At 43.0% G+C, this 144,179-nt stretch overlaps 1 protein-coding gene, 1 long non-coding RNA gene and 14 other non-coding genes across 16 annotated transcripts; 7 read left to right on the top strand and 9 right to left on the bottom strand.

The window, feature by feature from the left end:
- The first annotated feature begins 10,471 nt into the window (after positions 1-10,471).
- trnaq-uug (transfer RNA glutamine (anticodon UUG)) lies at positions 10,472-10,543 on the top strand. The gene has a single exon. It is a non-coding gene; the product is annotated as a tRNA-Gln (tRNA).
- A 1,631-nt stretch (positions 10,544-12,174) lies between these two features.
- Positions 12,175-12,266, bottom strand: trnar-ucu (transfer RNA arginine (anticodon UCU)). Its single transcript is given in 2 exon segments — positions 12,175-12,210; positions 12,230-12,266. It is a non-coding gene; the product is annotated as a tRNA-Arg (tRNA).
- Positions 12,267-14,635: 2,369 nt separating this feature from the next.
- On the top strand, positions 14,636-14,707 carry trnap-ugg (transfer RNA proline (anticodon UGG)). Its single transcript has one exon. It is a non-coding gene; the product is annotated as a tRNA-Pro (tRNA).
- A 2,904-nt stretch (positions 14,708-17,611) lies between these two features.
- trnap-ugg (transfer RNA proline (anticodon UGG)) lies at positions 17,612-17,683 on the bottom strand. Its single transcript has one exon. It is a non-coding gene; the product is annotated as a tRNA-Pro (tRNA).
- Positions 17,684-48,406: 30,723 nt separating this feature from the next.
- Positions 48,407-48,478, top strand: trnap-cgg (transfer RNA proline (anticodon CGG)). The gene has a single exon. It is a non-coding gene; the product is annotated as a tRNA-Pro (tRNA).
- Positions 48,479-52,755: 4,277 nt separating this feature from the next.
- Positions 52,756-52,827, bottom strand: trnap-cgg (transfer RNA proline (anticodon CGG)). The gene has a single exon. It is a non-coding gene; the product is annotated as a tRNA-Pro (tRNA).
- A 1,531-nt stretch (positions 52,828-54,358) lies between these two features.
- Positions 54,359-54,440, top strand: trnas-gcu (transfer RNA serine (anticodon GCU)). Its single transcript has one exon. It is a non-coding gene; the product is annotated as a tRNA-Ser (tRNA).
- Positions 54,441-62,633: 8,193 nt separating this feature from the next.
- Positions 62,634-62,705, bottom strand: trnap-agg (transfer RNA proline (anticodon AGG)). The gene has a single exon. It is a non-coding gene; the product is annotated as a tRNA-Pro (tRNA).
- Positions 62,706-64,080: 1,375 nt separating this feature from the next.
- Positions 64,081-64,152, bottom strand: trnat-cgu (transfer RNA threonine (anticodon CGU)). The gene has a single exon. It is a non-coding gene; the product is annotated as a tRNA-Thr (tRNA).
- A 4,596-nt stretch (positions 64,153-68,748) lies between these two features.
- LOC114429881 (NACHT, LRR and PYD domains-containing protein 12-like) lies at positions 68,749-86,830 on the bottom strand (the record flags this gene model as incomplete). Its single annotated transcript, XM_028398492.1, has 9 exons — positions 68,749-68,769; positions 69,722-70,011; positions 70,072-70,180; positions 79,311-79,825; positions 83,154-83,200; positions 84,032-84,205; positions 84,318-84,491; positions 84,581-86,381; positions 86,602-86,830. Coding segments are annotated over 9 exons (3,360 nt in total), but the record flags the coding sequence as incomplete, so codon positions are not given.
- On the top strand, positions 73,981-74,052 carry trnap-agg (transfer RNA proline (anticodon AGG)). Its single transcript has one exon. It is a non-coding gene; the product is annotated as a tRNA-Pro (tRNA).
- trnas-gcu (transfer RNA serine (anticodon GCU)) lies at positions 76,124-76,205 on the bottom strand. The gene has a single exon. It is a non-coding gene; the product is annotated as a tRNA-Ser (tRNA).
- Positions 86,831-104,602: 17,772 nt separating the features above from the next.
- LOC114429816 (uncharacterized) lies at positions 104,603-105,353 on the bottom strand. Its single transcript, XR_003669935.1, has 3 exons — positions 105,323-105,353; positions 104,964-105,056; positions 104,603-104,701 (listed from the first exon to the last, which is right to left on the bottom strand). It is a non-coding gene; the product is annotated as an uncharacterized LOC114429816 (long non-coding RNA).
- Positions 105,354-110,485: 5,132 nt separating this feature from the next.
- Positions 110,486-110,558, top strand: trnar-ucg (transfer RNA arginine (anticodon UCG)). Its single transcript has one exon. It is a non-coding gene; the product is annotated as a tRNA-Arg (tRNA).
- Positions 110,559-117,354: 6,796 nt separating this feature from the next.
- Positions 117,355-117,446, top strand: trnar-ucu (transfer RNA arginine (anticodon UCU)). Its single transcript is given in 2 exon segments — positions 117,355-117,391; positions 117,411-117,446. It is a non-coding gene; the product is annotated as a tRNA-Arg (tRNA).
- A 1,685-nt stretch (positions 117,447-119,131) lies between these two features.
- trnaq-uug (transfer RNA glutamine (anticodon UUG)) lies at positions 119,132-119,203 on the bottom strand. Its single transcript has one exon. It is a non-coding gene; the product is annotated as a tRNA-Gln (tRNA).
- Between the last annotated feature and the right edge of the window lie 24,976 nt (positions 119,204-144,179).

Genomic DNA, 144,179 nt, shown 5'->3' with positions numbered 1-144,179 from the left:
AATATAAATTATACCTGTCCTCTGAAATGAAAGCGTGACAGATTTTCTCTGGTTCTACATTTACACCAGCAAAAATTGGCAAAATTTACTTCAATCTCTTTGTAGTGTATCATTGTTGTTGCTGAGTTACTGTATTCATGACAATATGTCAACACAATGATGATGTCACCATGACAACGTCACGTCTGGGATTCAGGATGCTGTCAAATTGTGATAATGTGTGTGTGTGTGTGTGCTGCCAGGAGGAAACTAAAAGTAAACTCAGCGGTCGTAGGGACTCTGCTGTGTCGAAGGGCACTGCGGACAGCGGGGTGGTGATGGAGAACACAGAGATCCCCAACTTACCCGACACAGTGCCCAGTAACCTTCCTCCTCTAACATCAGTGAGCGTCACAGAAAGTGAGGGAAACAAAGAAACACAGCACAGTGAGGATGTGCTCCACACAGGCTGGAGAGAGAAAACATGTGTCTTAAAATGTGTTTATGTTCTGTCTGCTGCTCCAGGTCAGCTGCTGCAAAATGGCACAGAACAGAACCGTCCAAAGGCCAGAGAGATCCTGGAGGAACTGATGCAGCAGGGAATCATCATAGAAGGGCAAAGAGAGGCCGGCAGTGGCGCAGGAGAGGCCTACAGCATCATGGTGGGCACCTGGTTAGCATGCTTCATTCACAATATCAATGCTATGATAAAATATGTAACATTGTGTGTGTGTGTGTCAGCTGGATGACAGTGAAGGGTTCCGGCGAAGGTACCCTGCCAGACTTAAGTCTCTGAGGGGCAAAAAAGCTCCCTGCACCAGAGAACAGATTGATGAGAAGATGAGGCTCGCTGATGAGAGACGCAAGGTAGTGTGTGTGTGTGTGTGTACTAACCACCTTCTTCTAATGTCTTCTCTCTCACATGCTTGATATTTCAGTCAAAGGAAGATACGCTCAAAACACGTTTAAGAGCCAAGTCTGCGCGTATTCGTGGCCCCGCTCCTGTCTGCACCACTGAGGGGGATGAAGATGCAACCATTACCCCTGTGGTGCCGCTGCAGTTACCTGTCAGTCCTGACAGACAGATTGGTCAAAAAGCTGGTGAGGAAAGAGGGTGGGTGAGAGACGCTGGAGGTGACGACAGGGAAAAAAGTGGCCCCGCTCCTGTCTGCACCACTGAGGAGGATGAAGATGCAACCATTACCCCTGTGGTGCCGCTGCAGTTACCTGTCAGTCCTGCCAGACAGATTGGTCAAAAAGCTGGTGAGGAAAGAGGGTGGGTGAGAGACGCTGGAGGTGACGACAGTGGCCTTCCTCCTGTCTGCATCACATAAACCCAATAGTGGATTGGGTTCATTCTCTGGAATGTTGAATTAAAATAAACGTTGTTCTCGGACCTGCAGGACTTTGTAGTCACTTCAGCTGGACACGCATCAGAAAGTCTCACCTACGCTTACTACGTGGCCGGTTGTGGTGAAACGGCCACTTCATAGGACGTGAGCCAAACTCAAACATTTTGCACTGTGAAGACTCCTCTTTAAGATATATATTGTTTGCAGGTAAATAGACAGGATGTCATTAAGCATCAGCACTTTAATGGAGGTAACATTATTATATATATTTGCATTTAGGAGGGATCAGTCTGGCACTGAAAGTACTCCTGCACCACGTGCTGCTGAGGAACAGGAGTACTTTCAGTAGCCAGACTGATCCCTCCTAAATGCACCACTGAGTGCCACTGGAGGTCATTCCTTTCTGTGGCCATCAAACTGTACAACTCCTCCCTCTGAGATCAGACAATCTAACGCGCTGTCTTGTAGTTATACCCATATTGGATTTATAGTAGACAAGATTTTACTGCACACAGTTTTAGTTGTATTATATATGACTATCAGTCTTCACTTGCCTGGATTTTACTTGAATGTTTATTAACGTTTAGAATTTCTAACCTGTTTTATTTTTATTTTACTATTTTACTACTTTATCTTACTACTCCTGTTGGACTTGAGATGGCGCTGTTTCATTTCCCTGATGAGCTACTAGGAAAAGTCTGAGTAACATGAGGAAGTGCCTTATGTGAAAAGACATTAAAAACTTATTTATGAATAAAGTTCCAGCTTTTCTTTAACTGTAAGTGTGTACAGTGGCAGTGTGTGAAGATATATGTGCTACAAAAGGATGCTGAATATGAATGAAATGTGATAAATTAAGAGGGAAAGATTACTATTTTAGGGGATATAACAACTCATATTACACACTGCTCAGACTGACCCACTAGTGTAACCTGATCTTTTAATATTTGTTTTAACTTACGCTTAAAAGTAACTTTAAAGTTATACAAATATTGGGTAGAGTAACAGTATTTCCCTCTGAAATGTACGTGAACATAACAGAAAAATGGAGAAGTTCCTCTCCCTATATTGAACACACAGTGCATATTTGACCATTTATCTATGTCATCTATGTCTTCAGGTTGGTTGTAGCCACACACACACAAGTGGAAGCTGTCAGGAAGCTGCACCTGTCTGTGGAGCATCTGTCCTCTGAGCTGCTGCCTGTCTGTTGGACAGGATGGATCTCAGTAACAGTTCAATCATGAGAGACTCAGCGAACTGAATGAGAAATATTTATTAAGTACAAAGTTTGAATGTGCATCGGCGTCCTAGACCCCGTCGTGAAGACCACATCCGAAAAGGGGGGAAAACGCAAGAAGAGAGGCCGCTGGATCAGAAGATGAAACGCACTTTTGACTACTTTTAATTTTTTCTTTATATTTCAGCTTAAAAATGGATCACCTTGCTTTGTTTAGTGTCATTCTTTTCAGTACAACCCCACAAGTGTGACTATGGTGTTATTTTTTCATTTTGACATACTGTGTTAACACACTGGACCTAAAATCACACAAAAAATATAAAATCCGAGTGGGAAAAAGTTAGATTTTTTACTGTGCAAACCACAAACATGTTTAACAAACCATTTTTATAACTTAGAATGCTTATGCAAATTGTAAATGTCAAAAAATATGTACAAATGTAGCAAAAAACAAAATTATTTACAACTATTTACCCTTGAATGCAGAAATGCCTTATGGCGTTTTTTGTACAGCTATTTACAAGTATTATATACAGTTCAGGTGGCACACACATTATTTGTGCCACTTGAAAAAGCAGTTCCTGTCCACCACAACACAGAGGGGCACATCACAGCCTGACACTTCCAGGGTGTGTCACTCCTCTCTTTGTCCACCCGGAGGCAAAGTCTGCATTTTAGCCTTCCTTTGGTGGCTTTTTGGCCAGAATCTGTATAAATATGCAAAAAAAACCTTTGATGTCAAGTGGGGGGCCACAAAATATCGGCTATTTGAGACCCCCCTCCGCAGCACAGCCGGCTCAAGGCACAGGGTCCTGTTCAGTTACCTGAAAAAGATGTAACGGGACCTTAACAGGACGATCCTGGGGCACCAGATTGCCGTAAAGGCTCGCAAGCAGCAGCAGCTGGTGAGCCGGGAGGCGCTCGGGACCTGCATCCGCCTGGCCAGAGACAGGATTCCCTCACTGCTGGGTAATGCTAGACTCCACACACACAATCCCAGCTTCACATACTACACATACTTCATCAGTCTAATCCTATGAACTGAAACCATACTGTTACCCTTCACTCACCTCCAGCTGTGCCAGCTTCTCCCGAAGAGCCCGTTTTTTGGCCACCAGCTCCCTGCAATTGGTGCAGGCCGTCCCCACTGGCACTGCACACAGCCGAGGGCTATATGGCCTGTGGCCAGACCATTGACCAGGGTGCACTCCTGTGTGTTCTGTATGTGGTGGGCCTTCATTAGGTGCCTGGAGACGTACCAGAAGGTCCCACCACATACAGGACATGTAAGCATCTGCTTAGGCTTTGTCATCTGAAAGAAAAAGGGGTTCAAGATTCATTCAGCATTAATATATCATATATCTCTGGTTCTACTTGATGCCTGTTGATGTCAAAGAAAAACTGGGAGAAAGGTTGCAATCTGAAATTAATGCAGCAATGCAGGTGGCCTAGATTGAATCCTTTGACTTTTTCTGCTACAGAAAAGTTTTTCAGCTGTAATTTTACAGCTACAGATCCTGCAGAATCAAATCACTGAAGCTGTATAAAAGTACATGCATCAACACTGGTAATATGAGCTGTTTTGACCTGCACAGGGATCTATGCTAAGCTATTAGCATGAAGAAGAAACTAGCTTAACTTACAGTTGCTGGAGCTCTCTCAGAGTGGTCTGCTCTCTCCCTCTGTCTGCAGCAGAATGAGCTGCTGCACTGTCTTTCCCTCCACCTGGCCCCTCCCTCTCCCCCGGCCAGATGTCCTGCCTGTCCCCTTTGAGAGGGGGGCCTGTCTGCACTGTGGGACTCTCTGTCCTCTGGGTCCTACAGAGACCCTGTAGGGATCCAAACATGATTTCCAGCACTAACTCAGCAATCATGTGACACACCTCAGGCCTCCTTCCAATGAAGAAACATTCTCTTCTTCTAGGAATGTCAGGCTGATATTTGACTAGGTTGTTCAACTCCCACCACTGAGTGACAAAATGTTTGTTCCAGCTCATTAGCCACTTGCTAAAGCTAAGTAGCTAACTGAGTGGCCTAGAGACATGAAACTTTGCAAACATGTCCAGGGCTCAGAACATTAAGTTCTGAGCCAATTTTGGAGGTTTGGCCATTCTGTGTCTGAATGGCACAGGCTTGAATGTGGAAAAGCCAAACCTGATTTACCGTATTTCCAGCAATTTCTCAGCAATACTTTGACACACAGGCACCAAATTCACAGGACTCAATCGCAGGAATATACATGTACATACAGTACAATATACATACAGCCTTATACATGTGTGCCAAGTTTGAAGGATTTTTTTAGGCCTGAATATCACCTACCTTGCTGCTGATGAGTCTGTGGTTGCCAGTGCCATTTTGTTTGCTGTTGTGTGCTGGGGCAGCAGACTGAAAGCAGTGGACACAAACAGACTCAATAAACTGATCAGAAGGACATGATGGTCTGCTGTGGGTCATGTCTTTGTTCTGCACATGTACAGCTAACATCTCCAGTGTTACACAAACACATCATGTGCTGCTTGACTTGTTCCATTCATGGTAGGAAAGCATGTGGAAGTCACACATGTCAAATCTGTGCTAGTCTCCCTTCATTCAGCCCATATGAAGACAAAGAGTCTGCAGGTCCAGGAAGTTATAATTAACTATCATTAAATAACAAGAACTTATGATGCAGCCAGCACATTTATACCATGAAGACCCCTTTAAAATAATAAACCTCAAAAACTGGTGTTTTCATCAAAAAGTGACTGTGGCCCCACAGTGAGTCCAGGGGCTTATTTCTGCCTCAAAAGGACTTGATTTCACTCTGGTCTGTGATATTTAACAGATTATTGTTGAATCCAGGAACACTTCAAACAGACTGGTGCTGTAGGTGGACTGACTTGCAGCCACCCTTTGAAATATCTTAGAAATAAAGGTGAGGTTGGAGATCACAGCAGTTCAGAAGCCTGTGGTACTTAATCTGTTGCCAGAGACAGGTTGATCTGGCCACACTTGTGTGAAATCAGCCTGTCTAGTGTAGGGTGAAAGAATTGATTCTGCAGTGTGTGTTCAGATATAGAGGAGTGTGCCCCTAACATGAAGTATTCATGTTTAAATGTGTTTATCACTTAATAATGTGATTTTCATAAGTGTTTATGTGTTAGGAAGTTTTATAGAAAATCAAAGTAATTCGAGGATACTGAATGTATTAAGAAGTAATTTCATAGTTTGTCATATAACTTTTTTCTGCAGTTCAGGCTGTGGCAGATGAGATCAGTTGTTTTTCTGCTCTCTGGAGCTCCGGTTGGTACGAGATGGTCATAAATTCAGACTAAGGACAGCAGCACCTCTGACCTGATAAAAGCCAGATTCTAAAGGAATGTGTTTTTCTCCTGAGTGCCCCATGTTATGGTCATCCCTAGATCGGACTCACAACCTATGAGATTTGATGAATTGGAGTTTTACCTTATTAGGGAATAAACACTAATAGTCTATTCGCTGTATGACCCAGGGTCTGCAGGGGGGATAGTAGATGCCCCTGTGGGCCGGCAGGCAGGAACGCCCATGTGGTATATCAATGTGTGAATTCCATGTCCAGTTGTTGTTGCGTTGTTCGTTGTTGCTGTGTGGTTGTTCGTTGTGTTGGTTGTCCTGTTCTTGTGTTGTTCTTCTTTGGTTCTTTGTGGTCAACAACCCAGAGCTCTGTGACTCAGAATCTGCCTCATTGTTCAATAAATTGTAATCTTGAGACCAGAATTTATCCGCTCCTTTCTCATAAACCAACTCGGGAGGGGATCAGAAGAAACAAGGGGAATTGACCGTTTTTGACCTCCCCATTTTTTCCAGAGTTTCTCACTAATATTGCTTTATTTTTTACAGACCAGACTGGAGCTCTGCCAAGCAATTACTGGGAGATTTCAATTTCCTTAGGCGTCTGACAGACTATGACAAGGATAATAGCAAACCTCAGATCCTGCTGAAGCTGCAAAAATACATCAACAACTCTGAGTTCCTACCTGAGAAGGTCTGTTTGAATTTCATGTCCAACATTCGGACATGATCTATCGGATCTATCAACAGAACTTCTCTTATCTTTTCTTTTACTTAAAGTAAAAAAAGATTAGAGTTCAGACACTTGGGCAGTTTTGTAGTAAATGTCATAATGTCAGTATTGGAATGGCAATGTAATTTATATCCTTTATCCACTGTACTGTAGGCTATGTAGATTTAATGATATATATTCTGAAAAAATAGATGGAATTTGACACAGTTTGTTTCAGTGTGCTGGGTGTAATACTTTATCATGTGCTGCTTTTAGGTGGAGAAGGTGTCCAAAGCTTGCGGGTCGTTGTGCATGTGGGTCATAGCTATGGATCTTTACTCCAAAGAAAGAGAAAACGTGGTTAAAGCACAGGTCAGTCATAAAGAGTGCAGTTTATTATTACTGATACACATGCACATTTGCAATATTTCTTCACAGTCTGCTGTCTGTTCCTTTGTCACTTTGGCTATTCATCTGCCATGCACCGCTCTGTGTGACTGGTCTGCATACTCTTCTCCCGCTACCCTTACCTACGCAGGCAGAGCTGGATACAACCAAGAAAACACTAAGGGAAAAGCAACAACAACTTAAGGAGGTGGAGGATCAGATGAAGGACCTACAAAATGGCTCTGACACAGGCTCGACAGGACAGAGCAGGGAAACTGACTTCTGCTCTGGGGGACAGCAGATACGCTGGGAAAAAAATTTTGCAAATCTTGAGCAGGACATCAACAGTGTTGTGGGAAATGTATGCATTGCAGCTGCCTGCATTGCCTACTATGGAGCCTTCACTTCCCACCATAGACAGCTGGTAGGTACAGTGTGATGGGATGGTTTAAAACCTTTAGGGCCTCTGTGATAAAGTGTGCAGCTGGCATGGCCAATGTGAGCCTGGTCTAGAGTTTTTTTTTTTTAGAAACATATTGTGAAAAAGCAGTAACAGCTAATACCATATACCCTGTTTACTCTTGTTCCCCAGTGGATTAAGCAGTGTCAGAAGCTAAACATACCCATCAGTTCCCCCTTCAGCCTGATCGACTTTCTGAGTGATCCATATGACATCTGTGGAAGTATATAAAGGTTACCTACGCGCTGACATGATACAGAGCACATATTTACTCGTATGTATGCTTTTACTCAGAGAAAAAGGGGGACTCTCTACACACACACACACACACATACACCCTTACAGAGAGTTAGGGAGGATGTTTATATTACTGGAGCCCTTTTTGTGGTGAAGGTGGACGTAAGATAAAGTATCCAACATAGGAGGGAAACAGAGTGTTTCACAGTCATAAATAACATTATTATAATAAGTAGGTGTGGATAACGGGGCAACATGTCCCAATATGGAAATACCTACGAGGGTCTTGAAGAACTGTTTATCTGTTATGCAAATGTACCTCAACTTTCAATAAAACATGCCTGTGTACAGGGAAGGGCAGAACACGTATGGACGGGAGTGAAGCAGACTGAAAGGCCTGTGTTCACGGTGTTCTCCCTTTTGCAAAAGGCGAAACTACAAAACCCAGGGTATTTTCTTTCACTCAATGTTCTGAATACAGGAGACGGAATCTGACAATCCGGGGTGACCAGGGAAGGTCACGACACATCCTCCAGTGGAACACTGAAGGGTTGCCCTGTGACACTGTATCTACAGAGAATGGAATCCTGGTAACCAAAGACCGTCGCTGGCCTCTTATGATCGACCCACAGGATCAGGTGGCGTAAATTAATTCAGAGGACATATGTATTCTATGAAAATAGAACCTCCTTTCAGACACAGTCAGAGACAAAGTCACAGACTGGACTCCGCCCCAGCATACCTAACGCAACAATACCAAGCTTCCCTTCATACAGTAGAAAGGACACCAACCAGCTCGTTCAGCATTGCAAATTTGCACTAAATTAAGATATTTTCACTGCTTCTTTATTGTGTTTCCATGTCTGATCATGTTTCCTTGAATGCTGTAGGTAATACACTTGGCATCAGCAAGTGTGCACCAGAGACAGTTAGGTCACTATGGAGTCTTGGAATTCACATTCAACAAACCTTTGCTCACAAAATCCCAAACGGCTATCAACTATAATAGGTATTTATGTGCTTTCCAAGAAGCACACGTTTGGAATAAAAACAGTATCGCACACAAGAACCTTTGTGAATCCTCCTGCCATTGAAGCTACATATTGGGCAGTATAATGAACGCCTGGCATCAAACCATGTTTCTGCAGACATTAAATCACCTGCCAGCTACACCTGTGTGCAATGCCCTTTTGTTCAACACCAGCCAGGAGAGCAGAAGGACCCTGTGAATGCAAGGGTTTACTCCAGTGTTTATTCAAACCAGGGGTTGCATGGTGACTGTAACGGCCGAATAAGTCTGAGGAGCGTTTTTGTTAGACAGAAAAAACAAAGGCTCTGATGATGCAGAGTGACATGACAGTTAAATCTTCATAAATTAATTAGTGTTTCATTAGAATTGTAGTGTGTGTGATCCTGGCTTCGATTGATGTAAAATGTGTCTTTTGGCATGTACATTTTTTTCTGTTTTCCAGAAATGTATTAAAGTTACAATCATCAATTTCACTGTGACTGAGTCTGGCCTGGAGGACCAACTGCTCAGGTAGACACAAGACAGATATTGAATTCTAACCAAACTTTAAGACTCACATTCACAACTTTACCCTTTTCCTTCTCTTTTCCCCCCTTTCTTCTCCTTTCTCTACCTCCAAAACCCTTGAAAATTACAATTACCCTGCAACTTGTTTCTCTCTTTAAAGTGATGTGGTGCGTCTTGAGAGTCCACATCTTGAGGAACAGAGCAATAAGCTGATTGTTCGCATCAACGCTGACCGCAATCAGCTGAAAGATATCGAGGACCGCATTGTTGAGCTTCTCTCTAACTCTAAGGGGAATATACTTGACAATGAGGAGCTCGTTCAGACTCTCCAGGAGTCAAAGGTGGGGATCTGGCAGAGATCATACGTGTCATCATTTTCAACTTTCTGATCGTTTTCCTAATTGTAATTGAAACTTTTTGTTGTTCTTGTTCTAGTTGTCGTGCTCCTCTTTCACTTCTTTTGTCTGTTTTTTCTCCACTATCTCCAGGTGACATCAGAGGCCATAAAGCATCACCTGAAGGAGGCAGAGGGGGACTCCTTCCTTGTGTATCTTGGGGAGTCCACACAGGCGTGGAGTGGCTTCCCCAGGATACAGTCGGAAGTAGAGCTTGCGGTTGATGATTTGGTCTCAGTTCTAGAATGATTGCTGCTGGGAGTTTGAGCAGACAGCTGTTTACAGGGTCTAAGTTGGAATAAAGATTAATCCTGTAAATGCAAACATCCAATCTACTGAAGTTCAAAGATGTGGGCTCGTCCGGGATTTGAACACAGGACCTGTGAGGAACTGGAACCACTTCTTCATCTGAACCATGGGGATGCCAATTTATAACACCTGAAACCACCTCCACTGTCTGCACACACAGGAAGTTCACCCTGAATCAATGCTCTCTGTTTCAGTTAACCTGTCTGCACAGAATTATTCTCTGTAACAACATGTAGAGCCCGGATAGCTCAGGCTAATTTTCATATCTGTCCAATGAGAGACAATTATCAGAGGAGAGGTTCTGCTTCTCAGGAGGGTCACACCCTAATACAAGACCACTTCCTGTTATGCAACAAATAAACTTTATGATTCAATGTTGGGCTAATGCCACAGCCACAAAAAGACATTTCTCCCAGCTGCTAGACAGCAAGCCTTATCTAGACATGGAGGACAGCCTCCTCATGGAGGACAGTGATATGCAAAGTGTTCAGTCTTTGTCAAACTGCTGACAGTCGGCCGGGTAGAGGAGGAGAAGAAGACCCATGAGAAGCAGGTTCCATGGTGTAATGGTTAGCACTCTGGACTTTGACTCCAGTGATCTGAGTTCAAATCTCAGTGGAACCTTTAGTTTAGTTTGGACAGTAATACTGGTGTCCTTTCTGCTTTCTCTAAAAATTCAGGGCTCATTTTGCAGATTTCCAGTCAGCATGTTGTAACTGAATAACTATCAGAGTGTATCAGAAGGAGAAGTTACATAAAGATAGAATTTAAATCTCTCTCCTAAATGACACCTTAATCTGGGATTAATAATGAGTATAAAAGTAGCTGAAGACATAATTTAGTATTATAACACATACCTCCTTTATAGGGCTGTCTTGATAACTGCCTCTCATTTCCACCTGTTGTCTGTTCCATTTGCACAACAGCAGCTGAAACTGATCCACAATCAGTGTTGATCCTAACTGGACAGGCTGGTTTCACACAAGTGTGACTGACTTTTTGGGGCAATATTATAACAAATACTTATGAGACATTATATAAAAAGAAAGGTCAGTGCATCATGACTTTAGCTCCATTCAAAGCTTTAGGAGGCTTCATGGCCTCCATCACTCCATAAGACTGTTCCATCTGTTCTGCATCTCTGATATGTGCTGGGACGTGGTGGCTTGGATGTTTCACTGCAGCTCATCTAGTAATAATGTGTAACACATATATGAACATCAAGCTAATCATGTCATGCTAAACCGAGTCCTTGGAAGAGCAGAAGCTGTGAACAGACCTCATGGAGCAATGGTAGCACGTCTGAGTCCAGATCAGAAGGTTGCATGTTCAAATCATGTCAGGGTCACTGGTTTTATGTAATTTAGTCCTCTTTCTGTTCACACCAGGTCCACTAGAGCTCTCAGACTCCTCCACTGCACTGAAGTCTGGGTAGTTTTCACTTGAAGCAGAATGTCGGCTTTCTCCTGTGTTTTCTGGTTAAATTACTGGACATTCAGGGAAAATAGAGTTAGAGTTAAACAGAGCAAAAAATCCTGAGTCATCGATCTGCATTCGTTTAGAGGGCCGAAAGGGAGCAAGTGTGAAAACACCCTAAATTTTAATCTTAAGTGGGACCAACACTCCCCCGAGTAGCTTCTTCAGTTCTGCAGTGACAATTCCTTCCTTCCTGATGTGATGTTGCTCCTTCTTCTTCCCCTCTGAGCTGGTCGGTACAGTTTGAGCTCTGTGCTGCAGCCATTGCGACAGCCATCGCACCTCAGAGTGATCCAGCAGTGCCTCATGTTCAGCAGCATACAGTGAGCAGCTTTAATCTCTGGATTGACAGACTTTATCTGCGCAGTAACTTGCAGAACAGAAAGTCTTCCAAAATATCTCCTTTCCAGGGATAGCACACCAAAACTATCAACTGAGCAGCACTGGAGATGCTCTGCTCTGTTGATTCATCCAACTGAAAGGAACATTTCTTACATGATCGCAGTCTATCCAGCAGCTGTGCCTGAATGTCAGCTGAGAGATCTTCTGTTCTCCTCCTCACCATGTCATTTGAAAAAGGTACAACTTTCAGTTTATTAGCTGCCTCTGTGCCAAGCAAAAGCTCACACCAGTCAGATCTCTGTCCACCTGTACGGTCACAAATCCGGGGGCAGAGACGCTGTTTTCCGGGATGTCTGGGTGCAGTCCTTTTTTTCTAGCTCTGGACAGGAGCTGTATCCACCCTGAAGGACGGCGCCACAGGAAGTTAAAAGGCACTTTGACTCTGGTGGGACTCGAACCCACAACCTTTGAATCACTTCTCCTGTGTTTATCTAGAAGTCCAATGCGCTATCCATTGTGCCACAGAGCCACAAAGCAGTTCATTTGTTTGTCCTAGAATGAAAGGCAGAAATCCGGAATAAGCAGCAGCATTCCAGAATAGTCAACAGAATTCCGGAATTATACGTAGAATTCAGGAGTAACAGTCAGTATTCTGGCAAGTCAGCAATCCAGAAGGGAAGGCAACATCAGCAGTGGCTCAGTGGTAGAGCAGGGTTGTGTGTCCTTGACCCACATTGCCTCCAGTGCTGGTCATTGTATGACACTGCGTGGCAGCAGCCTTAAGCAATTTCCCTTTTTTTACACTTACACAAGTTTTTAGTTACATGTTATATATGGAGTGAAGAGTAACGCAATTTCAATTCTCTGTATGTCCAGCACATATAGCAGATTTGACAATAAAGCTGACTTTGAATTAAAACAAGTGAGTTGTAAAAAAAAATTCACCCCCCATACAATTGACACTAGAAGAGAACCTATCATTTGAGACCAGAATGTTTTTTTGTACCAGGCTGTAAACATGTTCATTCCTGCTGTGAAGTTGGACATTTTAACATGGGAGTCTATGGGTAATAACACACGTGAATTACAATTTTTCACACATGTCGTAAACATTCCAGACTAGTGGTTAAGACCTTCAAAACTCAGTGTGTAACATTGTTGGTAAAAACTGTTTGCTTTGGCATGTTTGTAGAGAAGATTGAAGCAAGGCGTCTGGACTTGTAGAGTTTTCCTGAAGAGGTTTCGCTGCTCATCCAAGCAGCTTCATCAGTTGTTGATCTGTTGGTGGGGAAACATGGTTTATATGTGGTTGCAGACCTCAGTGGGTGGTCTGGATAAAACTCACAAACAATAGCACTAAATGTTTCCATAACTACCTGTGATGATCTGGCTGCCTGTGCCAGGTGTGTCTAATGACTGGCTAACGACTATGAGACTGCTGGTAGACAGCCCATTGTTCTTGCTGTTAGCATGTGACTTGGAGTGAAACTTCCTGGGAATGGATGAAATAACTGCTTTGTATGTGGTAGAAAGATGAGGCCACCACCTCGAGAAGGTTTTACCAGCTTAACATAGATGGCTTCCTTGACTTCCTCTCTGTCTAAAATGTGAACATTGTTGTCCTCAAAGGAGTGTCCTTTGTCTTTGAGGTGGAGGTGAACAGCTGAGTCTTGTCCTGAGGAGGTGGCTCTCCTGTGCTGAGCCATTCTTCTGTGGAGTGGTTGTTTAGTTTCTCCAATGTACAGATCAGAGCATTCCTCACTGCACTGGACTGCATATATGATATTGCTGTGTTTCTCCCTGGGAGTTTTATCCTTTGGGTGTACCAGTTTCTGTCTCAGGATTGTCCTGCAGTGGAGACTGCAACCTTAACACAGCGCCTTGGAAGAAAAGCAGACTTGCAGAATGAAAGGCAGCATTTCGGAATGAAAAGCATTCCAGAATGAAATTCAAATTTCCGGAATGAAAGGCAGTAATCCAGAATAAGTGGCAGCATTCCAGAATAGACATCAGTATTCTGGAATGATAGGCAGAATTCCCGAATAACACTGTATAGTGGAACAGAAGTCAGCAAGACATCATTCTGGAATGAAAAGCATCCCAGAATGGAAGAAAGCATTCCCAAATGAAAGGCAGAAATCTAGAATGAGAGCATCCTGGAATAGACATCCATCCACCCACTCCAGAATGATAGGCAGGATCCTGGAATGGTAGACAAAATTCTGGGATTAAACCCCTAACCCAACAGCGGCCTGTGATGTCATGGAAGCATGCGTTCCAAAATGGAAGGCAACATTCCAGGACAAAAGTCAGCTAACAGAATGAAAAGCAGATTTGCGGAATGAAAGACACCATTCCAGAATGAAAAGCAGTCCATAATGAAAGACAAAATTTTGGAATGAAATGCAGAAATCCAGAATAAACAGTAGCATTCCAGTATAGACATCAGTATTCCGGAATGATAGGCAGAATTCCCGAATAACATCATAACATCATTTAATCAATAGGGCTCGACCGATTAGCTCGATCCCCATATGGCCAATCTGTGTTTTCATTGTTGAAGCGTGGACATGCCTGTTTCACTTACTGTGTGCTGGTTGGTACATTGGACTCAAGGATTGGTTTTTGAAGACACTCCTCCAAGTGGTGTCTTCAGTTCTGCTACTATTCTGGTTGGGAATCTGAGTTTTATGTGTTCAGGATCTCTGTGGGTGGATCTTGCAGGAAATCAGACTTTTAATCTGAGGGCCCAGGGTTCAAGTCCCTCTTCAGGAGCAACACTATATATTCCTAACCAGAAATCTTTGTACATATCTTAACCAATGTCAAACTAAGAAAAACATGTGCTTTGTGTTGTTCTCCCACCAACTGAAACATGAAAAGCAAGAAGTCACATGTGGCTCGTTGGTCTAGGGGTATGATTCTCGCTTTGGGTGCGAGAGGTCCCGGGTTCAAATCCCGGACGAGCCCTTATCTTTGAAATTCAGTAGATTGGATGTCTGTCTCATGTTTACATTTACAGGAATAATCTTCAACCCAAATAGGTTCATATTCCAATTTAGACCCTGTAAACAGCAGTCTGCTCAAACTCCTAGAAGCAATCATTCTAGAACTGATATTGTTTCTTCAAGAGAAGAAGTCTTTGCACTGAGGACTAACGTCGGAAGTAAAGGCTCTGTGTTAGCCTAAGCAGCACTTGTATGCAGGGGTACAGCCAGTGTTTAAGTGTAGTTAATGTGAAACAATACAGTCGCGATTTATTGAAGTGAAGCAGTCGGCATATTTTCACGATATATTTTATTTTTTATATCGTTTTTGTCTGCTGGTGGGTGCCTGCTCCCCTGCGTGTGTGTCTGTGCTGCTGGGTGTGCATCGGGCTGGAACTGTGCCGTACGTGACAGACAGCAGGGGAGACCTGTAAACGTGCTGAAATGACTTTGTTTAGTAAAAGGAAAAGGTATAAACGTGTTCTATTGTAAGGGGACCACCTGCATGCAGATGTACTTTAATACGTGGATTAGGCTACTACTAAATCCATAGGCGTCGCTACCATTATATCAGAGGGGGACGTGTCCCCCCCACATTTTAAAACGGCCCGTTTGGACCCCCCCACATTTAGTGAGTAGGAAACTCCACCTAATGCTGTCTCGATTGCTCGTGAAAAACTCTGTTCCACTAAGTTCGTAAGAGAATAACCTCACCACTGAAATCCACTCCATGTTTTCCTGGTTACCACAGCGCTGCAATACCGTTACTATAGTAACGGACCTAACAAAGCCAGTGGCTTTCTTCGAGCGAGCGTAAAACACCGTAAAGAGAACCGTCAGTGCTGGTCGAAGCTGGAGGAGGTGACGTCAGTGTCATCCCACAAAGTCCAGCTCATGCTGAAGCCTGACTGTTTGTCACATGGCCCCAGGTGACATTAGGTTGATGTTAAAGAAACTTAGAAAAGTTGGGAGGAAGCTGCTGTTTACTTCCAGTTACAGTAGATGGTATTATTTGTCTGATGACATGTTGTTGCCTTTTCTGCTGCCTCCCCACACACAATGGACATGAGGAGATTCTAACAAAGACACGGAGAGTTAGAGTTGTTTTCAGCATTAACCCATGTTGTAATGAGGCCATGTTAGCTCCTGTTAGCCTGCTAGCTTCAGCCTCGCCGAGCCAGTGCACAGCCACCTGCTCATATTCTTATCAGCAAGAATAAAACACATGTGATGGACGTCAGGACACAGTGGAGCATTATATGAACAGGGAAACACTGATGCAGCAGATGAGGCAGGGCATCATTATAAACACATCCACAAGGTTTGTTGTGAATTCAGCAGTTTTATAAGCAAATAAAAATAAGGACATGCATCTTTTTGTAAGTTAGTATTTTTAGTGTTTCAGTATTATCTGCATTAAGCAGTTTGGTTCATTTTTCTATGGGATTTACCAGTTTTTTGTCTCTGTAAATGAGAGAAGGCCTCAGATATGGAGGCTGTTAGTGTAGCAGCACCAGTATGTTTGACAAAACTGTTGTTTCACTTGTAATTAGTTTGTCACCGAGTTTTTGTTGAATCTGTCTCTGAAATAGTCATTAAGTGTTTACTTCTGTAGGTAAAATAGTTTAACAACCTGTTAAAATCCACAGGAAATCTCAACTACTTCATATTATTACTATATATACTGATTAGGGTTGGGCGATATTGGCAAAAAAATGAATCACGATTAATTGTGGCATTTAGCCGATAACGATTAATTTGACGATTAATTGATGACAGTTGCACTTACATGTTTTTGACTCTAAATTGGCACAGTGTTCTAGCATGATACCGACAAATCATCAGTCAAGTTAACTACTTCATTCTAACAGGCTAAGCTGGTGATTAGGCACCAACCAGCCATGGAAATATGTATTGATAATATTGAGGCACAAACTGCTTCAAAATAATAATGAAGCAAACATTTAAAGTAACTTTGTCCTTCAAATGTTTTTATCTTAAGGTCACAAAGCATGTCAACATTAAAATTAAACAGACAAATAGACAAACAAAGTTCAGAAAAGTCACATCAGTGATTATTAAAGTTAAAACATGTGTCTGCGCAAATGAACCTGTGACTGGAATATGTCCCACACTAGTGCATGTTTTCACTCAGACTGTAGAACAGCAGCAGAAAAAACAAACAAATAAACAAACCGGACAATTTCACATTTAAATGTGTGTCTGTGCAAATCAACCTACGTTACGTTCTTCCAGCGCTTCGTTTGGTCGTAAGCAGCACAATGACTAAACGTACCGCGGATTCTCGGCTGAGTGGAATTCTTTCCAATATCTGCTGGAGGAGACTTCGCTGTTGTAATGTTTCCTATCTTGCTGTGGAGTCCGTAAATAAAGATCGGAGTTTATTCATTTGATACGAGCAAAAATTCAATTAATTATTAATTAATTGGTAATTAATTAATTAATGTAAAATGAAAACTCACATTTCTTTATAGCCATTCAATTCTGTGTGAGAGTAACTACAACTAACAATACTGTTTTGTGCTACTACTGTTTTCAAGGTGAATGATGACTTCTTGCAGATCACCACAAAGCCGCTGCATTGAACTTCATGGCCCAGCTGAGTTGACATTCCTTATTATTGCCGAGGGGATCACTGGCTTAAAATGTCTACGTGCAGCCTCTACTTTCACTCCTGCCTTACAGCCCCTGTACTTCTTCCTCAGCTCTCCCTGGACATTGGTCCTCAGTGCAGTGCAGTTCTAGAATGATTGCTTCTAAGAGTTTGAGCAGACAGCTGTTTACAGGGACTAAGTTGGAATATGAACTTATGTGCTGTAAATGTAAACATGAAGCAGCCATCCTATCTACTGAAGTTCAAAGATGAGGGCTCGTCCGGGATTTGAACCCGGGACCTCTCGCACCCAAAGCGAGAATCATACCCCTAGACCAACGAGCCATGTGTGACAGCTTTTTTTTCATGTTTCAGTCAGTGGAAGAACAACACAAAGCACATGTTCTTCTTAGTTTGACATTGGTAAAGATATGAACAAAGATTTCTGGTTAGGAATATAAAGCCGCTGCATTGAAGTTCATGGCCCAGCTGAACCACTTCTCAAAGAAGCTTCTGTAAGTTTCCCAGAACAAAGGAGGAACTTCAATATTAATGAAAGATTCACATGTTTATGTGATGCTCAGGATCAACATGAGTGTTGTGTGTTTGTGTTTTTTAACCCTATAGGAGGGCAGCTTACACGTTGTGAAGACAGGAGCCCAGCGATGTGGGGGTTTCATCCAACTTAATTTGGTATATTGAAATGCAAAGGTTTATGTCCTGGAGGAATGTTATGCACCTTACTGTTTCTATTTCTGCTGCATTTATTGGATGGAAAATTCAATTTAATTGAGTTCAGCTGATACATGACCTCATCAGGTGACTGCTGCTATGACCTAAGATAAGATAAGAGATAAGATAAGATAAAACTTTATTAATCCCGAAGGAAATTCTTGTGCCAGAGGTATCAAGTTACATTAAATGCAGTTAAGTACAGAGTATAAGTGTCACTATAATCCAAAATAAGAGTACAGTACGCAGTATGAGCACAATATATGATACATGGATACAAATATGGAGATGTAAGGTGCTAAGTAAACATAAATATAGACCAGTGGAGGGAATGACAGTGATGCCTGACATGATTATCTAGCGCTTCTCCCTACAGAAAGGGGAGGAGTTATACAGTCTGATGGCCACTGGCAGGAAGGACCTCCTGTGGCGTTCTGTGCTGCTCCTCGGTAGTCTCAGTCTACCGCTGAATGTGCTCCTGTAGGACAGCAGTGTGTCGTGCAGGGGGTGAGACGTGTTGTTACGAATACTGAGGAGCTTCCTCAGTATCCTCCTCTCCGTCACCTCCACCACAGACTCCAGCTCCACTCCCAGCACCGAGCCAGCCTTCCTAATGAGCTTGTTGAGTCTGTTGGTGTCGGCCGTCTTCATCCTGCTGCCCCAGCACACTACAGCGTAGAAGATGACGCTGGAGACCACCGAGTGGTAAAACATCTGCAGCATGGTCTGGCAGACGTTAAAGGACCTGAGTCTCCTCAGTAGATACAGGCGACTCTGTCCCTTCCTGTATATTGCCTCTGTGTTTGTGGACCAGTCCAGTTTGTGGTCAATGTGGACACCCAGGTATTTGTAGCTGTCCACAATGTCCACGTTGGTACCCTTGATGCTGACCGGGTTTGGGAGTGTCTGGTGCTTCCTGAAGTCCACCACCAGCTCTCTTGTCTTTGTGACATTCAGTTGCAGGTGGTTCTGTCTGCACCACTCCACGAAGCTGTCCACCACACTCATATACTCCGCCTCCCGACCTCTGCTGGTACAGCCCACAATGGCAGAGTCATCCGAGAACTTCTGCAGGTGGCAGGACTGTGAGCAGTGTCTGAAGTCCGATGTATAGAGTGTGAACAGGAATGGAGACAGTACCGTGCCCTGGGGTGCCCCCGTGCTGCTCACTATCGTGTCCGAGACGGTGTTCCTCAGCCTCACAAATTGTGGTCGACCTGTAAGATAGTTAGTGATCCAGGTGACCAGTGGGGTCTCTACCTGCATGTCCAGGAGCTTCATATTCAAAAGGGCAGGCTGCACGGTGTTAAACGCACTGGAAAAATCAAAGAACTGATTCTAACAGTGTTACCTGCCTCCTCCAAGTAGGTGTGTGCTCTGTGCAGCAGGTAGATGATGGCGTCCTCCACTCCAATACGGGGCTGGTAAGCAAACTGCAGGGGGTCCAGCGATGGTTCCACAACAGCACGCAGGTGTTTCAGGACCAGCCTCTCCAGAGACTTCATCACATGTGAAGTCAGAGCAACTGGTCTGTAGTCGCTGTGTGTGCTTGGATGTTTGGTCTTGGGCACAGGAACAAGGCATGTTGTCTTCCACAGGGCAGGGACAGTCATCAGGCCCAGACTCAGGGAGAAGATGTGCTGGAAGACCCCACACAGCTGTGTGGCACAGTCCCTGAGAACTCTGGGGCTGAGTCCATCCGGTCCTGCAGCTTTTCCCGGTCGTAGGCGACTGAACTCCCTCCTCACATCTTCTGTGGTGATGGTAACTGTGGACACAGAAGAGCAGAGAGAGAGATCTGATGGGGGAGGGTGGGGGGTTGTTAATGGAAGGTGGGGTAAGGGGGGTAGGGTGATGTTATTGATGGGAAGGTGAAACTGGTTAGTATGGTTAGGGGGAGGGGGAGGAGGAGGTACATTGTTGTTATAGACAAGTGTTAATGGTGCATCACAGGGAGGGGGAGGGTGGTCAGGGAGTGGACTATCAAACCTGTTGAAAAACAGGTTCAGCTGGTTGGCCTCCTGCAGATCTCCATCCATCAGCTGGTCAGAGATCCTATTGTGGCCGGTGATGGTTCGCATGCCACTCCATACCTCCCTCAAGTTGTTCCGGGCAAGTTGGCTCTCCAGCTTCCTCCTGTAGCTCTCCTTGCCCTCTCCAATCTTCTCCCTCACCTCTGCCTGGGCCCTCCTCATCTCCTCTCTGTCTCCACTCAAGAAGGCTGTCTTCTTTCTGTTGAGTGATGCCTTGATGTCCTTTGTTGGTTGTCAGCATTCCTTCCATTCCATTGCAGCAGCATGAAAACAAGGTCCTGAGCAGCATAACAATAGATAAAGTAGAAATAAAGACTATGTACAGAGCAACCATAAGATATGCAGATATACAGATGAGAAATGTACAGAGATGTATTATGTCCTGTTATGATATCATGAAAAACTCTGAGTATTACACTGTAGGTGAGGATGTTATTGTCAACTATGCCTGTTGACATGACAAAAACTGAAAGAAAACTAGAAAGTGAAGTGAAACCTTAACACAGCGCCTTGGACGAAAAGCACACATTCTGGAACAGAGGTCAGTATTCCGGAACAGAAGTCAGCAAGACAGCATTCTGGAATGAAAAGCATTCCGGAATTAAACCCCTAACCCGACAGCGGCCTGTGACGTCATGGAAGTCAGCATTCCGACATGGAAGGCAACATTCCGGGACAAAAGTCAGCAAGACAGCATTCTGGAATGAAAAGCATTCCAGGTTGAAAGAAAGCATTCCAGATTGAAAGGCAGAAATCTAGAACGAGCGGCAGCATACCAGAATAGACATCCATCCATGCCAGAATGGTAGACAGGATTCCAGAATGGTAGACAAAATTCCGGACTTAAATCCCTAACCTAACAGCACCCTGTGATGTCATCCAATCAGAGCCAGAGACTGAACCTCCTTAAGGGCAACAGTGGCAAGAAAAAACAGGAAGAACCCCTGTAGGTTTGGTGTAATGTCTCATCATATCAGATGAAATCATCCAATTGGCTTCTGTGGTCTGGGTTAGAATCTAAGTCAGTCAATGTCTTAAATGATTACTTATTTCCCCTCCAGAGGAAATAAACAGAACTGTCAGGAGTGGGATTTGAACCCACGCCTCCAGTGGAGACTGCGACCTGAACGCCAGCTGGCGAAGGATCGTCCGTACAATGTTGGAAAATGTTGGACACAAGAGCCAATCACAAGCCTTCAATTGCTGGAGGTGCGCCCAATCAGCTAGCGGATTTCTTCCCCACTGTCCAACATTTCCAATATTTGACCAATCACGGTGGACAAATGTTGGAGCAGAGAATCAGTATGGCGCATACCGGTCGTCATTCATTCTGCACTAGCTAGCGAGAAAAACAGTCGGTACGGTAATTAAACACTTGCTACAGTGCCGTGTGACACTATTTTACGTTTGTGTGTCATGTAAACTCTTGTACTGTGTTGACGTTTTTATAGATTGATAGATTTGTTGAGTTACGGTCGTTACACAAAGTGGATTTTGTTTTTGCCACTCGGTGCTTACTAATGTTATTTAAGGTGCAGTGTTTAAACACCAAACCTGAGAATCAAAGTATTTCCACCCACGTTGTAGCACTACCACAGCACCGTTTAAGCACTACCACAGCACTACCACATAAGTTATTTAGATTTTTATGGTGTATGGCCATATAGAAATGTCTTCCTGTAAATAAACATTGTCCCTTAATGCTGCTTAAAGCTACGGCATTCTTTGTAATATTTTATTTTATATTGTTGTGGTACATGGCGTGTCAGAGGACAGCGGGGGTTGGGTGATCTATTTTGCCAGCTGACATGCTGTGGGTGAAAGGAGAGAGACGTGAAGGACAGCGGTGGCAGACAGGAGAAGGAAAACGGGAAAACGGGGAGAGTAAGAGGGACCCGTGATTCGAAAAAAAAAATACGGACAATAACCATTTGTTTTTATGGACAAGGATCGCCCAGGGAGAGAGAGGATCCCGTGTGGGGTTCACCAGGAGGAGTTTTTTGTTTGTTCGTCTGTTTGCCCGTTACTTTTTGATCGGGACTGAAGGGACATTTATTTGTAAATATGGGTCGGATTACAGCGTTATTTGGGATGTAAGAAAATATGATTTTGAGTTAATAAACCCGAAACAGTCTCATTCAAGTGTCTGTGGTCTGTATTATGCAACAAAGGTAAATAGAGTACAACACAGGAGAGTCCCTGCTTAATAGCAACACTCCGTTTACTTTAGGCAGACTGTTAAAACGTTTATCCATATGTCCATTTGTAAAAATGATGCCAAAAATGTAGCAGATGCAGATCAACACTAGCATTCCTGTGGTCGCCGGTTCGAATCCAAGCTGTGGTCCAAAGGAAAATCCTAAAAGTGTCAATTTGAGTTTCTGCATCCTGAAATACGTACATAAATTAGATATGTTTCCACAACTTTCCTTTCTTTTTTCATTTTTCCCTTTTTCCCCTCTTTTTCCTCTTCCTTTCTTCTCCCCCCTTCTTCCCCATCTTAGACGGACGAATGTTCCCCAGCTTGAACGCAGCGCCTTGGACCACTCGGCCATCCTGACATGAAAAGTGTGCTGTCCACAGCAAATTTAGAACAGCTCCAGGATGAACACTTAATAAATAAATAAAATAAATCTTCACTGACACTGATGTGGACAGACTGAGAGTGTCTCTATGCTATTTCAACAAGTCTTGAGCCAGAGAGGGTCCAGGTTCAAGTCCCTGTTTGGCAGAACACTTTGTACGCCCTATTGCTTGTACTCCCACTCCACCACCTCCATGCCTCATCGACTGCCATCCAGCCAACAGTTCTGGATGGCAGGGGGCTCCAGTACCTCGTAGACTGGCAGGGATATGGCCCGGAGGAGAGATCCTGGATACCAACGTTACCCATCCTCAGGGATTTCCACCGCTGCAACCCAGACAAGCCAAGCACTTGTGGCTCCTCTCGTTTCAGGTGTCTTGTCTTCCTCCTTCCTTGTGTGCTCCCTCCTCCCGATGATCACCTGCCTCCTTGTGACAACCTTCACCCTTCTGAATGAGATAGGACTGTATTAATGACTGGAAGGAAATTACCGGTATATATGATGAACCAATCAATCATCACATTCTGATCACTGACAGGTGAGCTGAATAACACTGATGATCTGGTTACCATGGTAACTGGCTGGATATATGAGGCAGCAAGAGAACATTTGTGTGTCTAAGAACCAGCGTTAGTTTTGGGTTAGGCATTAAAAAACAGTGTTGTTGTTGTAGAGTCTGTCTGTGTGAATACATTAAATGATGTCAGCGATTCACTGAAAGGAAAGATCCTTCCTGCAGAGGATGGATCCTTTAAAGATGGAGGACGGGTTTGTGTGTGTTCTCCCACAGTGAGCATGTGAGTGTTGGACAGAACAAACAGCACACAGGTTAAACCTCAGCCGTGTAGCTGTGCCGCTTCCTCCGTGAGTCACAGCAGGAAATGATTTGTGAGTTTGTGTAAAGCTTCACGGTTGTGGAAGGATTACTGAAAGTCCCGCTTCCTCAGCAGCAGCTGGCGAAACAAACACAGATTCCACTGCTGAGATATTGTGCACGACACCAGGCAGCTACTTTATTTGTAACTGCTGGAAATGTGAGTCACATAACAAATAAAGGAATCAGCATGTTGCTGTAAACACTGCGTCACTCACCCACAAATAAAGCTTCACTTCATGACTGTTTCAGATAAAGCTCTGTAATCTCTGAGAGCAGAAACAAAGCGCTCATATTTCTAAATGTCTCCGCGCCTTAAATCCATGTTTCTTTTGTTTGATGGCAAATCTAAGTGAATGAAAGTGCAGAAAGACGGTTATTGATCTAATGATCCGGGCAGAGGGCGAGCTGTGTGGACTGTATGTGTGCAGGCCGGGGTCCGTCTTTGGAATACAAAGGCCGCTCTGCACTGGAGCACTCTCAGCAGCATGTCTGTGAATCACTGTGTGAGCTCAGGCAGAAAAACTCAGGTTAACATCCTGATTTCATCCTGAAGTGAGATCTGCAGTTCTTCCATGAAGAAACACAAAGTACGACAAACAAACACACCAACAGCCAATCAGAGCGAGCGAGCAGACCAGGAAGCACCACCGACCTGACAAACATGGCTCCAACCAAAACACACAACAACACGGCCCAGGAGAACATACACACCGGGGGGAATATGGCATCAACAACATGCGTGTCTTTACTATGTCTCATGGAGACACATCACAGCTGACGACATCTGTCGTCCTCCATGTTTGTTTTTCTTCTGAAGTCACGTTTGATCTCCACACACACACATAAACACAGACACACACACAGTGTAGAATGTGTGTGTTCAGTGGATAAACATGAAAACTCTAAAACAGCTTTTACATGACAGACACAAGCAGAAAACGCTGAAGCTTCACAGACACATCATACGAGCTCTCTGAACTTCCAGAGGTCTGATGATTCATGCAGTGATGGTAATGGTCCAATAACATTTTAGGAAGCCTCTGTTAATCAACACAAGTAAACATGTTCACATTCAGAAGTCACGTTTTAGCTGCTCAGACCTGCACTACACCAATAAATGAAACCTTTCAATGTAACGTCCTAACATCATCAACTCAGCTTCCTGTCCACATCTGTGTCCTCTGCTGTGCCATCATCAGCTCTGAGACAGAGACATGAATGTAATAAAACAGGACCTGAGACTGAACCCTGTGGAACACCGAACGTGACTTGAGATGTGATAAAAACCAACCGGGTTCAGTGTGTGATGAGCACACAGGTCTGAAGAATCAACTCGAAGCTAAGATAAAAAGAATTAAAGGCGAGCTCTGTGGTTACAGAAGGTCTGTGCTGAGACTGAATCAGGTGGATCATCCAGAACAATCTGTGCTTCCACTGTTCAGCTTAGAGTCCTCCTCCACTGACTGCACATGGTTAAAACATTAAGAGCTGAAAGATATTTTTCTCCGCTGTGAGTAAATCTATTGCTACATGCGTGATAACTGTCATCCTTCAGTGTGTGTAAACAGAATCATTAGCGGGCTGCTGCAGACCTCTGCCTTCTGTGCTGAAGGTGGCTGATTACTGGGTTTGGTGTTAACAAAGAAATCAGCCGGGGAAGAGTATTGGCATCAGCACCGGGTAGAAGCAGACTGCATCAATTCTGTTAATGAGTTCTCCACCTCTCTGTCCTCCTCTTCTTTCTTTATTCCCCTGTGCCGTCTGCTGAGCTGGTGCTTCTGCAGGAAAAGATGGCTGGAGGATGGAGAGCAGCCAAACTGGCTCATCCATGAACTTTCAAAGGTCACACGATATCCTGGCAAACAGCCACAGGACACGGAGTGCTACAGTAGCACGGTGCTGTTCAGTCAGTGGTGTCTTGTTGATCTGCTGGAGGATGAGAGCATTATAAGGCTGCAGGTCCTCGTCTGAAGCAGTGTTTGTCTTGAGTAATGCAGCCCCTCACGTTCATGATAGAAAATATGAGCCTTAAATTCCCTTTTTCCTATGAAAATATTATCAGAGGAGCATCATTCTTCATGCACTGACTGCTCATTTTCTTTGAGAAATGAAAACCTGTGGTCGGCCTCTCTCTCACACACTCAGTGTAATCACTGCACTGCATACCTCCACGCTGTCTGGACTTTGATAAAATCCCGGCTGCACTTTAACTACACAGTTTGACTCTGTTTTTTTCCATTAACTCCACTTTTTTTCTACCTGACTTGCCTTATCTTGCAGGTGTACATGACACAGGCGGCGTCCTCGCAGCGTGATGTGTGCGGCGCCGCCGGCTGCTGTAAGCAGATTCTGCTGGTGATACATGAACAGCCTGCCTGGAGCTTCTGTGCTGTTTGTCCACAGGGGGAAACTGATGAGGTTGACTCAGGGGTCATCAAATCCCCGCTGACAGAGCTCTGCTGCCGACCACTGCCACGGGTCAGCAAAGGTTAACTCGTTCCTTTAACTCCACACACCTCCCAGTGCAGCTCTGTAAATCATTTTAAGCTGCTTCAACCTAAAAACCTAACTTCATCTGCTGCCTGAGTTAACTGGTCAGACTGAAGGTTCACTGAGCACTGCGTCGGACTTAAACCACCTCATCCATAAACTGTAAATAAAGATGGACAAAGTGGCTCCGCCTCCACCCGTTGAAGGTAACTCCACCTTGGAGCCAGAGAGAACATCACTCTCCTAATGTTTTCAGCATTGAGCTCAACACAAACAGGATGCAGTTTACTTAATGTTTCCCAATAGCATCATGCTAAGTTACAGTTAGCTGCTGAATGCTAGCTGGCCGTTTGTAAGCTGCTTGAATGTGTAATTAAAGCTAATGATTGGTCTGCTAATCATGTAAGCCTGCTGGGTAGGGTTGTTCAAATTAATTAAAATTTAGCATCCAGGTCTGCCTCGAGCCCCTGGCTTGTGGTGCTCTGTTTTCAAGATTCAAGATTCAAAGGGCTTATTGTCATGTGCACAGTATAGAAACTGGTTTCCCTGTACAATGAAATTCTTACTTTGCTGCTCACACTGAATGCCATAAAGGTTTAAGAAGTCAAAATAGAATAATTTGCAAAAGAGCAATTTGAAGAGCAAAATTATTTGCAAAGATGCAAATAAGTACACAAAAATATAAACTATGGAAGTAAATGAAGCTACATACATATACATGTAAATGTGCATGTGTGCTACATCAGCTGTTGTGCAAATTGAGCAGAGAATGAATCATAGTGCAACTGTCAGGAGGTAAACAGCTGTACATGTGCAGTTATTGGATTGGATATTAAGGTGCATAAAGAAAGAAATAGATAAACAGTATTGCAGTTACTGTTACTGCATGCAAACATGTCAGCATGTAAACAGTCAGTGTGTATGTGCAGGGTACAGTCCATTTTTTACTGTTGTGTGTGTGTGTGTAAAATTAGAAGGCTAGCAATCTAAGCTAGCATAGCCAGCCAGAAGTAACTTAGCTAAACTGCATATCTGCTAGCATCCTAACTAAAAAATGTACACTTGAAAACTCCTGCTGATCAGAACCTGTCACAAACATAAACTTATTTATTTGTCTGAGTGTTTCGGTTTGGACACACCAAGCACTTGTTCAGAGGGTGCAACCCCCCATTAAAATACATGGGATCTGCCCTGAGAGGAGTAACAGGAGGCTGACACACCTCTCTCTCCAACATTACTTAAGCTTAATTAGGCAGGCAGAGCTGTTACCATGGTGACAGGCTGTCACACAAGAAGCATACAAAACAGCCATATTTGTAGTCTTTATCAGACTTTAGGCATTATATCTGTCATATTGATCATCCTTCAGCTGTATAGTATTCAGTATTACTTCTTTGTCAATCATTATGATATCTGCCATATTCATCGCTATGGAGCTGTTTGCTACATGTCCACATCGCATATACTGTGTTGTAGAGCAACATCTTGTGATTCTGGCGGTGTCCATATTTTTTGTCTGAAGGCTTCAGTTGGGACAAAAACAGAAGTTGTTTAGAGGGTGTTTTTACATTGGAAACACATTAGGAGGGAGACAGAGAGAGCTGCAGTCAGGGGCATTAAGAGCAGCAATAAACATTCAGGTTGCCATGGATACAGGCAGGCATGCCTTTGATTCAAAGGCATACCTTTGATCCTGTGTCAGCCTGTCACCACGGTAACAGCCCAAAGGTATATAAAGGTACACCTTTTTGCAATAAAGGTATTGTTGGTCAGTTCCAAAGACAGACACAGCAGGATATTTTGGGGAGTTCCGTGGAGACGAACCTGCCTGAAGTGCAAAGCAATAGGCGTCCTAAAGGAGAATAATTTCAAGCGTGATTACTGGACTAAACGCGGAGAACAGAAGGATCAGAGAAGAAGGAGAAACACAGCTGCAGAGGAGGCTAACATCTTAGCAACAGGTTTCTTCATACAGTCAGATTCGTGGTGAGTACTAACAGTAGTGAGTGATAAGTGCAACTTCATCGCGTTCATTTAAAGAGAGAGAGGGAGAGAGAGTCGTGTGCATTTACGCACATGCTGTGTGTGTGTGTCTGTGCGTATTGGGGCGAACTCCATTCTGTGTGATAGAGAGACCAGAGAAATGTAAACCCAGGGACTGGAGAGACGGTGGAGCTCTCTGTGAAGTTACATTGATGTTAGACTCAACTCAAAAAAAAAGCTGGGAGGAAGCTGTTGTCTACTTAAGGTTACAGTAGATGGTATTATTTGGCTGATGATCTGTTGTTTGCCATATCTGCAATGGACATAAGGAGAAGGGTTACAGGCTGGAATTAGTAGATCTGATTCCAGAATCGCAAAACAACATGTCCACATAAAAATCATTTAGTCTCCCTAAGCCTCAGCTATTATTCCAAGATCAGACAATTCACCTTCTATTCAAAGCAATTATCCAGCTGCTGTTCAGATTAATTCAGCTGCTCTTATGACTGATTCAGCTTGTGTTCAGAGTAATTCAGCTCTTGTTCTGCCATTCAGCTTCTATTCATATGCAATCTGATGTGGTTTTTCATATTTTTAGAGTTCAAAGCAATCGTTCAGATAAGCTTTCAAAGCAATGCTGCAGCTTCTGCAATCAAACTTGCATTTTCTTCAGAAACTGCCTTTTCTAGTTTATATTCAAGCCGTTCACACAGCAGCCACACAGGGCACTTCTCACACAGAGGAGTGATTCACTTCTGTCATACAATCCAGTCAAAGGCAGACTGCTGCTGTCTGGAATTAGCGACCTATCAGCCAATCAGAAAATAGAACTGCTCAGCTCATCTGTCTCTGAAACAATGACAAAATAAAGTGTTTGCTTCTGTAGGTAAAACAAAAGCAGCATCCACCAGTCACCTGGGAGCACTGCAGTGTTTGTCTTTGTGTCATTCATGATTTTAGTATAGATCAAATAATGTATTCAATATAGTGGAAGCTCACACAGAAACACTTGAAGTCTTGAGAGCCCTTCGCGGACACATGAACAGCGTGTCAGTGTGAACGTGCTAATTGTGATCTATATTTTCATTTACACCTCACAGCTACAAACCTCCAGCTCTGCACCTAAAACACATTTCCATCATTTCACTGTTCTTGAACACATTAAAGGAGGAGAGGTGCATGCTGGTGCATGCTGGGAAGTCTGTTCAAATGCTGCTCAAGTTTCTTTTGAAACTTAATGAGTTGAAAGAACTCTTTGATGATCAGAGGCAGCAGAAGAGGAGCTCAAAGGGTTAAATGCACTTTCATGCTATACATATGGATGTCTAAAGCTAATAGTCCATCATGATTCTGTGTGTGTGTGTTAGTTTATCTCACCTTTATACCATTATTTAACCTTTATCCTCTTAAGGAGAATTCTGGTAAAATAAAGGGTTAACTTTCAACCTCACAGCTCATGTCTGCTGGTCCTGATCAGTCGGTGGCCTCAGGCAGCTCCTCATCACTTCCTGGACGATGACCTGAGTCCTGGCTCAGTTTCTGGCTCTCAGGCCCGCATCTGTCGATAGTGTGAGTAAGTCAGGCATCAATAAAAATTAAACATTTAGCAGCACGCAGCTGATTAATGTGATTTTCCAAATGATTTTTCCTCCTGGCTCTTAGCTGTGAGGGCTACAGTAATTCCTCCCTAGATGGGTTTGCTTCCTGAACGTTAACTGTGGATCTCTGTGGAGACAACAGGCAGCAGACCTGCTGCATGTCAGCCAGCAGGTTCCTTCACACTGAAGCCAAATAACAACAGACAGCACAACAACTGCTGCAGCAGTCAAAGGAAACACTGACAGTTGAATCATGGAAACACTGTTTAACCTGTCAGACCCCGTTTCCACAAACACGAGTATCTGTGAAAACGAACATTTCCTTCCCTCCGTTTTCCAAATAACATTGTGCACACATCATCGTTTTCATAAACGTTTCTGTTTACATTAACCCGCATAAATACGCTCAGAGAGCCGTCATGACTACGCCAGGCCTGTGGGGGGCAGTGTTGGCAGAAGGAGAAAGCCGTGCAAGCCAATCAGAAGCCTCATCGAAGCAGTCTGCCTCTTTGTGTCAGACGTTGTTCCAAAATTGCTGAAACTCGAGACCTAACATGTCTCTGCTCCTCTACACAGCACGAGGAGCTGTATTTGCAAATGCAAACGCTACCATTACTTCCATTACTAGACTACAGCTGCTCTTGCAGCCGTACTACACAAAAAAAAGGTCGTACCAACTGACGCACTGCTGCAAACTCCGTTTTTTTCAGTTCAAACACAAATACACAGAGTTTTTAGAAAGAATTGTTTTCATAGGTGAAAACTCCGTTTATGTGTAAATAAAAGGCACAAAGGAAGGAAAAGTCTCCGTTTTTACACATACCTGTGTAACAAGGTCTCAGTCAGACTGAGTTACACATCGTCCAGCATGTACAGCTGAAACAATGACATCACTGATGTCAGTATTAGCTAACCTGCAGTGACAGCTTTGAGTACACTTCAGGGGACTGATGGAACCTGGACACATCAGCCCAGGATGGTGGACATTTTGAGACATTTGGACAAAAGAAGCACACTGTAGATCACAGTGCTGAAGAGAAGCCTGAGAGCACAGCGCTGTAACACTGAGGCTCTGCTGTGTGACACTCTCTCATCAGTTTATCTCCTGCCTGCGCTCCGTCACACAGGCCGGCAGTGTGTGTCCTCAGAAAGGTCAGGTTCTGCAGTTTTTGTCATTTTGAACCACCTCACTGTGATGTAGGGCTGCAACAAACGAGTATTTTGATACTCTGCAATTATTTTTGCGAATACTCGAGTACTCGGATCACACGTAAATGTCATAGTTTTCCCATAGATACGGCTGCAGCTAACAGCTAATGGATACCTGCTTTGGACCGCTGCAGTGTCATTGCTTCAGGCCGTGACCGCCTCCATGCCGGGCGCCAAAACGCGTATGTGTGTGCGTGTGTGTACAGTTTACACATTTTGAACCCCCCAATGACGTCTCTAACGAGTCATCGAGTACTAAATTAGTTGTCGATGCATTTTGCCCTCGAATATTACTCGAGTACTTGTAAAGTAATCGTTGCAGCCCTACTGTGATGAAGACTTTCAAAGATATTCTGAATGAATAAGAGGCGTCAGGGTGTCTGTCTGTGTTCATACCTGCACTGTGGGCTGAAGACAGTCGGCTCACTTCTTCATTCTCCTGTGCAGATGTGGGCTGCAGAGCTGCAGTCTCCTCAGAGACGGCGGTTGTTATGATTTCATAGAACACACACAGATGGTGATGCTGCGAATAAAAAGGATGGAGGATACACAGAACCAAGACACAGGCAGGAACAACGAGGGCGGGCAGCCAATCACAGAGGAGGAAAGACAACAGGAAGTAAAACAAACTGCCTACCAAAACAAAACAGGAAGTAGAAAAAAACTGAAACAGAACCAACTTAACACAAGAGAACATCCACCCACCCATCATCTGAACCAGAACCAAAGACCTTTATACAGCACAAAGTGAACTTAATGACCAAAAGATGATAAACAAATGGAACACGTGTGACAGGAGCAGCTGTCCTTTAAAGGACCTGCAGTGGGACACAGCTGTGTGGTCCTCACCCGGAGCTGGTCTGGACCAGCCTGGCTGTGCTCAGGGACACAGCAGCATGTGCAGCATGTCTGCAGCAGCACATCCAGACTGAACAGCACCTCCAGCAGCAGGCCTGCACAGCTTGCACTGTCACTTTTTACTTGCTACATCTGGCCGCTAATGTTGTTATTCATAAATGATGATGATGATGGCCCAGCTTGTTATATCTGAGAACGACAGGAGCACCAGGAAACCAGCATTATAAAGAATCATTAGACTGGAGCCCATGAAAGCCTATTTCCACACATTTAGGGCTGCGTTCTCATTATCCACAGCATAAATCACTCTCTGCCAAGAAGAATCATGAGCTGGTAAAATATATACATGTCTATATAAACCTCCACAGGTTCTATCAGAGTCCTCAGGTGACTGGTCATGATTTAAATAAGCGTGGGAATATTTTATGAGCCAAGGACAGGCAGAAGCAGGAGCGGCACGTCGATATTCATACGATGCTCTCAATCGATGTTCTTTCTTCTACAGAGCTGAAGGCGGCTCGCTGAATGTGAGAGACGTGCTGCAGGAGGACAAAGACCGTCAGGAGGTGTGAGCTCCACAGCACAGGACGTGCAGACGTATCAGGATGCAGCCAGATGTTTGGTGGGATCCAGGTCATATAACAGCATCCTGCTCCCTCTGCTCTGTTAACTGCTAAGTGCTCTGTGCTTCAAACCTCGCTGACACCTGAGCCTTTTCCTGAAGAACACAGCCTGTTCAGAGGACCCTTATCTTTGGTCCCAAACCTCCCCTCACAAGCTACAACAAGCCCCGTTGACTTAATGTTGTCCTCCCAAGACGCACCGGTCTCAGCGCTCTCACACAGGAGCAGATAAAAATGCAGCGCGAGGAACGACACTGAGGAACTTTGGTGCTTTTCTGCTGAGAGCTATTGATTCATTCACAGCTTTGGCTCACCGTGTTCTCGCTGTGCTAACAACACGCACCGGACACGGTAAGAGGAGCTGAGACTGCAGGAGGCGCAGAGGAGGAGCTGAGCAACCAGCTGCTTACAGCCAATCAGGACTCCGTCAGCACACGGGGTCAGACATTAAACCACGTGTTAGGATAAAAATTTCTGGTTCAGATTCATATAAAACTCGATCAATACCGATGACCAGTCTGGTGTTAAAACTTGATTTCGGCCCCATGCATCAGCAGCACGTTGGTAGAGCTCAATGACAACAAGCACAGAGCAGCAACATAGGAAGCCAGCGGTATGGAGGTAATTCACAGTCACTGTGCCAATAATCAATCACTTAACTCTTCTCTATTTTCTCTTCTTTAATTACAGAAAAAAAACTGCTGCTTTTCCTGTTCAAAGGAAAATGTGACACAAGGTGACATCACCACAAGCCACTGTACAGCATCAGTCACCATCAGTCCTAATCTGAACTAACCAATCAGCAGCCATTAGCAGGATGCTAGCATGCTATGGTCCGAATTAGCTGTAAGGAAGAGGGGCGCTGTGGGATGGCTCTCCTCAGACGTCTCTAACTGGTTGCGAGGTGACCGTGACGTCGTTAATTTGGCGCAGCTGCTTCATATTGATCAGCAGCATCAGATCTTAGGTGAAACTTCAACAAAGCCATCCACCTAAAACTCCTTTTGAGAGAGAACAGTTCAGCTCGACATGCAAACAAACGCACAGCTTTGGTTTAGCAGCATCTGAGCAGACTTTACATGGAGTACTTTCTCAGAAAGCCTCTCTGAACTGTGTCATGTCGGGGTGAAAAATCCCCTTGTTTCCTTCTGATCACCCCCTGAATTAGTTTGTAAGGAAGGAGCGGATAAATTCTGGTCTCAAAATTATAATTTATTAAACAATGAGGCAAATTCTGAGTCGCAGAGCTCTGGGTTGTTGCACACAAAGAACCAAACAAGAACAACACAAGAACAGGACAACCAACAAGAACAAACAACCACACAGCAACAACGAACAACGCAACAACAACTGGACATGGAATTCACACATTGATATACCACATGGGCGTTCCGCCTGCCGGCCCACAGGGGCATCTACTAGCCCCCCTAGAGACCCTGGGTCATACAGCGAATAGAACATTAGTGTTTACTGCCAAATAAGGTAAAACTTCAATTCCTCAAATCTCATAGGTTGTGAGTCCGATCTAGGGATGACCATAACATGGGGCACTCAGGAGAAAAACACATTCCTTTAGAATCTGGCTTTTATCAGGTCAGAGGTGCTGCTGTCCTTAGTCTGAATTTATGACCATCTCGTACCAACCGGAGCTCCAGAGAGCAGAAAAACAACTGATCTCATCTGCCACAGCCCGAACTGCAGAAAACAACGTTATATGACACACTATGAAATTACTTCTTAATACATTTAGTATCCTCGAATTACTTTGATTTTCTATAAAATTTCCTAACACATAAACACGTATGAAAATCACATTATTAAGTGATAAACACATATAAACATGAATACTTATATATCTGAACACACTGCATGTTAACACCATGCAGAATAAATTCTTTCACCCAACAGTTGTTGTACCCAGCGTCCAAGCTCTACAGCCCCATGTGACGCATCATGGCGACGCAGACAGTGAGCTGACAATAGTCTGCTCAGAACTTCACCTAAACGTTACACAATGAGTTTAAAAAAATAAGAACTGCCCATATAAAATCCGACGGCCAGACATTGCACACCTTATATACTACGATGCACCGGAGTGACGCCTTTTGTCATCCAGTCTCTCTGACATGGAGAAAGAGAGAGGAAAACAAACAAGCATGCAAATGTAATTTATTCAGGCTGGAGCCCATTTTAATTTAATGCTGCTATATAGAAAATAGCTGCTCCCATATATAATGGCAGAGGAAACACTGGTAAGTTTGCAATATGTTGTTCTATAACTGCACTTTCATGATGTGTATGGTCTGTGTTATAACAATTACAGTAGAGTTATTAGTGTGTGAAGCCCACACTGGGGCACACAGGCTCGGGTCCGGTGGCTCTACTGTAAAGTGGTTTGAAAAAATGAAATCGTAATCAGCTAAAATCAACAGCAGGTCAAACTCAATCAAAAACTGGAAATCAGAATCGGGATTCCTAGTTAGCATTAAGCACAGACAAATAATACAGAGATTAACAGATTACTGTTGATCAGAAGCACAATGTGTATATTTAGGAGACCATGCAGTCTGAAACTGGAGAGATGAACATGTTTGTGCTGCTAACTAATTAAACAAACTAAACAGCCTTATGCTATTTATCTTATTTGACAGGCAGCAAATCATTAACTAATTCACTGATTAAATGTAACTTCATACAGTCTGCACATAGGACGCAGACACATGCGCACATACAGGTGAGCACACTTCCACCAGCGGATTGAGCTGGTGGATTAGGCTAAACTAAGCTAAGCTAAGCTAAACTAAGCTAAGGTAAGCTAACGGTTGTGACGCGACCGATCATGTGGCGCGCTTGACCGGCATAAAATTGGCATATCTCAGTCTGATCTGCGGATGCCGGTCATGGCCGATCAATCGCTGCATCTCTGATGCTAACTGACGGTAACTTCAACGGTAAATAAACAAAGCACAGAGCTCTGAGGAGCTAAAGCAGAGAGAGAACAGCTGGAGGGACACATTTGTAGCTCCAAGTCATGAAGTCAGTGTCCTCCTGTCAGAAACACTATGTGCTGAATGTCACTCTTTTCACACAGAGCCGTTGTTGTTCCGTGACATTGTCATGTTTACATACCTGTTCTGTGTAGCTTGATCTCAGGCTTCAGGAGCAGATCCAGCAGTTTGCGCTGACGGTCCAGCTCTCCCTCGTACTGGACGATAGTTTGTTCAAACACTCCCAATATTTCAGCAGCAGCAGCAGTTAGCCGCTCGCTGATAAAAGCTCTCAGAGACTCAGCAGCAGCCATTCAGATGTGATAAAACACTTACAGCGGAAAACTTCTGTTGAACTTCTGCTGTCGCTGTGCTCGTCTTTCTAGTTCCTCTTCCCCCTCCTTCTCCTTGTTCAGTTCATTTGTTTGATTGCCGTTGCTAGGCAATAAAACACTTGTTATTCACCCTCTTTCATCTTTTTTGTTTGATTTCCGTTGCTAGGCAACTTGCCGTTGCTAGGCAATCAACTCTTGTTATTCACCCTCTTTCTACTTCTTCTTCTTTGTTTGATTGCCGTTGCTCATCTGTTGTTCATCTCCCAGAGGACATTCCGGGTCAACTTCACGTTTTTTTCCAAAAATGATAGTTTTTCAAATATTAAGCAATTTCGGTGTCATCTGCCAAATGTATCTCCTCCTAGAAATTTCAAGCTGCAGACTCCATTTTAGTCTTAAAACGCTCATTAGATGCTGCTCTATCAAACTTGTATTCAGAATTTTCTAATTCCGAATCGTTTCCACACGCCAGGCGCAGCCACAGGTTCTGAGCGCTGTGTTTACTTGTTTTTGCTCCTTGCTTTATAGTTCTTTTACAAACCATACATTTTGTATGACTTACAAATGCCAATATTTCCTTCAGACTAGGTTTCTATTTTCTTTATATTTGATTATATTTCCATATGAATGACTTAGTTGGAATTGTGAAAAGTCTCCTACCCTGAAATGACTGAGCTGTTTCTGAGGTATTGCCGTCTCCTTCCTCCTCTCTGGCGCTTACTGTTTGTAAATGGCAGATTTCAAGCCCAGGAGACTGGTGGGAGTGCATGCAGCCTGTGGGAGTCAAATGAAAAAAAAACTGGAAGATTGTAAACAAGAAATGTATATAAAAAATGTGAATAGCTGGTTCATAGAGTGGAGGCTGACCACCATTTTAAATCTGTCCTAAAGTGCATATTGTGCAGAATCAGAAAAACCTCATTAATCCCTGCAGATGCTGCTTTGTTCAGTCACTCAACATCATAAATTATACTGGATAGTATGAGAGATGGATTGATGCCTGTTTTTTCCATCTCCTGGTGTCGTATGTTACTAACAGTGTTGGGAAGAATACTTTTAATAAGTATTCAGTTACTGAATACAGATTACAGGCCCTAAAACTTAACATTGCTCAGTCTAAGTAACATATTCTGAATACTTGGATTACTCACACATTAATTTGTGTAGCATGTATATGATATACTCTACAAATCTGGATGTATTGAGTTGGACTAGTGCAGGGGTCGGCAACCTTCAGCATTAAAAGAGCCATTTGGGCCGGTTTCCCACTGAATAAAGCACACTCGGAGCCACAAACCCCTAACTACTAATCTACACCTATTTGACTAAGTTAAAGGCAAAATGAATCTATATATAGGCCTAATATAGATAGATATAGATAATATTTATCTGAACAAAAAATGCCAGTTTATATGTTATTTTGATTTCAGTGTGCCGTCATAGTACAGTAGTCAACCTGAATATGAAGCACGTTAGTTCAGGGTCCGATATAAAAATATGTATTTTCAGAATAACAGCTTGTTAAATTATTTCTTTCACCTGGTTAATGTGAGTTCTGCTCTGGAACTTCACTGCACAGCGTATCGTATCCACTTCAGGACTGGAAGACGTCGCTTTGATTTTCACGAAGGACTGAGCTCTGATCTGTGAGGCTGGAGCGATGTTTACTTTTAATGTAGTTCATGATGGAAAACACCAGCTCGCTCAAGTATGAGGATCCAAAGATTGACAGGACTCCAAATGCAAACTTTTCCATGTTCATATAAGTGTCGGGAATGTCATTGCATGCAGGCTGTCGAACACCAGTTTGTCCGGTGTCACAGGTGCTGCGCACAGGACGCGACCATGACGCATATTTTGACAAAATATTCAAAGTTTTATTTTAATCACGACAGCATCTCAATCTCCAAAGAAACAACTATTATTATGAAAAAACTAAATGAATAAAATAAAATACATTTAAATTAAACGGCCATTATTTATTCATATTATTATTATTTTTTTCCAAAAATGAGCTCGCTGCCTGGGAGCCACAACAGAGGGATGAAAGAGCCTCATGCAGCTCCGGAGCCGCAGAGTGCCGACCCCTGGACTAGTGGCTCAGAAGTGTAGGAGCAGCTCTGGGAGTGAGTAAAAGAGAGACAGGGAGATGAAGATTTGCTGAAGTACCATATATATTTAAATGACACACAGTTAACAAACCCAGCAATGGGGGGGCCACACGCAGCGAGGGGACAAAAGTTCAAAATAAAGGGGGCTGCAGGAGCCTCCTACCACTCCTCCAACCAGAAGAGATCTGGGCCAGATCCAGACGTTGAGCTGAATCGTATTCTTCGAGCCTAAGCAGAGCTCAATCCTAGCTCGCCATCAACCCTGGCCTGCACACAGCACAGGACCAATTAATGTGCACACAGTCCATCTATCTAATAATAATGCAGTACAAATCATATCATACATAGTTCTAAATTAGAGTTCTCATATCATCAAATATATACATACAAATATAGATATTCTATTAGTCAAATTGGGAAATAAATGTTTGCTATATTATAATATCAATTCTGCTAGTGTAGCAATATCAAACATGATCAAACATTAAAGGTCAGACAGAAATACTTTACAGACCTCTCACATTGATTCAATGTAGCACAGTTAAGGATAGTGTCGTGACCTTCCCTGGTCACCCCGGATTGTCAGATTCCGTCTCCTGTATTCAGAACATTGAGTGAAAGAAAATACCCTGGGTTTTGTAGTTTCACCTTTTGCAAAAGGGAGAACACCTAGTGAACACAGGCCTTTCAGTCTGCTTCACTCCCGTCCATAAGTGTTCTGCCCCTCCCCTGGACACAGGCTTGTTTTATTGAAAGTTGAGGTACATTTGCATAATAGATAAACAGTTCTTCAAGACCCTCGTAGGTATTCCCATATTGGGACATGTTGCCCCTTTATCTCCACCTACTAATTATCATAATTGGTCTAACATATTTATGACTATGAAATACTTTGCCCCTTCTATGTTGGATGAATTATGTTACATCCGTACCTCCTAGTGCTTCGGCCTTCACCGCATCAGAGAGTTCCTCCCTAACTCTCTATAAGAGTTATAGATGTGTTTTTCTCTAAGTGTAAGCTTATATAATCAAATACATACATGGTCTGTATCATGTCATTGCGTAAATAACCTTGTATACTTCACAATTCCCCCTTTTGGACTCTACTAGAGTCCAACACCCAAAGAAAACCGTGACAAAGGTTATATGTATCAAACATATAAGTAAAAGATCATGAGCAATCAAACAGTAAACATGTGTTCAAAGCTAATAAAAAGTTAGTGAAAAGTTAGTGATCATTCACCATGTCTCGTTAATCTGTCCTAAACTTGCACCTGTAACCGTAAGGTTTACACAAGAAAAATCTCCAGGGGCCACATTTGTGGAAAACACAGGATGTTTCTCAGATAGCTTGGTGATGGGGAATATAACATCCCATTCCATGCATTTTTTTTTTTAGGGGGAACCGAGCGAGTCATAACTGGTATAAAACAGTCAGTGGTCAGATAAGCTGACACCACCTATAACAAAGGTCTGGGTCCCAAGCAGACCACACAATCAACTTGGAATGCATTAGCTGACTGTTCAGCTAATAAAAGCCAATTATTCCTGTAGCCAGTGACACCTGTAGCAACCTGAAACCATTGATCAGTAGGCAATCCTTCTGTTCCTGATACAATAACAACCCCTCCTGAATTAGCATTATTCTTACCTGTCACTAAGCTCCCCTGCACTGCTGAACTCTCTGGGATTGTGGAGGTGGTTGTATTAGGCAGACTATGTGTCTGCCAAAATCCCACCTTCCAACAGGGGTCATGACCTACAAACACAGCACAGACAAGGAACCATGTGCCATTCTGTATTTCGGGAAGTATTAGTGGAGTTAGTGCATGGATCGAATAGTACAGTGTGTTGACCTATCTGTAGCAACACATAGACCGTCAGGAGGAATAGAACCACAACCATGATTATAACCAATAGGATAATATAAAAATAATATAAGTAACAAGTAGAACAGTATAAAGATTAATATAAAAATGAATACGTAGTTTTACACCTCTGTCCAGGGAACTCGCAGTGTAACCAATAGATCAAAAAAATTATGAACAACCCTAATATGGTTATCTCAACAAGAAAACAAATACATGTTATACATCATAGTATGTGGGGGTATTTTAATCGGTCGGTCTTTCACCGTTCCCGCCCCCAGATACTCCTAACAGCTCAAATGTAATGAAAATTATCCTACAGTAAGAATGTTCAAAATTGTGTTTTATCAGTTCATGTATGTGTTCCTGTCCGTCTGCCTCATCGTCCAGCGCCCCGCCTGGTTCTCTGGTCCTCTCGTCCTCAGGATGTGTCTTCTTTCTTCGGATCCCTGGGGTTAGACTACCCGGGATCCTGGATTCCTGTCAGGGGATTATTCTGCCCCTTTTGTGACAGGATCCGTATCTGAATCAGCCGATTCAGACTTCTGCGCCCTCAGATCAGCGTGGACGTCCTGTAGAGATCGTTGAGGCTCCTCTGCAGCTGTGCACTGGCTCCAGTGGAACCAGGTGTCCCCCTTTCCTCTCAGCCGAACTGCGTGTGAGGTGCGTTCCGTCACCTGATAGGGACCTGTCCACCTTGGCTCCGACCACTTCCTTTTGATGACCCTCAGAAGTACCCACTCGGCTAAATACTAACACCAAAGCTTTAAATTCATTATGGTTTATGTTAATATCATAATACATACTCTTTCAGTCTCAGCCGGCCAGCTGGTCCAGGAAACTATCGACCTGTAAGAAGCTCATAAGGTGTAGATTATATGGCGTTATTACCAGAACATCAATACAATAGATAATACTTGAACCCATATAAATTTGGTCTGTGCACAGATTTTAGCCAATTTTTGTTTTAGGTTTGATTCATCCTTTCCACCTTTCCTTGAGACTGTGAATGATAAACAGTACCAAAAGCATGCTTCAGTCCCAACATAGCCTCCACCTGCTGGAGGTATTTATTTTTGAAATGTGTTCCATTGTCAGATCTGATTTTTTCAGGAAAACCATGTCTAGGGATGTAGGTGTTAATCAGAAATTTAATGACAGTTTGTCCCCCCATGTGCTTCTTCCATGGCAGTTTGTCTCAATCCAGGTGGCAGTATGGGTCGTCCATCCTCCATACTCCTCCTGTGTCAGTTGCCCCCCTCGCTTTCCACAAAGTCTTTTCCTGTGGAGAGGCTTTGTTTTGTAGTTGTGTTAAGTCATTCCAGTCAACAGGGGGAGGTAAGTCCGTTTCTGAACACATCAAAATCATCTGTTCAACATAGCCTGCTGCCTGCTTTGCTGCCTGATCTGCTGCATTATTTCCTCTGGTGATCCTGTCAGCGCCTGTTCCATGACCTTTGCATTTTATTACAGCTACCTTGCTAGGCAACAACAGGACTTCTGCAAGTTCTCTCATTTCTGCCTCATGTTTTATGGGTTTGTTATCTGCAGTCAGAAATCCTACTCTCAGCCACTGGCCCAACTCCACATGTACTGCTCCTGCTGCATATGCTGAATCAGCGAAAACATTGATGTGTTGTCCTTCCCCTATTTTGAGTGCTTCGATCACTGCTCTCACCTCTGCTCTCTGTACTGACTGCTGTCCCTCCAGTCTTTCTGCTTTTAGCGTTCTCATCTCTTCCCGTGTGTCTTCAACAACTGCGTATGCCGCTCTGAGTCCTTCTGTGTCATGTCTGAAACAGCACCCGTCTGTGAACAGATTTCTAGCCTCTGTTAGTGGTGTGGCCTGTAAATCCATTCTGACTTTTTCATCTCTGGTTACCCTCTCTGCACATGTATGTGGCTCTCCAGCTTCTATCTGCTCTGCCATGTTTATACCATCATGTGTGAAGGTAATGTTTGGTGCTTCCAAAATCTTGCTCATTCTCCTTTGTCTCAGTGGGGTGAGTGTGAATGTCTCTGAGTTTACATATGCGACTACACTATGTGTTGTGAGTACGTACAGCTGTGTCCCATGACCATATGTTCAGTTTTCTGAATTAGCTTAGCTATTCCTGCTGCATGTTGTGTGCACTGAGGGTGTCTTTTTTTCCATGTACATCAGTATTACTCTCTCTCCCCCTTTTCTCTGGAACAGGATGCCGTTTGCACAGGTATCCGTTCCAGAGACATCTAAATAGAATGGTAAAGTGTAGTCTGGTGTGGCTAGTTCTGCTGCTGTAGCCAAAGATTGTTTCAGTTCAATGAAAGAGCGTTCAGCTTCCTGTGTCCAATTTAGGTGGGCTGTTAAATTACACATGCCATGTTCTCTAACTAGGTCTCTAAGTGGCTGTATGAGACCAGTGTAGTTTGCAACGTAGTGTAAAAATATCTCTATATTCATGAGCCAGAGGAAGACAAAAGAAAGCATTAGCCAAATCTAATTCACAAAGGTTCAGATGTGTAAACCCGGAATGTCACAGGCTCACAGTTCACTAAGCCCACATCAGTGGGGCCCTCTGCCCATAAATGTGTTGGTAAGTCATTAATCAAAGCCTGAGCAAGAAGGTGGTCTGTTTTTTCTCGTCCATGATATCTGGCAAGCTGTTCGTGTGCTAATGTAACAGTGTTAGTAGCTGAAACATGTATTCTATATGCTTTGGCAAATGGAGAGTACATGTTTTGTGCTATAGGTGTAGGTTGCCAATCTGTTTGAGCTATGGCACGTTTAACCATGCCACCTAATTCTTTTGCCTGATGTTTTGGATGTACAGCTAATGAGACGTGGGAATGCCCTTCGTCAATGATCATATACCAAGCCTGTTGTTCTAGTGTAAAATCCACACCAGCTGCTACGCCCTGAGATGCCACAAAAATATCTCAGACTAAAATCAACCAGTTTTTCTCCTCTATGGAGCATGTGAAGTTATCATGATACCAATCAGTTTGCCGCCTGTCATAAAACAAAGTCACATGAGGGGGGTCAGGGGGAGTGACATATGGCTCGAGCTGGGCTATTCAGGGCTTCCACTGCAGGTAAGCAGAGAGGATTCCTGGGTCGTGTGGTGTTTCTGCATGTAACAGACCCCAGTAGATGTCCGCACAAGGGTCAGCTACAGGTCTCACAAGATACTGTCCACCTGTGTCAGAGGCATTACAGTGGAACATGGTGCCGTCCGGCAGTGTCACTGTCAACCCGTCAGGGCTGCATAAAATAGATGCTCCAAACTTAATCAGCAAGTCTCTCCCCAGTATATTCAGAGGCACTGTGGGTGAATATACAAAACAGTGTAACACAGTCTGATGTCCCAGCTGAGCAGTCATTGGAGTGATTATAGGCAGAGTCTGTTTCTCCCCAGAGAAGCCCATCACTGTGATAGAGTCATTTGACAGTTTCTTAGAAGATGTATGAATCAGAGTAGAACAGGTGGCCCCTGTGTCTACCAGAAAAGGCAGTGTCTCATCTTCTACTCGCATAGACAACATCGGATCTGCCGCAACGATGTCATCAGAGCTGCTCTGTGGGGAGTGTCATTGTCGGGAGATGTTATCCCCTTCCTGTTCCCAGCCGGAAACAGAAAACTGCCCCTTCCATGGAGCTCCAGCAGGGCGGAAAGAAGCCCTTTGTACGCCCTCGACTGTGCTGTCCCTCTCAGCTGTACTGCCCCATAATGTATGGACAGTCCTTTGTCCAGTGTCCGAGCTCCTCACAGTAGTAGCAGCGGTCACGACTGAAGTCTCCCCTCAGCTGTCCCCTAGGCGGTCTACCCCTTCTGCGCCGGCCTCCCCAGCTGCCCCTCCCTGGTCCCTTGCCCCTGTATGACCCTGTGGGCGGCTGATCATAATTAGGATATCATAGCTGTGGCACCCAAGGTGTGTCAGGTGGTGTAGTAGAGCCCTCAGTGGCCACCATGACTTTATTAGTTTTGTCTTTCTTTTTGTCATTAGCTTTTGTCTGGCCTCAGCCAGTTGCATTTTTAATAATTGAGTCTATAATTCCTGTACATCCTTACTTTGTGTGTGTGCTGCATCCTGGGCACGAGTCAAATGATGCACTAAAAATCCATGTATCATATATTGTCTCCATACTGCGTACTATACTCTGATTTGGATTATAGTGACACTTATACACTCATACTCTGTACTTAACTACATTTAATGTATCTTGATTCCTCTGGCACAAGAATTTCCTTCGGGATTAATAAAGTTTTATCTTATCTTAGATGTCTCTCCCACACATTGGAATCACAATCTGCCATGTCTAGTTTACTTTCCATGGCATTTTTCACGTTCTCTGGGACCCCGTTTAGGACGGCGGTCCTGTACCACACCCTCTGAATGCCTGATTTAGCTGGATGACAACCTGTGTATCTAATCCATGCATCTTTACTTTGATTAATATATTCTCTTGGACTCTGTTTCAGATCCCATTTTAAGGTGGGGCAGGCTGCTCCACTAGGCACAGGATATAAAGGGCAGTATATTAGATTGTGTGTAGGGGGAGGGTCGCTACTCTTTTCTGTTTTCCCTTTCTTTGCTTTGGGCTTTCCTGTCATGAGGTGAGTTACACCCTGACATACCAAAGCCCATCTCGCCCACTAAGTTCTTCGCTCCTCCGCCTTCTCCTGCTCCTTTCTAAATTTTCCTCTCTTAGTCCAACCACACTGCTCTGCACTTTCCTTGGCCCTCTCTCTGTCTTACCTCGCTTCTCCCTCTTTTCTCCAAAACTCCTTCTGCAAACTTCCTCTATCTTTCACCATCAACTTTCACAACATCTTTCTGCCAACAACTTATCTACAGCATCCTTCATAAGAATCACTTCTGCCGCTGCAGTCTTAGAGTCATAAGTCTGGTTCAGTATGTCGCCTAAGACCGTCAGCTGTTCTTCTACCGTCTTTAGTGGGCTGTGCGGACCCCACCCATCGTCAGTCATGTCTCTGTGCACACTTAAGTCCATGTCATCAGTCATTAAAGTCTTAATCTCGTGGTCACGTAGGAATTACAAAACTATAGTTTAAATTCAAATTTACAAAACTGCAGTTACAATGTTTCTATATCTTCTACCAAACTATGTACACATCAGAAAAAACAACTAATCCAGTTCATGAGTGAACCTACTTCAACAGACCACTGCTTTACGTTAGCACCGGTTAGGTTTCCAGCAGTGCTGCTGCTTCAGCTCACACGTCCCTGGCACTCATCCACATTTCTCATTCATGCATTACCCATAATATGAGCGCTCAGTATGTGTGTGTGTTACAGCTTCACTCTCAGCTGTGTGTCTCAGTAAGGGGTGCTTTTGAACTCACAGGACTTTCCTCTGTTCTTGTAGCCAGTCCGACTACTCACAGTTCATCTGTTCTTGCCGTCTCTCTTTTAGAGAGGCTCACAGTCATAAATCAGTGCCCTGCACTGTCTGGATTCCGGCCGACTGAGAAATATGGCACGCTATGTCCCTAGTACTCAGTCCAGTGGATTTGAGACTAGCCTCTCTTCCACGACACCAGAATCTTATACATCTGTAATTTGGAAGCCTGTTGACTTACTACAACTTCCGCCTAACTAGTGCGGTCGTTGTTTCAGTTTCCAGTCTTTCCAACATCCATACCATGTGTTTGCCTGTTGTTCCTTTTCCTCTCTCTTTATGTAGTGATTTAGGGTTCCTCAAGCCCCGGGACTCAAACCCAGCTTTTCCGGCCCCTCGTCAGAGCACCGGTGGAGTCGCCACACTCAGGATTTTCTGCTACCCCTTTTTCTCTTATTCCTCTGCAGGCATTATCCCTCTGCAGGCATTATTCCTCTGCAGGCATTATTCCTCTGCAGGCATTATTTACTTATCTCTTAAACAGCTGTAGTTATTACTCATTTACCGTAGTCATATACATTCATTTACGGTTATTTCACTGTAGTCATATTCATTCACATACAGTTAAATTCATTCAGTCAATGTTCTTTTTGCTTTTACAGACAGATTACTACTAAGACTCGGGACACGTTACACTTTAGAGTAGTCAATGCAGATATAAAAGGTCTGCTCACCTTATTGTTGGCGCGCCACATGTCCTCTGTCTGTTCGTAATCAACCCCTGTGTTCAATTGACGGATCTGAGAAAAATATAATTACCTTTTATCCCCGTACGGGCCACCAAATTGTCGTGACCTTCCCTGGTCACCCCGGATTGTCAGATTCCGTCTCCTGTATTCAGAACATTGAGTGAAAGAAAATACCCTGGGTTTTGTAGTTTCACCTTTTGCAAAAGGGAGAACACCTAGTGAACACAGGCCTTTCAGTCTGCTTCACTCCCGTCCATAAGTGTTCTGCCCCTCCCCTGGACACAGGCTTGTTTTATTGAAAGTTGAGGTACATTTGCATAATAGATAAACAGTTCTTCAAGACCCTCGTAGGTATTCCCATATTGGGACATGTTGCCGCTTTATCTCCACCTACTAATTATCATAATTGGTCTAACATATTTATGACTATGAAATACTTTGCCCCTTCTATGTTGGATGAATTATGTTACATCCGTACCTCCTAGTGCTTCGGCCTTCACCGCATCAGAGAGTTCCTCCCTAACTCTCTATAAGAGTTATAGATGTGTTTTTCTCTAAGTGTAAGCTTATATAATCAAATACATACATGGTCTGTATCATGTCATTGCGTAAATAACCTTGTATACTTCACAATTGTCAGAGAGACCTGGCTTTTTTCTGGACTCAGTGCAGGAGGTGGGTGACAGGAGGGTCCTGACAAAACTGACTCCCATGATGCACCACTGAGACACAGGAAGTCATTCCTGCCTGTCTCAATCAAACTACTGAACTCTGAACTGTAAGATAAGACAAGATAAGACTTTATTAATCCCGAAGGAAATTCCTGTGCCAGAGGTATCAAGGTACATTAAATGCAGTTAAGTACAGAGTATAAGAGTAGAAGTGTCACTCAGACACTGTACATTCATACTGGTGCATTCATGTCCTGCTCTTTACTATGGAAAGGTTTTATACAGTAGTGAATATGTTCTTTAGATACAACTCAGGGATTTAAATGCTATCTAGGTATTTAGATATTTATTATATATTTCAATGTATCTTTAATTCCTTACACTCTAACATACACACACAGTGTGTAAACACACAGTTATGTGCTAAAATACTCCCTATAACTCCATATACAAGCCAGAAACGCCAGTTTCCTTCTCTCCTGATAACTGTCTGTCTTGATGGGTTCCCTCAGTGTGCAGGGTGATGGATGGGAGTCATATTCCCATTATTGCTCCTGAGGATAACCATGCTGACTATTTTTTATTTATTCAACATCTGTCCAGTCAGCAGTCTTCCCCATGATTGTGTCTGCTTTGCAGGTGTTTTGAGTTCATCATCTGATCACAGTGTGACATCATTAGTTTATAATATTGAACTTTTCCACAATATTCTCATTTATGGAGATGCACCTGTACATGGTGGCTGATTACGATAACAAACTAATGAAGTGCTGTGAAAATGAGTCAAATATAAAAACATGAGACAGTGGGGACCTTGGGTGTCTCCTTCAGCCACAGACATTTGTCCAGACAGGGGTCAGACTGTATAACATCAGTCCATCTGTACTCTAACCTCTGTACTTTATCACCATGTTTACACACAGTGACACTGATGGGGAAACAGTACAGTGTTTTTTCTCTTAGTGCAATAACATCCTCACCTACAGCGTAATACTCAGAGTTTTTCATGATATCATAACAGGACATAATACATCTCTGTACATTTCTCATCTGTATATCTGCATGTCTTATGGTTGCTCTGTACATAGTCTTTATTTCTACTTTATCTATTGTTGCTGCTCAGGACCTTGTTTTCATGCTGCTGTAATGGAATGGAAGGAACGCTGACAACAAACATAGGTCATAGCAGCAGTCACCTGGTGCGGTCATGTATCAGCTGGGGTGTGACGCAGTGGCTCCGTCAGTAACTATGGGCAGTGTGTACGCACCCAGACACACATCATTGGAAACCAACTTTAATGAGAGGTGAGGGTTGCAAAAGTCCGAACAAGAGCCTGTTGACAGAAAACTCTAAAGGAGAAGGTTGCCATGTTAGAAAACGAACGAGACTTTCTGCAGAAAACCATGACCATGACATCCACTGGTAGGTCATCTGTTCTTTGAACGCAAACGTTTGAACTAGTGCCGTCACATGATTACAAATTTAATCACATTCATCACTGCGTTGCTGTATATTTATTGTGATTAAATATCACTCATTTGTTTAACCTATACTCATTGGATGAACTCAATTAAATTGAATTTTCCATCCAATAAATGCAGCAGAAATAGAAACAGTAAGGTGCATAACATTCCTCCAGGACATAAACCTTTGCATTTCAATATACCAAATTAAGTTGGATGAAACCCCCACATCGCTGGGCTCCTGTCTTCAGAACGTGTAAGCTGCCCTCCTATAGGGTTAAAAAACACAAACACACAACACTCATGTTGATCCTGAGCATCACATAAACATGTGAATCTTTCATTAATATTGAAGTTCCTCCTTTGTTCTGGGAAACTTACAGAAGCTTCTTTGAGAAGTGGTTCAGCTGGGCCATGAACTTCAATGCAGCGGCTTTATATTCCTAACCAGAAATCTTTGTTCATAACTTTACCAATGTCAAACTAAGAAGAACATGTGCTTTGTGTTGTTCTTCCACTGACTGAAACATGAAAAAAGAGATGTCACACATGGCTCGTTGGTCTAGGGGTATGATTCTCGCTTCGGGTGCGAGAGGTCCCGGGTTCAAATCCCGGACGAGCCCTCATCTTTGAACTTCAGTAGATAGGATGGCTGCTTCATGTTTACATTTACATAAGTTCATATTCCAACTTAGTCCCTGTAAACAGCTGTCTGCTCAAACTCTCAGAAGCAATCATTCTAGAACTGCACTGCACTGAGGACCAATGTCCAGGGAGAGCTGAGGAAGAAGTACAGGGGCTGTAAGGCAGGAGTGAAAGTAGAGGCTGCATGTAGACATTTTAAGCCAGTGATCCCCTCAGCAATAATAAGGAATGTCACCTCAGCTGGGCCATGAAGTTCAATGCAGCGGCTTTGTGGTGATCTGCAAGAAGTCATCATTCACCTTGAAAACAGTAGTAGTACAAAACAGTATTGTTAGTTGTAGTTACTCTCACACAGACTTGAATAGCTATAAAGAAATGTGAGTTTTCATTTTACATTCATTAATTAATTACCAATTAATTAATTACTGTTGACAAGTAAAAATGTGATTTAGTCAGTGGCGTAGGAAGCATTAAAAATGTGGCGGGGACACCTTCTGTGGGTGGGTGGTGAAAAAAAGTACATCAGTATATTATGAAATATAATAATATGAAGTAGTTGCGATTTCCTGTGGATTTTAACAGGTTGTTAAACTATTTTACCTACAGAAGTAAACACTTCATGACTATTTCAGAGACAGATTCAACAAAAACTCGGTGACAAACTAATTCCAAGTGAAACAACAGTTTTGTCAAACATACTGGTGCTACTACACTAACAGCCTCCATATCTGAGGCCTTCTCTCATTTACAGAGACAAAAAACTGGCAAATCCCATAGAAAAATGAACCAAACTGCTTAATGCAGATAATACTGAAACACTAAAAATACTAACTTACAAAAAGATGCATGTCCTTATTTTTATTTGCTTATAAAACTGCTGAATTCACAACAAACCTTGTGGATGTGTTTATAATGACGCCCTGCCTCATCTGCTACATCAGTGTTTCCCTGTTCATATAATGCTCCACTGTGTCCTGACGGTCCATCACATGTGTTTTATTCTTGCTGATAAGAATAGGAGCAGGTGGCTGTGTGCACTGGCTAGGCGAGGCTGAAGCTAGCAGGCTAACAGGAGCTAACCTGGCTTTATTACAATATGGGTTAATGCTGAAAACAACTCTAACTCTCCGTGTCTTTGTTGGGAATCTCCTCATGTGAAATTCATGATGGGGAATTCAAGGAGAAGGAGCAGGCCAGGATGGGCATGTCGCCAGTGACCGTGGCACTCTACATCGGCCAGGCCACTGGCTTTGTGGAGTACTTGCGAGACACCCCTCCGCAGCACAGCCGGCTCAAGGCACAGGATGTGGTCGTCCTGTTCAGGTACCTCAAAAAAATGTACAGGGACCTGAACAGGACGATCCTGGGGCACCAGATTGCCGTGAAGGCTCGGAAACAACAGCAGCTGGTGAGCCGGGAGGCGCTCGGGACCTGCATCCACCTGGCCAGAGACAGGATTCCCTCACTGCTGGGTAATGCTAGACTCCACACACACAATCCCAGCTTCACATACTACACATACTTCATCAGTCTAATGGTATGAACTGAAAGTTAACCTTACTAATGCATCTCTCTCTCTCTTCTTTTCACAGACAACGTGGAGAAGGCCGCACCCAAAGATCCGGTGACAAGATACCAGTTCTTTGGGTACATGGTTCCTGACCTGCATCTAAGGGCACAGGACCGGGGTCCTCACCCGTATGCGGGTCAGGGAGGTGGAAAGGGCAGTGGGGGATGATAGTACGGGCTACCTCGTCAGTGTAAGTTCAAGATGCCCGCAAAAGAATTTACCATGAGTTTAAAGCCTCAGAAAGAACTAATGGTCTGTCTTTGTGTGTCTGCTCTTCTTGCAGGTCCTGGACCACAAAACATGCCGTAAATTCGGCCAGGCCCAGGTTTTTCTGGAGCCTGACGAAATTCAGTGGTTCAGGCGCTGGCTGAGGCTCCGTGGCCGGGCGGTTGCCACAAACTCGTTGTTTTTGAACTCCCTCGGGAGGGGGGAAGCAAAAAACATGACAAAAATATTGACAAAATATTGTCCCTCCAGGCCCATTTCGGCCCACCCTTCTGGATATCCGCAGTGCTGTGGCTACCTACGTAAGTTTCAGATACTCTCCCAGTTTCCCTGAATGCCCTATGATCCATACAGATGTCGCCTTTTGCTTGTCTTTTTTCCACAGAACTTTGAGGACAACAATCCGACCATGAAGGAGGCAGTGTCCTCCTTCATGTGTCATAACATTGATACACAGGAGCGTTTTTACGCCTTACACAAAAACCTTGGCCGGGCAAAGTCCCTCAGGGAGGTATTTGTGCGGCTGTCCCTAAGGCAGGCCTCCGTGGAAGAACTAAAAGACAGAGATGACTCCCCATCCACCTCTGGACTGAAGAGGGCCAGGGAATCATCTCTTGAGGCAGAAGAGCGCCCAGCCAAGGTAACTCACTTGTGTGCAGTTGGTGGAACATGCTGCAAGCCAATAAATGTTAGCATGTCAGTTAGCATGCCAATTTGACGGACCACCATTGTAGAAGTGACCCTAATCTGATGATGAACTGGCTTACCCTCAGGACAGCTAGGGACAGTAACCCGCCATCTGATCAGGGACACTTGCCTGTAATGTACAGATTAATCCACAGGGAGGTGCTGTACTGGTGCCCAAGGTTCCCTCAGTGTGCAGGGGTGATGGATGGGAGTCATATTCCCATTATTCCTCCTGAGGATAACCATGCTGACTATTTTTTATTTATTCAACATCTGTCCAGTCAGCAGTCTTCCCCATGATTGTGTCTGCTTTGCAGGTGTTTTGAGTTCATCATCTGATCACAGTGTGACATCATTAGTTTATAATATTGACCTTTTCCACAATATTCTCATTTTTGGAGATGCACCTGTACATGGTGGCTGATTATGACAAACTAATGAAGTGCTGTGAAAATAAGTTAAATATAAAAACATGAGACAGTGGGGACCTTGGGTGTCTCCTTCAGCCACAGACCTTTGTCCAGACAGGGGTCAGACTGTATAACATCAGTCCATCTGTACTCTAACCTCTGTACTTTATCACCATGTTTACACCCAGTGACACTGATGGGGAAACAGTACAGTGTTTTTTCTCTTAGTGCAATAACATCCTCACCTACAGTGTAATACTCAGAGTTTTTCATGATATCATAACAGGACATAATACATCTCTGTGCATTTCTCATCTGTATATCTGCATATCTTATGACATGACATGACATCCACTGGTAGGTCATCTGTTCTTTGAACTCAAACGTTTGAACTAGTGCCGTCACATGATTACAATTTTAATCACATTAATCACTGTTGCTGTATATTTATTGTGATTAACCTATACTCATTGGATGAACTCAATTAAATTGAGTTTTTCCATCCAATAAATACTGGTAGCCCTGACTCAAAACAAGTACGTTAATGCAATATAATGTATTTGAATTGGACCAACATGATTTTTTCAGTGCTGCTTAGGCTAACACAGAGCGTTAGCTCTGGGCTAACGTTAGCCTGTCAGCTACACTACAAAAGTAAAGCAAAGCACTTTTGGATTGCGTTAGCTGGCGGCGAGCTGTGCTCTCAGTGTGTTAAGGATGAATTCAACGTGCCTGTGTAGAAAACTCCAAGTACTAACCGTGTTCACCACTTACCTCTGACAGCTATATGACGGGACCATAGACGTTAGCTACAACGAATGCTAACTAATCTTAGCTGCTTGTAGCCTGTCTACCCCAACATGAACAATGACTGACATTTCTTCTTAAACCCAAGGTCCATTTATCTTAAGGCATGCACATTGTTTCACATAAAGATAATAAACTTATTGAATAGAAGACAGAAAACTTACCAACAGTAGTTTCAAGCAGAGGCAGATGGCGGGTAGGACAGAGGCTGATCTCCTGATCTCCTTATTCAGTAGTGAGTTGACATTCCTTATTATTGCCGAGGGGATCGCTGGCTTAAAATGTCTACGTGCAGCCTCTACTTTCACTCCTGCCTTACAGCCCCTGTACTTCTTCCTCAGCTCTCCCTGGACCTTGGGCTGCATTCTGACTTTAGTCCTCAGTGCAAAGACTTCTTCTCTTGAATAAACAATATCATTTGTAGATTGCTTCTAGGAGTTTGAGCAGACTGCTGTTTACAGGGTCTAAGTTGGAATATGAACTTGTTTGGGTTAAAGATAATTGCTATAAATGTAAACATAAGACAGACCTTCAATCTACTGAAGCTGAAAGAAGAGGGCTCGTCCAGGATTTGAACCCGGGACCTCTCGCACCCGAAGCGAGAATCATACCCCTAGACCAACGAGCCACATGTGACCTCTTGCTTTTCATGTTTCAGTCAGTGCAAGAACAACACAAAGCACATGTTTTTCTTAGTTTGACATTGGTCAAAGAAAAGATATGTACAAAGATTTCTGGTTAGGAATATATAGTGTTGAATAGGGACTTGAATCCTGGGCCCTCAGATTAAAAGTCTGAGTTCCTTCAAGATCCACCCACCGTAAAAAATAAAAATAAAAATATAAGATAAAAACCTAATAAATTCTAAACATTAATGTACATTCAAGTCAATCCTGGCAAGTGGAGACTAAAGTCATATATAATACAACTTGTACCATGTGCATTAAAATCTTGTCTGAATAAATCCAATATGGATAAGATTACAAGACAGTGTGTTCTGATCTCAGAGGGAGGTGTTGTGCAGTTTGATGGCCACAGGAAGGAAGGACCTCCTGTGGCGCTCCGTGCTGCATTTGGGAGGGATCAGTCTGGCACTGAACGTACTCCTGCACTTCAGCAGCACGTGGTGGAGAGGATGGAAGCTGTTCTCCAGGATCCCCTGCAGCTTAGACAGCATCCTTCTGTCTGACACTGCTGTCAGGGAGTCCAGCTCCACCCCCACCACATCCCCGGCCCTTCTGATCAGTTTGTTGAGTCTGTTTGTGTCCGCTGCTTTCAGTCTGCTGCCCCAGCACACAACAGCAAACAAAATGGCACTGGCAACCACAGACTCATAAAAAATCCTCAGCATAGTCCGACAGATGTTAAAGGACCGGAGCCTCCTCAGAAAATAGAGGCGGCTCTGGCCCTTCTTGTAGAGGGGAAAGAAGAAGGAGCAACATCACTGGAGAGCAGACTGGAGAAGAAGGCAGCGTGCTCAGAGCAGTCAGAAACAGGTGCTGCAGGGTTTCAGCCTTTCTCTGACACAACCTGATTCAGATCATGTGCTTCATCTGGTGCAGAATGATACAGCTGTAAATCCGAATGAACTCAAAATTCATTAGTAATCCTGTACTCCTGTTAACCTGTCATTGTGATCAACAATTACATAATGCAATTAGCAGAAAAAGTGCCAATATTATTACAAAGGGGCAGCTAATTATCTACAGGTTTAGATTTTGTTAGCCACAACACCCACTGTTTTAACGGAGACAAAATGGCTGACAGTAAGTAAATAGTAAAAGTACATTATTTTGTTACATTTGTACTTAAGTACAAGTAAAAGTACTGGCTTAAAAATAAAGTACAAGTACCCAGAAAAACTACTTAATTACAGTAACTTGAGTATTTGTAATCAGTTACTGCCACCCTTGGATATTTGCAGTCCACCCCTGGTCACATGCAGTCCACCCCTGGACACATGCAGTCCACCCCTGGATATATGCAGTCCAGTGCAGTGAGGCATGCTCTGTTCTGTACAATGGAGAAACCAAACAACTACTCCAAAAACTGGCCTTCAATGCTTGTCAAGATGCTTATGTTTAAGGCAAAAGCTGTGACCTCTTTCAAGTTTTGCAGCGTATTTTCACTCGAAGCCGTGAACACATGTTAATCAGACAGACGAGGTGGCCGAGTGGTTAAGGCGATGGACTGCTAATCCATTGTGCTCTGCACGCGTGGGTTCGAATCCCATCCTCGTCGACGTCCTGACACAGGATCATCAGTTGATGGTGTCATAAACATTCCAACTTAAGACAGTAATACTGGTGTCCTGTCTATGGAGAAGTCCACAGTCTGTGCATTGGTCCAGCTGTAGTCATTAATGGAAAAAATTTCTCAGGAAATGAGAATATGTGAAACACCTGGAGCCACTCTAACCAAATAATGAACTCAAAACACCTGCAAAGGCCTTTAAATGGTCTCAGTCTAGTTCTGTAGGCTGCACAACCACAGGAAGACTGCTGACTTGACAGTTGCCCAAAAGACGACCATTGACACCTTGCACAAGGAGGGCAAGACACAAAGAGGCTGGCTGTTCACAGAGCTCTGTCCAAGCACATTAACAGAGAGGGAAGGGGAGTACAAGCAAGAGGGAGTACAAAGTGTCCCAAACAGGGACTTGAACCCTGGACCCTCAGATTAAAAGTCTGATGCTTCCAATACTTCACTAGTACACTTCATGTAGAGTAGTGAGTCCTGATTGACTTGCGATTAACCCTTTATACAAGGGGGATTAGCTCAAATGGTAGAGCGCTTGCTGCGCAAAAGAAGGGGTCCGATTTTCTCGCTGTCGCACGCAAGGGAAAAAGTTGAGAAAAATGTGGAGCCCCGCTGTGCGCGGACAAACGTCTCGTGTAGCGGTATTGAGGCAATATTCCTGTTCATTATAAAGGAGTTTAAGTGAAATATGAAACAAATCATCTGCCATGGGCTGGACTCGAACCCGTAGTCTGTGCGACAATGTATAGAGTTGTTGGAGTGTTTAAATCCCACAATGTGCGTAAAATAATTAATGATTGATTTAGCTTAGTTTAGATATGTTTAAATATATTACAATATCAACAGATGTTTTTTAGTTTATATGCCCCGTCCAATGACTTGTGATGTTTACCTGTTTATGGTTTAATAATATGAACAATGAGCAGTCAACGTGTTTTTGTGTGGGAGCTTCTTTGATGAAGATCAGAGTGAGTCTTAAATGTTTATATGATTTATCAGAACAAATATAAAACAAATACAAGTGAATACACACACACACACACACACACACTGCATACAGGACTATAAAATACTATTCAGCCCATTCACCCATGTGAAAATATATACAACATATACAGGTCAAATATTAGGTCAAATATTACACAATGTACAATTATACAATAAAATTCAACAGCACTGCATAAAGACAGACAGGCTTGTTGATTTAAACATAAGAAAATTGCTTATATACAATATATACAGGCCAAACATTGTACAGTGTTTACTGTGGATGTTTTTGCTGGCGCAGCCACTCATCCAGAGACATTCCACTGGATGAACGCGAGCAAAATGTGGCATTACCATATCTACTGTGGCCAAACTCTGCTGTTTTAGGATGCCCACATTTGCTGCATGTGTTGAAGGTAACCCTTCTCACATACTTCCTTTTTTGGACTCCACTCTCCTCCTCCAGAGCCCGCCGCCGCCTGTTCCTCTGAGTGAAACGGGACACAGTAGGAAGAGGAGCAGCAGACGCAGGAAGAAGCGGGGCTGCGCCTGCACCGGATGCTGCAGTACCAGAAGCTGCCATCACCACTGGCACAGTCATGTTTGGGTTCAGAACTAACGTGCCTAACCCAGCTGCTGAAACAGGCTGTGCAGTTTCTGATGCTGTGGGACCAGGTACTGTGGGCGCAGGTGTGATGGGGCGCTCCCTGATGCGCCGGCGACCAGGCCGCAGAGGAGGAGCCTGTCCTTCCTGATTTGGTGGAAGTACCAATGTGTGTCTTGGGCCTGATATGACTGGTGCTTCATCCAGTGGTTCCCTCGGAGCAGTAAGCCGGGTTTGAGCCACAGGAATTGAGGCAGATGGAGCCGGTCCCTGATTAAGGACACTCAATTCCTGATTCTTCTGCCGCCGTTGAAACCTGAAAATACATCATTTGTATTATATGTGTTTAGAAGTAATTACTTCATTTGAGGCAAATAGTGTACCCTGCCTACCACTGAATGAGTGTCCGCTGGTTTAGCTCAAAGAGCTGGATCGTGGTTTCCTCCATCAGCGTGGTGCTGTTAAGCACCAAATCTCGGATGTGGTGGTAATCGGTGAGGATTTTAGACCACCTGGGGTTGCTCACTCCAGCCTTTTTGGTTGTTGACCTGTGTAAAGCGCACAGCTTTACACATATGGCCTCAACTAAGCGGCTGGTACTAGGCCACTGAGCTCACCCGGGGTGACTCCAGATCGCTTTGGTGCCTTAAAGCGGCCGTGTGTCAGTCGAGGCTGATGTCGAGGCTGGTAGTTAACCCGTTGTTTGTCACCATCAGGAAGCGCTGCCCACAGCCGGAAGGCCTCTGTCACCTGCAGCTCAGTGAGGTAAGAAGCCTCACGAAGACCCACAAGGTAACCAGCCAGTTCCTGGACCTTGTCCCACCCAGTGACACCATCAGGGCCAATAACTGCTCCCTAGTAAATGCAGATTAATGTTAATATATGTGCAATAAAAGCTGACCAAAAGTTAAAAGGCCATTAAAATGTCTTACCTGAGGCTCGTTGGATGGACTGCTTCCAGGATCCAGTGCAGCCTGAGAGATGTCAGACGGCTGTGACAGCACTAAGGAGGCAGAGGCAGGATGCTGTCCTTCTCCATCACTGGACGTGGATGGGTGGGGTGGAGCAGAGGCCTGAGGACTGGTTGTCAAAGATGGGGGGCTCTTTTGAAGATCATGGCAGGGGTCATCCTCACAGAGCACTGATACTGTGATGTCCTCCATGATCTCCTCCTGAAATCCCTCATCTTGCAGGTCCTCGTCATTTATTTGCTCCACCAACCTGTCCTCCTCTTCAGGGTTCTGGAGCACTGGAGTCAATGTTTTGCCTGTCTGGCTGTACAGATACTCCACCCCCAGCAATTCACCTACAAGAAAAAAACAAAAAAGAAAGTGTTCTTAATATTTTGTCCAGAACATAAAAGGTTATACAGATAATGTTTCAAAATACAAAAATGTGGATTGATGAATAAATGATTTATATTGGTGTTAAATGAGTATTTCTTGCCTGTGTATACTCCAGGAGGGCGGTAGCGCTCATCCCAGGGCTTCCCAAACACAACTCGGCTGAGCTGGTCCACAGCCTCTCGCAGGGCACTGCCATATGATCGGATGGGAGAGGCTCCTTTTACAGCCTCTTCCATCCGATCTTCATTCCATCGCATCAAGCCTTCAAGGAGATAGGCCTGAAAATGTGCATCACTGGCACTGGTTCCTAAAGGTTAAATAAAATAGAAAAAAAGGGTCACACACGCGCAAGATATGTGCTACATTTGAGGTACTATGAGGTTACATGCAATAGAGTTATGTAAATACATGAAAAATCATCATTATAACCAGAATTAATGAGGAAAAGTAATTAAATTAGTTTCTTGTGAGATAAGATCTGTTCTGACATCAGAAAAGGACTGTAATATTACTGTAGCATGTGACATTACTTTAAAGTAATGGAAACAGTTACAGTGCTTATAATACTTAAAGAGACACTGTAATCCATATGGGATACCTGGGATGAAGCGGTTCAAGTGGAGGTGGAAAGACTCCAGGGAGGTAGAGCCACGGGCACACCTGTAGCAGCACAGCTCCACACCACCTTTCTTCAGTGTCCCCTTCTTAATGTAGAGTGGGAAGTTCTCTGGGTCTTGGATACACAGTACATGTTTCTGCTGTTCTTTCCATATTTGCTGGATCCGATCATGGTCCAGTACAGGAACTCCCAGAGTGTCCTTCCCATCCACACTGTCAAAGTGATCAATCAGTGATCCAATCAGGCTGGTGGTCTCCTCCATCCCTCTGTTCCTCCTGCGGCAGTGCAGTGCCAACTCCCTCCGGGTAATGCGAGCACTGAGTGCCTTTTCTGAGAGGTGGCCGGTCTTCTTTGCTGCTAGCTCCCCCTCCTTTGCACAACGAAGAGCAGCGACATCCTCTGGATCCCATTCAAAGATGCACGTGGACAGACGTGCCATGAAGACTCCATAGAGTGGATGAGCCTCTGTTGTGACACCTGCAGCAAATCGCCGCATAACATGCCAGATGTCAAGGCGCACTTCGAGGTCATCCCACTCTGAAAACATGGCCTTAACACGAGACTGGCCATGCTGACTGCAGCAGTCTCTGTCCACATACATCACTTTTGGGGGCATCTGTCCTGCCTCCCGATAGCGCTTCATCAGGCCAGCTGCCATGGCATCCAATCCATGTCCCTCGGCAGCTGTGAGCACAGAGACAAGGACTTGGCCGTGCTCATTTCCCACATTTGTGCACCAAGCAGCTGTCCCTGAAGCAGCCCCAGCGAGTTTCTTTGTGACCTATTTGGAAAAGGTCAAACAGAGTGTTCATTATGCACGCAAACATATTTATATCTGGCCAACATTCTGTATAGGTAAAATGCTGTGATACCTTTTTAGTGGAGTCAATCTTGAGCACAGACCCAAAGACAGATGTAATTTTGGCCTTGACCTCATGCAGTCGCCCCAGAACATCCCTGGCGTATACAGCTAACAGCCACTTAGGTTTAGGTATGGCAGGTAAGGGAGGAGGCTCAAGGAACACAGGAGGCTGCACAAGGGAGGACTTTGCAAATGGCTCACAGGCACTGAGGTACTGCAGTACACGCTGCGTCCATGCCTCACCATGTTGCTCCATCAACTTCTTGTGAAGCTGAGTCACACTGTTGCCCAATGTCCTCTCCCTCATCATCCTCACCACCCGGTTGTCACATGAGTATCTAATGAAAGACCAGTGTAATAACACAAATGCAGTTTTTGGTTAAACAATAACACAAATCAAAGCACCTAATAATGTTTGATCTTAATTATGGCTTACCTGTATGCATTACCTGTATGCATTACCTGCAGGTAAAAGATGAAAGATACCTGTACTTTTAGAGTGTGATCATTTAACAAGCTACTTCATTTCCCCACAGGGATTGATAAAGTAATTCACATTACTATGATAATGTGTACTACTGTGTCTCCTACAAAGCAAAACCATGTTATTTTCATTGAGCTATTGTATTGTACCTTTATTTAAATATTTGTAGAGGTAAGTTGTTAAAGGGGAGGGATTGTAATAAAACACCCACCTGAAAACAAACCATTTTAACATCATAACATAACATAACTTAATTTGTAAGAGTAAAAAGTATTCTATTTTGATTTATTCTGATGTATTTTGAAAACCCCAATGTCTGAATCCTTAACTTTACTATATTAATGTTAAAACTGGAATTTCTGAACTGATCAATATCCTACGTTTATAGTTTATAGAGATAGTGAATGACCTCCTGGATTAGCCTACATGTAGGCTACTTTACATCTACAAAAAGCGGTTTACACCATTACAAGGTATTACATGCATATTAGTATGTTATGTGTGCATTACATAAAACGAACAATAGAGCAATATCTACCAGTTTACAGAGAATCAATTGCACGTATAGCCTGTTAGCGGGTGGCCATGATAGCGATAGCGATCAATGGTAGTGACATTTTTTGGTCGGTATTTAGAGGTTGACGGGTACGTCGAAGAAAACGTGTGCTATATAATGTCCAATCGCTATATCGCTATGTCTGCCTGTTTTGTTTTCTTAAGATACAGACTATCTGAACAGACAATGGCCGATTTATAGTAAATTAAATAAGGTGAAGTAAACTTCATCTTACCGTTTTCACGAGGAAGGGTCAAAAGTAAGCCACAGTGAAGGAACGCGATTGGTTGGTCAAAAGTAAGCCCAGGGAAAGGAACGTGATTGGTCAAAAGTAAGCCCAGGGAAAGGAACGTGATTGGTCAAAAGTAAGCCCAGGGAAAGGAACGTGATTGGTCAAAAGTAAGCCCAGGGAAAGGAACGTGATTGGTCAAAAGTAAGCCCAGGGAAAGGAACGTGATTGGCTAATGTGGGCTTACTTTGGGCTTACTTTGGCTCGACTAGCGCGATGCAGTAAGCGCAAGCGAGAGGTAGCGGGATCGATGCCCGCATCCTCCAGCCTGCGTTTTATGAGGGAGGGTGTAGCTGGATGGATGAGGATGGATGGATGATGTAGTGCAGCGGTCCCCAACCTTTTTTGCACCACGGACCGGTATCATGTAAAACAATACTTTCACGGACCGGCACAGAAAAAAAAGTGCATAAAGAGACAACTTACTCTTATGCTTAATTAGTGGGAGCCTTTGAGCTTTCTCAGCAATGAGGCGGTCCCATCTAGGGATAATGGTCAGACATGACACCCGAAGCGTGTTTCTTATGTCCAGTCCACTCCGTCATTTTGTTTTGGCCGTCATTAATTGCTTCAGTCGTTCTTGTTCATGTTTTCTTCCATGGCTTGTCTTTTAATGCAGGGTGCTCGGTCTCGCAGTTTTGAAGGCTTCGTTGCCTCATTTGCAAGTCTGTCGCCACATTACTCAGAGCGGACTTGGTGTGTGAGAATCACCTGTTGCAATAAATCCGTATTTTAAATAGGACTCCTGATATAGTCTTTTAAATGCGGGTTTCTTTTTCTTTGAAGGGGTAGGCTCCTCTTCTTCTGTCTCCTCGTTAGGCCTTTTCCCCTTTCCGAAGAAGCTCTCCAAAGACGTTTGTTTTTTATTCATTTGTGCTAGCTTGTGGGCTTAATTTTGGGGTGCCGTATCCCGTGACCGAGACAAGCGTCTGGGCAGGTGCTTAAAGGCACAGGCGGATGAATCTGATCGATTTATAAATGAAACAGCTTTCAGACTCAGATAATGAATAATATATGTTTTGCTCAGTCTTTCTGTGCGGCCCGGTTCCAAATGACCCACGGACCGGTACCGGGCCCTGGCCCGGTGGTTGGGGACCACTGATGTAGTGGACTCCCACCCAGCAGATCAAGTCCCAGAGGTTACAGCATCATTTATTAGCTGAGTTTCCCCTCAGGGAAGCTGCTGTTTACAAGCTGTTTACAGAAAGAAGCAAGAAAACAACAGTCAGCATCATCTTCCAAAAAAACACATGACAATAACATGTGAGACAGAGAGTTTATGATCAGTGCTCCCCCTGCTGGTTTGGACATATGATGACATTTTAAATGTACCAGTCAAAAGTCACTCAGTGGTTTGTCTTTGTTTTTATGACTTTCTACATTGTAGATTCATCCGGAAGACATCAGAGCTATGAAGGAACACATGTGGAATGACGCAGTGAACAAACAGTGTTAAACCAAGCAGAATATGTTTGATGTTTGACATTCTTCCAAGCAGCCAGCTTTTGCTTTGATGACAGCTTTGCACACTCTTTGCATTCTCTCAATCTGAACTGAACCACCAATGCTGTGCAATGCTGACATCTAGTGGTGGAATCGCAGGCTGCAGCCTCCTCATTCAATCAATCAATTCATCAATCCCTCCTCCACATAAAGTCAGAAGTTCTAAATGTGAGTCATTAAATGAGAGGTTCCAGCAGAAACTTCCAAACATCTGAAGAGAAGCTGAGAAGCCTGAGATACAGGGGCTGCAAGCTGTGCTTCAACTGTTCCTGTTTAGACAATAAGAACAGATCATCACTGTCTTTTAAAATGTTCTGATCAAATCACATTAGTTTGTATATTTATATTACACACAGAGCTGTTGTTTCAGTCACATTCATTTGTTATGTGTACAGTGGGTGCAGGAAGTATTCAGACCCCCTTAAATGTTTCACTTTGTTATATTGCAGCCATTTGCTAAAAGCATTGAAGTTCATTTTTCCTCATTAATGTCCACACAGCTCCCCATACTGACAGAAACACACAGAGTTGTTGACATGTTTGCAGATGTAGTAAAAAGCCAAGGTGAAATATGACATGGTCCTAAGTATCAGAGCCTTTGCTGTGACTCTCATATATTGAACTCAGGTGCGTCCATTTCTTCTGATCGTCCTTCAGATGGTTCTACACCTTCATCTGAGTCCAGCTGTCTTTGATGATACTGATTGGACTTGATGAGGAAAGACACACACCTGTCTGTATAAGACCTTACAGCTCACAGTGCAGGTCACATACTGGGTGATGACGTCCTCCTGCAGGTGTTACTGTGGAACAACTGCTCTGGATTGGGATGAGTCTGAATAGAACTTTGTTAGCTTTGTAAAGCTGTGTGGTAGTTAGAGAGGAACTGAAAAGAGTCAACTACAAGGAATACAGTTAAACATCAGGGCTCGTCCGGGATTTGAACCCGGGACCTCTCGCACCCTAAGCGAGAATCATACCCCTAGACCAACGAGCCATGTGTGGCCTCTGATCTTCATGTGTCAGCAGCTGAAACTGAAATGTAATTGAATAAAAGACTACTGTGCGCTATAGCTGTCTGGAATTAGCGACCTATCTACCACGCGTGTCACATGTGCTCGGAAAGCTCGGAAAGTGTGGACAAGCTGGAGGTGGAAGAGAACCGTCAGGAGAGGGATGAACAGCTGCCATGATATTTGCAATGGGACGTCAGGACTTTGTTTTGGTTTTCTTTCCAGAACAATAAAGGATCTGAAATGAAATGTGTGAAATGTTTGTTCCACCATTTTGAAGACTTGGATTAAATTACGCATTCTGGGAAATTTTTTTACATTTTTTTTTATTTTAGGTACTTTAGTAATCCCAGAGGGAAATTGTTTAAGGCCCCTAAACAAAAGACAGGTCCTCTGGCCAGTAGGTGGCGCAGTGTCTGTAGCATTTCAGCATATCAGCTGTGCAGAGTCAAACGTTCAGCATGACTGTAAGGTTTCATCCACATAGGATGAAGAATGAGGGAGATACAGCCACAGAAACCCTGTGGGGGTCTCAGCAGGGGTTAATTGTCTAGTTGTTGAATCTAGAATCTAGAATCTTCTAATACGTCAGACAAAAAGACATTTCCTGGGACACATCAGCTGAGTGTGTGTTTGTGCAGTGAAATACACTTGTTGTGAGGACTTGAATCAGTTTACTCCTCAAACATACTCCTGAAACGTCTCTAAGCTTAATGAACAGTAAACACAGGTTCATGAAGCAGTGCTTCCAGCCAACGATCACACAGTTTAACACATCTTTGTTTTGTGTGGTGTTGTCAGACGGCAACCTTCGGGGTTCAAACTTGAAGCCCATGCGGAAGTGTCAAAACTTGTAATTCATGCCGCAACCACTGGGGGCTGGCTCCAAAAGCGAGTCATTTCCCATAGACTCCCATGTTAAAATGTCTGACTTCACAGCAGGAATGAACATGTTTACAGCCTGGTACAAAAAAACATTCTGGTCTCAGATGATAGGTTCTCTTCTAGTGTCAATTGTATGGGGGTGATTTTTTTTATATAACTTACTCGTTTTAATTATATTCGGACTTAAAATTATGCATAATTATAGGCGTTGCCACTTGAGCAGCAGAAGGCTGACGTATAACAGCGCGAGTTTCCTGCTTTCACGATCGCCCGCCCCAAAACTCCACTCGTGCTCCCCCTCTTTGTACGTATTTGGAGTTTTTGGCGGACGTGATGCTTCCAACATGGCGGCTCCCACGAGCCTCAGAACGGCTCTTCAGAAACAAATGGGTGACATCACGGAAGCTCTGTCTATAGTTTTTACTCTCAATGGGTTTTGTCTTTCTTTAAAAGGAACCTCCTACAGATCTTTGAAGGCATGGATGGGAATTGAACCCATGATCTTTGGTTTACGAGACCAACACCTTACCAATTGGCCACCACGCCTTTTTCTTTTAACTTCTGAATTGATCACTGATCGTGATCAACACACACAACATAAAACAGCAGAAGTCTTGTGATCCTACACTCAGAGAAACCACAACAGCATGCAGCTTTACCTTCAGGTCTAACAGCTGGGAGCTTTTTCCAGCATTATTCTGTCTCAGCATGATCATGGCTGACAGGACACACACATTTACATCAACACACACAGGTGGCCGCATATGGATGAACACACACTGACCCCTAAAACCAGATAAACACACACATCAAATCACATCAAACACACACACATCATTCTAGAACTGATATGTTATTAGTGAATAAAAACCCACAGCCACCCCACAGGTAAAGAGCACAGGACAGAAGAGACACATCCACAGGACAACACTCAGCAGTCCATCTTCACCTCAAAGAGAAAGGACAGTCAGTCTTTTGAGGACAATAATGTCCACATTTTAAACAGAGGACAGGTGGTTTGTAAGGATGGAAGTTAGGATGCTACAGTACATAACCGAAGCTCACAGGCAGACACGTTTTTTCCAGCATAGTAACGCCGTGTTGCGTGGTCTGCGGTCTCTGCTTTGCTCATTGTGGCGTCACATGTGCTGTATTGTACTGTTTGTGAAAAAAGAAGGATAGTGTTTTATTACAAACACCACTGAAGCCTCCATGAGGTTGTTCTTGTATAGTTCCTGTGATGTTTAGGTTACCATTGTAAGATCCAAACCAGGTGTGCAGTGTAAAAACAATACACTTCAGAGCTTCAGGGCATTTATTGTTCATTAAAAATATCTAAAGTTGGTTATCCATCAACAACACTGGAGAAATGACAGTGATGAATCAGCCTACAACTGAATTTACAGTAAGTTTGAATATTTGTAGGGGCATCGATCTTCAGTAATAACTGCTAATAATAATTATACAGAAGAAATGGTGCACTGGAGGAACAATAATACTTGATAAATACTGTACAGTGTGTGATGCACACTCTACTTTTAGGAACATCTAAAGTGTGAAGAAATAGGAGCTGTCATCACAATAAAGACTGACACAGTGCAACAGTCTGTTGCTAAAATGCTTCATCAAAAAGCATCGGAGCTCAGCGACAAAAGTTCAAGTAATAAAGCAACAAAAGCATTAAAGGATGGTCATCGTGTCTGTTATATCAAATATAGACATGAACGGTATTAAACTGGCTGCTGAAACTACAGCTATGAAGCTATAGCTATGAAGTTCAGCTCGTATTAAGGAAGCTGTGATTAAGATTTTATTTTACTTTATTAGGGCCTGAGCACGAAACGTGCGAGAGCCTGGATTTAAACTGAATGTTTATTATGTTACAACCCTCCGCTAGGGGAGAGAGGGTTGAGAACATTGACCAATCAGGACAAAGAGATTGGTTTAAAGTTGTTTACTGATTATTCAGCAAGTGATTATAATAACCAAGAATTTAACACATTACAATAATTTACAATACAAAAGGAAACGAAAAGTGGACAGGAACCCTGTCAAAGCCGTATAAGGTAAATCAAACAAAAGAACAAACAAAAGAACACACCTGATTACGGTAACAGGTGGAATAAAACAGGCCACTAAATAATCGGCCGGTGGAAGGTAAAATAAATACAATGCAACACTTTTTTATACGGATAAACTAACACAAATAGTACCAGAACGAAAAATCACAACCACGAGGTTGGAATTACATACTAAGACTTTCAACAAAAAGGGACCGCGTACCAAAAGGATTCACACAGAAGCGGTTTCCACAAAACAAGTTGCAAATGAACGTACAAATGAGGCGAACTCAATTAACCAGTTCTTACTGTTCCACACAACAAGCAAGCAATCGAATAAGCTATGCCAGAGAGAGAGAGGGGGAGAGAACTCATGCCAAACAGGGCTCCAAGTCTTTTCCCGTCGGTGTGTCGTTTCCGTCGCCTTTTCAATGGGCTTCCTGAAGTGCAGCCTGGTGATTGGTTGAGGAGCAACCCAATCACGCAGCGTCAGGTCTTCAGTCCCCCAATCCATGCAGCTCCAGCTCAGCCTGTTCAGTGTCCATTCATTAGGTTCACACATACAATCCACAAATCATACAAACGGCCCGGGGGCCGTAACACCCCCCCCCCTTAAGAGGGAAGCCCATTCCGGTGTAAACAATTTTACACACGGGACAGCGCATCGGCTAAGACATTTTCTTTCCCCTAGCCAATCGAGTAAACACCTGTTCTAACAAACGCATATGCTCTTCCCAAGTGGAGCTGTGTACAACAAGATCATCTAAATACGCAGTACAGTTGGGAAGATCACACAGAACGGTGTTAATGAGCCGTTGGAAGGTGGCTGGGGCATTGCACATTCCAAATGCCATGACTGTATACTGTAGGAAATTGTCAGGCGTCACGAACGCCGAGATCTCAGAGGCACGCTTGGTGAGAGGCACCTGCCAATACCCTTTTAACAAATCTAGTTTTGTCACAAATGCCGAAGTGCCAATAGTATCTACACAATCCTCTATACGAGGTAATGGGTAAGCGTCAGCTACTGTTACAGCATTTACTTTTCGATAATCGGTGATGAATCGGGGAGTTCCGTCCGGTTTAATTTCCAGGAGACAAGGAGAACTCCAAGGACTGTAGCTGGGAACAGCCAATCCATTTTCCAATAAATAATTGGTTTCTGATTTCATCATTTGTCGTTTTACTGGATTCGCACGGTACGGATGCTGCTTTATAGGCTTTGCATTGCTGACATCTATGTCATGTTCAATGACCGTGGTACACGAGAGAACATCACTGACTATAGCAGGAAATTTATGAATGAGTCCTATTACGTCATCACGTTGAACGTCAGGGAGATATTTAAGGTGGTCCGGTAGCGTTGCTATGACAGCGGAATTTTTAAGACGAGCCGTAGTTGGAGCGATATGCACTGAAGGACAATCTTTAGTACATTCTTCTATGGGTGCTAAGATGGCACTGCATACAGGTGATACGGGAGAATCGTTTTGGTTCCTCTCTGTTTCACTACACTGATACTCCTTTAACATGTTGATGTGACAGACTCGAGTTTTCTTGCGGCGATCGGGTGTGCCAATAACATAGGTTGTTTCAGAGAGGCGTTCCAGCACCTCATGTGGCCCGCTAAAACGTGCAGACAGCGCAGAGCCTGGAAAAGGTAACAGGGCTAAGACTTTATCTCCAATTTTAAAGTTTCGTGATACAGCCGAACGATCAAATCTCATTTTCATCTTTTCTTGAGAAGAGGAAAGTGACTGGTGTGCCAGTGTGCGTGCACGGCACAAATGAGCACGGAGTCGTTTTACATAGTCTGCGGCATTCGTGGGAGAAACAGACACAGACAGGAACTTTTCCTGTAATACCTTAAGTGGACTGCGAAGGTTGTGTCCAAAAATCAACTCAGCTGGACTAAACCCTAGTGACTCCTGAACCGCCTCCCGTGCGGCGAACACAGCAAAGGGAACTCCCTCATCCCAGTTTTTCTCTGATTCAAAACAGAATTTCCTCAGCATGGCCTTTAACGTCTGATGCCAGCGCTCTAACGCACCCTGTGACTCTGGGTGATACGGGCTAGAAGTTATGTGTTGAACGTGTAACATGTTAAGTACCTGCTTGAATAGTTTGGAAGTGAAGTTGGCGCCTTGATCCGATTGTATTGTTTTCGGTAGCCCAAATGTAGTAAAGAATTTCGTTAACGCTTTCGCAACAGAGCTAGAGGTGATTTTCCGTAAAGGAAAAGCCTCGGGAAATCTGGTGGCAGCGCACATAACAGTAAGTAGATACTGGTTTCCACTGCGTGTGCGTGGTAAAGGGCCTACACAATCAATAATTACTTTTTCGAACGGCTCCCCCAGTGCAGGAATTGGATGGAGAGGAGCGACAGGAATTTTCTGATTTGGTTTTCCCCTAATTTGGCAAGTGTGGCAGCGGCGACAATATCGGGTGACATCCCCCTTTAAGCCTGGCCAAAAGAAGTGGCGTAGAATTAGCTGATACGTTTTATTTATTCCCAAATGTCCGGACCACGGGCTTTCATGAGCCAGGGACAGAATTTGTGCTCTGTACGTGGTTGGAACGACAATTTGGTGGACAGCATTCCAATCTGCTTCCACCGAGTTGCACCATCTACGCATCAGAATTTCGTTTTCAATGTAGAATGTCGGAGTGTCACTGTTTACATTGTCGTCACTCACCACCTTGGAGAAACACTCACGTAGTGTTGAATCCGCCTTTTGAGCTTCCCACAATTTAGTACGATTTACAGGGGGAAAAGAACCAGGAGGAGAAGTGTGCTTTGGGGCGGAGACTGCACGTGTGTCGGTCTGTCCCACCTCCTCCGGAGTCTCTCCCACCTGCTCAGAGACATCATTAGTGACAAGGGTAGCAAACAAATCATCCCCCAATATGATTTCATTATCACTTCTACGAGCTTGAGCTCGAGTAATTGCACATACTGGAAACGTGTCATCTGGAGTTTCATTCGATTTATCTTCAGTAACCACAGGAGAATCTAGAATTTCTAGACTAGGCATTACCTTCCCTCCCGCAATGTCATTACACAGGAGCATCGTTACTCCCTTCACGGGGAGTGCAGGACAAACTGCAACAGGGAATTTTCCTGAAATTAAATCCGACTTTAGATGCACGAAATGCACTGCTCGGGGCACGTATTTCATTTCAACCCCCTGAATGACGGCGCTGTAGCCAGCGGCCGACAATTTAGAGAAAGCTAGACAACCTGCGATAATCAAAGATTGAGAACCTCCCGTGTCGCGGAGTATGCGTACCGGATGCTGATCCTCCGGGGATCCAGTAAGTGACACAAAACCATCCATCAAAAATGGCTTGAAACAAGCATCAGGCCGTCCATCAGAATTTGGTTCCTCAGCAATCGGAGCTCTAGTTATGAGTGAAACCGCTTTCACATGCTGCGACTGAGTTGTGCGCTCTTTTCGTTTGAGCGTTAAACAGTTTGCAATCACATGCCCTACTTGGTGACAATAGAAACATTCTCTTACTTCTTTATCAGAATGTGGCTTTTTGTAGCTAAACGAGGCACCGGCAGTGCGGGGCCTATCAGACTCAGCAGCGGAATACTTGTGAGTAAGTTTAAACTCTTCTGCTAACATAGCAGCGGCAGCGAGTGTATTTGCTTTCTGTTCGTTAATATACACAACAATACGTTCAGGCAAACAACGCTTAAACTCCTCAAGCAGTATTAACTCTCTCACAGAGGCAAAATCATGTACATCTGCTGAGGCACACCACCTATCGAAAAGTGAACTCTTCTCTCTGGCAAATTCTAAATACGATTGTGTAAGAACATGTCTGTGATTTCGGAATTTTTGTCTGTATGCCTCTGGCACTAGTTCATAAGCTTTTAGCACAGCAGCTTTGACAACCTTGTAATTCATACTGTCGTTCAGAGAGAGTGCAGTCACAACTTCCTGTGCTTTGCCATTTAATTTGCATTGCAGCAGGAGCGTCCAAAATTCTTCCGGCCACTGTAATCCAACAGCAATTCGTTCAAAGGTAGAAAAGTAGCAATCTACCTCAGCTTCTCTGAAGGCAGGCACTAAAGCAATATACTTGGTTATATCAAATGCAGTAGGAGGGTGAATGGGAAGAGACATACCCGAATCAATGGCTGGCGCGGGCAACACCGCCCGGTTCTGAGCTTCCACCTCGACTTGGCGCAGCCGCACAGCTTTGTCAGCCTCGACTTGCATCCTCCTCAACTCCAGTTCAAAGTGCCGTTCCTCTGTTTTCTGTTGAGCCTCCAGCTGCAGCCTAGCCAGGCGCATTTTTAGCCGGGCTTGCACACGGGAACTCACACTGCTTTCTGGGGAGTGAGGGTCAAAACGAGGAATCGTGAAGGGAGTATAACTCACCTCCACCTTACCGCTCACCGGGGCAGCATTCGGGGTAGCAGTAGCGTCTGCCACCTGCTCACAGCTACCAGCCTCGTCACTCTGCTGTGCAGACATGACGGTCTCGGCCACAGGCTCACCCTGCGCCGGCAGAAGGAGTCTCAATTCCACCAATTTGTTTATAATCAAACCTTTTATATCACGCTTTATTATTTGTTTAGGGTGCGTGATATTAAGAACTGCAGCAATTTTGATCAAGTTCTCCTTCTTAAATGTTTCCAATTGCTCTACAGAAGGAGCGCTAAGGAAATGAGCAATTTCCTCTGACGCCATTCTAGTTTGCACACACAAGCGGAAGCAACTGCACTCACTCAACTAATAATCACACCACTGTTTAATCAGAAAACAACCAGGTAATTCATATGATCCAAAAAGGACGAGCCCCCATTTGTTACAACCCTCCGCTAGGGGAGAGAGGGTTGAGAACATTGACCAATCAGGACAAAGAGATTGGTTTAAAGTTGTTTACTGATTATTCAGCAAGTGATTATAATAACCAAGAATTTAACACATTACAATAATTTACAATACAAAAGGAAACGAAAAGTGGACAGGAACCCTGTCAAAGCCGTATAAGGTAAATCAAACAAAAGAACAAACAAAAGAACACACCTGATTACGGTAACAGGTGGAATAAAACAGGCCACTAAATAATCGGCCGGTGGAAGGTAAAATAAATACAATGCAACACTTTTTTATACGGATAAACTAACACAAATAGTACCAGAACGAAAAATCACAACCACGAGGTTGGAATTACATACTAAGACTTTCAACAAAAAGGGACCGCGTACCAAAAGGATTCACACAGAAGCGGTTTCCACAAAACAAGTTGCAAATGAACGTACAAATGAGGCGAACTCAATTAACCAGTTCTTACTGTTCCACACAACAAGCAAGCAATCGAATAAGCTATGCCAGAGAGAGAGAGGGGGAGAGAACTCATGCCAAACAGGGCTCCAAGTCTTTTCCCGTCGGTGTGTCGTTTCCGTCGCCTTTTCAATGGGCTTCCTGAAGTGCAGCCTGGTGATTGGTTGAGGAGCAACCCAATCACGCAGCGTCAGGTCTTCAGTCCCCCAATCCATGCAGCTCCAGCTCAGCCTGTTCAGTGTCCATTCATTAGGTTCACACATACAATCCACAAATCATACAAACGGCCCGGGGGCCGTAACATATTAATGTTTAGAATTTATTAGGTTTTATTTTTATTTTACACTTACTACTTTACCTTTTTTTATATTTGTAACCTGTTTTTTGAGTATACATGGAGCACCTGGAATGAAAGCAATTTCCCCCTGGGATCAATAAAGTATTTCTGATTCTGATTCTGAAATGCAAGCATAAATGCATGTTACACCGTGTGGGCGGGGCACCGTCATGAAGTTGACCCTTCGCCACCATAGAGAAAGCTGCTGTGTTTCTTGATTTGTTCATCCTACCTGCCTCTTACTCTATCATGACATCAGCCCCTGTGCACCTTTTAAAACCCCCAAATCATCTGGCTCAGCAGCGCCCCCTGGAATGAGATCTGAGTCCCCGTTTGACCTACAGACATGAAAATTGGTACACATACGTATCACCTCTAGACGAGAAAAAAAGTCTCTTGGAGGTATCCTCTAAAACGCACAGGAAGTCCTGCATTGATCAGGAGGTGGTTTCGCTGATACCAGTCCACAAAGTTCTGCGTCAGTCCTCTGTACTCTGTGTCGTCGTTGTCAGTGATGAAACCAACAATCGCAGTGTTGTTAGAGAACTTCTGCAGCACACAGCCGTCAGTGTTGTTTCTGAAGACCCACAGTTCTGGGCTCTCACATATTGTTCAGATTCAGATTCAGATTCAAAAAATTTTATTTGTCTCTAAGTGAGCAGCTTGAAATATAAGACACAGTAAAAGAAGACAGAAAATCAACCAAAATCATAACAACAATTTTCGATCTGTAATTAATTTGCCCAGATCAGTAATCGATAGGTCAGTCCGGCCTCAGTGAGCATTCGTCCCTTGCAGGTGCATAGAGATCCTTCGACATCTCTTCCAGCTTGACAGATATTCCTTCCATTGAGATCTTCAAATGGTCGGACTGTCTTCCGATGTTGTCCACCTGCTTCCAGCCCTCTCCGGAGCGGGCTGAGATGTTGCAGATCAGCCCTTCCATCCGGTCCATCTTCTGATGTAATTCTGAGATCCGAGGTCCCATGAGCCCAGGGTCTTGTTTTGTGTCCACGCTTAGTGGTAGTGCCAATTTGCCAGCAGCGGCTTTTCCAACTTTTCGGTACAGCAGGACAGCTCCCACGCAATTCAGAAGTATGCCTACTACCAATATCCAATAGATGAATAGATCCTCCACATCTTCTAGGGTCAGTGGCTGGAGACATACCAGACGCAAGGTTTCCCAGGAATCACGGACATATCCACCAGCAAATGTCCCTTCAGGGCAGAGGGGTTCTCCCGGTGATGTCTTTCTTTGTGAGAAAAATGTTTTCCAATGCACTGAGCGACCAATTTATTAGCTCCATGTCAAAAAAATCATCCCAAGGATAGCAAAGCAGGGTGTTCAGGGAATAAAAAGTCACAAAAATCACAGGACAGGACAAGAGAGAACAGAGCTGAGCAGAGCAGAGCGGGAGCAGTCAGAAACACATCTGCACTCCTTGAAGGACAGATAAGAACATGAACATGTAAGAACTAATTAGCTAACCAGGTCTAAATGCATTCACTAGTTAACTAGTGCAATGTTTTGCCTTACTAGTGCAAGAAAAAATATTTAATATTAAGAAATGTAACAAATGCTGAACTGGCATTCCATACAACACTGACATGAGGTCCACATTGTCCTGTAATGTATGACTTATGCAACAAATAACAATTTCACTTGTGCTTACACCAGAATCGGTCCCGTCAGGTGATATGAACAGGACCCCCCCCCCCTCAGGTTCGGACAATATGTATATAATAAGTCCTCTATAAAAACACATAAATTCATTAAGTATGTATTCTTTATGTGTATAGGACCACTGTCCTCTGTGGACTAGCAGATACTGATAGAGACTGATACCATCAAGGCCACAGCAACAGTAACTGTAATGTGAGGAACTGGAACCACTTCTTCATCTGAACCATGGGGATGCCAATTTATAACACCTGAAACCACCTCCACTGTCTGCACACACAGGAAGTCTTAATCAATGCTCTCTGTTTCAGTTAACCTGTTTGCACAGAATTATTCTCTATAACAACATGTGGAGCCCGGATAGCTCAGTCAGTAGTAGCTCAGTTAGTAGTAGTTATCCAAACACAGTTTTCATTTATGTCCAATGTTGAGCTAATATAATGAAACATCAATGTAATATCTGTTGATATATGATAACCACTACACTACATTAAACAATCATTAATCATTAACATCACATTAAAGTTTCATTTTCAGAAAATAGCAGCAGCAGCCTGTCCAGTTCGGATCAACACTGATTGTGAATCAGTTTCAGCTGCTGTTGTGCAAATGGAACAGACAACAGGTGGAAATGAGAGGCAGTTATCAAGACAGCCCCTATAAAGGAGAGGTTCTGCTTCTCAGGAGGGTCACACCCTAATACAAGACCACTTCCTGTTATGCAACAAATACACTTTATGATTCAATGTTGAGCTAATGCCACAGCCACAAAAAGACATATCTAGACATGGAGGACAGTCTCCTCATGGAGGACAGTCTCCTCATGGAGGACAGTCTCCTCATGGAGGACAGTGATATGCAAAGTGTTCAATCTTTGTTGACACAGTTAGAAGAAATCTTTGTTCATATCTTTACCAATGTCAAACTAAGAAGAACATGTGCTTTGTGTTGTTCTTCCACCGACTGAATCATGAAAAATAAGAGGTCACACATGGCTCGTTGGTCTAGGGGTATGATTCTCGCTTAGGGTGCGAGAGGTCCCGGGTTCAAATCCCGGACGAGCCCTGATGTGTAACTGTATTCTGTTGGAGACCAACTCCTTGTTGTTGACTCTTTTCAGTTCCTCTCTAACTACCACACAGCTTTACAAAGCTAACAAAGTTCTATTCAGACTCATCCCAATCCAGAGCAGTTGTTCCACAGTAACACCTGCAGGAGGACGTCATCACCCAGTATGTGACCTGCACTGTGAGCTGTAAGGTCTTATACAGACAGGTGTGTGTCTTTCCTCATCAAGTCCAATCAGTATCATCAAAGACAGCTGGACTCAGATGAAGGTGTAGAACCATCTGAAGGACGATCAGAAGAAATGGACGCACCTGAGTTCAATATATGAGAGTCACAGCAAAGGCTCTGATACTTAGGACCATGTCATATTTCACTTTGTCTTTTTAATACATCTGCAAACATGTCAACAACTCTGTGTGTTTCTGTCAGTATGGGGAGCTGTGTGGACATGAATGAGGAAAAATGAACTTCAATGATTTTAGCAAATGGCTGCAATATAACAAAGTGAAACATTTAAGGGGGTCTGAATACTTCCTGCACCCACTGTACACATAACAAATGAATGTGACTGAAACAACAGCTCTGTGTGTAATATAAATATACAAACTAATGTGATTTGATCAGAAAATTTTAAAAGACATTGTCTAAACAGGAACAGTTGAAGCACAGCTTGCAGCCCCTGTATCTCAGGCTTCTCAGCTTCTCTTCAGATGTTTGGACGTTTCTGCTGGAACCTCTCATTTAATGACTCACATTTAGAACTTCTGACTGTATGTGGAGGAGGGATTGATTTTGGAATGAGGAAGCTGCAGCCTGGGATTCCACCACTAGATGTCAGCATTGCACAGCATTGGTGGTTCAGTTCAGATTGAGAGAATGCAAAGAGTGTGCAAAGCTGTCATCAAAGCAAAAGCTGGCTGCTTGGAAGAATGTCAAACATCAAACATATTCTGCTTGGTTTAACACTTGTTTGTTTGTTCACTACATCATTCCACATGTGTTCCTTCATAGCTCTGATGTCTTCAGGATGAATCTACAATGTAGAAAGTCATAAAAACAAAGACAAACCACTGAGTGACTTTTGACTGGTACATTTAAAATTTCATCATATGTCCTAACCAGCAGGGGGAGCACTGATCATAAACTCTCTGTCTCACATGTTATTGTCATGTGTTTTTATGGAAGATGATGCTGACTGTTGTTTTCTTGCTTCTCTCTGTAAACAGCTTGTAAACAGCAGCTTCCCTGAGGGGAAGCTAATAAATGATGCTGTAACCTCTGGGACTTGATCTGCTGGGTGTGAGTCCACTACATTATCCATCCATCCTCATCCATCCAGCTACACCTTCCCTGTTAAAATGCAGGCTGGAGGATGCGGGCATCGATCCCGCTACCTCTCACATGCTAAGCGAGCACTCTACCATTTTAGCTAATCCCCCTTGTACAAAGGATCAATTGCAAGTCAATCAGGACTCACTGCACTACATGAAGTGTACTAGTGAACTATTGGAAGCATCAGACTTTTAATCTGAGGGTCCAGGGTTCAAGTCCCTGTTTGGGCAGAACACTTTGTACTCCCTCTTGCTTGTACACCCCTTCCCTCTCTGTTAATGTGCTTGGACAGAGCTCTGTGAACAGCCAGCCTCTTTGTGTCTTGCCCTCCTTGTGCAAGGTGTCAATGGTCATCTTTTGGGCAACTGTCAAGTCAGCAGTCTTCCTGTGGTTGTGCAGCCTACAGAACTAGACTGAGACCATTTAAAGGCCTTTGCAGGTGTTTTGTTCATTATCTGGTTAGAGTGGCTCCAGGTGTCTTATATTATTATTATTATTATTATTATTATTATTATTATTATTGAACCTTTTCACATATTCTCATTTCCTGACCTACTGAATGTGGGTTTTCCATTAATGCCTACAGCTGGACCAATGCACAGACTGTGGACTTCTCCATAGACTAATCTGTGTAGATAGGACACCAGTACTACTGTCCAAACTGTCTTAAGTTGGAATGTTTATGACACCATCAACTGATGATCCTGTGTCAGGACGTTGACCTTAAAATATGAAACGACGAGGATGGGATTCGAACCCACGCGTGCAGAGCACAATGGATTAGCAGTCCATCGCCTTAACCACTCGGCCACCTCGTCTGTCTGATAAACATGTTTTCACGGCTTCGAGCGAAAATATGCTGCAAAACTTGAACAAGGTCACAGCTTTTGCCTTAAACATAAGCATCTTGACAAACTTTGACAAACATTGAAGGCCAGTTTTTGGAGTAGTTGTTTGGTTTCTCCATTGTACAGATCAGAGCATGCCTCACTGCACTGGACTGCACATATTCAGGGGTGGCAGTAACTATTGTAATTAAGTAGTTTTTCTGGGTACTTGTACTTTATTTTTAAGCCAGTACTTTTACTTGTACTTAAGTACAAATGTAACAAAATAATGTACTTCGCTATTTTTAACATCACAATTTGTTACTGAGTACACTTATTATTTTGAATAATGACCGGCCTTTTCTTAACCAATAAAGATACCAGTTACAAACTGACCAACATGGCTGACATTTGACTGACTGACAGACAGTCCGTCCTATGACAGCCAGGTGCACGGTCACTGAAGGGGACATCTGATTGGACCCTTGGACCTGATATAAAAACCGTGTGGCGCGAACGACGGTCAGACCCTCCTTCATCAGCTTATGAGAGGTAAGACGCGGTTTGCTCCTCCTGCTTGTTGTTAGCTTCCTAGCTTAACATGTTCATGTTGATAATGTTGCTACATGTTTAAAAACGTGTCATACATTGGTGTTATTGTGCAGTGTGGAGATAATGTGGATGTGCTGTGTGTATTTGTCCAATAACCTGCTCTGCTGTGAGTCTAATGGTTGGCCTGTTGAACATGTGCTGCTGTTTCAAATGTGCTGAGCTCTGTTGATGGAATGTTCTGGAAGAAATGTCTCTTAAAGCTCTTCTCATGGTGCTGGCTGCTTTTTGGAGGTTATGGTGTGTTTTACAAACGGTCTGTGTCGTGCTGGTTTGTACAGACAGGCGTGGCTGCTAGCGGGTGGCTGCTAGCCTGCGGCTGCTAGCCTACTAATGGAAATGTACTGTGGCTTATGTTAATCAGGTGCTAAATGGAGCAGGGCTCATTCATTTTAACAGTGAACTGAGAATATAAGCATTGCTTAATATTGCTGAAGCTCTGTAATGATGTGGCAGTTTCATGCTGTCTTCTCTCTGCATATTGCTAATATTAAATTAAATTAATTCAACTTAATTTAAATGATTAAAGTAGTTAGTGTGTTTTGCTGCATGTGAAAGGCTAACAGGGTCAGTGAGTCCTAATCATGTGTGGTTTCATATTAATGTGCTGCTTTGGTGCTATAATGCTCCCAATGAATGAAGTTGTGTGGGACAGTGTAAAAGCATCAGTGCAGCTGTGACTAAATGACTGTGGTCTGCCATGTTTGGTTACTGTGGTTAGTGCAGTGTGTTGTGACTGAAAGTGTAATAAGGAGAGGCCATAGATGATGAGTGCTGTGTTAAAGCACACTGTCATCACCTTGGTAGCATTAATATGAGGGACAGCCTTTTTACTAATTGACAGATGTAGTTCTTGTGTGTGTTGCGGCAGCGGCAGGAGTGCCGAATTCACATTTAAATGTAAGTAAAGAGCAGTAGTTGGAGAGTTTTAAAATGCTAGTAGCATTTAAAAAAATGAGTTTTGTATTTACAAACATGACGTCCTGTTGATACGAGGCGCTGTAAACTAAACGCTTTGATTGGATGTTGTTTCTTGTTGTTTACTGTAGTATAGTATAAAGTATAGTTCACGTGAGGAGCAATATTATGGTTATTATATCAAACGGTCATTCTGCCTGTTGGCATTTTGTTGTAGGAGGAGCAGAGAGAAACAGAGAGAGAGGAGAGAGAGGAGAGAGAGGAGAGAGAGGAGAGAGAGGGAGGGAGAGAGAGAGAGAGAGGGAGAGAGAGAGAGAGAGAGGGAGAGAGAGGGAGGGAGGGAGAGAGAGGAGAGAGAGGGAGGGAGAGAGGAGAGGGAGAGAGAGGGAGGGAGAGAGGAGAGAGAGACAGAGAGGAGACAGAGAGAGAGGGAGAGGAGAGAGGGAGGGAGAGAGAGAGAGGGAGAGAGAGAGGAGAGGGAGAGAGAGGGAGGGAGAGACAGGAGAGAGAGAGGGGGAGAGAGAGAGAGGGAGAGAGAGAGAGAGAGGAGAGAGAGAGAGAGAGGGAGAGGGGAGGGAGGAGAGACAGGAGAGAGAGGATGAGAGAGAGAGGGAGGGTGGAGGGGGGAGAGAGGAGAGCGGGGAGAGAGAGAGGAGAGGCTGAGTCCTGGGAGGGCGGAGAGGAGAGAGAGGGAAGACGGAGAGAGAGGGAGAGGGATGAGGAGGGAGAGGAAGAGAGAGAGACAGGAGCGGCGAGGGGAGGGAGATGAGAGAGAGATAGGGAGAGAGAGACAGGATGGGGAGAGAGGGAGAGCAGGAGAGAGAGATGGGGAGGCGAGATGAGAGATGAGGGAGAGAGAGAGGAGAGAGGGGAGAGAGAAGGGAGGGAGGGAGAGAGGGGGGGAGAGAGAGAAAGGGAGGGAGGGAGAGGGGGGGAGAGAGAGAGAGGGGGGGAGAGACAGGAGAGAGAGAGGGAGGGAGAGAGAGAGAGAGGGAGAGAGAGACAGGAGAGAGAGAGGGGAGAGACAGGAGAGAGAGAGGGGAGAGAGAGAGAGAGAGAGGGAGGAGAGAGAGGGAGAGAGAGAAAGGGAGGGAGGGAGAGGGGGGGAGAGAGAGAAAGGGAGGGAGGGAGAGGGGGGGAGAGAGAGAGAGACAAGTCATGTTACAAGTTGGGAGGCTCAGGCATTATTTTATATCTGTCATGTCAAAGTTGATCCAAAATATTGAGTTGGAGTTATTAGTGTTTGTATTGCAGCAGTTTTAAATGGTGTTTTCCACTTAGAGCCATTAACTCCTATTATAATACTACATTATAATATCAGAGCCATAACAACATGGAATCATGCATTTCTTAATGTAAGGGTTTCATTTGTGAGGACATGTCAAAGTTCATGATCATAAATTCAGCTTCACATTCTTCATTTCACTGCTTCTAAGACAAAAACATGTTCTGACCTGAAATCACAGTCAGTGATTCAAATGAAAGTGAAACATCATCAACATTTAAAGCACAAAGTTGAAGCTGCTGTCACTTCCACACACTCTGCTTCTACACACAGCACAGACTCACTGAGGAACCATGATCCAACCAGAACCCAAACCCAGCATGTAGAGGCTGAGTGAATGTGGTGCTGAAGGTGTGGAGGTGGATCAGTGTGTCAGAGGAGACTCTGTAGAAGGACAGAGTGCCAGCAGGACAGTCCACATACACTGCTGCTCTGTGAGAGACAGAGGAGGAGGGGATGGATGTTTCTCTGTTATTGTGCCAGACAGAGTAACCACCATCAGTGCAGATCAGCCTCCAGGACTGATTGTTTCCTCCAAACCAGCAGTCATCACTGCCTCCTTTCCTTCTGATTCTTCTGTAACTCACTGATATATTAACCCCTCCTCTCCACTCGACCTCCCAGTAACAGCGACCAGTCAGAACATTTCTACACAGCAGCTGATAGTAGCAGTCAAATCTGTCTGGATGATCAGGATATGGCTGCTCCTCCTCCCACACACGTGTCACCTTCCTGTTGTTGTCAGACAGTTTGAGGTTTGTGTTCACTGAGTTTGTGTCGACTTCAAGTTGACAGAAATCTGATGGAGAGAAAAAGACACAGCTGCAGTTTATCATCTGACACATCTGATGGCTTCATTCTGTCTTTACTGACTGATGTGTTGTTCATTCATACAAAGTTTATCATCAGACTTTTTGTCACTAATATTTGAATGAACAAACACACAACTATCAGCTTTGTGTTCAAACACAAACTGGATATTTGCAGCAATGTGAGTAAAGACAGACGACACATTTAGAACATGAGAAGAACAGCAGCATCAACTGTATCATTGGATAAAGAGCATCATCCAAAAGCTCCTTCATCAGAGTCTGGAGGAGGATCTGGACTGAAAGACCAGACTCAGACCTCCTGATCTATCCTGATATTGTTCCACTGTTACTATTGTAAATACTTATTCCGCTTCTGTATTATTCTCCTTCTTCTGGACACATTTTCAGCAGAACTAGTCCCACAGCTTTAATGTGAGCAACCTGAAACTTTTACAGGACGTCCGGCTGTACCGGGACACCTGTGCTGTGACTTTTCTTTCCGTTCCGACGTACGGTTTTCACGTAAATCGCAAAAAACCAGTGGGCGAACGACATAGACGGTGAATGGGGAGAGAGAGAGAAAAAGGCAAAAGTCACAAAACCAGGAAGCCGAAAACTGAGGGAGCCGTTTCCATGGTAACCGTAACAGCAGCATCAACTGTATCATTGGATAAAGAGCATCATCCAAAAGCTCCATACAGGAACATACACAACTACACACAGACACACACACACTCACAGACACACAAACACACACACACACACACACACACACACACGCTGATTTTCAAAATAAAAGCCTCCAAATCATTACACACCTTACTAGGCCTGGTAAACTACACACAAGCCACCCAGAAATATGCAGACACACACTATACACACCTGCCAACACACAGACACACAAACATGGATTTTCAAAATAAAAGACCCTGCACAATAACAGGATATGGCTGACGTGTAGATTTTCAAAATAAAACACTTAAACATGTTTTAACATGCATTAGGGAGTGTCCCCAACCCACCCCCCCACACACACACACACTTACACAGACACACACTGATTTTCAAAATAAAAGCCTGTAATTCATTACACAGCTAACTAGCGCTAGCCACCCCTACAAATTATACATCAAATCGACCGGCTCGGTCAGGACTACTACCCTCTGAGGTTTGGTAGCGATCGGATAAACGGTGTTTGAAAAAAATCCAGAAAAACTGCGATCGACCCTCCCCACAGGCATCAAATCACTGTCAAACTTTGAAGGCATGGCGTTTGGGCATGCTTTCACACAGAACCTTCATTCAGTCTTCATTTAGGATTCCTCCATTCAGAATGAATGGAGAAGCTTGGGGCCTATTAAACCTTATATAAAACCAATCAGAAACACTGTAAAAGCATGAAATGTCATCAGTGGCATCTTTCACATCTGCCAGTGATCAGGAATGAGGTTTGGTGGTATATAATGGGGCGGACCGGCAGCAGAGTGTGGGTGAGCGTGCATTGGCCCACTCAAAATGTCTTGTGGAATTTTCTAGGTTATATATACAATAGTTATTTCTATTTTCTTTCCTGTTTGGTTCTTCTGTCCTTATGTTCCTTTCTTTGGTTGGGATTGTTGGTGCATTATCATTGAGGGTTCTTCCTGTAGAACAGACCTAAAGTCCAGTTCATATGTTCACTGGGCCGAAGCCTCTGTCATAAAATCAATAATGTCCTAATATGCCACCAGTACTGTTGTCCACAGGATGAAATCACACCTTTAAAAATGATTATTATTTAGATATATTTAACATTTCACCACAAGATGGCAGCAAACATGGTCAAACTCTCACCACCCTGTTTGCCAGTGATCTGTGTTTTTTTATTGCCCATTTCTAAAATGGCAAGTGTGAGTAAGAAAAGGAAGGTTGACAGCGAAGGCCGAAGTTTCAGGACAAGTGGAAATGGAAGAAGAATGTGAGGGCAAGACATCTTGCACATTGAAACCTGTGTTGGAGCCAGACCTGCCCCCTTTACTGCAGCTGAGAGCCCAGTCTCTTCCTTCTCATCAGAGGTCCCTCGTTAATCGCGGGGTTACGTTCCAAAAATAACCCGCAAAAGGTGAAATCCGTGAAGTGATGGGCTTTATTTTTTACAGTTATTCTAGATGCTTTAAGGCTGTGAAGCCCTCACTACACACTTTATACTCCTTTCTCTCCTGTTCAAACACTGTCCGAGTTCAAACCTTCATAAAAATAAGTCCAGTGTTACAGAATGAAACCAAAGCACAAAGCAAAATAAAAGGAAATATAATAACTGAAGATGGTTTGTGAAATGGAAGTTGTGGCGGCTGCACTAAAATGAATGATAAGTTAATGTGGTCTGTTCAGAGCTGTCAGTAAAAGCTTGTTTAACTGGTTTCGGCTGTCCCGCCTAACAAATGAAGAGATTGCTTCCAAAACGCTATAAATCCAGAAAAAAGTGTTTTCTTTCCAAAAAGGGTTTATATGAAACTTCTAGTTTTCATATAAACCCTCCGCCATGACAGTTGGAAAGCTGCCCCATGATTGGTTGAATGGAAATGCTGCATTGTGCTGAAAATCAGGGTGTTTGTAGCAGATTGGGAAAAAGGGAAGAAGCGGTGCAGGGAAACATGGCGGATAACGTGTTTTGTTACTAATTGATTACAAACTTTAAACAGAGACCCTGTGTGAAACTTATTTTGGTGGTAACTCGTTTTCTTAAACAGTGGCGTTTCTCGCCCTAACCCTAACCCTAATAATGCTGCTCACAGCTCAGTGTCTCAGTGTCTTCACTCTTCAGTCCATCAGTCCAGTCTGACCCTTTGGATGAGATTCTTTGTGTCTGAGTCCTGCCTGCTTTTGGACTGTGGAGCTGTTTCTTCCTGTGTTTGGACCTTTTCAACCCTTTGTGGTCTCTTATTGGATTTTGTCTTTTGTCTGCTTTGGTTGTCTCTGTTATGTCCCAGGCTGAGGGGAAACCCACACACAGCATGTCTGCACCTCCCCACTCGTCCCCACTCTCAGATCGGCAGCTACACAGGCTGGTTTCAGTGTTAGGCTGCAGTTCATGAACTCAGAGCTGAGCAGTGCCCAAACAAACACAGAGACACTACAACACACTAAAGCTCCCTAACAAGAGAAAAAAGGAAAACCAATGACAAAGCTGGAACCTAAAACTCCTGCTGGGGAGTAATAAACTCCAGTAAACACCAAAGAAATCCAACCGCCGAGGCTGCGCTACAACAGCTCTGATGGACTGATAGAACACTGACTCATGCACAATAACATGAGGAAAGACCGAGTCAAACTTACACTTCCTCAGCCCAGGTTTTAACCTCTGCTCTCCACCATGCTCCACCCTGCAGGAAGAAACACAGTCAGAATGATTTTCTAACCAACATGAGTCCAAACTGCTGAGCAACATGAAGCAGAGTTCCTCAGTTTGTCAGAGACACACAAACAGACTGAAACTCATCTGTGTCGACTCCAGAAGAGTCTCTCCTGATCTGCTCTGTGTTTATTCATGTCCTCCATTCTGTGAAATATTGCTCTCTGTCAGTGCTTTACTGTAAAATCCTCTTCATGCAGCAACAGTGTAGGTTTGATCTCAGCATTGTGCATTTATCCAAAGCAGCAAACAAGCCACACTGTCTCTGACTGTTTGTTCCTTTCACTCTATATGCAAACACAAGCCTGGTTCACATGTGTCATGGATGGAAGAGTTTCTGACACACTTCAAATAAATACATTCACTCATGTCTGTGTGTAGTTTTTACAGTGATAATATTGTAGTGTCTCCCTGCTCTCTGTCTCTGACTGAAGGAACTCCTCCTTCTACCATTGTGTTGTTGTCTCCTCTGAAGCTTCACATATGGATTGTTTCAGGAACATTTGTTTGTGGAAATAATTCAGTGGTTCTTACAGCTGAGGACATTAATAAGTAGGGCATCATTTTGTATTTGATCTGCACTAAGTGTGACTGAAAATCAGTCTGTATGTATTTTGACATGAAGAACGTGTATAAAGAAAAGTGAAGTTAACATGATGGACACTTAATGATGGAGGAAGATGAACATCAGGGATCAGTGATTATTTCTTCTCTGCAGTTTCAGTCCATCCATCAACAGCTGTGGATATATGAGCTAAACTGACAGATTGAGGAGGACTCATGCTCTGTGGTCTCTGTGTACCTGAGAGTCTTCAGACTACAATCTGGACTGTTGAGTAAAGCAGACAGCAGCTTCACTCCTGAGTCTCCTGGATGATTGTAGCTCAGGTCCAGCTCTCTCAGATAGGAGGGGTTGGAGGTCAGAGCCGAGGCCAGAGAAGCACAGCCCTCCTGTGTGATCAGACAACCTGACAGACTGGAGGTACAAAACATGTCATGAACTCAAGAAGAAAGAAGGAAAATCCAACAGATCTTCAACATGAACATGAAGCAGAATTTAACTGATGATCAAAAAGCTGGATCCTGACCTGAGAGTCTTCAGTCTGCAGTCTGGACTCTCCAGTCCACGAGACAGCTGCTTCACTCCTGAATCCTGCAGGTCGTTATTATCCAGATCCAGCTCTCTCAGACTAGAGGACTGGGAGCTGAGGACTGAGGACAGAGCTTCACAGCTTCTCTCTGAGAGGTTACAGCTGCTCAGTCTGAGAAAAAAAAGAATGAACACAAAGTCAGTGTTTTATTGTTCATATAAAAATCAACCATGATTGAAATGGTTCATAAATCCACCTACAGAACTTTGTTGGAGGCTTTGACCACTGGCAGCAGCCTCAGAAGAGCCTCCTCTGAAGCAGAGTATTTCTTCAGGTCAAACACCTCCAGATCTTCTTCTGATGACAGTAAGATGAAGACCAGAGCTGACCACTGAGCAGGAGACAGTTTATCTGTGGAGAGACGTCCTGATCTCAGGGCCTGTTGGATCTTCTCCACTAGAGAACGATCATTCAGTTCATTCAGACAGTGGAACAGATTGATGCTTCTCTCTGCAGACACATTCTCACTGATCTTCTTCTTGATGTACTGGACTGTTTCCTGATTGATCTGTGAGCTACTTCCTGTCTGTGTCAGCAGGCCCCGTAGAAGAGTCTGATTGGTCTCCTGTGAAAGACCCAGGAGGAAGCGGAGGAACAAGTCCAGGTGTCCATTTGGACTCTGTAAGGACTTGTCCACAGCACTCTGGTGGAGGAGTTTTAGTTCAGGTTTGTCTCTAAAGACTTTAGATCTCACAGGTGTTCTTTGTTGTTCCAGCAGGTTGACAGCAGAGCTGATGAAGGTCAGATGGACATGAAGAGCAGCCAGAAACTCCTGAACACTCAGATGGATGAAGCAGAACACCTTGTCCTGGTACAGGCCTCTCTCCTCTTTAAAGACCTGTGTGAACACTCCTGAGTACACTGAGGCTGCTCTGATATCGATGCCACACTCTGTCAGGTCTGACTCATAGAAGATCAGGTTTCCTTTCTGCAGCTGATCAAAAGCCAGTTTTCCCAGAGACTGGATCATCTCCCTGCTCTCTGGACTCCACTGTGGATCTGTCTCAGCTCCTCCATCATACTTGATCTTCTTCACTTTGGTCTGAACCACCAGGAAGTGGATGTACATCTCAGTCAGGGTCTTGGGCAGCTCTCCTCCCTCTCTGGTTTCCAACATGTCCTCCAGAACTGTAGCAGTGATCCAGCAGAAGACTGGGATGTGGCACATGATGTGGAGGCTTCGTGATGTCTTGATGTGGGAGATGATCCTGCTGGCCTGCTCCTCCTCTCTGAACCTCTTCCTGAAGTACTCCTCCTTCTGTGGGTCAGTGAACCCTCTGACCTCTGTCACCACGTCCACACAGTCAGGAGGGATCTGATTGGCTGCTGCAGGTCGTGTGGTTATCCAAAGGCGAGCAGAGGGAAGCAGCTTCCCCCTGATGAGGTTTGTCAGCAGCACATCCACTGAGGTGGACTCTGTGACATCAGTCAGGATGTCATTGTTGTGGAAGTCCAGAGGAAGTCGACACTCATCCAGACCATCAAAGATGAAGACCACCTGGAGGCGCTGAAAGCTGCAGATTCCTGCCTCTTTGGTTTCAGTGAAGAAGTGATGAACAAGTTCCACCAAGCTGAACTTTCTCTCTCTCAGCACATTCAGCTCTCTGAAAGTCAATGGAAATGTGAACTGGATGTCCTGGTTGGCTTTGTTTTCAGCCCAGTCCAGAGTGAACTTCTGTGTTAGGACTGTTTTCCCGATGCCAGCCACTCCCTTTGTCATCACTGTTCTGATTGGTTCCTGTCTTCCAGGTGAGCCTTTAAAGATGCCTTCTGGTCTGATGCTTGTTTCTGGTCTGTGTGCTTTCCTGGATGCTGCTTCAATCTGTCTGACCTCATGTTCCTCATTGACCTCTGCAGTTCCTCCCTCTGTGATGTAGAGCTCTGTGTAGATCTGGTTCAGAAGGGTCGGCTCTCCTGCTTTAGCGATCCCCTCAAACACACACTGGAACTTCTTCCTCAGGTTAGACTTGAGTTTACGTCCACACTCTGCAGCAGGAGTTCCTGAACAAACAATAAATGTCATTAATAAGTGAACGCTACAATAAATGTGTCAAATAAATATTTTCTGTCTCCATGAAATCTGTTCATCAGTTGTAGACAAACAGTTTGTGTTTTCAGTCAGAAGAATTCACAGATGTCTGCATCATATTAACAGCAGAGTGTGTAAATGTAAACTTCATTTCCTCTTTCCATCATGTTAAAGCTCTTCAAATCCTCTTACTGCTCTGCAGACGCTCAGCCAGCTCCTCCTGCTTCATCCTCCTCAGGAAGTGCACTGTGATCTGCACTAATGACTCTCTGCTGCTCCTCTGCTCTTCATCCTCCTCATCCTCCCTCTGACTCTCTGAGCATTCTGGGTAATCTGGACTCAGGAGCTTCTGGATCTTCTTCAGCTCATCCTTCACAAACCTGACAATGTTCTCCTCCAGCAGCTGGAACAGAACAACAGAGTATAAACTCTCAGACTTTGAGGAGCAGAATAACAGTTTAGTGTTTCATGATATTACAGCTTATGTTCATACATGTATTACTTGAATCTACAACATTAGATATGAAGTGTTGTGTATGCACAGCTGCTGTAGTTATAAGTATTACTACCACAGTTCTGTCTCTGTGAATGCTTGCTCAGGGGTCAGGCTCTGGGTCTCTGTAGAGCACCAGGACTGTTGTGTTGTAGTTAGAAGCTGTTTGTACTCACCATAAATATGGCGTCCTGAGCAGGAGTCTGAACACTGGGTTGCTGCAGTCTGTGACAGAAACATCAGCATTTAACAACACAATCACTTCACTAAGTGTTTTGATGTGTTTTCACTTTAAACAGATACACAACAGTCAACAGACTGCTGACAAACAAGCATTGTTGTATTAAAACTGAAAACTATCCCAACTCCACACATCCAGCTCATGTTGAACCTGTTGCTGCTGCTTTAATGACTGAAGCACAGCTTTAAGAGTTCCATTCCACTTCCACTGTCATCATATGTTCACATTGATTTAGACCAGGGGGGTTCAATTAAAGTCCCTGAGGTCCAGCTGTTCACATTTCCTCCAAGTCAAAGGTCTGAGCTGATGTCTAGCTTGTGTCTTATTAGCTTCCCCTATGTCCACAATATGTTTCAGTAATATCTATTGTCAGTTTTCAATGCAGGAAATGTTTACCTGGGGCACAGCTAGCTCTGTTACCATGAATAAAAGTAGTCCCAGGCAAATACATTGAAGGCCTTTATTTCAGATTAAAGAAAACTGAAACCTCAGACTGAAATAAATACAAAGTGCAACAGTCAATGGACTGGTGAAGAAAATTAATTAATACACAAAATGTGTGTATTAAAAATGAAAACTATCCTGACTCCACACTGTTCAGCTGCATCCAGCAGGTTTGTAATTTGTTCTTCTTCACATATTCTGCTTTAATGGCTGCCAGCACAGCTGTAAGAGTTCAGTTAAATCTTCCACTCATCATGTTTGTATTGCTGTGTGTCAGTCATGATGTCAGTTTTAGCTACGGTCTGCTAACATGAATCTGTTAATGACAGACTGATTCACATTGAACTGAAGTATGGATCCTTTACTCGCCGTCAGCTAGTTTTAAGAGTTCAAATACACAGTATTGCTGTATTAGCCTAATGTACTAGCGGAGCATTGTCTGTTAGTATAATATTTACATACAGTGTATGAATCTATCATTTATTTAAATGTTTTATTACTGAAATGTCTTTCCATACTTTGTTTCAGTGGGCTGCCTTTCTAGTACAGTGAGGCAGCTGTTTAAGTCATGTTTATGCAGACATATAGAAGATTTTAAATGATTCATACACTTTGAAGCAGCACTGTAAATATGCATTACTCTGTGCTACAGATGCTCCAAACCATCAACCACCTGCAGAGCAAACAGACACATACAACCCCAAGAGTCCAGCAGAGCTCATCACAGCATGGAGACACTTCCAGAGTGATTCTTACCTTTGATCATCAGATGGCTGATCAGCTTTGAATTCAATGGGCCTACCCATCGACCAATCACTTTTCATGGACACACAGCTGGGTCCAGGTCCAGCAGAGTCTGCTCTCACATCCTGGATCCTGATAGAATCACAAACACTGACTCTGAGCTTCTTCTGGAAAAATGATGCTGAACATCATGTTACACTTTAAATGTTTAATAATGATGGAAACAAACTGCAGCTGTGACATTAACTCTGACCTTTGACCCTCAGATGGATCAACATCTTTGAAATCAATGGGCAGATCCTTTGACCAATCACTCTTCATGGACACACAGCTGGCAGGTCCAGGTCCAGGTCCAGGTCCAGGTCCAGGCCCAGGTCCAGGTCCAGGTCCAGGTCCAGGTCCAGGTCCAGGTCCAGCAGAGTGTGCAGTGTGCTGCTGCTTTGTTCTTGAACACACAGATGTGTGAATAATGTGAGTGTGAGCTCTGACATGGAGAAGAGTCATGGACAGTCAGAGACGGTCCTCTTACCTCTGAGCTTTGGTCCGGCTCTCATGGTCCCCACACTTAGGTCTTTTAGAGGGAGGGACTCCCTCCTCTCTGTCCTCACACTGACTCATAGCAGAGCTCACACCTTCACACAAACACAGCAACATGACACAGAAACACACAGTCAGCATGTTGTTATTGATCCTTCATGTAGATGCTAACAGGCTAATCATGCTGTTAGCTTAGCATCAGAGCCTCAGACCAGGTTTGGTTCTCAGGCTTTTATTTTGGTGAGTCTGTAAACACACCAACATCTCTGATGCTGTTATTATTGATGTCACATGCTGTAAGTGGAACAGTGCACACACACATTCAGTGTTTGCTTCAGAATTCTGTCACTTCTCTCCATGTGTGAACATGTGAATAAATGAACATGTGTTCATGTGTGTTTCTGTCACAGTGTGAACAGACTGAGTGAAGCACTGAGACCTTCCTCTGTAACAGTCTGTGGACTGTTTTCTATAGAAAGGACAAACACATGAGCAGCTACTGTCTGAGCTCTGAGGACTGACACACTTCTCCTCATGGCAAATATTAGATTCACATATTTATGAACCCTTGAAGAGAAAATGTTTCTTCTGATGAGTTTCAATCATCGATATGAATTCATGAAAAATAAAACGCAGCACAGGCGTGTTAAACCTGAAACAGACTGATCTGATAAAGTCAGAATAAAGCGACCTTTTCTCCGCTTGAAGCTTTGAACGAGTCGATCTGAGTTTCAGAGCAAATGAAGCTGCTGAACTTTACAGAGAGAACGATCAACAGAGACGCTTGTTGTTTGTCTGTCTGACATGAATTGAATTACAGTAACTCCACACAGCTCAGTGAACACAAAAACTCAGAAAGCTGTCAGACCGGTTCTGACACTCCCTGCATTTCTCACTGATCATGTGACCTGAGAGCTGTGTTCTACAGTCTGCTGTGACTCGAACAGAAAAACACTACAAGTAACAAGTTGTTCTGAAACAGCTGTTCATCTGCTATAAAAGTCATCAAAGAGCAAAGAGAAAGCAGCCAATCAGCAGCAGAAACATCTGTACTGTGCCATCAGTCAGTGATGCAGCACAGTGTGATCAGACATGGAGAGATTTCTCTGGAAGGACTCTCACCTGCTGGATCAGTTCAGATGGACTTACAGACACTTTCCAGCTTCCTGTGTGGAGAAGAAGCTGCTCCTGGTCCTCCTCAGTCCTGCTGTCTGACACAATCTGATCTGAGGACGCCGTCACTTCCTCACAGCCTCACAGTCTGAACACGTCAGTGACGGTGAAACCGGTCCAACAAGTGTCTGAAAGACATTTCCTGATTCACTTCTACTGTCTGTCCACTAGATGGAGCTCAGCAATCAATGAGCTGCAGATCAGCACAGGATGGAGCAGAGCAGAAGCAGCATGGTTCTCCTCTTTGTGAGCATCCAGCTCCACTCACATCTCAGCAGGCTACAACCTCCTCACAGCTGCACATTGATAAGGGTGATGTATTGAAATTCTAAACACCAGTTTACAATGAGTTGATCCTGTTACAACCAAACTACATTCTCTTTATCAGGGCTGACCTGGGACTAAAATGTGGCCCTGGCATTTCTGTCCATGGCGGCCCACCATGGTTATTTATAAGTTATGCATACCAGAGCATATATGTGCTGTTCAAAGATGAAATAAAGCACAGTAGACTACACGGAAGAGAGTGGCCATGCTAAAAACATTCTTGTAACACTCAGAGCTTTCATCTGGGGAGAGATGGCCACAGGGCCACCATTCCCATCTTGAAGCTAAAGTGGCTGTCAAAGAAACGTCAACATTTTTATACTTTACCTGTGACCTTATGATGTCACCTTCATAATAGAACATGATAACATAAAAGCCATTGATTCCTACTGATCTATCAGCTAATGTCCACATTAAAACTCTGCACTCAACATGTTGGAAGCATTTTCTCATTATTCCTTCACAGTGAGTGAGTCTTACCTGTGTTGTTGGTTTCTGTGACGAAGCAGAGAGCAGTCAGTGTTCAGGGTGTTTATACTTCATCATAGGAGGAGCCTCTGTGGTCACATGACTTCCTAGAAACTCTGAACAGGTTTAAACAGACTGTTGGCTCAGATTAAAAAATTTCCCAGTTTGGGATCAATCAAAGAATAAAGATCATCAGTCTATCAGCTGGTTTATGGTGTGTTCAAGAGGAACTGGTGCTGACCTTTGGACTCTGCCCTCTTTGTGAGGTCAGAGAGGTCAAAGGTCAGGTCAGTAAAAACCCAAATACTCGCACTGAGGTGTGAAGACAATCATAACAGAGAGTGTGGTGTACAGAGAGAAGACTGTACTCACTGTCAGCGGGTCACATGTGCTCTAACATGCACTGTGAGCTGTAAGGTCTTATACAGACAGGTGTGTGTCTTTCCTCATCATGTCCACAGACACAGCTGGACTGAAGGTTAGAACCATCTGAATCATATTTCACTTTTTGTTTTTTCATCTGCAGAAATGTTTTCCTGTCAACATGGGGTGCTGTGTGTACAAAAAATAACTGAAATGATTTCAGCAAATGGCTGCAGCTGTTTACGTGAGCAGATGCTGTGACTTAATGACTGGAATGTTTAATCATCCCAAAAGGACCGGATCAGGACTGACCTCACGTTTTTAAAGACTAAAAGACTAAAATGAAATGACTAAAAAGACACCTGGGACCTGCTAGCACACACCTTCATACAAACACAACACTCCCCCCAACACTTACACCACTGAATACCACTGTCACTCTGGATTCTACCAGCAGATGGAGACAAAGTAAACATGGGTCAGAGTACAGAGAGTGTAGAAATAACGTCATGATAAACAGTGAAGAAGCATTTTACATTAAGGATTTCATATGATGTCTGAAACATTGGATTGTAACTTATCTATAAAACTATGTTTTTGTAGGATTCACAAAAAGTGCTTTTGGACTGTTTATAAGCAGGACCTCCATCTTTCTCCAAGCTTTAAAAAACAGCTAAGAGTTTTCACAGATCCATGAAAACATGCAGCTCTCTGCTGCAGCTCATCACTTCTGGAAACACTTCATTTTAAGAGACGGCCTCATAATGCTGTTAGAAGTGTTCTTATGATTCCTGAACACCATCTGTGCATCATAACTCAATCTCTACAGCTGCATTGGATCTCTGCTTGTTAATCAGTGATGGATGATAACATGTTACTGCACAGGTTTCCACCATTTTATGGCTGCATTAAAGACTTTGAACCTGGCTGCTGCTCAGTAAAAGCTCCATCTACAGTTTAACATGAATGAGTGACACAGTGAGAATGTAAAAAGTCAAAAGTGTCTGACTGAACACATGATGCAGACACAGTGTTAACAGATGCTGCATTGTTCTACAAAGAGCAGTTTGATGACAGACTCTGTTTCATGCTGACTGTGAACATTTTCAAACATCTGGAACATGTTTAATGACTGTATGAAGCAGCCAGCAGTCCTCCTCTGAACAACAGGACAGTGAACGCCTCTCACTAGCTGAATCACACTGTCTGTTAGAATGACACAAAGATCTCTAACAATCAGATGATCGGCACGAGACGAACAGATACAGTAAATCTTCCAAATGAAGCACAACAAGCAAACACTTGAAGTCACAGTAACACAACAACACTCATCAATAAACTGCTGTTAGTTACCTCCTGATGGAGAAAAGAATCTGGATGAAGCCGAGGAGTGAAGGTGACGTCCATCAGCAGGAAAACAGCAGAGAAAGAACAAACATGGAACTCACAGCAGGAGCTTTTCAACGCTCTGTTGATGCACAGAAAGTCTCAGCTCTCTGGATTCACCGTCACACTCAAGGCTTCTTTAAGGAAACATGATGACAGTGTTCTGACCTTTGGAACAAAGAGCTCAGGTCAAACATTCACAGACTGAACCAGCACAGAGTTCTTATCAGTTACAGTTACAGACCTTGATCTGACTGTAAGGAAGGAGAAACACACCTTCTTAATAAAGTGTGTTTCAGTGAAAACAAATCCATCAGCTCCAAACATCATTTACACTCGCTATAAATGTAACATTTGATGTTCTTATCTGACTGTTACTATGAATAAACAGTGTGAGGACTTTGTGTAGTTAGATCACAACCCACAGCGAGACTGTGACAGAAGCAAAGAACAGATTTACAAATTTGCAGAAAATTATTATTTGATACGATCAGACACATCAATGCTTTGGTTGTTCTGCCAGCACAGTGGTCCAGATCCTGAAAATGAATAATCTGAGCAGATTGATTGTGGGTGGATGAAAGAAGTGAGCAGATGAGGTATTCTCAGTTTATATAATATGAAGACAGGTTTCTGGAAACACTTCATTTTAAGAGACGGCCTCAGAATGCTGTTAGAAATGTTCTTATGATTCCTGAACACCATCTGTGCATCATAACCCAATCTCTACAGCTGCATTGGATCTCTGCTTGTTAATCAGTGATGGATGATAACATGTTACTGCACAGGTTTCCACCATTTTATGGCTGCATTAAAGACTTTGAACCTGGCTGCTGCTCAGAGTGAGAACATTACTTGAAGCTGATGGGGAGCTGTGTCACTGCACAGTGTTCTGTGTTGAAGCTTCGACACACGATTCAAGAAAAAGGTTCATTACTCGAGGCTTCATTGACACAGTGCTCCAGTAGGACATCTAGTGGTGGATAAAATGAACTGTGGTGCGTGTTATTGGTTCATGGATTGTTTGGGATTTGAATCGCCGCACAGTCTCGTTTGACTACACTACATGGTTGAATGGTTTCAGGCTGACACAATAAAATACATTAAACTTTCACTTTTACTGCACAAAATTTGTATACAAAGTTACATTTGAAGTGATCATCATGATTAATCCGATTAAAATGTTTAACACAATTAAAGCATTTGTATGTATCAATGTAGCTAATATATTTCACTATCTAACTGATTGATCTATTACTATATATTGATATATAGTCATATCCCTGAACACACCCGATCCCACCAAGCGATTCACAACCCGAACCAATCACATGACTCGTATGCCGTTCGAAGCACTCAACTGCTTCAAACGTCACTGAACTGGTTCAAACGTCACTAGTCACGTGACCGAAGCAAGCCTCAGCACAGTGTGAGACCGGTTACGTGATTTCAGACTCGATCGGAATCGGACATTACCTCCCGATCAGGACTCGGATATATTTATTAGGACTCTCAAAGTGAATTCCTTCTGTGCAGGGTGGCTCTGTGTCCTGTAGTGTAGGGGTATGACAGCTGCTTTTGGCTCGAGAGATCCTGGTTCGAGACCTTGATGAGCTGCTGCGTGGGTGCAATCTCCTAGCGTGGCACTCTGGACACACACACACACACTCGGTATGGGCAGATACTCAAAATGAGGCAAAAAAACCTGATCGGGACATCCCTAATTAAAACGTTATGGATACGCATAGCATTGTAACTTTTTATATTTATTACATAGAAGACACCCTGAAAATAATTCATCAAGCTTTAAGGGAATACGTCATTAGTACATTTTGTTCAAAAACTGTGCATACAGCCATCAACTGCACGAGCAGATCCCCGTTTATGCATAGCAATCTCCCACCTCATCTTACGTTGCAGACATCGCTTTTCACACTCCTCACAAAACTGTGCACCTGTTCCTGAGATTGCTTGTAGAGTGTTTTTCTCTTGTCAGCTGTGTGCAGAATGAACTTTGCTACTCTGTCCAGTTTAGTCTCTTTGTCCTTTCACCCGTTTCAGAAACATTTGGATATAACATCATTGACTCAAGCAAAACTTGAGAACTTTTCCACACAGATGTTTCAGAACATTTTCCTCTTTGGCAAACATGGCTTCTTATCTATGCATCCTTCATGTGACAAATAGCATTCAATTTTAAAAACAACTGAAACAGTTCCCTCATATTGTGCTAGATAAAGGCTTCTCACCTGTACGGGTTCTGATGTGAACAGTTAAATCGTTATTTTGACTAAAACATTTGCCACATGTTTGGTTTCAAAATGGTTTCTCACCTCTGGCTGGAGTCTATAGTAGTTGTCAGTGGGAGACAGGCCTTGATGGGTGGCCAGTCTATCACAGGGCTGCCACAGAAAGACAAAGACAATGAACCTAACATGCACGTCTTGGAATGTTGGAGGACATGTCACATGACGCATCTGATGACTAAATATAAGAACAAGCACATAAAAAATCCTGAACTTTAAGGAAGCTAAAAGCAAATAAAACATCAATTTATGACAGAGCTTCTGACATTTAACTATAAACTGTAGCTGACCTACAACTGGTTATTATGAAAAATACACTGTTATAATATGAGGTTATATATAAAGTTTACACACATGTAACAAATAACAAAACTGCTTTATAATGAATCTGTCACATATAATTCATGTTATTTAATCACTTCTGTTTTAATCTGTTTTAATTGGTCAGATTTATGTATGAAATATGATTCAAGTCCTCATATTACATATTTGAAGTTATGTCTCAATATTTTACTATAATAGTCATGATAACAAAAATATTGATTTAACAGACACGGGCAGTATGTGTGGATATGTCAAATATTATACATTTCTGTTCATGAAATATTATTGATGGACATGCTAGATAAAATATTTACCAGATCACATTTAACACATTATGATGAGTTATTATATATTATAATTATTACATATTGATGTCTATTTACCATCATTTACTTTAAAACCAAAATATGTATTTTATATATTGTATAATTTTGATTCAGTAGAAACAGTCCATGAAGAAAGTGACTTTAAACAGCTTCAACATTCCAACAGTAAAAACAAATGTTAGTTCTTACCTGTTACTATCAGTTTAGTTCCAGGACCAAAGATCCTCACACAGTGAAACAGGCTCATACAAAAACCTGCTGAGTGAAGCATCCAATCAGGAGGCAGGATTCTGTCAGAATTCCATGTTGCAGGAACGTCTGTGTAAAACAGAGACACTGAAAATCTCCATGTTTGTAAAAAGCACCACAGCGTCCTCATCATAGCTTTTTCCTGCTGGTTCTAAACTTCCTCTGTTAACATGTGAAGCTCCGACTGGAAGACTCCCAGTCAGCGCCCCCTCTGGTCACATGGACTCATTCCTTCCTTTGTTGGGATCAAACATGCATTTGTGCAGCTTTCGATGCTTCAGAGCTCTTTGAGTGTGTTTGAGTCTGAGATGGAGGTGAAACATGCAGCTGATGTGGTTTTCTGTTCTCTGCTGGTTTTTGTTCAGGCTGCTCCCATAATCTCTCACTGTGGGACCTTCCACTCCACCAACAGGAGCAGTAGGTGGCTGAATGATCCTCTTTAACTGCCTTGAGCTCCAGCTCCAGCCCTTCTGTGTTTGTACAGCTGAGAAATCATCTTTCTGAGGATGACTGTAACCTCCATAGATGTCACCATTATCATTATCAATATAGAGAATCAGTCTGAATGTGTCCTGGTCTTTCTTCTGGTACCAGAATACAAAGCTGTCACTACACTGTTGAAGCCCTCCACAGCTGAAGGACACATGTCCACCGACTCTCCTGGTCAGCGAGGCATCGTCCTGGGTCAGATCTGCTGCCATGGAAACCAGCGCTGCAGAGACAGGTGGAGGTCAGTGTTTGTTACAGGTGCGGCTCGTCGGCGCCTGATTGGCTGGAAACACTCACCTGAACACAGCCAGCAGAGAGCAGCAGCCGGCAGGAGAAGCATGTTTCCTCTGGTGAACTCACAGAGAAGTGACGCTCTGATGCAGCTGAGGCCAAACGAGGACGAGCTGCTCAAAACTCCCATCAGCCCCTGCTGCCCTCAGATAAGACTGCTGAGTGCTGTGGTTTGTAACCACAGCTTCAGATGAGACTGATCACTGCTAATAGAAAAGAAAAGAATTCTTATGAAGAATAGTGCCATGATATCTGGTATCATCCTGTCACCACAGTTTGTTGTGTGTGTGTGGTGGTGAGGAAGGCTGGAGAACAGGAGAGATGAGGGTTTGGACTAATTGGACTTATTAATGACTTTTTACTAACCAGACTGAAAACTGTGTCATCACACACCCACACATGTTGTGTTATAAACTACTACTCATACATATTTATACACATACATATGTTTTTAAAGCATGCTGTGTGGATGGGAAAGGAGGCAGACCTGAGCCTGTCTGAGCATGTGGCTCCACCTAGTGGACAAAAGTGCAAACCACTGGCCCGGTCACAGAAGTCAGAGGCTCATGCAGATCATGGGGCATGTTTTGCAGTGCTTATCACGAGCGTGCTTCTCCTGCAGTTCACACACTTGTGAGGACAAACACTTGTTGTTGCAGGACTGACTGTCTGTGGTGGTTTGGCAGCGTCCTGATAGTTTTAGTCTCTCATCAGATGTTCAGGTGAGCCACACATCAAGACATCAGATAAAAACAGGACCTGCTCCTTCCTGCAGGAATAAAAGCACTTGAGTGATGAACAGCTGATATTTTGGGTTTTATTCCTAACAACTTCACACACTACAGACCAGCCTCACTGCTGCCTCACTTCTCTAAAGTCCTTGAAACACTGTTTAATGATCGCTTAGAAACATTTATTGAAGAACATCAGTTATTAAATGAAAGCCAACATGGATTTAGACTGAAAAGATCAACCTCAATGGCAACAACTGATGCAGCAGAAGAAATCTCAAATGAGCTGCACAATAAAGAAATCTGCCTGGAACTGGGTCAAAGTGGTTTAACTGATAGAGTACAATATACACTAGAGTACAATAATATTCACTCTGAGAGAGAAGTCTAACAGTCTGAGAGGTTATGGCAACTTTAAAGTCCTGATGGTGAGAAGCACCAGGAAGAGTCTGTGTGTCTGTATGTGGAGTCAAAGGGTTAATACTAATAATCAGTTATATTAAATTATGGATGATTATAGTATATTGTGTGATTCTCTGTTTCTATGCATAGATCCATCCTGTGCTGTTGTTATGTATGTGCTTACAGTATGACAGGAAGCAGCTACAGGTTATGTTCTATGAATGATGGAGACGGGTGGAGTCAGATCAGTTCTACTTCCTTCCACTCCCTTTCAAGCATATAGTGCAGACTTTATGTACAAGCATGTATCCAGGGTCAGTTCTGCAGGCTTGTTACACTGGCCCTTACACGGTCCTACAAAAAGTAAATGACTGTGATTTTATCTGCCATGGCATTTGTGACGGCCACAAAAGTGTCACATTTGTGTTTTGGGAATAACACGTTTGTAATGTATTGTTTGTTTTTGGAATAGGTATATACTTGAGAAACGTAAAGTGTGTGTTTTGTAAGGGTTTTCCTTTAAAAAAATGGGTCTGTAATAACCACTCCAGAACAGCAGGGGGCAGCGTCGAGGGCTGGGTTTCTCTGTGCTACAGGTGGATTTTCCTCATTACTGCAGAGGGCGCACTGTGAACTGACGCGCTGTCGTCCTGCCTCATCATTTCTTTCCTGAATTTCAGGTTAGTGATGTGTAAAATGACACAGAATAAGGATAACACGATGTGAAAATGTGTTTAAGATTTGAGTGAGTTATGTTGGCCAAATAGCTCTGTAGAAACATGGGTTTAATTAGTTGCTGTGCTCCGTGACGAGCAGGCTGAGCCTGAGATACTTTGTTAGCTTGGCACACACATATCCCTCCGCGCAGTGTGTGCAAGTGAGCTCCGTATAAGTTTGCTCCCACTTGGTTATGAGTTGTTTCGCCAAATGAGTTGTGAATAAAATGTTTAGGATTGAATATGAGTAAGACAGAGTTAAGTAAAGAGTTGTTAACCTTGGTTTGATGGGTCTTTGCAGTATGGTGATTACAGTGAATGAGTTATGCTCATCGAAGGACAGTTTATATTAAAGACTGTTAGTAGAAGTTGTAAAAACATTTTGAATAGCATAATATTACAATAGTCCATACATTTTGAGTATAAAGAGTAAGAAAAGACATTTTTGGAAATGTATGTTATTTTGGGATGGACTGTAATTTATTGATGTTGATTTATGATTGATTCATGTTGAACGGACATTCAATATTGCACATACATTGGACATAATGAGTCTGAACAATAAGAGTTATTGTTATAAGTATTTTCTGAAGGAAATGTCCAAATAAATGACTGCAGAGAACGCACTGTGAACTGACACGCTGTCGCCCTGCCTCATCATTTCTTTCCTGAATTTCAGGAGTTTATCTGGCAGCCCGGTGCCGTTACACATTCACTACCTCAGATTGGTCAACACTCACAACATCTACATGAGCATCAGTGAGACTTGGCTGCTGAGCGGGACCATGAGCGCTTATGGTCTGGCTTGGTGCTCAGCCAGATGAAGTTTGACTCCCAGCAGCAACCAGTGGTCTCGTGTGTGAGGCCGCCTCCCACTCGCCACAAAGGAGGACCTGCTGCTGTTTGGACCCCTGTCTGTAATAATGTGTCTTTGCATGCTGGCCATCTGCTACTGCTATGTGTGTGTGTATCGGGCTGCACTCAGCGTGAACACAATGTTGAAGTCCAGCAACCACCGAGCCAGATGCACCATAGGACTCTACCTCTCACTGTTGTTGCTCCAGCTGTCATCAATCATATTTCATATCATCTTTACCATGACGCTGAAGAGAGAAGCCCTCTGCAGCGTGACCACCTCCATGGTGCTGCCTCTTATCATCATAATTCCCTCGTGTATCAATCCTTTCTTCAACGCCAGGAATCCACAAATCAGTTATCTCCTCTTTTCTGCATCCAGTCAGAGGAGACAGGCTGAAGAAGTGGTAGAGATGGAGGTGATTCAGTAGAGCAGGACTCCTATTTATGTGCCTCATTTGTTGAACTTTAAACAGCATATTTATTGGATTTCTCCCTCAGACTTTGCAGGAGCAGGATACATCTCAAAAATCAGAAATCTGAGTTTAGATTAAGGATTTTGGGGAAAGAAATTGTCTAAATTGTCAGAATTTAAAGTCAGAATTCTGAATTGAATCTAAATGAGCTATGAATATATGATTACAAAATAGATTTTTAATTTGTATGAATTTAATTTATTCATTGAAAAATATATTCTCCATTATTGACTGTTTATCTTACTGTGTCAGGTCCCCATTAAAATGTACCCCCTCTTGTATTATTTGAACCTATTGTGTGCAGAGGCAGCTGAGTGATACTATCACACTGTATTAAAAAGAACAAAATAATTACAGAGAGCACAAAATGAACTGAGGAAAGACTGCAAGCACCTCAAATAACAAACTCTACATTGAATCTTTGTGGCATGTGTGATACGTCGCTCCATTTGAATGCTTGGTGTTTATTCTAGATATCATTAATATAAGTGTCCATGCAGTTATCACAAAATAGCTTTTCTGGCACTGTCAGGTTTCTGAGTGCATATCTATCAATCACAGAAGTATATCTGTGGATGCTCTCATTCATCAGGTCAGAGTCATTTCCAATTTCCAAGAGTTTAAATGGAGGCAGCTGGACTCCAGGACTGTTTTTGAAGATGTTTCCCACTCCCCCGAGTGGCTTCTTCAGTTCTGCTACTGCTCTGGTTGGAATCTGAGTTTTATGTGTTCAGGACCTCTGTGGGTGGATCTTGCAGGAGCTACCATGACTAAGATCTCCCAGAAAGTGTGTCTGGGCCCTGTGCAGGACTAGTTGACGGCCCATCGTTAGAGTTTTAAAATTTGAATGGGAGTGAAGTCTGCTAGGCAAAACTGTAGCATATCAATATGTATCTGCCATCAATAATGTATAGGAAAGCATGTATACTGATTAAATCACAAAACACGCTGTTATAAGTATCTTATAAGGAAACATACACTAGGATCCATTTTCCTGCACACGCTGTGACAGTGCCTAAAACTGCAGTTGATCCTGTGGCCACTTGGGGGTGGCACCAAAATTAAATCCCACAGGTGTTTCTGTTCAAATGTCAACAGCAGAAATAAACAAAAATTCATGTCTATAGATAATTATTCATGCAAATGGTTCTCAGGCTAATCAAGAACTGCCGTCCCTCAAATGACCAAAATTCAGTCCCATGGTCATGTTAAACTGTCAGTGGTAGAAAGTATCTATGTAAAGCTAAAAACAAACAAACAAAAAATCAATAAACACTGTAGTCTTTACCAGGTAACAACATAATACAGCAAATCTGCAGTTCCTTACATGGCCACTTGGTAGCTGGTCCAAAATAGTTTCTGTCCTGATAGACTTCCATATAAAATACTTTACAGCTAGAATTATTTTTTAATTAAATTTGAGCAGCCAGACCCCAAAAACCCCATATCCAAAACCACTGAGGAGAGATTGTTGAACTGTATATGCTTATCTAATTCAAAGTCATGTGTTTCTGCAGATCAAAATAAAATCATGCTTGTATATCTGATTGGTTCTTAGCAGACATAGTTTGGTCTGATCTGTGTATAGGACATTGTTTCAAGTCTTGTGGCTTGTTCAGATGTAGTTTTGTGAACCTTTGAGCCAGTGTTGTGCCAAAAAGTGATCATGCCAAAAAGTGAGCCTTAAAGCTGTTTCGCCAGATGTCTGTAGTACAGATACTTGTAACTTCATGTCTACAAAACACTTTGTGAAAGGGAAATGCTTACAAGTGTTGCAGTCTGTCATGCTGGTAGGCTTTTGGTTGGAGGATTTCTGAGGCTGCTGTGTCTGATAAATGTCTGTATTTTGCTCCCTAGCCCAGTGAAGCTGAGAAACTGTGTTGAACAGTTAGAAATGGAGACTTGGTCGTTGGTCTTGCTCGGTAACCATGCTGAAGAAATCTTCAGTTTAAGGTTTGCCCAAATGCCAAAGGGCCACTGAACACATCCACACATTTGCTCTGAGCTCATGTGATGTGCACCAAACTCTCACTCTGCCTGCAGCATCGCTGGAAGTGTCCCCCTCTGTCTTCTATAGTCTGATTTGAATGATGTCTGATATCAGCAAGTTCAGCAATTTCAGTTGATTTTTAACGTCCTCCCACCATACTAGTGGATCATCTCCTTCATCTGTTTCGTTTCTAATCATTTCTATATAGTTATTTATTTTATGTCTAAATCACTCTCTGATATTTCCAGGTCAATTCTGGTTTGTTTCAGTGTTCCTTTAACTAGCTGTCTCCTGGAGTAGTCGCACACGCCGGGGTTGAGGACTCTCCACATATCAGCTATTTTATATTTTGCCATTATGTGAAATAATTCATATCTACTAGTGTCGTTTCTTATATTTTTATTTGCTGTAACATTACTGGTTAATATCGTATTAACATCTCTTATCATTATACTATAGTCAATACTGTATGTATGTATTAGGTACATGTTGTGCAAGTATAAGGTACTAAATATTTTAATCATTATTATTTAATACCGTGGACGTCGCTAGCCCTATTTTAGGGGGGCTTCAGCCTCCCTAAAATAATCCAAAGCCCCCCTATAATTTGGGCCAATATTTTGTTTATTATTATTATCTTGATTATTTCGGAGTTGACCATGTTGTATATGACATGAGAGCATATGTCTTACAAAGTCGCTCATATATCAGGAATGGTAATAGCTAGATGTTCTGTTTTTTTACTCGAAAAGAGGACACCTCCACACATGCTGGTGTCTCTTCTCCCCTGTAGTTTCCTGCTTGTTGCTCCGTCACACGCCCTCTGCCGGGTTCGATTCCCGGCCAATGCAATGACCCTTTTAACTGAGGAACATGTGAGGGGACATATATTCACCTTCACATCTATGCTGTTGTTCAGCATGTTGTTTTTATATGTGTTAACAGACCTATCTGACTTCTGTTAACATCACTGTGACACACACACAGAGGCACTACACTTCACAGACGAGCTTCAGTGGTACAGTGCACATCACATTTGAAACAAGAGCACTTACCATCACTGGTAGTGAAGGTGTCACAGGAAGAATTACTGTGATGTTTTACCTTTAGAGCCTTTTTATAGAACACACTCATTTGATTTAAATTAAGAATGTTTGTTCTGTAGTTGTATTTGATTTAAAAATACCTCTTTCTGAGCCTCATTAGTGCAGTAGGCAGCGAGTCAGTCTCATAATCTGAAGATTGTGACTTCAACCCTCACAAGGGGCACTTGTTTTAGAGCCAGAATACAGATTACAAAGAGCACACTGTATGTTTACATGTCATCCAGGTCATATTCATAGAGACCACTGAAGCAAGGCGTCTGGACTTGTAGAGTTTTCTTGAAGACGTTTCTCTGCTCCTCCAAGCAGCTTCATCAGTTCTACCTGTTGGTGGGAAACATGGTTTATATGTGGAGGAGGACCTCAGTGGGTGGGTCTGTGTGAAACTCACAAACAATAGCACTAAATGTGTCCATACTTACCTGTGTTGGTCTGGCTGACTGAGTCTGCTGTTTCTAATGACTGGCTAACGACTACAAAGATGATGTCTGAGGCCACCTCCTCTGTTAAGGACAGAGGTTTGCACATACTCACAGCAAGAACACAGGGCTGTCAACCAGTCCCCTCCAGCAGTCTCATAGTCGTTAGCCAGTTGCTATCTGTTAGCTTTGCATTGTTGAGGACAAGACGGCAAGTGACTGAAGATGTGCATCCATATTAATGGAGGTCCACATGTCTGAAGTCAGACTCCCTCCCTCCACCCTCTGCAGTTGAGCCTCGGCCTCCTTCTCATATTTGTCATCCACCATCTTCTTTAGAGCCTTTCTAGAAGGCAGGCTGGATGTGGGGTCTGGCTTTCCCACAGACTGATCATCCACTACACTGAAAAACAAATCGTTGAATTTACATGATTGTAATGTGTACATCGGTCCCACACAATCATAATACGTAAAAACCAACACAATTTTCTTCTTTCTCTTAATTAATAATTTCTTGTTAAACTAACTTATTTCAATCATGTTAGGTTGTTTAAAAGAATCATGTTGATTCAATGTATTAAATGTTCAAAATCTAAACCCAATTTATTGTGTAATTCTAAAATGATTTCATCATGTCCAGGAAACCCAATTCTTAACTGTAACTCAAACTTGATTTTAAATGCAACCATTATTTAAAGGTATTAGGTACCTTTATAGTATTTTCATTACTTCATATGAATTTAAAAAGATTTGTTTCTTACAATCAAAATTGTATTCATAAACCAGTGGTTCCATATCGAGGTGTGCTGAATATTAACTTGCATTCACACAGACAAGTCTCACAAACAAATGCTGTATTCAGAACATACGCAATGGCCATGAACTGATACATTACCCTGTATCAAAAACAGTGCATTGAAACACAATAATGCCCCTAACTGTTTCAACATGGATTTTAAAACAGGTTTTTTCGTGAAACTCATCTGATCAAATACAAAAACATGTCATAACATGCAATTAGCAGTGGTAAATGAAACATTAAAGGATGCAGTTCAAGGAGGATGTGAAGCAAATGGCATAGTGCCCTCCATAGTGGATTTGTGGAAACATTGCTGACTGTTCTGGTCCTCTGACCCTTTCTATGAAAGAGTCTGTTTTTCAGAGCGAGTGCCTTATGAGAAAGTTCTTCATTCAGTTCCATAATGATCTTCTGGAGTACCTCAAAAGTGTAGCAGAGGTTTCGAGGATAGCTGAGGTTGAGGGCATACATTAGGCCAAACAGCATGGAAACAGCCAATGCTGCATTGTCCAGATCCTGCAACACCTTGATGCCCTCCAGAACGATTCCAATGTCCTCTGCCTCTGGCATGTTCTTTCTGGACATAAAGCCCCATAGTGGTGTCTTCAATGGCTTCTTTGATGGACTCTTCATCCATGCCCTGTGCCGAAAGACATAAAGTGACAGGATGGACAAGTGAGGTAAGGAAAAATAATAATTGTACCAAACAAACACAGTATGTTTCTCAGCAGTTCATAGTAAAAAGAAATTACACAAAAGCACATATTTCATTCCTTTCCTTAATAGTTGGGTACAAAATGATGGACAGTAGAACTACTTTTTTATGTCCACATAAATTAGTTAGATAAACAATGGAGGATAAAGGGAAGCAAGCAATTATTCATATATACATGTATACACACCACATATTCCTGGGTCAAGTTTTGTGGATCTTCACCCATGTAGATACAGACTCCTTTAATACTGCACTCTCGTCCGGCATCTACATCGTCACACTAAACAAAAAAACAAAACAGCCTTCATTATCTAAATTCAGGCATTTTAGTACTACACAATTATAAGCACAATGTAAATCAATCATAAAATTGGTGCACAATTCTCAAATTTAAGTCTCGAGGCTGCTCACTTGTCACAAAGTTCCTGCCAAAAATATTCATAATCTAAGATATTCTAAACTTTCCATGACCTCTCCAAAAGTCCACACACCATTGTCAAAATTAGACAGACATACAAACTACAGTCTGAAATATGCATCACTTACCTCAGCCATTTTTGCAACTACTGTTTTGAGCCGTTGTCCGAGTTGACCGCCTCTTTTTTGAAAGACATTTGTCAGTTTGTCAGAATAGATGTCCAGCTGAGACATAAACTTGGACTGTAGTGGGATGGTGGTGATTCTTTTAAATTCAGCGTTGATCTGTGAAAAGTAATATACACAAAGGAATTAGGTTCAACTGGTCAGAGAGAAAAAACATCATGCTATACTAGACTAAACAAAAATGTCTGTGTATGTATGTGTGTGTGTGTCAGCATGTGTGTTTGTGTCAGCATGTGTTTGCGTGTGTGTATGGGCAAAGGGCCGCTGTGCGCAGACAGCTGCAGTGAATTTTACAAACGCCACCATGTAGACAGAAACACATAGAAACTGACAGCAGAGATGGCACCAGAGGACTGGGCAAGAGGACTAATGGGTGGTGGTACCGCGAGTGCCGCCAGTGAGAAGGCAGAGAACTGCACTCGTACAACGCGGGCTCTCTCTGAGAGCAGGTTCTATACATGAGCATGTTTAGACTCGTGGTGAATTGTGTCGAAGTGTTGAACCGGTGTTGAGCAGCTTCACAGCTCTCTGTGTTGCTGTAACGTCCAAGCCCTGCAGCGCTGTGACGCACCGTGGCGACGCAGACAGCGAGCTGACCGTGGTCTGCTCAGAACATCCCGTAAACGGCACACAATGAGTTCAAAAATAAGAACTACCAGAGAAACAGAGAGAGAGAGAGAGAGAAACAGAGAGAGAGAGAGAGAAACAGAGAGAAACAGAGAGAGAGAGAGAAACAGAGAGAGAGAGAGAAACAGAGAGAGAGAGAAACAGAGAGAGAAACAGAGAGAGAGAGAGAGAAACAGAGAGAGAGAGAGAGAGAGAAACAGAGAGAGAGAGAGAGAGAGAGAGAGAAACAGAGAGAGAGAGAGAGAAACAGAGAGAGAGAGAGAGAAACAGAGAGAGAGAGAGAGAGAGAGAAACAGAGAGAGAGAGAGAGAGCGAGAGAAACAGAGAGAGAGAGAGAGAGCATGCTAAAGTGTTTTAAATTCAATATACTCAGAAGCAGCTACACATCAATTTGCTCGCTTAGTTTTTGAAGAGACAAATTCCATACCCAGACTAACTATACACATACAGTAAACCTCTGTTGAAGTCTCAGGTAAACTCGACATGACCCCCAGCATATGGTAGCTAGCAAGAGGTTGTGAGCCTGTTAGCAAGGATTAGCACGCTAAAAAGTCTGGAATCTATATAAACAGGAACGTGATAAATGCCGGACTGTTGCATTACATACAGTTCAAATGTCGCGTATATCATTGAATAATCATCATTAATAAACTTACTGTTTCACTAATCAGGTCTTTGATAGAGCCACAGGAGACTGCTGAATCTTCTTGACAGAAAGGCTTCCTCTGTTGCTGCTGCTGAAATTAGGGCTTCTTCTTCTTTTATTACCCAATAACAGCTGTTTTGTTTCAGGCGCAGTTTTTGAATACATTCCATTTCCGGGTGTGAGGAAACTTAAATGCATCACGTTTCTTATTTAATTGAGTCACTTTCAGTCAACACAAGAGAATCTAGCACATTTAACAATGTGTGCAAATACATGGAGATTACTTGTGTGTTATGTTAACAGAGGAAATATGAATGATTTGTGTTGGATATACTAGTATTGTTTCTGTAGATTCACAGTGTTTCCATTTTCTTCAGTGTAGTGGCTCAGAAGTGTAGGAGCAGCTCTGGGAATGAGTAAAAGAGAGACAGGGCGATGAAGATTTGCTGAAGTACCATATATATTTAAATGACACACAGTTAACAAACCCAGCAATGGGGGGGCCACACGCAGCGAGGGGACAAAAGTTCAAAATAAAGGGGGCTGCAGGAGCCTCCTACCACTCCTCCAACCAGAAGAGATCTGGGCCAGATCCAGACGTTGAGCTGAATCGTATTCTTCGAGCCTAAGCAGAGCTCAATCCTAGCTCGCCATCAACCCTGGCCTGCACACAGCACAGGACCAATTAATGTGCACACAGTCCATCTATCTAATAATAATGCAGTACAAATCGTATCATACATAGTTCTAAATTAGAGTTCTCATATCATCAAATATATACATACAAATATAGATATTCTATTAGTCAAATTGGGAAATAAATGTTTGCTATATTATAATATCAATTCTGCTAGTGTAGCAATATCAAACATGATCAAACATTAAAGGTCAGACAGAAATACTTTACAGACCTCTCACATTGATTCAATGTAGCACAGTTAAGGATAGTCAGAGAGACCTGGCTTTTTTCTGGACTCAGTGCAGGAGGTGGGTGACAGGAGGGTCCTGACAAAACTGACTCCCATGATGCACCACTGAGACACAGGAAGTCATTCCTGCCTGTCTCAATCAAACTACTGAACTCTGAACTGTAAGATAAGACAAGACAAGACTTTATTAATCCCGAAGGAAATTCCTGTGCCAGAGGTATCAAGGTACATTAAATGCAGTTAAGTACAGAGTATAAGAGTAGAAGTGTCACTCAGACACTGTACATTCATACTGGTGCATTCATGTCCTGCTCTTTACTATGGAAAGGTTTTATACAGTAGTGAATATGTTCTTTAGATACAACTCAGGGATTTAAATGCTATCTAGGTATTTAGATATTTATTATATATTTCAATGTATCTTTAATTTCTAATGTCTGTAACAAAAAAGAATTTCCCCTCGGGGATAAATAAAGTCATTCTGATTCTGATTCTGATTCTGATGCTGGACAATGAGTCCACCCCCTGCAGGACGCCCTGTCAGCTCTGCAGAGCAGCTTCAGTGGCAGGCTGCTCCACCCTCGGTGTGTGAAGGAGAGATACAGAAGGTCTTTCCTTCCTGCTGCTGTCAGACTGTATAATAACCACTTCTGATAGGTGCAATATTCACACACCACAGTGTACAACACATTATTTATTTAGTTTCTGATGCACTATGTACAGTTTTCTTACAGACCACTTCTCCCTCCACTCACCTGTGCAATAACTGTTCATATGTAAACTGTTGATGATTCTATTCTATATTTTATTGGTAGTTTATTTTATCATATATATCTTTTCTTAACTTATCCTTTGCTGTCTGTACCTGCTGTTGCAAAAATGCAATTTCCCCATTGTGGGACTAATAAAGGTTTCTTAATTCTTAATATCCTGTGCTGACCGCTCCATATAAACCAATGGAAGCGGCTAGGCTAAATTACCCAATGGGAATGAATGAGCAGCTGAGCTAACAGTAATGAGACTCACCAGTTCTGCAGTTTAAGATCAATTCAGATGATCCACTCATATCCACTCCGCATAAAGACTTTGGTAGTTGGCTCCTATAGATCGACATTCAGTACATTTAATTTGAAGAGATTACAACATGAATTACAGCAAACTTTTCCTACTCGTGTCCCACTCGCATCTAGACTGGCACTGCCAGGTTACAGTGATGCGATTGGTCTGAGTCGGACGTCATTACGTAGAAATACAACACGGCCCACAATACAATATATGGGAGCAGTAGCTGGAGTTTTTCACCCGGGTTACAATTTTAAGCGAGTGAATGCAGCGATCAGTCCCTGTTTACTACAGAGGACGCTATAAAACATTCAGTCAAACCTGTCCAGACTGTTCCAACTGACTGCATCACATCAATGTTATTCTACTTAAAGAAACAGGAAAAAAAACGTAATGATGACAGAACGCTCCTCCTACAGCTGTAAAGCTACAAACATGCTTTCAAAACTAAAGTGTCTAAATGTGTGTGTGACTTTGGGACAATCTGACAACATAGTAATTAAAAATGTGCAACTCAGAAAGTAGCCATGCTATACAGCTGAAACTTTGAACATATTTTAAAAGATGTATTTACTTAAATATAGTTAAAACTGTAGTCATAGCGCCACCATGTGGTGAGATATAAAGTGTCAAAAACTTTGGACAAAACATTAGTGGACAACTTTAAATAGTGTAAGATTTTTGTATTTTGGAATATCTAATAGCGTTTCATTGCTATTGGCTAATAAACTTTTGTGGGCGTGGCCATGTGCACTTAATGTACTATAACTGATGCATACTGTAACATATAGCTGCTAAATTTCACTTATGTAGGCTAGTACTAAGACTTAGTGTACCAAGTTTCATGTGGTTTGGCCACTGGGGGGCGCTATAGTGAGGTGTGAAACAATGTGTGAAACAAGTTAAATATTGTCCATTTATTGTTTACAAAGACATCTACAGTGCCCATGTTAGTCAGAATATGTCTATGTGTTTGCGCTGGCTATTGCACCAACAAAAACTCTTATCATAAACACTATGCCAATAACATTCTGACAAAAGTTTATGTGACAAACACCCTAGACCAGCGGTCCCCAACCTTTTTGCACCACGGACCGGTATCATGTAAAACAATACTTTCACGGACCGGCACAGAAAAAAAAGTGCATAAAGAGACAACTTACTCTTATGCTTAATTAGTGGGAGCCTTTGAGCTTTCTCAGCAATGAGGCGGTCCCATCTAGGGATAATGGGAGACATGACACCCGAAGTGTGTTTCTTATGTCCAGTCCACTCCGTAATTTTGTTTTGGCCGTCATTAATTGCTTCAGTCGTTCTTGTTCATGTTTTCTTCCATGGCTCGTCTTTTAATGCAGGGTGCTCGGTCTCGCAGTTTTGAAGGCTTCGTTGCCTCATTTGCGAGTCTGTCGCCACATCACTCAGAGTGGACTTGGTGTGTGAGAATCACCTGTTGCAATAAATCCGTATTTTAAATAGGACTCCTGATATAGTCTTTTAAATGCAGGTTTCTTTTTCTTTGAAGGGGTAGGCTCCTCTTCTTCTGTCTCCTCGTTAGGCCTTTTCCCCTTTCTGAAGAAGCTCTCCAAAGACATTTGTTTTTTATTCATTTGTGCTGCTTGTGGGCTTAATTTTGGGGTGCCGTATCCCGTGACCGAGACAAACGTCTGGACAGGTGCTTAAAGGCACAGACGGATGAATCTGATCCGATTTATAAATGAAACAGCTTTCAGACTCAGATAATGAATAATATATTTTTTGCTCAGTCTTTCTGTGCGGCCCGGTACCAAATGACCCACGGACCGGTACCGGTCCCCGGCCCGGTGGTTGGGGACCACTGCCATAGACCACGTGGCCTAATGGATAAGGCGTCTGACTTCGGATTAGAAGATTGAGGGTTCGAGTCCCTTCGTGGTTGATGTTTTATACAGGTATGAAATGAGCCAACTTCTATCTGTGGTTTATCCACAACCTTTAGTGGGTCTACTACTACACTACTACGCCAGTTTGGAGTCGCCCTCGGAACCTGAGACCCTCCTCCTTCTCTCCTGATAACTGTCTGTCTTGATGGGTTCCCTCAGTGTGCAGGGGTGATGGATGGGAGTCATATTCCCATTATTAATAACTCAATACAATAACTCATACAACACTATCAATAAAATCAGTCAATCAAATTACAGGATGGAACATAAATGTGAATAAATGGCCCTTAAAATGATCACATCATAGTGCTAATATTTATGTTTTAAAACATGTCACTAACAAAAGGATAAGTTGAATGAAACAATTTAATACTTAATAATCTTGGCCTTTGCCTGAGTATTGGCAGCTCTTGGGGATTTTATGCTTCATGATTGTATCTTTGTTTTATTGTATTTTACTGCAGTTTGTCTCTTTTATGTATTTTATTAGTTTGAGTTTATTTCATGTATTTTAATGTTAAGCACTTTGGTGGGCAATGGCCTTATAAATGTGATATATAAATAAAACGGGCATTGACATAATAATAAACCTTAAAATGTTTGTAGACTAACCTGAATTAAACAAACTACAAATGAATTTAGTGTTAGATTTAGTTAAATATAAATTATACCTGTCCTCTGAAATTAAAGCGTGACAGATTTTCTCTGGTTCTACATTTACACCAGCAAAAATTGGCAAAATTTACTTCAATCTCTTTGTAGTGTATCATTGTTGTCGCTGAGTTACCGTATTCATGACAATATGTCAACACAATGATGATGTCACCATGACAACATCACGTCTGGGATTCAGGATGCTGTCAAATTGTGATAATGTGTGTGTGTGTGTGTGCTGCCAGGAGGAAACTAAAAGTAAACTCAGCGGTCGTAGGGACTCTGCTGTGTCGAAGGGCACTGCGGACAGCGGGGTGGTGATGGAGAACACAGAGATCCCCAACTTACCCGACACAGTGCCCAGTAACCTTCCTCCTCTAACATCAGTGAGCGTCACAGAAAGTGAGGGAAACAAAGAAACACAGCACAGTGAGGATGTGCTCCACACAGGCTGGAGAGAGAAAACATGTGTCTTAAAATGTGTTTATGTTCTGTCTGCTGCTCCAGGTCAGCTGCTGCAAAATGGCACAGAACAGAACCGTCCAAAGGCCAGAGAGATCCTGGAGGAACTGATGCAGCAGGGAATCATCATAGAAGGGCAAAGAGAGGCCGGCAGTGGCGCAGGAGAGGCCTACAGCATCATGGTGGGCACCTGGTTAGCATGCTTCATTCACAATATCAATGCTATGATAAAATATGTAACATTGTGTGTGTGTGTGTCAGCTGGATGACAGTGAAGGGTTCCGGCGAAGGTACCCTGCCAGACTTAAGTCTCTGAGGGGCAAAAAAGCTCCCCGCACCAGAGAACAGATTGATGAGAAGATGAGGCTCGCTGATGAGAGACGCAAGGTAGTGTGTGTGTGTGTGTGTGTGTGTGTGTGTGTACTAACCACCTTCTTCTAATGTCTTCTCTCTCACATGCTTGATATTTCAGTCAAAGGAAGATACGCTCAAAACACGTTTAAGAGCCAAGTCTGCGCGTATTCGTGGCCCCGCTCCTGTCTGCACCACTGAGGGGGATGAAGATGCAACCATTACCCCTGTGGTGCCGCTGCAGTTACCTGTCAGTCCTGACAGACAGATTGGTCAAAAAGCTGGTGAGGAAAGAGGGTGGGTGAGAGACGCTGGAGGTGATGACAGTGGCCTTCCTCCTGTCTGCATCACATAAACCCAATAGTGGATTGGGTTCATTCTCTGGAATGTTGAATTAAAATAAACGTTGTTCTCGGACCTGCAGGACTTTGTAGTCACTTCAGCTGGACACGCATCAGAAAGTCTCACCTACGCTTACTACGTGGCCGGTTGTGGTGAAACGGCCACTTCATAGGACGTGAGCCAAACTCAAACATTTTGCACTGTGAAGACTCCTCTTTAAGATATATATTGTTTGCAGGTAAATAGACAGGATGTCATTAAGCATCAGCACTTTAATGGAGGTAACATTATTATATATATTTGCATTTAGGAGGGATCAGTCTGGCACTGAAAGTACTCCTGCACCACGTGCTGCTGAGGAACAGGAGTACTTTCAGTAGCCAGACTGATCCCTCCTAAATGCACCACTGAGTGCCACTGGAGGTCATTCCTTTCTGTGGCCATCAAACTGTACAACTCCTCCCTCTGAGATCAGACAATCTAACGCACTGTCTTGTAGTTATACCCATATTGGATTTATAGTAGACAAGATTTTACTGCACACAGTTTTAGTTGTATTATATATGACTATCAGTCTTCACTTGCCTGGATTTTACTTGAATGTTTATTAACGTTTGGAATTTCTAACCTGTTTTATTTTTATTTTACTATTTTACTACTTTATCTTACTACTCCTGTTGGACTTGAGATGGCGCTGTTTCATTTCCCTGATGAGCTACTAGGAAAAGTCTGAGTAACATGAGGAAGTGCCTTATGTGAAAAGACATTAAAAACTTATTTATGAATAAAGTTCCAGCTTTTCTTTAACTGTAAGTGTGTACAGTGGCAGTGTGTGAAGATATATGTGCTACAAAAGGATGCTGAATATGAATGAAATGTGATAAATTAAGAGGGAAAGATTACTATTTTAGGGGATATAACAACTCATATTACACACTGCTCAGAGACTGACCCACTAGTGTAACCTGATCTTTTAATATTTGTTTTAACTTACGCTTAAAAGTAACTTTAAAGTTATACAAATATTGGGTAGAGTAACAGTATTTCCCTCTGAAATGTACGTGAACATAACAGAAAAATGGAGAAGTTCCTCTCCCTATATTGAACACACAGTGCATATTTGACCATTTATCTATGTCTTCAGGTTGGTTGTAGCCACACACACACAAGTGGAAGCTGTCAGGAAGCTGCACCTGTCTGTGGAGCATCTGTCCTCTGAGCTGCTGCCTGTCTGTTGGACAGGATGGATCTCAGTAACAGTTCAATCATGAGAGACTCAGCGAACTGAATGAGAAATATTTATTAAGTACAAAGTTTGAATGTGCATCGGCGTCCTAGACCCCGTCGTGAAGACCACATCCGAAAAGGGGGGAAAACGCAAGAAGGGAGGCCGCTGGATCAGAAGATGAAACGCACTAAAAAAAACTGGGTGGGGTTAGAGGCAGCGCTTTTAGGAATGGGTCCCAAATGTATTTAGTTAGACAGCAGAGTTACCAAGAAGAGCTGGAAACACCTGATGCTATCCGTGGGACAATCCGCTCCATGTCACAGCCCTCTTAACTGACATCTACCTCCAGGCTGCTTCAGTATTATCACTTTTGTCGAGTTTTTTTGTTTGTTTTCTCCTGAGAAAGTCACAGAGCCAGCTGATCTTTTGCTTTCCTCTCCACACACGTATCGATAAGGAGACTTTGCACTATAATTAGGGCCCGAGCACCGAATGGTGCAAGAGCCCTACTGAAACCTTAGAGATTGTTATTATTAAGACGCAAGCGGGCCGGATGTGGCCCGCGGGCCGTACTTTGCCCAGGTCTGCCCTAGACCAACGAGCCACATGTGACTTCTTGCTTTTCATGTTTCAGTTGGTGGAAGAACAACACAAAGCACATGTTTTTCTTAGTTTGACATTGGTAAAGATATGTACAAAGATTTCTGGTTAGGAATATATAGTGTTGCTCCTGAACAGGGACTTGAACCCTGGGCCCTCAGATTAAAAGTCTGATTTCCTGCAAGATCCACCCACAGAGATCCTGAACACATAAAACTCAGATTCCCAACCAGAATAGTAGCAGAACTGAAGACACCACTTGGAGGAGTGTCTTCAAAAACCAATCCTTGAGTCCAATGTACCAACCAGCACACAGTAAGTGAAACAGGCATGTCCACGCTTCAACAATGAAAACACAAATTGGCCGTATGGGGATCGAGCTAATCGGTCGAGCTCTATTGATTAAATGATGTTATGATGTTATTCGGGAATTCTGCCTATCATTCCGGAATACTGATGTCTATATTGGAATGCTACTGTTTATTCTGGACTTCTGCATTTCATTCCAAAATTTTGTCTTTCATTATGGACTGCTTTTCATTCTGGAATGGTGTCTTTCATTCCGCAAATCTTTTCATTCTGTTATGCTGACTTTTGTCCTGGAATGTTGCCTTCCATTTTGGAATGCACGCTTCCATGACATCACAGGCCGCTGTCAGGTTAGGGGTTTAATCCAAGACTTTTGTCTACCATTCCGGAATCCTGCCTATCATTCTGGAGTGGGTGGATGGATGTCTATTCCAGGATGCTCTCATTCTAGATTTCTGCCTTTCATTTGGGAATGCTTTCTTCCATTCTGGGATGCTTTTCATTCCAGAATGATGTCTTGCTGACTTCTGTTCCACTATACAGAGTGTTAATCGGGAATTCTGCCTGTCATTCCGGAATACTGATGTCTATTCTGGAATGCTGCCACTTAATCTGGATTACTGCCTTTCATTCCGGAAATTTGAATTTCATTCTGGAATGCTTTTCATTCTGAAATGCTGCCTTTCATTCTGCAAGTCTGCTTTTCGTCCAAGGTGCTGTGTTAAAGTTGCAGTCTCCACTGGAGGACAACCCTGAGACAGAAACTGGTACAGCCAAAGGATAAAACTCCCAGGGAGAAACACAGCAATATCATATATTCAGTCCAGTGCAGTGAGGAATGCTCTGATCTGTACATTGGAGAAACTAAACAACCACTCCACAGGAGAATGGCTCAGCACAGGAGAGCCACCTCCTCAGGACAAGACTCAGCTGTTCACCTCCACCTCAAAGACAAAGGACACTCCTTTGAGGACAACAATGTTCACATTTTAGACAGAGAGGAAGTCAAGGAAGCCATCTATGTTAAGCTGGTAAAACCTTCTCGAGGTGGTGGCCTCATCTTTTTACCACATACAAAGCAGTTATTTCATCCATTCCCAGGAAGTTTCACTCCAAGTCACATGCTAACAGCAAGAACAATGGGCTGTCTACCAGCAGTCTCATAGTCGTTAGCCAGTCGTTAGACACACCTGGCACAGGCAGCCAGATCATCACAGGTAATTATGGAAACATTTAGTGCTATTGTTTGTGAGTTTTATCCAGACCACCCACTGAGGTCTGCAACCACATATAAACCATGTTTCCCCACCAACAGATCAACAACTGATGAAGCTGCTTGGATGAGCAGCGAAACCTCTTCAGGAAAACTCTACAAGTCCAGACGCCTTGCTTCAATCTTCTCTACAAACATGCCAAATCAAACAGTTTTTACCAACAATGTTACACACTGAGTTTTGAAGGTCTTAACCACTAGTCTTAAATTGGAATGTTTACGACATGTGTGAAAAATTGTAATTCACGCGTGTTATTACCCATAGACTCCCATGTTAAAATGTCCAACTTCACAGCAGAAATGAACATGTTTACAGCCTGGTACAAAAAAACTTTTGTAGAGGGAAGGGGGAGAGAGTGGGGCACAGCAGGGAGAGAGTTCAGCTTCCTGACAGCCTGGTGGATGAAGCTGTCCCTCAGTCTGCTGGTCCTGGCCCCGCCTGCGCAGTCTCTTTCCTGATGGCAGCAGACTAAAGAAGCGGTGTGAAGGGTGGGTGGGGTCTCCTGTGATGCGGAGGGCCTTTCGGGTGAGACAGCTGTCGTAGAGGTCTTGGAGGGAGGGGAGAGGGACGCTGATGATCCTCTCAGCTGCTCTCACTATGCGATGAAGCGTCTTCCTGCAGGTGGCGGTGCAGGCTCTGTACCACAGTGATGCAGCTGGACAGGATGCTCTCAACAGCCCCTCTGTAGAAGGTGCACAGGATGGAGGGAGGGGCTCTGGCTCTTTTGAGCTTGCGGAGGAAGTAGAGGCGCTGCTGTGCCTTCTTGGTCAGGAATGCAGTGTTGTTAGTCCAGGAGAGGTCCTCAGTGATGTGCACACCCAGGAACCCCGTCGATGGTCAGAGGGGTGTGCTGACTCTGTGCTCTCCTGTAGTCCACAACCATCTCCTTTGTCTTCTCCACATTCAGGGAGAGGTTGTGGTCTCTGCACCACTCGGCCAGAAGGTGCACCTCATTCCTGTAGTTTGTTTCATCTCCACCGGAGATGAGACCCACCACAGTTGTGTCGTCCACAAACTTCACAAAGATGTTGGAGTTGTGTATCTTTGAAGAAGAACTTGTTTCTGTCACAGCTTTTGCCTTAAACATAAGCATCTTGTTTGAAGACAAACTTTGACAAACATTGAAGGCCAGTGTTTGGAGTAGTTGTTTGGTTTCTCCATTGTACAGAACAGAGCATGCCGCACTGCACTGGACTGCATATATCCAGGGGTGGCAGTAAAAAAAAGCAGCTTCCCTGAGGGGAAAATCAGTGATGCTGTAACCTCTGTTATGCTGACTTTTTAAAAAAATACTTTAATAATCCCAGAAGGGAAATTGCTTAAAGCTGCTGCCAAGCAGTGTCATACAATGACCAGCACTGGAGGCAATGTGGGTAAAGGACACACAACCCTGCTCTACCACTGAGCCACTGCTGATGTTAGCTTCCCTTCTGGACTGCTGACTTGCCAGAATACTGACTGTTACTCCTGAATTCTACGTATAATTCCGGAATACTGATGACTATTCTGGAATGCTGCTGCTTATTCCGGATTTCTGCCTTTCATTCGAGGACAAAAAATGGACTTCTTTGTGGCTCTGTGGCACAATGGATAGCGCATTGGACTTCTAGTTAAACACAGGAGAAGTGATTCAAAGGTTGTGGGTTCAAGTCCCACCAGAGTCAAAGTGCCTTTTAACTTCCTGTGGCGCCTTCCTTCAGGGTGGATACAGCTCCCATCCTGAGAGCTAGAAAAAAAGGACTGCACTCAGACATCCTGGAAAACAGCGTCGCTGCCCCCGGCTTTGTGACTGTACAGGTGGACAGAGATCTGACTGGTGTGAGATTTTGCTTGGCACAGAGGCAGCTAATAAACTGAAAAGGAGAACAGAAGATCTCTCAGCTGACATTCAGGCACAGCTGCTGGATAGACTGCGATCATGTAAGAAATGTTCCTTTCAGTTGGATGAATCGACAGAGCAGAGCATCTCCAGTGCTGCTCAGTTGATAGTTTTGGTGTGCTATCCCTGGAAAGGAGATATTTTGGAAGACTCCCTGTTCTGCAAGTTATTGCATAGATAAAGTCTGTCAATCCAGAGATTAAAGCTGCTCACTGTATGCTGCTGAACATGAGGCACTGCTGGATCACTCTGAGGTGCGATGGCTGTCGCAATGGCTGCAGCACAGAGCTCAAACTGTACCGACCAGCTCAGAGGAGAAGAAGAAGGAGCAACATCACATCAGGAAGGCCCTGCAAACCTGTGGCTATCCCAGCTGGGCTGTCATCAAAGACCCACAGACAACAAGACAAAGACAACAACTGGCTGAGGAAGAACATTGTCACTGCAGAACTGAAGAAGCTACTCGGGGGAGTGTTGGTCCCACTTAAGATTAAAATTTAGGGTGTTTTCACACTTGCTCCCTTTCGGCCCTCTAAACGAATGCAGATCGATGACTCAGGATTTTTTGCTCTGTTTAACCCTAACTCTATTTTCCCTGAATGTGCAGTAATTTAACCAGAAAACACAGGAGAAAGCCGACATTCTGCTTCAAGTGAAAACTACCCAGACTTCAGTGCAGTGGAGGAGTCTGAGAGCTCTAGTGGACCTGGTGTGAACAGAAAGAGGACTAAATTACATAAAACCAGTGACCCTGACATGATTTGAACATGCAACCTTCTGATCTCAGACGTGCTACCATTGCTCCATGAGGTCTGTTCACAGCTTCTGCTCTTCCAAGGACTCAGTTTAGCATGACATGATCAGCTTGATGTTCATATATGTGTTACTCATTATTACTAGATGAGCTGCACTGAAACATCCAAGCCACCACGTCCCAGCACATGTCAGAGATGCAGAACAGATGGAACAGTCTTATGGAGTGATGGAGGCCATGAAGCCTCCTAAAGCTTTGAATGGAGCTGAAGTCATGATGCACTGACCTTTCTTTTTATATAATGTCTCATAAGTATTTGTTATAATATTGCCCCAAAAAGTCAGCCACACTTGTGTGAAACCAGCCTGTCCAGTTAGGATCAACACTGATTGTGAATCAGTTTCAGCTACTGTTGTGCAAATGGAACAGACAACAGGTGGAAATGAGAGGCAGTTATCAAGACAGCCCTATAAAGGAGGTATTTGTTATAATACTTTAATAAATTATGTCTTCAGCTACTTTTATACTCATTATTAATCCCAGATTAAGGTGTCATTTAGGAGAGAGATTTAAATTATATCTTTATGTAACTTCTCCTTCTGATACACTCTGATAGTTATTCAGTTACAACATGCTGACTGGAAATCTGCAAAATGAGCCCTGAATTTTTAGAGAAAGTAGAAAGGACACCAGTATTACTGTCCAAACTAAACTAAAGGTTCCACTGAGATTTGAACTCAGATCACTGGAGTCAAAGTCCAGAGCGCTAACCATTACACCATGGAACCTGCTTCTCATGGGTCTTCTTCTCCTCCTCTACCCGGCCGACTGTCAGCAGTTTGACATTGGTAAAGATACGTGCAAAGATTTCTTTGTGTCAACAAAGATTGAACACTTTGCATATCACTGTCCTCCATGAGGAGACTGTCTTCCATGTCTAGATAAGGCTTGCTGTCTAGCAGCTGGGAGAAATGTCTTTTTGTGGCTGTGGCATTAGCCCAACATTGAATCATAAAGTTTATTTATTGCATAACAGGAAGTGGTCTTGTATTAGGGTGTGACCCTCCTGAGAAGCAGAACCTCTCCTCTGATAATTGTCTCTCATTGGACAGATATGAAAATTAGCCTGAGCTATCCGGGCTCTACATGTTGTTACAGAGAATAATTCTGTGCAGACAGGTTAACTGAAACAGAGAGCATTGATTCAGGGTGAACTTCCTGTGTGTGCAGACAGTGGAGGTGGTTTCAGGTGTTATAAATTGGCGTCCCCATGGTTCAGATGAAGAAGTGGTTCCAGTTCCTCACAGGTCCTGTGTTCAAATCCCGGATGAGCCCACATCTTTGAACTTCAGTAGATTGGATGTTTGCATTTACAGGATTAATCTTTATTCCAACTTAGACCCTGTAAACAGCTGTCTGCTCAAACTCCCAGCAGCAATCATTCTAGAACTGAGACCAAATCATCAACCGCAAGCTCTACTTCCGACAGTATCCTGGGGAAGCCACTCCACGCCTGTATGGACTCCCCAAGATACACAAGGAAGGAGTCCCCCTCTGCCTCCTTCAGGTGATGCTTTATGGCCTCTGATGTCACCTGGAGATAGTGGAGAAAAAACAGACAAAAGAAGTGAAAGAGGAGCATGACAACTAGAACAAGAACAACAAAAAGTTTCAATTACAATTAGGAAAACGATCAGAAAGTTGAAAATGATGACAGGTATGATCTCTACCAGATCCCCACCTTTGACTCCTGGAGAGTCTGAACGAGCTCCTCATTGTCAAGTATATTCCCCTTAGAGTTAGAGAGAAGCTCAACAATGCGGTCCTCGATATCTTTCAGCTGATTGCGGTCAGCGTTGATGCGAACAATCAGCTTATTGCTCTGTTCCTCAAGATGTGGACTCTCAAGACGCACCACATCACTTTAAAGAGAGAAACAAGTTGCAGGGTAATTGTAATTTTCAAGGGTTTTGGAGGTAGAGAAAGGAGAAGAAAGGGGGGAAAAGAGAAGGAAAAGGGTAAAGTTGTGAATGTGAGTCTTAAAGTTTGGTTAGAATTCAATATCTGTCTTGTGTCTACCTGAGCAGTTGGTCCTCCAGGCCAGACTCAGTCACAGTGAAATTGATGATTGTAACTTTAATACATTTCTGGAAAACAGAAAAAAATGTACATGCCAAAAGACACATTTTACATCAATCGAAGCCAGGATCACACACACTACAATTCTAATGAAACACTAATTAATTTATGAAGATTTAACTGTCATGTCACTCTGCATCATCAGTGCCTTTGTTTTTTCTGTCTAACAAAAACGCTCCTCAGACTTATTCGGCCGTTACAGTCACCATGCAACCCCTGGTTTGAATAAACACTGGAGTAAACCCTTGCATTCACAGGGTCCTTCTGCTCTCCTGGCTGGTGTTGAACAAAAGGGCATTGCACACAGGTGTAGCTGGCAGGTGATTTAATGTCTGCAGAAACATGGTTTGATGCCAGGCGTTCATTATACTGCCCAATATGTAGCTTCAATGGCAGAAGGATTCACAAAGGTTCTTGTGTGCGATACTGTTTTTATTCCAAATGTGTGCTTCTTGGAAAGCACATAAATACCTATTATAGTTGATAGCCGTTTGGGATTTTGTGAGCAAAGGTTTGTTGAATGTGAATTCCAAGACTCCATAGTGACCTAACTGTCTCTGGTGCACACTTGCTGATGCCAAGTGTATTACCTACAGCATTCAAGGAAACATGATCAGACATGGAAACACAATAAAGAAGCAGTGAAAATATCTTAATTTAGTGCAAATTTGCAATGCTGAATGAGCTGGTTGGTGTCCTTTCTACTGTATGAAGGGAAGCTTGGTATTGTTGCGTTAGGTATGCTGGGGCGGAGGCCAGTCTGTGACTTTGTCTCTGACTGTGTCTGAAAGGAGGTTCTATTTTCATAGAATACATATGTCCTCTGAATTAATTTACGCCACCTGATCCTGTGGGTCGATCATAAGAGGCCAGCGACGGTCTTTGGTTACCAGGATTCCATTCTCTGTAGATACAGTGTCACAGGGCAACCCTTCAGTGTTCCACTGGAGGATGTCATATGGATCACTCAGAAAGTCGATCAGGCTGAAGGGGGAACTGATGGGTATGTTTAGCTTCTGACACTGCTTAATCCACTGGGGAACAAGAGTAAACAGGGTATATGGTATTAGCTGTTACTGCTTTTTCACAATATGTTTCTAAAAAAAAAAACTCTAGACCAGGCTCACATTGGCCATACCAGCTGCACACTTTATCACAGAGGCCCTAAAGGTTTTAAACCATCCCATCACACTGTACCTACCAGCTGTCTATGGTGGGAAGTGAAGGCTCCATAGTAGGCAATGCAGGCAGCTGCAATGCATACATTTCCCACAACACTGTTGATGTCCTGCTCAAGATTTGCAACATTTTTTCCCCAGCGTATCTGCTGTCCCCCAGAGCAGAAGTCAGTTTCCCTGCTCTGTCCAGTCGAGCCTGTGTCAGAGCCATTTTGCTAACTATGAGGAAGGAAAAAAGACATTTTAATGAACAGAGTTTAGACAAGTTCTATTTTTAAAGCATCAACTGATTTTAGAACTGCATCCAGGTATGGTTTATCATATCAACGTAACAGCATTAAAACATGGCCCTCACCCAAATCTTCCTTCTCATTTATGCTGCTGTCCAACTGGTCCTGTAGGTCCTTCATCTGATCCTCCACCTCCTTAAGTTGTTGTTGCTTGTCCCTTAGTGTTTTCTTGGTTGTATCCAGCTCTGCCTGCGTAGGTAAGGGTAGCGGGAGAAGAGTATGCAGACCAGTCACACAGAGCGGTGCATGGCAGATGAATAGCCAAAGTGACAAAGGAACAGACAGCAGACTGTGAAGAAATATTGCAAATGTGCATGTGTATCAGTAATAATAAACTGCACTCTTTATGACTGACCTGTGCTTTAACCACGTTTTCTTTTTCTTTGGAGTAAAGATCCATAGCTATGACCCACATGCACAACGACCCGTAAGCTTTGGACACCTTCTCCACCTAAAAGCAGCACATGATAAAGTATTACACCCAGCACACTGAAACAAACTGTGTCAAATTCCATCTATTTTTTCAGAATATATATCATTAAATCTACATAGCCTACAGTACAGTGGATAAAGGATGTAAATTACATTGCCATTCCAATACTGACATTAGAATAGAATAGAATCTGGCTTTTATCAGGTCAGAGGTGCTGCTGTCCTTAGTCTGAATTTATGACCATCTCGTACCAAGCGGAGCTCCAGAGAGCAGAAAAACAACTGATCTCATCTGCCACAGCCTGAACTGCAGAAAACAAAGTTATATGACACACTATGAAATTACTTCTTAATACATTCAGTATCCTCAAATTACTTTGATTTTCTATAAAATTTCCTAACACATAAACACTTATGAAAATCACATTATTAAGTGATAAACACATTTAAACATGAATACTTCATGTTAGGGGCACACTCCTCTATATCTGAACACACACTGCAGAATCAATTCTTTCACCCTACACTAGACAGGCTGATTTCACACAAGTGTGGCCAGATCAACCTGTCTCTGGCAACAGATTAAGTACCACAGGCTTTTAAACTGCTGTGATCTTCAACCTCACCTTTATTTCTAAGATATTTCAAAGGGTGGCTGCAAGTCAGTCCACCTACAGCACCGGTCTGAAGTGTTCCTGGATTAAACAATAATCTGTTAAATATCACAGACCAGAGTGAAATCAAGTCCTTTTGAGGCAGAAATAAGCCCCTGGACTCACTGTGGGGCCACAGTCCCTTTTTGATGAAAACACCAGTTTTTGAGGTTTATTCTTTTAAAGGGGTCTTCATGGTATAAATGTGCTGGCTGCATCATAAGTTCTTGTTATTTAATGATAGTTAATTATAACTTCCTGGACCTGCAGACTCTTTGTCTTTATATGGGCTGAATGAAGGGAGACTAGCACAGATTTGACATGTGTGACTTCCACATGCTTTCCTACCATGAATGGAACACGTCAAGCAGCACATGATGTGTTTGTGTAACACTGGAGATGTTAGCTGTACGTGTGCAGAACAAAGACATGACCCACAGCAGACCATCATGCCCTTCTGATCAGTTTATTGAGTCTGTTTGTGTCCACTGCTTTCAGTCTGCTGCCCCAGCACACAACAGCAAACAAAATGGCACTGGCAACCACAGACTCATCAGCAGCAAGGTAGGTGATATTCAGGCCTAAAAAAATCCTTCAAACTTGGCACACATGTATAAGGCTGTATGTATATTGTACTGTATGTACATGTATATTCCTGCGATTGAGTCCTGTGAATTTGGTGCCTGTGTGTCAAAGTATTGCTGAGAAATTGCTGGAAATACGGTAAATCAGGTTTGGCTTTTCCACATTCAAGCCTGTGCCATTCAGACACAGAATGGCCAAACCTCCAAAATTGGCTCAGAACTTAATGTTCTGAGCCCTGGACATGTTTGCAAAGTTTCATGTCTCTAGGCCACTCAGTTAGCTACTTAGCTTTAGCAAGTGGCTAATGAGCTGGAACAAACATTTTGTCACTCAGTGGTGGGAGTTGAACAACATAGTCAAATATCAGCCTGACATTCCTAGAAGAAGAGAATGTTTCTTCATTGGAAGGAGGCCTGAGGTGTGTCACATGATTGCTGAGTTAGTGCTGGAAATCATGTTTGGATCCCTACAGGGTCTCTGTAGGACCCAGAGGACAGAGAGTCCCACAGTGCAGACAGGCCCCCCTCTCAAAGGGGGCAGGCAGGACATCTGGCCGGGGGAGAGGGAGGGGCCAGGTGGAGGGAAAGACAGTGCAGCAGCTCATTCTGCTGCAGACAGAGGGAGAGAGCAGACCATTCTGAGAGAGCTCCAGCAACTGTAAGTTAAGCTAGTTTCTTCTTCATGCTAATAGCTTAGCATAGATCCCTGTGCAGGTCAAAACAGCTCATATTACCAGTGCTGATGCATGTACTTTTATACAGCTTCAGTGATTTGATTCTGCAGGATCTGTAGCTGTAAAATTACAGCTGAAAAACTTTTCTGTAGCAGAAAAAGTCAAAGGATTCAATCTAGGCCACCTGCATTGCTGCATTAATTTCAGATTGCAACCTTTCTCCCAGTTTTTCTTTGACGTCAACAGGCATCAAGTAGAACCAGAGCTATATGATATATTATGCGGAATGAATCTTGAACCCCTTTTTCTTTCAGATGACAAAGCCTAAGCAGATGCTTACATGTCCTGTATGTGGTGGGACCTTCTGGTATTACTCCACACTGAAAAAATGGAAACACTGGGTCTTTGAATCTACAGAAACAATACTAGTATATCCAACACAAATCATTCATATTTCCTCTGTTAACATAACACACAAGTAATCTCCATGTATTTGCACACATTGTTAAATGTGCTAGATTCTCTTGTGTTGACTGAAAGTGACTCAATTAAATAAGAAACGTGATGCATTTAAGTTTCCTCCCACCCGGAAATGGAATGTATTCAAAAACTGCGCCTGAAACAAAACAGCCGTTATTGGGTAATAAAAAAAGAAGAAGCCCTAATTTCAGCAGCAGCAACAGAGGAAGCCTTTCTGTCAAGCGGGAAGATTCAGCAGTCTCCTGTGGCTCTATCAAAGACCTAATTAGTGAAACAGTAAGTTTATTAACATTGACAATGATATACGCAACATTTGAACTAAGGCCCAAGCTGTTTTTTTACATGCATTTTTTATTTCTCTTTGCTATTTGGGCTAATTGGAACCTAATTAGAATAAAAACTAAGCATCATCTTTTGATATGATGTACTTTTAGAGAAAAATGATGTCCACATATGTGGACTCTGGTTCCGAACTTCCATAAAAAACGATAAAGTCACCTTTGTGCAATAGAGTGAAACTCTTTATTTTACCTTGAATACTGCAGGGTTTTTCCTGACTGCTTTGCATGTATTAATAATCACAATCAGAATCGTGTTTATTGCCATGTAAGTGAAGGGGATTCACATTACTAGGAATTTGCCTTAGTGATTGGTGCATACAAAGAACATATAATAATAATTAACATGAAATAAGATAAAACTAAGATAAAATTAAGGTAAATAACACATACTCTTAAATATTAGAGTAAAAACAACATTGCATCGTTCTGATGCTGATACTCTGCAAGGTCTGGCATCAATGGAGTAGCCTTCCATCGTATTCCATGTCCTGGGTCATTAAAATGATTACGAGTGTAATTTTTTTTCTTTTTTTCATTGGCGGCCCTCAGTCCAGTGTCGGGTTCATAAATTGGCCCTCAGCTATCAAAACATTGAGAACCCCTGGTCTACATGGTGGTGTTTTTAAAATTGACTGCAGCTCTCTGCGCACAGCGGCCCGATGCGCACACACACACACACCCAGGCACCCAGGGCTCAGTTCATTTACCAGCACAAGTCCAAAACACCTAGTAAGAAATCGTACTTCCACACTTTCCATATGCAGTTTTTGTGGACATCACAGCCTAATGTCAGGACGGCTTATAAAACATATGACAAGTTGTCAGTACAGCTGCTGCTACTGCTCCTTCAGGGGGGCGGAGACCACACAGGATCACTCTGTGTCATTTTAAAAACACAAACACTCAGCAGTATTACATGCATTTAAAGCAGGCCTGTCAAAGCTAAGTAAAAACATTCTTTTCAGCTTTTGCACACAGGTAACTTGTTTTGTTTTGCATCTGTGAAATTCACAGTAGTTCAATTGTTCTTTTGAACAGGCACAAGTAGAAAGCAGACGAGATGTCAGAGGAACTCGTAAAAGACTACCAGGTCAATTCTGTCATATTCTGATTACTCCAAAAAATAGAAAATATTAAGTGTACTTAATTTCTTAATTAATACTCGTAAGTGGGCAAAATACATTTCTTTTAAGCAATGAACAATTAAGCCTCCAATACACTGTGCGATTTTAGGGAAGTCTGTGTTTAACACCAACTCACACAGTACGAATAAAACGCATGCGATGTCAAGTCAAAGCTCACGATGTATGTGCTCACACTGTACAGTGCAATGGCCGGCTGCGACGTCACTGCTCACGCTACACGTGACTTAAGTTGCTCAGGTGATCACATTGAACCAGAAACTAAACATGTTGAATCTGGAGCTGTTGCTGTTTCAAAGGAAAAAGTCAGTCAATCTGTGCTGCTTGTTGCTGCCACAGCTCATCAAATACAGCCTCCATCAATCCTGCCCAACGCTGTGTGGGTGCCACCATGTTAAAATACAAAATACAAAATACATTTCTTTTAAGTGAACAATTAAGCCTCCAATACACTGTGATTTTGGGGAAGTCTGTGTTTAACACAAACTCACACAGTACGAAACCCTGAACCATGATAACCATGTTTGTTATCATCTGAAACAATTTCGTGCAGGTGCAGTAACGTCAAGCATGTTCAGCAAATGCATACACAGTGGGAGAAAACACAGACTGTGCGATTCTCTCATGAGGGGCGACAAAAATATTAAACATGTCAGAAATTCCACCGATCAGCCGATCGCCATTCATGCGACGTTAACCGCCTCGTGAGCCCAAGTACACTGTGCAATTAAAGACGCACGACAAAGCTGAAATTCGGCCCGACCCAAAAAAATCGCACGACTCACAATTCGGGTCAAAATCGGACCAAAATACACACAGTGTATGCCCGGCTTCACTGGGGTATAAAGGGAACACTTACACAATGTAACAAGTCAGTCACACTTGTGTGAAATCAGCAAGCCTTATCTAGACATGGAGGACAGTCTCCTCATGGAGGACAGTGATATGCAAAGTGTTTGATCTTTGTTGACACAGTTAGAAGAAATCTTTGTTCATATCTTTACCAATGTCAAACTGCTGACAGTCGGCCGGGTAGAGGAGGAGAAGAAGACCCATGAGAAGCAGGTTCCATGGTGTAATGGTTAGCACTCTGGACTTTGACCGAGGCCGGTTCTAGGCAGGGGCAAGAGGGGGCAGTGCCCCCTCAAATAAATGTCTTGCCCCCTCAAATGAAATTTTTAGACGTTGAGAAAGCATATGTAATATACTTCACAAATTTAATATATTGCGCATTGATAAAATCATCGGTAGCGGAAAAATCCGACAAGAAGGGGCACTTTTTATTAGCTTCTGTCCGTCCGCTGTGTGTATTCACAGGCTGCAGCGCACACACACACACACACCTGAGTAAACATCCAATCAGCGTCCGTATGCAAATGAGTCAGCACGTAGTCTAACGGTGTAGTGACAGGTTTCAGTGGTTACGGAGAGGAAAGAAGCTGCACACACGCATCTCGGGGAGTGTGAATACTCCGCGCCGAAATGAACTTTGTTCTTGTTCTTGCCACCTCGGGAGCGAGGAGAAAGTTCTTTGTTCTCGTGGAGCATGCTCCCAGCTCTGCAACAAGCACAGAGACGTGTCCATGTCTGCTGAATGTGACAGACTGAAGACAAATGACCGCTGTCTGACAGAGCCCTACTAAAGCCCCGCCTCACACTGTAGTTCTACACCGTTCTGTTTCAGATCACACTGCAGTTTCTACAAAGCCAGCTTACTTAATTTCCACTCCAGCTCTAGCAGGACAGACACTACAATGCATCCATTTTATGTGAACGTTTTTGCAAAGGGAAACTTTGCTTTGAGACTGTGGTTGTAAAGTGGACAGGAGTAGAGTGCTTTAAAAAAAATACAAATAAAACGAACAAATAATAAAAAAGAGAAAACATCACATGATCTATAGCCTATCTGCTGTGCTTTATTTATTTTAGTGTTACTTTTATTCATAAGACTACCTTTGTGTTTTGTAAACTTAAACTTACCTTAGATTACATGTTTTTGAGAATGAGACCATCCAGATAATTGTTATGTTGTTGATGACTAAAATCTGGATTAAGGATATTTTATTTATTCAATGTTTATGTTTCAGTTTTCCCCTGAGGGATCCACCTTATAGTGGTCAGGGGGATTGCGTGCCTCAGTGCTATACCAGCAGAAGCTTAGTCTTCAGGTGGGACTCACAAGTTGGGTAGGTCTGAAGATAAAGGCCTGACAAAGTGCAATCCACTTCTCCAGGCTTTTGACACAGCTAACAACCCAACTCAGCAAGGAAAATACTGTCACTATAAGACCAGAGGAAAAAAGTGCTTTAACATGAAGTGTACACATGATGTCCCCTTCACATTTCTGACTGCCCCCTCATACATGCCTGTCTAGAACCGGCCCTGACTTTGACTCCAGCGATCTGAGTTCAAATCTCAGTGGAACCTTTTGTTTGGACAGTAATACTGGTGTTCTTTCTACTTTCTCTAAAAACTCAGGGCTCACTTTGCAGATTTCCAGTCAGCATGTTGTAACTGAATAACTATCAGAGTGTATCAGAAGGAGAAGTTACATAAAAACAGAATTTAAATCTCTCTCCTAAATGACACCTTAATCTGGGATTAATAATGAGTATAAAAGTAGCTGAAGACATAATTTATTAAAGTATTATAACAAATACCTCCTTTATAGGGGCTGTCTTGATAACTGCCTCTCATTTCCACCTGTTGTCTGTTCCATTTGCACGAGTTTAGGGGGGCGGGCGATCCGTGGAAGCAGGCAATTTGTGCTGTGATATGGCAACCGTCTGTCGCTCAAGCACCAACGCTCATAATTATGCGTAATTTTAAGTCTGAATACAATCCCACAGCAGCTCATCAACAAACTGGACCAGCTGGGGCTGAACTCCTTGCTGTGCAACTGGCTGCTGGACTTCCTCACCGGGAGACCTCAGACAGTGCGGGTCGGCAGAAACACATCCAGCACCATCATAATGAACACCGGGGCTCCCCAAGGATGTGTGCTGAGCCCCCTCCTCTTCACTCTGCTGACCCATGACTGTACGCCAACACACAACACCAACATCTTTGTGAAGTTTGCGGACGACACAACTGTGGTGGGTCTCATCTCCGGTGGAGATGAAACAAACTACAGGAATGAGGCATGGCAACCTTCTCCTTTAGAGTTTTCTGTCAACAGGCTCTTGTTTGGACTTTTGCAACCCTCACCTCTCATTAAAGCTGGTTTCCAATGATGTGTGTCTGGGTGCGTACACACTGCCCATAGTTACTGACGGAGCCACTGCGTCACACCCCAGCTGATACATGACCGCACCAGGTGACTGCTGCTATGACCTACGTTGGTTGTCAGCGTTCCTTCCATTCCATTACAGCAGCATGAAAACAAGGTCCTGAGCAGCATAACAATAGATAAAGTAGAAATAAAGACTATGTACAGAGCAACCATAAGACATGCAGATATACAGATGAGAAATGTACAGAGATGTATTATGTCCTGTTATGATATCATGAAAATCTCTGAGTATTACACTGTAGGTGAGGATGTTATTGCACTAAGAGAAAAAACACTACTGTTTCACCATCAGTGTCACTGGGTGTAAACATGGTGATAAAGTACAGAGGTTAGAGTACAGATGGACTGATGTTATACAGTCTGACCCCTGTCTGGACAAAAGTCTGTGGCTGAAGGAGGCACCCAAGGTCCCCACTTTTATTATTAACAGAAACTATATACAAATTATGTTTGTAATTATTATGTAGTTATTATGTTAATTACTTGGGGGGAAAAAGAAGTGGGTTGGGGGAAAGTCCAACAGCAATGGAAAGGTACAGAGGGTGGAGAGTATGAAGGATTTCATTCCACCCTTGGTACCTTCCCATTGCCAAAGAAAATTAAAAGAGTTTTTGGGAACTCTTCCAGTTCCTTGGGCAGGTCTTTAGTCCACACTGCCCGAGGAACAACAAACTCTGTGTGCTGGAGGCTTAAGATGGCGATGTCTCCATTGGCTTTTGTGCCAATGCCAATGTGTTGGGTGAACTTGTGCTGGTCACTAAATTTTTGATCACATAGCTTTTACCCATTTTAATTTTGGAGGCCAAATCGTCAAAGAGAACATTTTTTTTTTATATTTGTAAAAACTTGGGTCACATTTAGTTCTCCATCTTCAATTGTCCATTTAGCCAATTTTTTTTCTTTAATTGCAATTATTTTGCATTTTGTTGTCTCCAGTGGTTGGAAGGGCTTCTTTGACATAGCCATTCTGAAAACACAGAAAAGACAAATCAATGTTAGCATGGACACATGCTGTGATTTGCAATTCAGACACTAACTACATAAAGTAGTAATTTTTTTCATCATTTCCTCGTTTTTTAAAGCATTAACATTTAACTACAGCAGGAGGCGCCGTACGGCTTTTAAGCTGTTTTGTCACCTCCCATTCAACAGAAGAAGCCAGGAGTTCCGGATGTAAATACATATGGGGAGCACTGTGTAACTGAAGACTTCTGAAGAAAGTTTGCTAAAGTTTCTAACGGGTAAGCAGGCTTTGTGTTTGTATGTTTTTTACTGCAGTTAACGACTAACGGAACTACTATGATTAAGATGTCAGATGCCAGAGTTCACCGGCGACCTCTCGGCTTTCCAGTTTCAGTATTAGGGAATATAAAACAAGTATTTTCACCATAATATATGTGCTATACCGCCACACATATCTATGTAGCGTATTGTCAACGGCCAATTATATGCTGCGTACAGTAAATACCTTCTGCTTGTTGACCGTTCCAAGGAATGCGATGAAATGCCGGCTGTCAGTCCTATTTGTGCTCATCCCTGGTTGCTAGGACACCAGTCTTCCCAGACTGGCCTCTCGTTGTATAGGTTTTCACACTACATGTTACCATTCAATTAGTATTGTGAATAGCAACCATTCCTATCAGTTTTTGGGCAGCAGTTGCTCGGTGGTATAGCAGGGTTGTCCAATAACCAGAAGGTTGGTGGTTCGATCCCAACTCCTCCCTGGTCACCTTGGGCAAGCCTGCATAGCCTGCATAGCCTTAAGCAGTTTCCCCATTGTGCGACTAATAAAGATTTCTTAATTTAATTTAATTTAATTTATAGCCACAGTCAAAGTATTAAATAATAACAAACCACTGGTGTATTGATGACTGTTTTAATTTTGGTCTGTGCTGCTCCACATCTTGAATAGGACATCCTTGAAGACATTATTGATCTTAATTGATATTTTCCTGGGTAAGTAAAGGTTAAATAAAATAAATAACTTTTATTCTTTTAACAGGTTATCACCAGGAAACAGGAACAAACCAGTGAGCTCAGAAGCAGAAATACAACAGTGACAGCCTGCCTTCAGACTCTGCTACCTGGCGAATTGCTCGCCTGCATCTTGAACTGTGGTTGAAGTGGTTAGTAATTAGTAAGATAGTAATGTTTTAATAATATTTTAACTTTTAAATGTGTTTGTATGCATTGCCATATTTAACTACTTTTATGTGTTTTTTTGTTGTCATATCACGGAACTAGGACCATATGGATCAAGGAAATGGAAATTGACAGGATGTGAACGTTGTGGGACTTTGCTGACCATGTCTCCTGAAAGTCTGTATGGTACTGAGTATAGATCTGTTGTTTGTACACTGTCCAAACTCAAGGTGTGCTATCATCAACACATTTATTGTAGATACAACAAAATGTTGCTTTACTGCGCTTTAGCATCAAAAATCTTGCACAGTGCTCCGTGCACATACAATGAACCAGAAAACCTGCTGTTCTTATTTCAGCACATTGACTGCCTTGTAACGCTGTTGATCAACATATAACATGTGAGCAGTGTGAAAAGTCAGCATACTTCACAGAACAGAGTCACTTGATTGAATCTGTCCTGTCTTTTGGCCTGTAGCAGGCCCCATTAGGGTTGGGATGGTTCAAGAAAAAATTCCAGTTCGGGTTAGGGTTAGGGTTAGTGTTCTGTTCGGTATGTTCTAGTATAGTAGTAGTATACGTATAGTATGTGTGCACACCTGTCTGTGTGTGTCTGCGCATGTGTCTGTGTGTATGCACATCTTTCCTCTGACCTACCTGATATAATGATGGGGAAACATTGCAGTCAAAGAATAGTCTGAATATATACCATATGAAAGGTCTGAGTCTGGAATAATACCATACCATACCATATAATGTGGAAAGGCAACACCTGAATGATGAACAATATGACAGATATAATGTTTACAGTCTGATCAATAAACAGGATAGATGTCCTCTGTATGTGCCTGTGTATGTTTGCCTGTCTCCGTGAGAATCTGCAATCTGAATTTGATTTGCTGAAACACGCTGACCAATCTGCAAGAATAAAGCTCTTTTATTTTGAAAAGTAGAAAACCTTTGAACATTAGGAAGCTATGAAAGAGAAACTGCTAAAGACAAGAACAGTATGAAGCCATAAAGAATAGCCTGGAAATATACCATATGAAGGATCTGAGGCTAGAATAATATCTTAAGCTTATAAGAAGCACAGGCTGTGTGATTTGAATGTGGAAAAATAACAGACAGCTGAAGAATGATCAATATGACAGTTGTGTTGACAGTCTGATCAATAAGCAGAGTATAGATCCTCTGTAGGTGCCTGTGAATGTTTTCCTGTATCCATGGCAACCTGAATGTTTATCAACTGAATGTTAATCTGAACTTAATTTGCTGAAACATGGTTAAGAATTAAAAAAAATTAAGCTCTTATTTGGAAAAGTAGAAAATGTTTTAATATTATGAAGATATGAAAGAGAAACAGCTGAAGACAAGAACAGTATGAAGTCATGACCTTAAAGAATAGCCTGTGAATATACCATATGAAAGGCTGCCATATGAGGCTGGAATAATACCATAAGACTATAAGAAGCACAGGCTGTGTGATTTGAATGTGGAAAAGTAGTATACAGCTGAAGGATGATCAATATGACAGATATAGTGCTTAAAGTCTGATAAAGACTACAAATATGGCTGCTTTGTATGCCTCTGTGTGTCAGCCTGTCACCATGGTAACGGCCCTGCCTGCCCGTGTGTGTAAGTTGGAGACACAGGTGACGATTAAACTGCTTTTACTCCTGTCAGGGCAGATTCTATGTATTTTAATGGGGTTGCACCCTCCGAACAACTTCCCTTTTTGTCCAAACTGAAGCCTTCAGACCAAAAATAAGGACACCCTCAGAATCACAAGAAGTTGCTCTACACACAGTATAATTTTTATGTGTATGATGTCAAAGATGTGGAGATGGTGGCGAGTTACACAATATGGCTGCTCTGCTTCTCTGTTTTTGGTTTTACATGATGTCTTAATGGAAGAATGACCGGCACTCTCCCCAAACAGCTGGATCTACAGGCAAAACAGTTTGGTGTTCAGTTTAAAGAGTCACACCATCAGAAAGCTAACGAGTGTTCCTTCAAACTGATATAAAATTTATCCCAGTTAGATGGACGGTGCAGGTCTAAGCGCAGGTTAGAGAGATTTTTTTAGGCATCTCCTCAGCCTCTCTCCACTCTAAGTGATGACATCATCCACTCTGCCTTTGATCATTCCACGCAATACACACTAATGTTAAACTCAGAGGAGACCTCAAAAACCACTCCAACTTTGAGAGCCTGGCGTGCGGAAAGGATTCAGAATTTGAAAATTCTGAATACAAGTTTGATAGAGCAGCATCTAATGAGTGTTTTAAGACTAAAATGGAGTCTGTAGCTTAAAATTTGTAGGAGGAGATACATTTGGCAGATGACCCTCGTTGAAGGGCTCTCTCATAGACTTCAATGTTAAATGGCTTTTGAATTTGTTTTATTAATATTTTGAAAACAAAACATATTTGAACAAATCTGAATACTGGTTTAATAGACCTTGAAGGGCTGAACAGAATGTTTGAACGGTGTCTGTAGCTGAAAGCATGTGGAACCAGTTACATGTCAAAGTTGAAGGTGGTTTTGAAGGCTCCTCCATAGATTCCCATGTTAAAAATGATGCAGAAGATGCTTAATATTTGACAAAATCATAATTTTTTGAAAAAAACTTGAAGTTGGTCTGGAATGTCCTCTGTGAGATGAACATTTTGATAGTTGAATGGCTGAAATTGGTGAATGTATGCTGAAGTTACGCTGCACCAAAAAACGTATGGAAGAAAAAAAAGAAGAAAGAGGGTGAAGAACAATAGTTTGATTGTTGCCTAGCAACAGCAATCAAACTAATCAACTAAAAACACAAATGCAATGCATGATGGGTAGTTTTTAAATGTCAACATGTTTACATGTCTCCATGGTGATGTGAAGTGCTTTGATGACAAGAGTTTCAGTCACAGTGTGTCTTTGAACTTCTGTTACATACTGAGAGGAGACAGGCAACAAACACAGAGAAAATATAAAGTCTGCAAAGTCAACATGACTCAAAAAGACGGGGAATTAGTTTACAAGGATCTCCTTCACCAGGAGCTTTTCTGTGATGCTGTCATCAGAGTGGAGGAGGTTGACTTTAATATCCACAAAGTCATCTTGGCGAACTGCACCCCTTACTTCAGGTGAACTGATTATCTCAATTTTAAATGAATGTGTTAGTAACCTTTACATAGGGAGAGAAAAACAAGGATTTGTTGTAGTTCATGATGTGAGTGTTGGAGATTATTCACCGCAGTCTCGTTTTTATAGCTCACAGTGTTTCAGTGTGTTTGCTGATATTGTTGTGATGACTAGTCAACTGCTGAGGAAAATGTTGTCAGCCTGACCTCATAAAGAAAGCAGCAGCAGTCCTTAATGTTTGAACATGACAAAAACAACCGGTGAACAAGTGTGTGTTAATCTGCTGGCCCCAGGTGGGACTTGGATGATAGGACATGTTTGACATGTTGACATTAAAGCATCTAATAGTGATTTCTCCCTCTATAGGCTCAAACTTATTTTATCTTAAACTTAAACTTGATGTATAGTTTAGAAGTCATAATTGAATTAGATAATGTTACAGCAAGCAGATTTAGACCTTTAACTAGACTGTTGAATAAAGTTACCCGTAAATCCACCAGTGACTTAGTGACTAATTTTAGTATCTGTTTTAAAAACTGAAATGCATCAAAGTGGTGTATAATGTTGTGGAACTTTTTCTGTGTCTTTCAGAGCTCTCTTCACACGCTGGTCTGAACATGACAAGAAAGTCTACATTATTCCTGACCTATCCTCAGACATGATGGAGCTCATCATTGAGTTTGCATACACCGGCTCTGTTAACGTGACAGAGTCCAATGCACGGAGGCTTTTCATGGCAGCTGATTACCTCAATATAGTGAAGCTGGTGCAAATATGCTGCAACTTTTTTGAAAAGACGCTCTGCCCAGACAACTGCATCGGCATCTGGCAGTTCACAAAAACCTACCACGCCCCTGAACTGCACCTCAAGGCTTTCCACTATGTCCTCAGTCACTTTGAGGAAGTGGCTTTCGGTGAAGAGTTCCTGCAGCTCTCGGCCCAGGATGTCAGTGACATCATCAGCCGTGACAACCTCAATGTGAGACAGGAGGCAGCTGTGTTTGAGGCCATCATTCGGTGGATCACACATGAACCTCAGGAACGAGAAGGATACGCAGATCTTCTCTTGCCAAAGGTACTTTATATTATACATTATAATTTTCACTTTATAGGTTAATCTATTTCAAGACAGTGACTGAAGCCAACCTCAGCCCAATAGAGGGTTATCAGTTATTAGATGTCATGATGATGGTCAGTACAGCCATCCTTTACCCTTTTATAGGCCAGAAGGTGCAATATCATCTGTTCTGATGAGTGATAATAGAAAGCACCACAGACTACCTGAGTGATATCTGCACGGCAGCATGTCATTTCTCTCTGCGCTGCTGTCTGTGCAGAGGCCCGATGTGCGTACACACACAGACGCATGCACAGACAAACACACACAGACACACACCGTCGGACAGAGAACGTGTGTTGCTTTGTCCTTTGCTCATTACATGCTAGTAGGATAGACTGAACTTTATGACTACGCTAGGTTAAGCTAAAGTTACTGATGTCCGTGTTTTTATTTTATTTTTCTATTGAAATATGCTATTTACATCCCGCTCTGTAAACCATGACAGGACCTTTGGCAGCTTTTGCGCACGGTCAGACGCAGAGTGCTGTGGGTCTCTCTGCTCTGCCTGCAGCTGAACCTGCTGCGAACAGAAACACGTGTACCGGATTTTTTCCTACCTACCTATGAAAGAGCAAGAAATGAAAATATAAGAAAACAAAAACCTCCTGTTAAAGCTGGTCGCTGGCACAAGCATTTATAATCATTTATTATTATCAGTACAAGTACATAAACTAATAAGGAGCATATACATGTAATGCTGGCTATTTGCATAAGCTTTGTGTGCAGGTTAATGCAACTCAGACAATCAATAAGCTGATAATGATACTATGACAGATGAAGGGAGGAGAGTAATGAGAGGAATGAAAAAATATATTAAAGATAAGACTTCAAAGAGGGCTCAGTCTATCTGACTGACTGCCACGATGTAGAACAAAGAGAATGAAGACCTCCTTTGTTCCGGTTGCTAATAGCATTTCAAATAACTGACCATTATTTTATTGTTTTACTTGTTGTATTAATTGTGATGTTCTTTATTAGGAACCATGATTTTTTTATGTGTTTTTATTTATTCTGACACAGACTTTTAAGTTATATCCTCTTTCTTCTCTGTATTGTTGTAGGTCAGGCTGAGCATGATGCCTACAGAGTACATACAGAGTCATGTGCTGTCCAATAAGCTGGTGATGGACAACTTGAGGTGCCAGGCCATGGTCTCTGAGGTCATCGAATGCAAAGACAGAATCCTCGGTCAGCCTCGTCTGCCTTCTGCCATCCTATTGGCCATTGGAGGCTGGAGCAGCAGCAGCAGACGTATAACTAATGTAATCGAGGCATTTGACGTACGTGCAAATCACTGGATGAACATTACAAACCTTTCTGAGCCTCTTCGTGCCTGTCATGGTGCAGCCTACCTCGGTGGGTATGTCTACTGTGTTGGTGGCTTTGACCAGGTGTCCAAAGCCATGAATAGTGTGTGCAGGTTTGACCTGAGCACACGAACATGGCAAGAGGTGGCACCGATGCACTATCGCCGCAGTTATGTGAGCGTGACTGTGCTGAACGGGTGCATCTACGCCATGGGAGGCTATGGTGAGCACACACATTTCAGCAGTGCTGAGTTCTACCAGCCAGAAACCAACCAGTGGCTTCAAATTGCACCCATGCATGAGCAGAGGAGTGACGCCAGCTGCACAGCACTCAACAGCAAGGTGGGTGGAACACAGTGGAACATACCAGAGAACAGAAAGATCTGTTTACAAAACACTGCTGCCAGTTTGAGCCAACAAAAATGACCATTTCTTATTGTCCCCCCCCTTTTTGTATTCAGATCTACATATGTGGTGGATTTGACGGGAATGAGTACCTGCAAACAGCAGAGTGCTACAACCCAGAGACCAACCAGTGGACCCTGATCTCTCCCATGACCAGCCGGTGTAGAGGACTAGGAGTCATTGCATACGACAACCATGTTTATGCAGTAAGTGCATGAAAGAAATGTGTGACCAGCTTTCATCAGCGGTTTAAAGCAGCTAGTTTTTTATGACAATTGAATTGATAAGTGATGCATCTTCTTCTCATCTTTGACTTCAAAGGTTGGTGGCTTCGATGGAACAGGCTGTCTGCAGACCGCTGAGGTCTACAACCCTCACACCAACACCTGGCGCAACGTGTCCTCCATGATGACCCCCCGCTGCAACTTTGGCATTGAAGTAGTTGAGGACCGGCTCTTTGTTGTCGGGGGCAGAACCTCTAAGGTTGAGTACTATGACAGTGAGACGAATGAGTGGTCTCAGGCCTGTGACATGAACGTCGGCCGCAGCGAGCTGAGCTGCTGTGTGCTTTCTGGTCTTCCCAACATGGCCGACTACACCATCCCTCGTGATTCGTGATTTCTGTAAATCTTGTATAAATATGAATGAATGAATAAATGTATAAAGTGATGTAACAACACTGTCACAGTACCTGGCTGTAAATGTATATCATCTGTTTATTCCACTCTTATGCAGTCTGCATGTATGTTTTAGGCTCGCAGTTATGATGTACACATCTGGATTGCTAGACCTGTCCCAGCCACCATACAGTATGGTACTGTTTGGGACCATGAGCTCCCTCTCACTTAGTGTCAATTACCTTTGAATTATAAAATGAAGCACTTTCTCCTTGGTAAAAGGAGTGTACCATTAAAACACTACTATTTATGTGCGGATCAGTTATCTGATTGAACATCATGAAACAATTTTCAAAGTTTGACAGGCTAAGTTTATTTTTTACCTAATGGTCGCTCACATCAAGCAGCTATTGAAGACATTTTTTAAAATAACAGTGCACGACTTTACAGTTTTGATTTACTCTTGCTGATTTCACCGTGTTATGTTGAACCACAGGAGGCGGCTGCTTTCAGAGACTTGGCTCTGAACTCCCTCCTTTACCTACTCAGCAGCAAACAGCAGGAGCTGACAGACAGCATTGGCAACTGCCGGGTGAACATATGGAACATTTGGCAGCTAGAGAGGCAGATGTAGAAACCAAAAAAAACCATAGAGCCAAAGGAGAGTGAATATTGGGCTTACGTTCACCAGGTAGACAGAGACACAGCTCCAAATGAATGATGTTCCAAAACAGCTGGCTGTGTAAATAAACAACTGTTTGCTATCAAGTTAGAAAAAGATGATAATGACATTGTTGTGCTGACAAAAAGGGCTTAATTTAAGAGAATCTGACTCCTTCAAAGCTGCTTCACATACCATCATATTTTTGGAGACCTTTATGTACAGCATCAACATATTTTTCATATCAATGGTTATAATAGTGATAAGAGACAGTCTGCTGTCCTTGACAAATAAATGCCATTAAATTCCATGAAGTTCTGCTGTGTTTGGGACAATATTAGTGCTTCATCACAGCTTTTAACCTGGGACTGTTGTGGATGTCACTTCTGTTCTCTGTTTGTGGTTTTTCTTGCCTGCCTTTTGTTATTCTTATTTCCTGATTGTATTATTATCCTTCCTGCCCTGACCTCTTTTGTATGTGTCTCTTCCTTACCTTCCTTCTGTTTCCCGCCTCTGTGATTACCTGCTCCTCCCTAATTTTTTCCACCTGTGTCTTGTTTTCCCTCCTCTTCTTAAGTCCTGTGCTCCCTTTGTCCTCTTTGGATCATTGTTCTTTGTACCTGTGTGTTGTGGTTGCCTGCCGTCATGTCCTCCCTGTCAGTTCGTCCTCCTGTTCCTCTCTTTGGATTTATTTTGGTTTGGTTAGTGTTTTTCCTTGGTTTCATTTTGTACATTTGGGTTTTTTACTTTGGAGTTCATTCTGAGGTTTTGTTCCCAGCCTCTTATGTCAATAGCTGTGTCTCAATTCAGGGTCTGCATCCTTCGGAGTGCGCATTTTAAGGCCGCTTACGTCACAACTCGCCAACATTCGAAGGGTCCTTCAAATGCGTCCTCCTTTTGCCTGAATTCGGAGGATGCATCGCTACCATCCTTCGTGGCCTTACATATCCCAAGATGCTTTGCGGGCCCATTTTTTTCAACAGTAAAATGACGGACCAAGCGAGCGGCACTGGCAGGAGTGCCGAATTCACATTTAAATGTAAGTAAAGGGCAGTAGTTCGAGGGATTTTTAAAATGCTATAAAAAAAAGAGTTTTATATGACGTCCTGTTGATACGAGGCGCTGTAAACTAAACGTTTTGATTGAATGTTGTTTCTGGACTGTTTACTGTAGTATAGTATAAAACGTGAGGAGCAATAACCTGACGAGAGAGAGAGAGTTTCTAACTATTTACCAGTGGGCATTATGAAAATGTGCAGTTTATTATTTATAAAGATCAGCAGAAAACACTATTCACAAAGAACATATATATAAATGTTTGGCTGAGCAGGAGTCCTTGGTGCTGCTGGACTGGATGATGCCACGGTGAAGACCTTGGAGTCCTCTGGCTGTGAGTGGGACATCATCTGGGGGAGGGGGGTGTCTGTCTCCTCTGTCCACCACATCGTCCATCAGGGTTTGCAGAGCTGACGATCGGCGGCTGCCATGTTACTAAAGATGTTTTTAAAAAGGGCAAAAATAAAAATAATAACTTCAACAGAGCGGCTTCCAAAGCAGCTTAAAATATGAAAAGCTATAAAATATGTATCCTCACCCTCCAAAGGTGATGATGGTCAGTACACCTCCTCCAGGACAGACAGCTGGTCCTGCAGGGAGCCCCACTCTCCTCCACCCAGCAGTAATTCTCTGGTGCAGTGACAGACCTGATGCTTAATGACACATTAAAGCAGTGCTTTCAGGGTTATTTGCAGGGTTCTTACACATGTAGCTATTTAATTTAAAGTATTAAAATTACAAACAGACCCTGTATCAAGTCTTACAACTGAATAAAATATAAATTACATTTAATCACTTTGTATAAAAACTTCGTGCAGTGAAACTGAAAGTTTAATGTATTTTATTGTGTCAGCCTGAAACCATTCAACCATGTAGTGTGGTTTTTTTACAACTCACGTGACCGGGGTTCGATTCCCCGATGGGGAGAAAGACTTTTACCACCAGATAGGATGATACTGACCCTGTACATTGCTGCTGCAATAGAAAACATTTCCCAGTTTGGGATAAATAAAGTATTTGTTCTGTTCTGTTCTGTTCGTCTTGTGTCTTGTGAGCTTTAGATTATATTATTTCTTGGGCAGCTGCTCCTGCTCCACTCGTCACCGGCTGATTGTTCACACCTGTGATCAGTCATCAATTCAATTCAGTTTCAATTCAGTTTTATTTATATAGCGCATATTACAATCAGACATTGTCTCAAAGCGCTTCACAGGAACCCCCCTAAGAGCACTGTGGCAAGGAAAAACTCCCTTTAAGAGGAAGAAACCTTGAGCAGGACCCGTCAACTTAAGGGGGAACCAGTCCTGCTGCTAGTCAGAGAGGATGAGGGAGAGAGAGAGAGAGAGAGAGAGAGAGGATGAAGGAGAAAGAGAGAGAGAGAGAGAGAGAGAGAGGAGCAAACATGATACAAACATGATACAGTACAGAGCAAACATGACAGCAAGATGAAACAGTGATTATATTGTAATGATATCTATATATATCGTCGGTCCATAAGTAGGAATAGTAATTTGATAGTAAAGATGAGCAGCAGGGGCTAGTGAAGTCGATGAGCACAGGAGAGACTGCAGGTCAGTATGCAGGTCTTGAGACCTGCAAAGAGAGAGAGCGAGAGCGAGGCACAGAACTACAAGGAAGACAGTTAACACAGATTATGAGACGATATTACCCAGTATGATCCAGACTAAGGAGAGTGGAGGAGAGGTCAGAGGGTGTTCAGAGGATCGTGTTTGTGCCCCCCGACAACGTAGAGCAAGAGAGACTTCACGGGCCGGACTGCAGGTCATCATCCAGGTCTTGAGACCAGTGTGAGCCAGACTAAGGAGAGAAAAGGAGAGGTTAGAGGGTGAGAGGGTAACTGCTCAGTGGATCATGTTTGTGCCCCCCGACAACGTAAAGCAAGAGAGACTTCACGGGCCGGACTGCAGGTCATCATCCAGGTCTTGAGACCAGTGTGAGCCAGACTAAGGAGAGAAAAGGAGAGGTTAGAGGGTGAGAGGGAAACTGCTCAGTGGATCATGTTTGTGCCCCCCGACAACGTAGGCCTAGAGCAGCATAGCTGTGCTACACACTAGGTCTAAGGCTAACCGTACGCCTTACTAAACAGAAAAGTTTTAAGTCTAGTCTTAAAGGTGGAGGCAGTGTCTGCCTCTCGGACCCAGATTGGTAACTGGTTCCATAATAGCGGTGCCTGATAGCTGAAAGCTCGTCCTCCCATTCTACTTCTATGAATCCTAGGAACTACTAGTAAACCTGCACTCAGAGATCTGAGTGTCCTATTAGGAACATATGGTACAATCAGGTCCTGCAGATACAATGGAGCAAGTCCATGAAGAGCCTTGTAGGTTAGAAGAAGGATCTTGAAGTGTATTCTTGAGTCCACTGGGAGCCAGTGAAGAGACGCTAGGACAGGAGAGATATGATCCCTTTGGCTGCTTCCTGTCAGAACTCTAGCTGCTGCGTTCTGGATCAGCTGCAGACTGTTGATGGAGTAATGTGGACATCCTGACAATAAAGAGTTGCAGTAGTCCAGTCTTGAAGTGACAAAAGCATGGATGAGCTTTTCAGCATCACTCTGAGAGAGGATGCTCCTGATCTTAGTAATATTACGCAGGTGAAAGAAAGCGGTCCTGGAGACCTGCTTAATATGAGAAACAAACGACATGTCTTGATCAAAGATAACTCCAAGGTTCCTCACAGTCGTACTGGAGGCCAGAGTAATTCCATCCAGGGAGAAAGTATTATCTGATAAACTAGTTCTGAGATGTTTCGGTCCAAAAACAATGACCTCAGTCTTGTCCGAGTTTAATAGTAAAAAGTTGGAGGACATCCAGTCCTTTATGTCCTTTAGACACGCCTGTAGTCTGACTAGCGGCTCCGTTTCTTCAGGCTTCATGGATAAATACAGCTGGGTATCATCAGCATAACAATGAAAGTTTATGCCGTGCTTCTGGATGATGTATCCTAGAGGGAGCATGTAGAGGGTGAACAGGATCGGTCCGAGCACAGAACCCTGTGGAACACCGTGGTTAACCCTTGTACCTGTGGAAGACACATCGTTAGTGTGAACAAAATGAAATCTGTCAGATAAATATGATTTAAACCAGCGCAGTGCTGTTCCTGTAATCCTGATCTCGTGTTCCAATCTGTGTAGCAGGATGCGATGGTCTACGGTGTCGAAGGCAGCACTGAGATCCAGTAGAACGAGTACAGAGACGAGACCCCGGTCCGATGCCATGAGGAGGTCATTGGTGACTTTAAGCAGTGCTGTTTCTGTGCTGTGATGGGCTCTGAAACCAGACTGGAAAGCATCAAACAGACTGTTACTACACAGGTGGTCGTTTAGCTGACTTACAACAGCTCTTTCAAGTAGTTTGGAGATAAAGGTGAGGTTGGAGATCGGTCTGTAGTTTCCTAGGACGTCCGGGTCCAGTGAAGGTTTTTTAAGTATCGGAATGATCACAGCAGTTTTAAAAGCCTGTGGTACATATCCTGTTTCCAGAGACAAGTTGATCTGTCCTAATATAGAGTCTCCGATCAGAGGAATAGCATCCTTGAGGAGCTGTGAAGGGATCGGATCCAGAAGACAGGTAGTAGGTTTAGACTTGCTGATGCTGGTGGTCAGCTCAGGGAGGCCGTCATCAGCCAATCCTGCTGCAGCTTCCATCTAGTATATGTGTCCAATGTAAACTGAGCAACATGTCAGCTACACACATAGAAACACTACACACTACACGACTTTAAAAAATTAAGATTTGAATCTGAAAACAAAAAATCTGAAACTGAAAAAATAAAATGGTAAATATGAAAATAATTATTGAAATGAAAAATGAAAATGAACAATTTATTCAAAAGAATTTCAAACTTGATTCAAAAAAAATTTTGAACTGAAAAAAATCAAGATCAAAACATAAATTTTCAGTTTCAAATTTTTGTGTTTGAATGAATTTTATTTTTTCAGGTGAACAAAACTTATGACCCCGATTTGGCTCCATAGAGGTTAATCAGTGCCAACAATGTCAGCTTCTCTCTACAGACTGTAAGAGAAACAGTCTGACTGAAGACAGGAGGAGGCAGAAATGTCACTGTGTGGATGTCAGCTGCCAGAAAACACCACAGAAG

Source organism: Parambassis ranga, unplaced genomic scaffold (assembly GCF_900634625.1).
Source record: "Parambassis ranga unplaced genomic scaffold, fParRan2.1 scaffold_21_arrow_ctg1, whole genome shotgun sequence".
In the NCBI taxonomy this organism is placed as follows: Eukaryota; Metazoa; Chordata; class Actinopteri; family Ambassidae; genus Parambassis; species Parambassis ranga.
The sequence above is the reverse complement of the archived record's forward strand: the minus strand, read 5'-3'. Positions and strand labels throughout refer to the sequence as shown.